At 35.4% G+C, this 143,017-nt stretch overlaps 12 protein-coding genes across 21 annotated transcripts; 8 read left to right on the top strand and 4 right to left on the bottom strand.

Annotated features, from left to right (window-relative positions):
• Positions 1-4,155: 4,155 nt before the first annotated feature.
• Positions 4,156-5,015, bottom strand: LOC115994188 (protein SKIP34). Its single transcript, XM_031118243.1, has one exon. The coding sequence runs from the start codon at positions 4,794-4,796 to the stop codon at positions 4,494-4,496; it is 303 nt and encodes a 100-aa protein (XP_030974103.1). The 5' UTR covers positions 4,797-5,015; the 3' UTR covers positions 4,156-4,493.
• A 6,505-nt stretch (positions 5,016-11,520) lies between these two features.
• On the top strand, positions 11,521-24,260 carry LOC115995032 (protein ecdysoneless homolog). Of its 5 annotated transcripts, none has more exons than XM_031119437.1 (8): positions 11,521-11,827; positions 13,136-13,171; positions 15,071-15,122; positions 19,679-20,918; positions 21,127-21,459; positions 22,287-22,420; positions 23,205-23,371; positions 23,827-24,260. In XM_031119437.1, exons 4-8 carry the CDS (start codon positions 19,753-19,755, stop codon positions 24,007-24,009), a joined length of 1,983 nt encoding a protein of 660 aa, XP_030975297.1. In that variant the 5' UTR covers positions 11,521-11,827; positions 13,136-13,171; positions 15,071-15,122; positions 19,679-19,752; the 3' UTR covers positions 24,010-24,260. The 5 variants fall into 5 exon arrangements, with proteins under 5 accessions (XP_030975297.1, XP_030975298.1, XP_030975296.1 ...); XM_031119438.1 differs by lacking the exon at positions 13,136-13,171 and adding an exon at positions 11,924-11,999; XM_031119436.1 differs by lacking the exon at positions 13,136-13,171.
• A 5,461-nt stretch (positions 24,261-29,721) lies between these two features.
• Positions 29,722-33,455, top strand: LOC115994645 (nicotinamidase 1). The gene is made up of 5 exons (XM_031118864.1): positions 29,722-29,952; positions 30,478-30,661; positions 31,371-31,504; positions 31,660-31,845; positions 33,229-33,455. The coding sequence occupies exons 1-5, from the start codon at positions 29,812-29,814 to the stop codon at positions 33,307-33,309; spliced, it is 726 nt and encodes a 241-aa protein (XP_030974724.1). The 5' UTR covers positions 29,722-29,811; the 3' UTR covers positions 33,310-33,455.
• Positions 33,456-39,191: 5,736 nt separating this feature from the next.
• Positions 39,192-43,724, bottom strand: LOC115994644 (kinase-interacting protein 1-like). The gene is made up of 2 exons (XM_031118863.1): positions 43,383-43,724; positions 39,192-42,458 (listed from the first exon to the last, which is right to left on the bottom strand). Exons 1-2 carry the CDS (start codon positions 43,474-43,476, stop codon positions 39,403-39,405), a joined length of 3,150 nt encoding a protein of 1,049 aa, XP_030974723.1. The 5' UTR covers positions 43,477-43,724; the 3' UTR covers positions 39,192-39,402.
• A 3,485-nt stretch (positions 43,725-47,209) lies between these two features.
• On the bottom strand, positions 47,210-50,354 carry LOC115995176. Its single transcript, XM_031119635.1, has 3 exons — positions 50,026-50,354; positions 48,753-49,380; positions 47,210-47,798 (listed from the first exon to the last, which is right to left on the bottom strand). The coding sequence occupies exons 2-3, from the start codon at positions 49,237-49,239 to the stop codon at positions 47,743-47,745; spliced, it is 543 nt and encodes a 180-aa protein (XP_030975495.1). The 5' UTR covers positions 49,240-49,380; positions 50,026-50,354; the 3' UTR covers positions 47,210-47,742.
• Positions 50,355-58,627: 8,273 nt separating this feature from the next.
• LOC115995210 (uncharacterized protein At4g38062) lies at positions 58,628-64,015 on the top strand. Of its 3 annotated transcripts, XM_031119678.1 has the most exons (3): positions 58,628-58,783; positions 60,434-61,624; positions 61,787-64,015. In XM_031119678.1, exons 2-3 carry the CDS (start codon positions 60,471-60,473, stop codon positions 63,753-63,755), a joined length of 3,123 nt encoding a protein of 1,040 aa, XP_030975538.1. In that variant the 5' UTR covers positions 58,628-58,783; positions 60,434-60,470; the 3' UTR covers positions 63,756-64,015. The 3 variants fall into 3 exon arrangements, with proteins under 3 accessions (XP_030975538.1, XP_030975536.1, XP_030975537.1); XM_031119676.1 differs by having other exon boundaries at positions 60,434-64,015; XM_031119677.1 differs by having other exon boundaries at positions 60,412-64,015.
• A 4,242-nt stretch (positions 64,016-68,257) lies between these two features.
• LOC115950197 lies at positions 68,258-70,312 on the top strand. Its single transcript, XM_031067437.1, has one exon. It carries the CDS (start codon positions 68,258-68,260, stop codon positions 70,310-70,312), a length of 2,055 nt encoding a protein of 684 aa, XP_030923297.1.
• A 3,919-nt stretch (positions 70,313-74,231) lies between these two features.
• On the top strand, positions 74,232-76,286 carry LOC115950196. The gene has a single exon (XM_031067436.1). It carries the CDS (start codon positions 74,232-74,234, stop codon positions 76,284-76,286), a length of 2,055 nt encoding a protein of 684 aa, XP_030923296.1.
• A 13,285-nt stretch (positions 76,287-89,571) lies between these two features.
• On the top strand, positions 89,572-104,501 carry LOC115995054 (mechanosensitive ion channel protein 2, chloroplastic). 4 transcript variants are annotated; one of them, XM_031119464.1, is made up of 14 exons: positions 89,572-89,876; positions 90,763-90,992; positions 91,268-91,327; positions 92,618-92,781; positions 93,460-93,583; positions 93,706-93,803; positions 93,907-94,020; positions 94,395-94,455; positions 94,708-94,857; positions 94,956-95,066; positions 95,309-95,476; positions 95,598-95,711; positions 101,839-101,895; positions 103,315-104,501. In XM_031119464.1, the coding sequence occupies exons 2-14, from the start codon at positions 90,915-90,917 to the stop codon at positions 104,248-104,250; spliced, it is 2,235 nt and encodes a 744-aa protein (XP_030975324.1). In that variant the 5' UTR covers positions 89,572-89,876; positions 90,763-90,914; the 3' UTR covers positions 104,251-104,501. The 4 variants fall into 4 exon arrangements, with proteins under 4 accessions (XP_030975324.1, XP_030975325.1, XP_030975327.1 ...); XM_031119465.1 differs by having other exon boundaries at positions 89,572-89,905; XM_031119467.1 differs by lacking the exon at positions 89,572-89,876 and adding an exon at positions 89,944-90,014.
• Positions 104,502-104,979: 478 nt separating this feature from the next.
• LOC115995056 (O-fucosyltransferase 31) lies at positions 104,980-112,571 on the bottom strand. The gene is made up of 10 exons (XM_031119468.1): positions 112,241-112,571; positions 110,850-110,912; positions 110,675-110,756; positions 110,419-110,489; positions 110,179-110,267; positions 109,874-110,077; positions 108,309-108,564; positions 106,520-106,747; positions 106,216-106,413; positions 104,980-105,494 (listed from the first exon to the last, which is right to left on the bottom strand). Exons 1-10 carry the CDS (start codon positions 112,376-112,378, stop codon positions 105,285-105,287), a joined length of 1,539 nt encoding a protein of 512 aa, XP_030975328.1. The 5' UTR covers positions 112,379-112,571; the 3' UTR covers positions 104,980-105,284.
• A 4,071-nt stretch (positions 112,572-116,642) lies between these two features.
• On the top strand, positions 116,643-119,963 carry LOC115950727 (very-long-chain (3R)-3-hydroxyacyl-CoA dehydratase PASTICCINO 2A). The gene is made up of 9 exons (XM_031067962.1): positions 116,643-117,137; positions 117,237-117,348; positions 117,481-117,499; positions 117,625-117,713; positions 117,823-117,876; positions 118,428-118,498; positions 118,581-118,662; positions 119,472-119,568; positions 119,676-119,963. Exons 1-9 carry the CDS (start codon positions 117,067-117,069, stop codon positions 119,744-119,746), a joined length of 666 nt encoding a protein of 221 aa, XP_030923822.1. The 5' UTR covers positions 116,643-117,066; the 3' UTR covers positions 119,747-119,963.
• Positions 119,964-125,516: 5,553 nt separating this feature from the next.
• Positions 125,517-125,951, top strand: LOC115950195. The gene has a single exon (XM_031067435.1). It carries the CDS (start codon positions 125,517-125,519, stop codon positions 125,949-125,951), a length of 435 nt encoding a protein of 144 aa, XP_030923295.1.
• Positions 125,952-143,017: the final 17,066 nt, after the last annotated feature.

Below are 143,017 nucleotides of genomic sequence, written 5' to 3'. Positions count from 1 at the left end.
ATTTTAAAATATAGAAAAATATTTTTTTTAGTGCTCTTATAAAAAGTCCTAAACATCCACATTAATCAAAATCACTTGAGTGTTGGCTGAGAATATAAATATATATATATATATTACAATTTACCTTTATAGTTTGGCCTTATCACAATTTAATCCATATACTTTTAATTATTATTTTAATCTCCTAAAATTTGGATCATAATTAAATCAATAAGCTTATTTCAAGAAATTTATCATTTTAGTAAACAACATACTTGATGATCCTTTAGACAAAATTTCAAATGTCTCTTAAAAGTCATTTCAATTATGAATCAACTTTACTTGAGATTTTAAGAAATGACACTCCACTAAAATATTATTCTTGAAGTTTGTGATAAACATAACAGACAAGTCCTTACTTTTTTTTTTTTTCTTCTGTTTTTTTACCTAGCTATCACAAAATATTCTATATTTTTTGTTATTCTTGCTTAAACAACTTTTGTCATAACTATGGTTAAATGTAGCCATTATGTTGTTGGTGGTAGTCAAACGGGTAGATGATGATTCTTCTAGACTGCAAACTGTTTCTTTCTCACCTCCAAAGCTTGAACAGAAGACACCTTTGAAAGCCCATCAGCCACTCAACTTAGGAGCTGGTTACAAATTCACAACCTCTGTCTCCCTATGTAATGGCAAAAGGCAAAGATTGTGCGTTTTTGCCTGTTGGTCATTACATTGGTGTGCTTTGGGGCTATTATTGCTGGGTTTCTAGTTTGATAGCTTCTTCTTCATATAGTAGAAGTCCCATGCCCCCCCTATTTCTCAGGTCAGGTGACTCAGGTGGGCAATGGAAATTGGAGTTCAATATAATACGAAATATTACAAGAACTAAAAATAAAAAATAAATAAACGGAACAAATTTAATAACTGTATGTATAAATGGTTAATTTCAGTAATTAACACTGAATAATAAAAGCATTTAGAGGATTTGTTAAATAGTTGTCTAGCACTAAACAGTGTCATGTGCCTTGACTACTAGTCCACTTAAAAGTTTCTGATGAACGAACAGAGAAAACAGAGGAGCAGTTGATGGATTCAAATACCCACCAAAATTATTCAGTTATGAAATCTAACCTCTCGAATCGAACTTCCTAATAAATTCTTTATTTTCCCAAAACTTCAAAAAAAAAATTTTTAAAACATTCTTTAAAAAACAAAAATGCATCATTTTGACCTACACATTGGAGTGCCCTTTTCTGGACCATTTGCATGTCGTTGATTTTCCAAATTTAAGAACTAACGACTTTCACTGCTCCAAGCAAAGTCCAATTTAACAATGAATACAGAAGAAGAATGTTTGCATCATTTTTTTGGATTTTTTTTCAAAATAACCAAAATTTTCAAACAATTTAGGAATCTAACAAATCGAGACCATTAGACTCGATTTTGCTCTTTGAAATCGACTTTTTTAGTCTCGTTTTCTGTCATTCAGACCCCTCTTCTCCAACAATCAAAACTCTTCTTCTCCAACAAATCCAAGCAAACCCAGAGAGACCCATAACGAAATCAACAAACCCACCTGATCAATGTCGTGATTGCGGCTCGGATGTGTACCCAGAACTCAGAGTCAGATTCGGCGGGCCTTGCCGGTATTGTGTTCGGAACGGCGTGGTGCTTCCTTGTCCTCTTCGCTGGAGGTCACAGTGTGGGTTTGGGTGGGTTGAGGTTTCAGTGACGAAGAACAAACCCATGCCCTCCATCTCTATGTTTGATTTTCGTTGTTTTTCTTGTCTTGTCTGGGTCTTGGATTTCATAGCCTTGCAGGGAGATTTGGGTTTTTTGCTATGGTACTCGACTGTTTTAATCTCGAGTATGAAACTCGAGTGTGAGAAACTCGATTTCCAACTGAGCAAAATCGAGTCTAAGAGACTTGATTTGTTAGATTGCTATATAGTTTCAAAATCTTGCTAACTAATGAAATTGTTTGAAAATTTTGGTTATTTTGAAAAAAAATCCCATTTTTTTCCTTAAATGTGAATAATTCTTTCTCCACAATCAGGAGTAATATCCCCTTAATCTTAAACTAATCACTGATCCATAAGTATTACCTGAGTATGCTAAGTTACTATAAGTGTATAACCCTGTTTCCATTTCTAATACATAAAAATCAAGGCTTAAGACTAATTTCAGAATCAGTGAGAACTGCCAGCAGAATTTTCAATACATTGAGATTCTTTTTTAGTAAGGAAATTTTATTGAAAAAGATGAACACTACCCAGTTCACAAGATGTGTAGCTAGATGGCATCAAAAAACAAGAGAAGTTAAAAAAATCAATACATTATAACAAAGTTGAGTAAGAACGTAAAACAGCCATCCAGTCAAACAAAGTTCGCAGAAGGATCATCCTAAGATCCATCATAGTCCATTCAAGACCTTTGAAAGCTCTATTGTCTACACTCTCTCCAAATAGTCCACATACCATTCAGAGTTTAAACATTTCAAATTTCACCCTTTCTATGTTTAGCAAATCAATAACTCTGTTGGGCATAACCCACTACACCCCAAACAAATATAGCACTAGAGACCACAACTCTCTAGCATACCCACAAGTGATCGACATCCTCCCATTCTTCTTACACATAAATTGGAGAATTCTAGCAACACCAGAATCATTGATCACCTACTCTTTCACAAGAGGCTTGTTCTTTGAAATCAGCGATCCAACAAATGTATAAAGATTGACACAGTAAAAGACGATGGAAGCTTAACTTTCTATATAGTATTGTTTCAAATGACTCCCAGGATCAAATATAATCCAATCATTCACTATCATCCGATCTTCCAAAACAAAAGCTCAAGAAATTTTAGATAAAAATTGAAATTGCAATATAACATTCAAGGTGAGAGCAAAGAACAAATTTTTAAAAACTCATACTTGTGCATGTCTGGTGTTACTAACCTAAAAAATCAAATCAAACCATTGAATTTATGTTCAGATTCAACAATGGCCACCAATAGAATGCCTAATAAATTAGAAAATTTCAATTGCACCAGCATCATTGAGCACCTACTCTGTGAAAAGGCTACAAAGTAAAATATCATGGAATATTTACTTCAAACTTAGTCCCATGGTCCAATATAATCCAGTATGTTACTTCCAATCAAATCCCAAAATGATGAGGTCTCCCAACTACATACATTACATGGCATGACCCTTGTTTCCTTGAGCTTGATTTACAAGTTTTCCGGTGCAACACCAGTTTATATAGCATAACCCAAATTTCTTTCCAATAGCATACTACGGAAAGGCCTTCCAACATCCTTATATCCAGCCAATTCCTATATTTTACAACACTCTAATGAGAAAGTATCTCACAACTTCAAAAATTTTGGAGCCTCTGCAAATAAAGTACAAATATTTAAAGCACTAATATCCATCTTCTAGATTAGGGAATTTCCCTGGCACAATTCCCTTCCACTGGTGCTGGTCTTGTTCCACAGAGAGATGCTTTGTGGCCCTATGCTTGATAATGGTGAAACTACAGTCACTGTTAAAGGTATGATGCTGGTAAGTTGGGAATTAGCTGTCAACTTTATTGCCTCAATTGATGAAGACTTCCAACTTAATCATAGAAACCAGTGGTACAAGTTTGCATCTTCCCATTATCTTTGAATTTTGTTCCACACACATTGTAATCAACTACAATAAAACCCCAATTGACGAAGATTAATGCATTCATTTACTTTAACACTCCACCTAAAACCCAATGAACACAACCAAATTTCTCTTCAACCAACATAACTGAATGGTGGCTATGCTGATATGCTCCCCAATTTTGTTTTGTTCTCTCAACTAATATTCTAAATTAGTTCCTTTACTCCTTACCTAACCATAACCTTCCCATCTTAAAATATTGGTAGGTGAAACATCAATTTACAGAAAATTTTCGAAAACTAGTAATTTCACATAAGCAACATGATTAATACACAGAATAGTATCTACCATCCAGGGCAGTCCATATAGTATATCAAGTGATAAATTACCGATTGTCCCAAAAGTTTGTTTCTAGAAAATAGTGAATTTAATCATTTTATCTAACACTCTATAGCATATGCGGCTATCTGATACCACGATAGATTACCAATTGTCCCAAAAAATATAAGCTTTTAGAAAATGATGAATTTGATCATTTGATCTAACATTAAGCATATAGAACCTGAAAGAATATCAAATTTGCTCACTTTCCAATACTTTTCAGCTAAATTCGAACTCCTGGATTAACCAGAATCAGCAACTAAACAACAGAAACCGAAATTTCTCTAAAATTCTGCACAGCATTGATAGTGAGAAACTATTTATAGAACTATGAAACCATTTCTTAGATAACATCACAAACAACATAGTCAAAGAAACATGTATAGACAAGCGAATCTGATAAATGGGTTTAAAAGAAAAAAGACAGTATCACCGAGGAGAGGATGTTTTGGGTTAGTAAATATATAAATATATTTTTTATGCGGGTAGAGATTTGAAGAGACGATCAACGTGTTCTTGTTGCTCACGGAATCGTCGTTTGAGGTAAGTCTCGAGGATCTCCATTACAGAGACGAAGCGCTTCATTTCTTCGAGCCGTTGGCTCAGCTCGGCTTCACGAGCCCTGGCCCGAGCCAGCCGAGCCTCAGTGTCGGCGAGCCGGTCCCTCAGATTGTCCACAACATCCTCCGCATTGTTGTTGTTTTCAGTCGCAGGTGGTTGTTGCCTAGTGGAGGAGCTTAGGCTGTCCCGAGAAAAAGCTTGGTGCTGACCGTAACACATCGTGAAAATCAAAATCAAAATCAAAGCAAAGCAAAATATACTAGGTGGGTTTTGATCAAACAATTCTGGTTTTGTGTTTGTGTGTCTCTCTCGGGAAAAAAAAAAAAGGACAGAATTATTGTTGTCGATGTTTGCACTTTGCAGAGATGGGATTAGCTTTTAGCTTTACAGAAATAAATGGTGATAAGGATTAATCTGGACCGTTGAAATATGGAGTTTTATTTCGCTGCAACCAGGTTCTCTCTACCTGGTGGACCGGTGGTATGCTCATAGTCTATAACCTTTTTTTTTTTTTTGGCAAATATTTATTGTCCTCTTTCTTTTTCTTTCTTTTTTTCTTTTTTTATTATTATTATTTTTTATTATAAAAACTTTCACTACTTAAACCTTCAAAATGACCTAACTCTTTGTTGAGGGCCATTTGTGAGAAAGAAATCCCAATAACAAGGACAACAAAAAATTGACAAAGTAGGCAGCAAAACCATTAGGCCCAAGCGGTAGGAATAATGAATCACAGGTCCAAGAAATAAACAAGTGGGTCTTGAAGAGGCAAATGAGCTCAAAGAAACCCAGAAATAAAGAAATAGCATCCCATGGGCAGTGTATGAGGTAGAAAAGCGAGAAAGGGCCACCGCAGGCACAGTGTAATGTAAATTAAGAAAGTAAGGAGTTTATGGCAAACCCATAAACCCCAAAGGATGAGAATAAGGTTATTGGGTCAGGGAAGCCCAATGAAATTAGTAAAAAGCCTATGGGAGTGTAGAATTAGCAAATGGACCGAGGAAATCTAAAGAAAGCAAACAGGTCGTGGATGCCCAAAGGGACATAGGAGCCCATAAGTAAAAGCAAAACAGTGGCCATGTCAAGCCACTGAGAAAAGAAATAAACGGCTGGCCCAAAAGAGGCCCAGCAGGATTAAGTTATTATGGCAGGAATAATAGTACAGCATTGCAAGAAATAAAGAAAACCAAGGAGTGGACCAAAGAAATATAAGGCCCATCATCAGACAAAGTCCAGCTCTTGAATAGAGCAGGAAAACAAAGAAAAGCTCATATAAGAGATCAAAAAACACGGACGGAGAGCCTCCAGATCACGGCAAACGCATGAGCAACAGGCAGATTTTTAGACATATCTGAAAGGAAAGTACGTGCAAGGCTCAGGCACCACCAGCCTGTACCCAGCCAATATGAGACATGGTGGGGTCATGGGCCAGAGGTAAGAGGTAAAAGGGGTATGGTTTGGTGGTGGGGAGAGGGGAAAAGACCTATTTTTTGGCTCCTGCCCAAGCCCTTTTGGGAGGTACGTCCTACTGGGATGACAAACCACCCAAAAGATGCAAGGTTGAGGGGGAAACCATTAGATGCATGCCTTGAGGGAAAGAGAGAGAAAACATTTATGCCGTGGCAGGTAAGAGTGTTACAGTGGACTGACGAATGAAACAAACCTGCCTTTGTCTGGCAAGGGTGAGTGGCACACAGACGAACTCTTTGGTGGTCGGCAAGTATGCCCAGACCAGACAAAGGCGGTTAAGGGGCAAAATGGTAAAAAACTAGTTACGGCAGGCACTATAAAAGGACCATTGCCGTGCCTTGAAAAAGGATCGAAAAAACAGAGGGTGTTGCGGAGTAAAAGAAAACAGAATAAAAGAAAACAAGAGAAAGAAAATAAAAAGATAAGAGAGAAAACAAAGGAAAAAAGAAAGATAATACAATGGGCATGCACCAGTAGGTCGATTTCCCTCTCTCCCCCTTCAAATCCTGTTCTCTTCCAAAACATAACAATGATTCCTTTTAGGCATTAACCATTCAGGTCCGACTCTCTCAAAACCATTAATCCCCACGGCAGGATCTTTTCCTGGGAGATTATTTGCATTGAGAGGAGGCGTTCTCCCCTCTTTGGTTTTACTTCTGCGGACCAAACTTAAACTTGACTTTATGCCCATTCTTGATTAGTTCATATTACTTTCTTTCTCCTTTACTTTTTTTGTAAATGACATTGTTACGACTGTAATTATGTTTTATAAGTAGGGATTACTTGACCATTTTTCATTAAATAGTCAGAGTATTCTGTTTTGTTATTATTATTATATCTGTCTGCCGTAATTCATCTGAAACAGTTCTGCTTGCTGTAAGCATACTCCTGGCAGACGAGGTATAGTTTGTGCACAAGTCGGCCCAAGTTGAGTTACAGTTGGACTGGTCTCAACTCCCATACTTAGAAATATTCGGGCTCATTACCGCAGGAGGCAGCCCAGCCCAACACAATACACAAAAAAGGCCCCTACACTCTTGAAGGCTTAAGCAAGGCTTTTTAAACTCACACACATAATTGAAACTAAACGATGTGGGACAAGAGCCCAATAGGGGACCCCTGGATTAACTCACCACTAGCTGAATCACAGTCATTTTTTTTTTTATTATAAAGACTTACAATACTTAAACTTTCAAAAAGGTCTAACTCTTGAAGGCTTAAGCAAGACTTTTTAAACTCACACACACAATTGAAACTAAACAATGTGGGACAAGAGCCCCATAGGGGACCCCTGGATTAACTCACCACTAGCTGAATCACAGCCATTTGTTTTTTTTTTTTTTTTTTTTTTTTTAATTATAAAGACTTACAATACTTAAACCTTTAAAAGGGCCTAACTCTTGAAGGCTTAAGCAAGCCAAATATTTATTGTCCAAACTTTATTTATATAGCACATTTTTTTTTAACTCAAGTTTAGAAGTGAAACTTGAGTTTCAAGCTCTAATTTGACATAATGTTTAGAATTTTTTAAAAATAAGTTTGGGTGAAGGTTTCTCAGTAATTTTTTTTTGGGGTGCAAAAACATAATGTTTGGCCAAAAAAAAAAAAAATTCAGCATTTTTCTTACTTTTTAGCTGACAAAAAGCATCCCAGTTTCTCAACTTCTTAAACGACACAAATGAACCCACTGAGCTTTGAATAAGGGTCCAATCTTAAACATTATTTCAAATTTTTTTTAGAGAGAGTTTCAACTTATAGCGTCCACTCCTGATAATAGCTCTTTATCATCAGATCAAGACATCAATCAGTTTTTGGTGTAGGCGAGAATTGAACCCCAGATCTCTTATTCAATCATCAGAGATTTTACCAGTTGAGTTAGCTGGAACCCACAACATATTTAAATAACATATTTAGACATTTTCTTTAAAATAAACTAGTCATTTTAACTACACTTTTTTACTCTAAACTATATCTCATTTTATGCTTTGTCCCTAAATTATCAAAAAGTACAATCAACCATCCAAATGAAAACTTTGTAACATTTAACTTCCTGCCATTTGTTTTGTTGTTAAATCTAACCTAATTTTGCATTAAAATTTTAATTTACCCTTATATCGCTGTTTTTAGAAAATGGTAAATTGGTGTTTCAATAATTAATTTTGTCATACTTAACACCAAAACAGGCCTTAAGGGACGTTGAAACAAAGTTATAACTTTTGGAGTTCAATTATATGTTTCAATAGTTTAGGTATTAAAGTGAAAAATAGGTATAGTTTGGGCCAAAAAAATAGTATTTTAAAAAAAATAAATTTTGAATCATAAAGTTCTAAATAGCTAATTCTTTTGGATTTTTTTTTTAAGCCAAATTTGAAACTCCATTTCACAAAATTTAGTTTCAAATAAAGCTCAATTTTACTAAATTCGAGTTATAAAAAATACAAACTGGAGTATGATTTGACAATTTTTAATAAGTGAAATTGAGGGGGCGTTTGGTAATGTTGTTTAAACATTACAACACATATTTTTACAATATTATTTAACTCACGCGTATTTCTACAACATTTAAACAATATTACTAAAAATCTCTTACGAGGAAGTTTTGTAAACTCGAGCTTGTCCTTTGTACCATAAGCCAATAAAAACTTAAAGTCCTGTGAAAAAAGTAAAACTATGAGATTGGTAAAAGTCAATTTTTACTCTGAAGTTTGAACTCGATTTCCACAAACGGACAAGGATTTGATTTGCAACATTGCATACAAGTTTGCTGGAGCTGCTGCATACAGGTTAGGTGGCAAAATATTAAAGTGACACATGTCTAGTGGTCACATGCAACGCACATGACCTGTTAATTCATTTGAGATGACAAACGGCGTTAACGTTTGCTCTCTCTCTCCTTCATCAAAAAACCAAGCCCAGATCACTCTCTCTCTTCCTAGTCCTTTGTTCTTCTTAAAACTTAGAAAACCCATAATCAACCCACCTATGACCTACCCATATCAAACCCACAGCCCACCGTGACAAACACGGTCAAGTGGATCGATGGTGAGAGCATGTGGTAAGACAGAGTTGGAAGATGTGGGTTCTTATTTTGGATAGTACCCAGATCCAAGTGGAATCAAGGAACCTGGGCCCCTAAAGAGTTTTGTACTTGTTGTTTAGTGGACTAGGCTTGGTCTACCGCAGCTGTGTTGGGCTGATTATGAACTAAGTTGTGCACAAAATATGAATCTTACAACACATACACATTCATACATATATATATTGCAAAGCAAACGACTAAGGAACAGTAAAGAAATAAAGAAAAAGCAAATAAGGACGTCAGGGATCCTTAGAAAATAAATGATATTTCATTATTTTGAGTTTAAATACATTGGGCCCTTCCTAGATAGCTCTTTGTAGGCTTCTAAGACTTGTGAGGTTTGAATCCCCTTGAATCCAAGTGTATCCTCTAGTGCCTATCTCAAGATTCCTCACGGTGTTTTCCTTTTTTTCTCCCTTTTTTAATTTTAAAAAAGTCTTTTAAAGGCTCTTTTGGCTCTGATTAATTATTGCTGAATGTTTTTTGCTGATGGCTTCATCGCATTTTATAGTATCTTCTTAGGGTTTTTGATGTAGCATTGATTCCCTCTATTTACTGTCATGGGTACCAGAACCAATGTTGTGTCAGCAACATTGGTGGCTGGTCCCTTCCTTATTTTCTCACTATATTCTCCTTTTGAGATTTCCCCCCAAAAAGTCATCAGCTGACCTTCCTCTTTTGGAGGGTCCTAAGGGCTGACTTTCAATCCTTTCTTCCCAAAGCTTTTAGATGCTCCTTTTTAAACCTACCTTTTGAATGCTTCTCCTTTTGTAATTTTCTCTAAATGGGTAGATTTCTCCCTATTAAGCTAAAAGATCCTTAGCCACCTTCCTTCATAGTTCACCCTCCTGCGTTCCCCGAGGTATCAAGCTTTTTTTTATCAAGTGCTGATTCCTAAGTCATCAGTCTTTTTTCTAAGCCATAGGTGGCTAATGGGAAATGTCTATCTTCGTTCTTTATGTCCATGAGCATGCTCCCTTGAGCTGTTAAAGTCTTAGCTGATCCTTTCATGTATTTCCCAAGGATCCCATGGTTTTGGTAGTTCCAAGGTATTCTGGTCCAGTCCATTTCTAGACTCCTCAAGAAACTTTCCTTACAAATGCTGGGTTGAGCTTCCTTTTTCATTTTCCTTCCTTTTCCATTTTCCTTCCTTTTCTAAAACCCAAAGCTTGTCCATTCTTGGGTTTGGCCTCCTCTTACTCGTTTTAAGTGGGCTTTGGTTGGTGGATTGGGCTTCGCCTATTTTTGAGAGTCCCTTTAGTTTTAGATTTCAATACTTGTGATATTTTGGACCTCAACAGAAGATAAGATAGAATCTGATGATAGGGAAAGATGAGTTTTATGCTATGTTTGGAAGTTTGGGGGGAGAGGAGAGTAGAGGGAAAGGAGAGTAGTAGGGAGGAGAGTAGCGGGGAATGGTTATCCTCCACATTGTTTGGATGTTTTTAAAATTAAGTAAGGGGAAAGAGAATAATTAATATCTTCATAGTTTGTAATTTTGTTAATATAGTAAGGGTAAATTTAGTAATTCATTTGGTTAAGCATTTTTATACTCTACTCTCCCTTCAAATCTCTCCAATTTGGGGAATTAAAAATGAGGGGTTAGAAGTAATTAGAACCTCTCCAAATCTCTCCCCCTCCTCCCTTAAAAAACATCAAAATAAAGTGATTTAACTTACTCTCCCTACCTCTATTATAATCTCCCTTCATCCAAACAAGTTATTAGTTTTTTTTTTTTAATCTAATGGGGTTTGCTTAAGGATGTATTTGGATACTGCTTATTTTACTGAAACTGAAAAATTATTACTGAAAGTACTGTACATAAATGTAAAAGTTAGTTAAAATAATACAGTGGGGTCTATAAATAGTGCCAAAAAGTGTAGTGAGGTCATGAATAGTAGTAAATATAAACTGAATAATAAAATAATTTTTCATTTTTCATCCTAACCCAAACGCACACTAAGGTGAAGTTTGGATAGCATTTTTGAGCTTGCATTGTGCATTTGTGTTGTTTTTCTATGGGTCTCGTGTACTGTTTATGGAACCTGTAAATACTTTTTTTTAGCAAAAACAACTTTAAAACTGGCTCCCATGGCATTATTCACATATTTTAAAATTATTTTATTATAATATTTTCAGTTTTCAACAATAAGTGGTATCCAAACAGATCCTAAATGTGTGTTTGGATACTAATGAAAAATTAAAATTATTTCACTATTTAACTTATTTTTATCACTATTTATGATCTCACCATATTTTTTAATACTATTCATAGAGTCGTTGGACTAATTTTTACTCTCATCAATATCCAGACCATACGGCATTTGACGGAGAAACGAGGAAACGTTAATGGAGAAATTTCACTCACAGCCTGAACACGTGTCACTTTAAAGTATGCAGCAGCAGCAGCTCAGCTCCAGCAACTCTGTTTGCAGCGTCCACAACCGACAACCGTTATGTAGAAAAAAATAAAATATTGTAGTAAGTAAACGACAGCGTTCCACAGAGAGATTTTTTTAAAAAAAACCCCGACATTCGCGAAAGCTATAGAAGAAGCCAGTAGCCTCTTTCTTTCTCTTCCACCGACTCTACCTTCACGGCTTCTCTGCTCTCTCTCTCTCTCTCTCAATCTAGCCGTCGCCGTCGCCGGTTCCACCGCCGCTTTAAACCTGTCGAAGGTGCACTGTCCCTTGCCCTTTGTGTAAGTCTCTTTCAAAAATTGGCTCTCTCTCTCTCTCTCTCTCTTTGTAATTCTTTGTGCATGGGTTCTTATATATATATTTTCTTTATTTTGCAGCTCAGGTGTTTGATGATTTGCTTCTTTGATCTTTTCCTCTTTTTGGCTTCTGGGTTCTGTAGAAATTGCCTTTTGTGTGAGTTTGATTAGTATAAATTTATTTATTTTTTAGTTTTCAGATCATGCTAATTTGTTTCGAATTAATTGAATGGAACTTTTTGATGCTAAACCCATCTGAGAATTTTATCATGTGATTGATGACTGAACTCAAATAGGCTTGCTATTGCTATTGGAATGTAATGTCATATTAGTGCTGATGATTCTGAAAGTGAATAGAGGGTTAGAGGCTTAGCATTTTGTTTCATTGAAAGCTGTTAGAGGAAGTTTTAGCAAATAAATTTTGCTTAAATGCCCTTTAATTAGTGGCTGTTCCAGTTTATTAGTATGAAGATGTTTTGGTTTTGGAGGATTCATTATCTTCATTGGCAACAGGTAGTCTTGTCATTCTGGGGTATGAGAGTAACACAATATGTACACGGCAGAGTGGATAGTTTTTTTATTTTATTTTTTTTTCCTGTAATCCCTTGGTTCAGTGTTGGGTAGATCCAATGTATGTTATATTTGACCTTTAATTTTTTTTTTAATAGGTGAATTTATTCACAATTAATCTTTTAAGGTGAGCCATGTCTGTAACCAAGGGGATTGATCAATTTGAACAAACAGTTTCAAATGCCAGCTAAAGAACTAGGGGTAGGACTTCTGAAGTGTGGAATGATTTTGAAATATTACCTTTACATGATGATGGCCATTGAAGAGTCAAGTGTAGAAAATGTACTAACGTTTGTGGCAGATAGTGAGAATGGGACTAGTAATTTACAGAGTCATGTTTAGAAATGTCACCAAGATATTGGTACTGTCCTGGTTTTGGGCTTTTCCTTCTAGTACTTTAATTTAAAGTTTTGGTCTTTCTATTTTGTCTGTGTTACAGTATTTTTGACACCTTGAAGTTTTTTGGAAGGAGCTTGATTATGTCAAGCAGCTGTGAATAGAACTGTGGTGATTGAGGATATTGGCATTGCTGTTTGCTGCTTTATTTTGACTAGAATGCTTTGCTTGGTTCTGTGCTAGTTATGTTCTGTTTTGTGTTATTAAAGCATATGCTTTTGTCCAAAATTTTTGTCTTTAGGTCCTGAAAATCCCCATGCTTGGTGCTGATTCCTTACAACTCTAGATGACAATTTCTAAATTCTGTTTTTCTGTTTCACTGCTTAGTGCTCATTCCAAGAAACCCTTGATGCTGATTCTAAGGTTCTATTTCTTTGCGATTTTCTCTCTCTTTTTTTTTTTTCCAACCCTTGAGAGCTGATTGTCCTAGATCAAAGTGCTAGGCTTTTTTGTATCCATGTGCTTAGTGGCCTGGTGCCCCTCTATGGCTCTATGTTTGTCGTATTACTTCTGTTTCTGTTTTGACTTGCATGCGGGAGAGGCAATTAGATAGGTCCCCATTTTTGTTATTTATTGTGTATAATAAGCGTTTATACTTGTCTAATTGTTGCTTCAGCTGTTGCTACTCTCTTGGGCCAATGCCACCAAAAACTTCCACCACCATGATATATAATGGTGGTCCTTGGGCCTAGAAAAATTACCTTTTGTAGTGATAACTATCAGGTTTTTAGTTTTTTACTTGCTGCATAAGGTGTCACTACTGTGATCCAAAGTGGTCTGGGAAATTTTTTTGGCATTTAAGCAAAGCATACCAAAGCTCGCCAAACTTTAAAATTGAGTCCTTTCTATGAAGTTAATGCATGAATGCCCTTTCTAGAGGTTGTTGGTGGATTTCTTTAGGTTAGATTTTGTTCAACCAACTATCTGGTGAAGAAAAGGAACAGATGAACATTATATCTGGCTAAAATACCATCTAATAATATGCAATCATGCCAGTTATTTAATTATATGTAATATACTGGCCTAGAAGGTCGGTTGAGGGCATGTCTATTTCTATTAACTAAAAAAAGTTGAATAGCCTTAGGAATAGTGTTTTTGGTTTGCTCAAGTTTTAGTATTTTAGTGAGTCTAAACAGTGCATTTCATTTTCATCTTAAGAGACAAACACAGGTCCACAAGCACAACACAGAGAGAGAGAGAGAGAGAGAGAGAGAGAGAGAGGACTTCTCTGCATAGCAGAGAGTGGGTGAGTCAGTAAGGGAACAACATAGTTGATGAGGGCTGAAAGAGGATGGAAATGACAAGTATGGGCGTCTTCATGGTTTTGTATGGTAGGTCAAGAGAAGTCAGGCAGAAACAGATCAAAAGGTGAGATAGAAAAAAAAAAATCTAAGATTTAGAGGAAGTGTAATTCAGGTATTTATGTGTTAGAATTATTATTTGGGTTTTTAGATTTTGATTTGCCATATTTTTTCATGGAAAATCAAATAATCTAGACTTTTAATCAACAAAAGCGCACTCTCTGTTTCCATTTGAGAGAGAGAGGACTTCTCTGCATAGCAGAGAGTGGGTGAGTCAGTAAGGGAACAACATAGTCGATGAGGGGTGAAAGAGGATGAAAATGACAAGTATGGGCATCTTCATGGTTTTGTATGGTCAGGTCAAGAGAAGTCAGGCAGAAACAGATCGAAAGGTGAGATAGAAAAAAAAAATCGAAGATTTAGAGGAAGTGTAATTCAGGTATTTTTGTGTTAGAATTATTATTTGGGTTTTTGAGATTTTGATTTGCCATATTTTTTCATGGAAAATCAAATAATATAGACTTTTAATCAACAAAAGCGCACTCTCTGTTTCCATTTGGGTAAAAAAACCCATCATTTGGGGGAGCAAAAAAAGCCTTTAAAACCCAGCCACACTTACTCTATCAAAACTCACCTTTTCACAAAGGCAAAAGGCCGAGTTTTCAGCGAGAAACTCAGCAATGTCCACAATTATCAACTCAAATATATTGAGTTCTAATATGAATGTAGAAATTTGACACATGAGAATATATTTGTACAGAAAAAATTTGATGCAATATTTGAAACTCATGTCTATGCTTATGAAATTATAGGTTTTCTTGTCTTCACTTAATTTGAGTGGTTGATTAGAGATTCAAGTATAGTAAATTATGTGGGTGATAAATTATGTCTGATATAGTGTTTTTATTGAGTTTACTAGATGAGTTTATGAGTTTATGCTGAGGTCATTGTATTATTGCAGAATTTGAGCCGCAAAAATACCTAAAGGTGCAATTCGCTTAGGGGTGGTCAAGGTAACTTTTTCATAGATATCTTTTGATAAATTTCACTTTTGATGATGGAAGAAATATTATTAAGAATTATACCATATGCATATCCATTCATAAATTTTGTTTAGTTTGTTTCCACCCTATTTTGTTTTCAGAGTTTTGCAACTAAGAATTTGGCACAATAACTTTTGGATTAAGAATTTATAAATTGAATTTAATAGGCTAACCAGCTAATAAAGCTTAAACTGTATGCCAGTAATTCAGCTATCATAGTGCAATAAGAAGTTACTCCTTGATGCAATGACTTTAGCATGTATTATAAATAACTTTAATGTTGCTACGCCTGCTAGCTGTTCCCTTTGTACAGTTTCATGTATTATAAATAAGGGTTGGATATAAAGATCAATTATATTTTTGCCATGATCAAGGAAAGAAATATTATTTCTTTGTATGCATTTGCAGGCTGCTTTCTTTGGGCATGTGTTCATGTATCATAAATAATAATGATTTGAGTGTAGATACTAATTCAAATTTTGCACTTGCAGGCTTTTCCTTTAAAAGACTTTTATATTGAATTAATTAGTGTAGATATAAATGCTAGAGCTTGGTTAGGGCTTTGAATGATAAATTCTGAGTTAAAATAAATTTTTTTTACATGGTTAATCTTAGTTTGTTAAGTTTAGATATTCGAAGCTGTTGTATTGCGTTTGTTGTTGTTGTAGTTTTCACGTTTGTTGTCCTTGGATATACTCATTTTGTTATCTTGTTCTTTTTTATTCCTTTTCTTGCTTAAAAGGGTGTTCATCAAAAACTAAGCTAAACATTGTAGCTAGACGCATCAATTGTAAAATAAAGAAGAAAGTATAACAAAATTTTTATTGTGAATGGTTGAAGACTTGTAGGTATTTGATGAAGGGCATCAATTGTAGCTAGGGCTGTCCAAATAAACCGCCCACCCGCCCAACCCGCCACACCCGCCCGGAATCACCCAATCCGACGGCTCCGGTGGTCGGACTCGGGTCCCGACTCCGAAAACCCGACGCCGGCGGGTCGGGTGTCGGATCTCTTCCTCTATAACCCGTGAAACCCGACCCGCCCGACGTTCCATTAAAATCCGGCCATTTTTTCCAGATTCCGACCATTTTTTCCAGATTCCGACCACTTTTTCCAGAATCCGGCCATTTTTTCCCAGATTCCGGCCTTTTTTTCCAGAATCCGGCAATTTTTTCCCAGATTCCGGCCATTTTTTCCAGAATCCGGCAATTTTTTTCCAGATTACGGCTAATTTTCTAGATTCCGACAATTTTATTTCCAGATTCCGGCTAATTTTCACTTAAATCCGTCGATTTCTGGCACAATAAACATCAGATCTGGCCGAACCAGTGATTTCTCATCATGATTTGGCAGAAATCTCGCCGAATCCGACTGGATCTTGGATGGATCTGGCAAGATCTTGCCCGATCTGGCGAGATCTCGCCGCATTTCGAAAGATTCCAGTGATAATCGGGTTCACCCGAAACTGACGACCACCCGCCGGCAATCCGAACTGACGAACCCGTTACTACTATGGGTCGGTTGCGGGTTGAAAAAAGACCACCCGATCTTATACGGGTCGGTTGCGGGTTGGGAAAAAACCCGACCCGCCCGACCCATGGATAGCCCTAATTGTAGCATATGGCATCATTTGTTTCAAAATTTTAATTTAGTTGCTTATTGTTGGAAACTTGGAAGATAATGTTTGTTATTATTCTTAGAACTTATTAGCCTTTAGTAAATAAGTTCTAACTATTAGAAATCATAGTAATATAGATATTCATTGGTTCAATAGCTATTTTAAGTTTGCGTGCAATCAAAATTGTTATATTAATGAGATTAGCATTTTATGAAATATATTTTTTAGTACTTGGTTTTATGCTTCTTCAAATAAAAGCTCTATTTTAATTTTTTTCACTAAAGGGGTTGCACGTGCCTTCTAAACTTGTAATGGAAAATAAGTCTAAAAATGCAAAAACTATACTAAACCAAAATCAGGAAAAAGAGAACTAAATGGATAACAGTGATTCATTTATTTTCTCAATAACAGTGATCTTAATAAACAAATTGTAACATACATGAAAAGAAAAGGAAAAAAAAAATTGCCTTATTGATCTACCCATTAGGAAAAGGAAAAAAAATGCTATTCATCACTAATCAAGTGTTATTGTTTGGGGATATTTTGGTAATTTTTGACATTTTAGTGTTTTTTGGACATTCTAGGGGCATATTGGTAATTTTGAGGTCAAGAGGGTATTTGGGCCATTTTGGTAGTTCTAGAGGCATTTGGGTTAGGTTAAATGGGTGCATTACTAAATTAAATGGGCTTGGTGGGTAATGGGCATTTAATTTATATATAAACGGTTATAAATGAGTAATTATGTACTGACCCATTTATAATCCAACCCAAAACCCACCTGTTTGCCACCACTAGGATGGCAAAGCTTCTTTTTCAAGTAAATACAAAATTTTACTCTTTTGTTGGGTTAAGATAGCTTGACCTCGGTTAATTAATTCAATTATCCAAATTGATTAATTAGGTTCAATTGCATGCAAATCATGGAAGCACCAACAAATCATCAAAAATGCTAAATGCAGCGGAAAATAAATTGACACAGTGATTTGTTGACAAATGGTGAAAATCTCGCGAGACAAAAATCCCACCAAGTGATTTTAAGGTTACCACTTCCAAAAATCCACTAATCAACAATTAAGCGGTTATAAGTATAACGAATCTTACAAACTATCCAGCCATCCAGGCCTATCCCAAAATATCTACCTATAGTTGAACCTTCGCTCCAATATCCAATTGGACTTGATCTTGTAGTAGCCATTTTTCCCTTGATGCACAAATCTCTAATTTGTGACTAACTCTTTGCACGGATTCTAGTACGTGACTAACTCCAGCAACTTGAATGGTTGTTGGCTACAGAGTTCTTCACTTCATCAACAATGAAAATCAAGAAAACACTTGGTTACAAAATCCAACGGCGTACAAAACGCAATAGCTTTTTACAGCGAAAAATAAGACTCTTGGTCTCTGTATCTGTATCAGTATAAGATGACTTTTAAATTAAGCTTTATATACGTTTAGGGTCGTGAGAAAAGAAACCCTACACATAAGCTTGGGCTTGATTTCAAATTTGGAAATTTTGATATTGTAATTCTTGATAGATCGAGTTAGTGTCGAGCTATCTATTAAGCTTCGAATTAAGTCTCAATAGCGGTGTCGAGCTATCTGTCAATAATTAATGAGCATTTTTTCTTCACTTGTTTCTTAGACCAGTCTTCATGTTTTTAATACTTGACTTGAACAACATGTTTCTTGAAGTACTAAACCCAATTTAGATCTACCCAATTACAAGTAAAGTGCATTTTGTCAAAAGATTAGCCAATTACAAAAAATATGACCCTAACATCTTTTGTTGTTTGCTTGTTGAGGAATTGGTTTTATTTACTAGCTTTAGGCTCTGTTTGGTTACTGAGATAATTTAGAAATGAAGAATATATTCTCTTCTTGAGTTACTTGTATTTGTTTTTAAGTATAGAGTGTTCACCAACGTGAACACGATATACTTTTTATGCAATAAATCTTTGATTACCTATATATAAAATAGGAAATGAAGAATATAGAGTTTGTTTGAGTTTCCCACTTTCCTTGCTGTTCAATTTTTACACATTGACCACCGCACACCCTTGGTGTGGTGGTCACTCCACCAGTATAAATGCTTGTGGGGTAAGGGTCGGGATTCAAGTCTCCAGGAGGAAGTTTCACACACATATACACTTGGATTATGTTAGAGTAAAAATTCTATCTTGTATAACCAAAAAAAAAAAAATTTACACATTGAATATTTGGACTTAATAATTTAGCTAAAAAATTGAACACGGCCATGTTTATTTCATATCTTTGAAGAAATGCATGGTTTATAATTTAAATTCCTGGAGACATAAATCAATTTAAATATGGAAGGATGTTTACAAAAATTGTTTATTTATTTTATAGCTGAATTTTCAATGATTTTATTTATGTCTGCAAGAACTTTGGATAGAAGTGATACAATGTGATAGATAAGCAAAATAGATTTCATTTATGCAATCTGGGATTGTTTGAGTTGTATCTAACATTACATTCACCATGCTTATGTTGTTAAGTACTTTCTGAATGCAAATTGCAGTGGCAGGTACATTTTCCCTCTCAATTGATCTCATATTTTTTGTGATCTTAGTTCAGTATTTGTGATTTTTTCCCCTTTTGTGGCCACTACTTAAATATATTTCATTTTGTTGAATTAGAGTGTGTTTTGTCTGAATGTGATCTTTAGCACAAACTGATTATAAACCATGGTTGATATGCTTTCATTGTGATTTGCTTAAACTATATGCGGTATGCTTGCTGCTCATGAGTTTTTATTTGTATTTTATTTTTGTGTGTGTGTGTTTGATTCTTTATTTGATTCTGAAATTTAGTACATTGCACCTAGACTTTGGGGTTTTAGTTGTATCATTTGGAACAGATCCTTATTTATATCATTTGTGATTCATAGGGACATCAATCCAGAAGAAGAAATAATTAGTAGCAACCTGTACAAAGAACTAAGAAATCCGTGAGCCCGAGACCATGGCTGGAGTTCCCGAATCCGACCTTGCATTCTCAGACATATTCTCCCAAAAGAACTCGAGGCTCCCAGATGACACCGTTTTCTACGCCATATTCCCTGACTTAACTCTAAATTCCAATCCCACCCCTACCTCTGAACCTTCACTCTCCTCCTCTCTCCAATCCCTCCACCTCCAAATCCTCCAAACCCTATCTCCCTTCACAACTGACTACCTTTGGCAGCATGAGTCCTTCACTCTCTCCCTCTCTTCCCTCCCTAAACCCTCATGCCTCTGCTCCTCCCATCTTCCTCACCTCCATGGCAAGCTCCGCTTTGGTGACAATCTTGATGACGAGTGGTTCACCGTCTTCCTCCTCTTCAAAATCTCTACCACCTTCCCTTCCCTCTCTATTCGAGTTTGGGACACTGACGGTGAGTTTCTCCTCATCGAAGCCGCTTTCCACCTCCCACGCTGGCTGAACCCTGAGAACAGTCTCAACCGCGTCTTCATTCGCCAAGGTCATATCCATATAGTACCCAAAGACTGCCTTTCGAGCCCTAACTTATCCGATTCGTTGAGATTCATCATCAATCACAATGAGGAATCGCGAGCATCAGAGTTGATTCAGTCTGCAGTGAAGAAACGGATATTAGATTATCCCGAGAGAGCTCAAAGGAATATGCATCAAGTTAGGGTTAGGGTTCCGGTGTCGGTGGCACAAGTATTGAAACACGAGCCTTGCTTGATTTCGTTGGCGGTGGAGGGTTTCTATGATCGAGACATTGATTCCATGAAGTACGCGGCAAAAATGGAAAAGTTCTTACCTAAAGGGAGAGAGGAAGAGTTGGTCTGTGTGGCAGTGAAGATGTCAAGGGCAATGTATGCACAATTGGTTCAACAGGCCTTTCAGGCGCCGAAGAATTATCCAATGCCAAATAGGAGTGATAAAGTGGCATATGGAGAGGCCGAATTGGGACTGAAAATCACATGCGGGTTAGAGATGATGTACCAGCTAAGAAAGCGAGAGGGTTTGGAAGGGAAGGGACGCACTTGGGAGGCCTATAAGGAGAGTTTGGAGAGGAGTGGATACTTTCAAGGACTGCTTCCAGGGTCTAAAGAGTACCAGAGGTTAATGCACAATGCTGAAGAGTATTACCGGAACAGTTCTTTGTTTTTGAGGACCAGGTATATGATTGTCATCAAGATATATTCAAAATCATAATGCTTCACTTACATAATTAGTGATTTCAAATATTCTGCACATGTTTCACTGTTTTTTATGTGGACCAATACATAGGAGTGATAAATATTTTCTCTTTCATCAAATTGTTCACTGTAAGGTTTTTATTTTTACCATTAGTGACTATTGCAAATGTATAAATTTTTGTCACAGTGAAATGTTGAGTGCTCCAGTGAAACGAATCGATGAGATTCTTGCCTTACCACATTCACCTGATGAATTTAGTGGTCAGGAAGTTCCTCCTTCTGATGATGATTCCTGGCTTTACAATGGAGAGGACGAGTTAAACTCTGCACTTCTTGAGAGACAAAAGGAGATGGACCTCTATAATTCAAAACATAAAAAGAAACAGAATGGCCAGGACGATACGGGTCCTTCATCCAGTTCTAATGTTGATGAGGTTGGTCTTGGTGATATAGCTAAGACCATGCAGGATTTTGTCCATAAGGTGTCAAGCTACAAGGGAGCTGAGGTTCCTGAAAACAGGTTAGTGTACCTTTGTATGTGTGCGTGTATTTATGTGTTATACCTTTGTATTCATCTCATTCATTCATAAATTTATTCGCACATTTTACATTTTAGTTCTCATAAATGTGCACGCTGATGTGCATACATTTTCATAGGCATCCTGGCTGTTTTATTTTTGTTGGGTGGTGGGGGAGGAGGAATAGTTGTAAATATAAAAGATTCAGCCATGGGTGCATAATTCAACTCCTTTCCTTTCTTTACTGTATGCACACATGAATTCAGGTTAAATAACAGTAACTAATCTGCATATCAATTAGTTAGCTGTGATTTTTTCATTCTTCTAGCTAATCTCGTAGCTTTTGACATGGTTATTTTCCCTATTTTCACACTGAAGCCTCTGCCAATTTTAATTTTCGGTTTGAAGCCCATGCAATTCCTTGTATGCTCAAGCTCAACCTCGCTGATGTGGTTTTGAGTGAGCTGATCTGGGTTCTTTTTTGTCTTCCCACTGTCCTAAGTTGAACATTCTTGAGTTAGGAAACATTACCGTACACTTTTTGTGTTGAATGAAATATTTGGAGTAGGTTCTAGTTAGTTTAACTAGTAAAGTGTCTTGTCGTCAAATAGAGACTTGAGTTTGAATCTGGCCTAATTACAAAAGAAACTAATCGGAGTCTTGGCTTAATGATAAAGAGAAATCACTATAGAGCGGATGTCATAAAGTCCAATTCTGTGGTTTTATTTTTATTTTTTATTTTTAAATAAAAAGAGTGAAATATTTGAAGGATAGAGACTTCAATTTTACCAGTTGAATTTAAATGTGTTTTGTTAACTGTCTCTTGAAGGAACCTAAAAGAAGTGGACCTTGATGTTGACCGTTTCATTAAAGACATGGAGTCAGTAATGAAGCGTCAAGGTTTTGAAGATGTGGGCAGTAATGTTGATATAGAAGATGGTTCATCATTGGACTTTGATTTGGGTAAGTCATACATAATCTTTATTCACTAGACAAATTTTTGTTGTATAAATTGTTTATATTAATGATTTTCATGATAGCCAGGAAAACTTTTTTCGTCTCTCTTTGTTTGTCAGTTCTTTATGATTTACTCATAATACATTATTTTTTACAATAATTATCTTCTGAAGAACATAATTTTTTTTTTTTAATAATATTTGTTACTTGGCTTATTGAATCTGCTTGACCTCTCTTTTCACCCCTTCTTCTTTGTGTGCGTGTCTATGTTTTGGATTGTGTGCCAATTACATAAAGTGAATAAATGTAACAAATCCTAGACATTAATTGATTAGGCCTTAGGCCCAACTAATAGCGGGCTCCATCCATAAGGCCATTGGTTGGACCGTCTTTTTTTTGCATCTATGTAATTGGAGGCATTTATCTTGTGTCCACACCATGGAACTCTCATAATGCGTAGTAATAGATGGAGGGTAAGGTCATGGATTCAAAACTTGTTGGGTGCTTATGTAACTTGACAACAAAAGAAAATATTTGTTGAAAATTTGCTCACCATAAGTGACTGATGCCTCTAATCTAGTATGCAAACATAAGCTAAGTTTTTTACTCAACATTTGAGCAGGTCATTAAATTATGAAAGGTTCACATTTCATTTCGGTTTTGTTGGGGGGTGCTTATGAATACATTGATGATATTTATAGATGAGTCTGAAGATGAGAGTGATATAGCGGTCACATTGCATTTCTGTTTTGTTGGGGGGTGCTTATGATTACATTGATGATATTTATAGATGAGTCTGAAGATGAGAGTGATATAGCGGAACCTTCTGAGGATAATGAGGAAGAAAAGGATACTTTCATGCATTCCTATTCTGATGCTATGAATGAAGAGTTGAAGCCCACCAGCATTGCAAAAAGTTTTGTTCGTGCTAATGAGCAAGCAACAAAGAAGGATGAGGTACATTTCTCATTCTTGCTATGAAGAGAGTATACTACTGAGTTTTTTTCAATCATAAATAGTCTTTCTACCTTTCCAAACTGTTTTCATGGCCTATTTGGGAGAAAAATATAATACCCTTTTTTTGGAAGGTCCTTTGTGTGTTAAGAATATTGTATTGATTTTGATCTGGGCAGTTTTCTTTTCCTGGTAATTTACTTTCCTGTGGCCAAGATGTTGTGGAAATAATTTAGAATCTAATTATTTCCATCAATTGGTTGTACATGAACCAATAAATTCAACTTGTTTAATTATTGGTTGAAGCAAAAACATTTCTATAATTTCTGTAATAAGTGTCCGGTTTGCTTAGATATGCACTATTCTATTTAGGCTTGCATGTGAGATTCCCTTCTTGTTCTTATTTCAATTTGTGTTCCGCTCAAATGATGAATTTGATTTAATGTTAATGCATGCAGGGAACATCAAATGCCACAGAAGATATGGATGAGGATTTCACTCCTGTGGATGTAGATGTGAACCTTGTAAAGAGCTTTCTTGATTCCTTTTCTTCCCAACAAGGGCTTCCCGGACCTGCTTCCAATTTGCTTGGGCTCATGGGTGTACAGCTCCCACATGATGACAAGAAGAAGGGCAAATGATTCTATGTGGATGGATCCTTTCTAGTTTTGTATCTATACTATCTACAAGGTCGCCCAAGATAGTTTGAGGCCTTAGTTTGAGGCCTTAGGTGAAAATTTTATAGGGGACTTTTTATATTTCACTTAAATAAATTTAGTTTATTTTTTTATTATATATTTTTATTTCAATTTATTATTAATTCTTACTTATTATATAGGTTTACAAACTGACATATCACTAATAAAAAAAAAGTTATTCAAATATTTATTTATTATATTGTTTAAGTGACACTGATCATATTCATGTCATATCAATTTGTAAGTTTTTGTCGTAAAATTTGTATTAGTTTTAGCATTTTTCATTTACTTGGAGACTATGTTGTATTTAAAATGCTAAATTTACTACAAAAAGCTTACAAACTAATGTGATAGTGAGGTGAGATTTCAACAACAAAATCAATTGAGTGTTGAATTACTCGCACATCAATTTATAGGGCCCATGTGTGTGTTTGCCTAGCACTGAAATTATATTTAAACTGCGATTTGCCTTTTTTTGGGGTCCCATGGCACTGTTCATGGACCACCAAACTTAGCTAAACACAGATTTTTAGGTAAATTTGGCTCTTACAGCACTATTTACACATTTAAAAATTATTTTGCTACAGTGTTTTTAGCAATAAGCAGTATCTAAATAGACCCGTAATCAAACTAGTAATATATTAGCATAACTCTAATATTTTAGGGCTTCTTAATAGTGGAAAAAAAAAAAATTACATGTAACTCACATTTTTTATTTTTTCCTTAATTACCCAAAAAAAAAAAAACTTACTGCCCCCATACTTGGGGGCCTTCTATGTTAGGGGGCCTTAGGCTATGGCCTAGGCCAAGGGTCGGCCCTGATTATCTACTGTTGAATATAGTTCATGATTATATATGCTTTAGCAAATTACACCTGTAAAGTTTGGCGGCATTTGAATTTTACAACTTGAAATTTTAGAATTTAGATTTCATCTAAAATTTAGAAGTGTTTGGATTTTACACCCTAACGTTTTAAAATTTGGATTTTATCCTCTAAATTTTAGAGGTTTTTAGATTTTACTCCTTAAAGTATGGAAGTGTTTGGATTTTATACCCTAAAGTTTCAAAATTTGTGGATGTAAAATTCAAACACTTCCAAACTTTAGGGGGTAAAATCTAAATTCTGAAATGTCATGGTGTAAAATCCAAATATCCCAAACTTCAGGCGGTAAAATTCAAATTTTGAAATTTTAGGATGTTAAATCCAAATACTCCTAAACTTTAAGAGTATAATTTACAATTTACCTTAGATGTTTTGTATGCATCAAGGCTTGTACATGACTATTTGGTAAGAGTATAAAAACATTTTACCACGCCAATGGCCCTTGACTATTGGCTCCTTTTACCTTGTGGTGGATAAACCTTTGGGGATTGATCCATACAGAATTTTCTTATATGTAAAGTATTTTTTAGATATTCATTGATTTAGTTGATTAAAGTAATGATTTTATTAACAAATGCTCTAAGCACGTAGGCTTAAGAATTATAAATATATAATTATGAGTTGTAAATACATATTCTTAAAAGAAAAATACACTCGCCAATAATTCATTATTGATTTTTGTTTGAAATAAAAAGATAGGAGTTTGAAATAATTTATTAATTTATTTAAAATTTATTATTCTTATTTTTGAAATGCAAAATTAATATCACTGTATATGGGTTCATATGATACATGTCAAATTATCAATTAGTATGATAGCTGATAACTTATAATAATTGTTAAAGTAAAAAAATAAAAAAATAAAAAGACTATTCATCCCTCCGTGTGTTACAGTTTGTACAGTGGGTGAGTGGTGGGGTGTTTGGTAAAGTAGTTTAAGAATCATTGTTTATAATTTTTTGAAATATTTATAGATGAAAAAAGATGTAATATTATTTAAAATGTGAAAATGTGAATGAGAGACCGAAGACAAACAGGCCAGACTATTGTCCTGCGGAAGTTAGAGTTAGATTGTTAGTGTGTGAAGCCGTGGGCCATGTGGCTGTGTGTGCTGCTATGTGCAGTGTGTTGTCAGCTATGCGTGTAGTGTTTAGTGGTGTGAACTATGTTCATGTCAGCCGTGCAGTGTATCGATTAAAGAAATTTGAAATATTAAGTAAAGCCTGTTTGGTTGATCATCTCAAACACATTTTTGAATATTTTAAACAATATTTTACATATTTTTACACACATTTTTACTCATACATATATTAAAAATACCTAAACAACATTACTTAGGGTCCGTTTGGATTGAACTTATTGTTGCTGAAACTGAAAACTGAAAACACTATAACAAAATAATTTTTAAATGTGTAAATGGTACCGTGGGACCTATTTTTAATATTTTTAATGTATGAACAGTATCAATACAGTGATAAACAGTGACAAAACAGTATATAAACAGTAAAATCTATCTCTCATGAAAGCAAAAAAAAAAAAAGGAAAATGGGAAAACATGGACGCGGATTCAGCAAACGCTGAATCCAAACCCACGCTTAAACTCCTCTACCGAACACCCCCAAATTTTACTCTCATTTCATGTTCATGTCAGCTGTGTAGTGTTTACTCTCATTTCATGTCTTCCATTTCAGAGAGAGAGAGAGAGAGAGAGAGGTTACCTCAGATGAAGCTCAAGCCTCAAAGCTGTTATGCCCACACACAGCACACCGTCCACCATTGTGAAACTATTGCAAAGAATGAAAAAAGCTTATAAAAAAAGATCAAGATAAAGAAAGGTGAGAACATAGATGGAGAGACAATGAGATGACAGATTTTTTCTTTTGTTTTTTGTCTTTGGTTTTAGAAATTTATAATTTCTATTTTAACATATTTCAAGATATTTCCGTTTATCACAAAAAAAAAGAAGATATTTCCGTTGTATTATTAATGTATGGTATTAATTTCAAGATATTTCGAGTTCAAGCCCGACTACACTTCCTAAATGGGAAATTTGATTAGTTTCCATTTTCTTTAATCCTATTTGGGCCAAATCTATCTCTAATTTGGGCCAAAAATTTCACCATGCATTCTTATCTGGGCTGGGTTTAGATATATGTAAAAGATAGGGCCAGAATTTGGTTTATGTATATATTAATCGAAACAGAACGATGGAAAAGCTATGTAAATTATATTCACTTTTTCATTAATACTTATTATGTTGTTGCATGGTAAATTTAGGGAACATAATAATTTGCAGAATTTGTTGTCCCTGCTATATATTAGTTTACACTTTGGGAAAATTTTTTGACACACTCGTTTGGCAGTATTTATCATTTGGATTTCTTAGGCTGCGTTTGTTTTGGTGTAAAACCATTTTAGGAAATGATTTTACACCTCACCGCGTGTTTGGTTGCGCATGAAAAATAGAATTTTCCAGAAAACAATTTCAATTGACCGTGTGTTTTATGGCTTTGACCCGGAAAATATTTTACACTTCTATTTTCACTACAAATGATTTTCGGACTCAGACGCGCAAAGAGAGGGAGAGAGAGAGAAAGAGCACGAAGAGAGACTAGAGAGAGTGAGATTGGGCTCGTGCCGTCGAGCTCAAACCACCGCCCCAAGCCTAGACGCGCCGGTGAGATCTAGCCGCGAGATCGCGCCATAAAGCTTGCACCGCGAGATCACGCCATCGAGATCATGCTGGGGAGATCGTCCCGTCGAGATCGCACCGTGAGATCACACCCCTCTAGATCGCACTGTGAGATCGTCTCGCCGCCCTTTAGATCGAACTCTTTTTGTCTCAATCTCGGCACCGCTTGAAGCTTGCTGTCGCTGGACTGGTCTCGTCGCCCATGACCCACCCACGACCGATCTCTCTCTTTCTCGATCTACCTCTCCCTTTCCCTCGATTTGCGATCACTCTCTCTTCCTCCTCCCTCTCTCAGTTTGACCGAATGGTTTTGTGTATTGAGAATGGTTTTGTTTTGATTTTTGTTTCTTTAAAATTTTACATATTACAATTTTCTATTATAAAATTTGTTTGGTACCTGAGAAAATTGGTGAGAAAATGTGAGAAACTAGTAGGAAAATAGCATTTTCAAAATGCAACCAAACACATGAAAACATTTTCTTGAACAATTTTCATAATGCAGCCAAACACTTGAAAATATTTTCCTTTCCCAAAAATATTTTACACCTGAAAATATTTTACACCCAACCAAACACAGCCTTAATTTCTAAGAATTCTCAATTCTGGTAATGTTTCAGAAATTGAAGGATGTCGGGAGACAATATGAAAGGAACATAATGGGATCCTGAGAACTCGTACATGATTGACTTTAGCAATTTCTAGAAATTTCTTAACTAGAACAATGTCCACTTTATGGAGTACTCAAATTGTGGTTAAACAAAATCAGATTGGGAGTTTTTCTTAATTCTTTTGGAGGTCATCTCAATGGTTAATGCTTCTTGCTTCTTTTCTTGAGGGCTTTGCCCATATGGTCGTTGGCTTGCAAACTTCTCCATTGTTTAGGTGATTAAATTTGCAAAATGTCGTGAACCATAGTTTGTGTTATTTTACAATGCAGGTTCAAAGTGGGTGCAAGAGCATAAGAAGAAATTGAGAGTATGTAAAAATCATTTTATAAGTAGAAATTGACAATGGCCTTGGTTAGTGGTGGGTATATTTGAGTTTGGTGTTCAAGTTTGATGTGGATTGTTCTAGAGGGTTTATATAATGATTGAACAAAAACGTTCCTAGAATGCCTTTGGCAATGCTTTCGTTATATTTAATCTGTGGTTTGGGCATGACTGCTTCTTGAGTTGCTCGTTTATATGTTAAATATATATATATATATATATATTTTCTAATATAAGTGATGGATTTGCTTATATTTACTTCCTCTTTAGGCCATTCAAAACATCTAATTTGGTTCATTTCGATTCACTTTGATGATACTTCGGAAGAAGAGGGTTGTGTAGAAAAATTTACATTAAGATAATTAAAACAAATAAATTTGAATAATAATTTTTTTTTTTTAGAATTTAAAAAAAAATTAATAATTGGTTATTTTAAAATTTTGAGGATATGAAATTAAAATTTCCCCTAAAATAAATTATCTAAATAATATAAATATGCACATAATAATAAATTATTTATGTTTAAGTTATTATGATATCAACACCTACTTCATTTGATAAAAAAAAAAACTACTTCATAGAATTGTGACATAAGTAAAACATAAAATTTGTACTAGATTTTTGTTATGTAAGATTCCATTAGCCCTTATCAAAAAAAAAAAAAAAATTCCATTAGCATGACACCCTTCTTTTTCTCTTCTCCACACATGCACATCAAAAAAATTAAAATTAATAACCTATGCCAGGAGGACAACATTTCCACTAGTTTTGCCAATCGATAGATGAAATCTCAGTTGTTTTTTTTTTTTTTTTTTGGGTCTCTATCGACAAAATAGTAAGATACTTCACTTTAAAGTGGGCCGTACCTTTTTTATTTTATTTTATTTTTTAATTTTAAGCCAGCACACATTTTGCGTAGTCATCACTCACTCCCATAGACCACAACTTCTTCTAGACTTCTTCCACCAATCAAATCCAAATGGGTTCCACAAAATAATGGAGAATCCAACGGCTCTAGCAATTTTACTGGCATTTCGGAATTTAGTGTACTTCTTATTCTTCTCTCTTTTACAGCACAGTCCAAGTATGCACCCATTGGTCAAAGCCAAAACAAATAGAGAGTTTGTCTCTTTTTAGATTGAAAACTGATCAGATAGCCACGATAAAAAAAGAGAGAGAAAATGGCTTCGTCAACGATAGAGTTGTTGAAGGAGGAGCTTCCAGTGAAGCAAGAATCTCTGGTTTTGTCTGAGGAAGTCAAGACTGGCCTCGTCCTTGTCGATATCGTTAATGGCTTTTGCACCGTCGGCTCTGGCAATTTGGTAATTTACAGGCTTTGATTTCAATCATGACAACAACAAGACAGTCAAGTCAGTCCCAAACATCACATGATACCTCGTTCTTAATTTCATTAACAACCCTTTTTTGAGTTCGCTTTGTCTTGTCGAGATGTTCAATATCATCAGAAAACTAATACTACATGCGTTGTTTAGATATTCTTGTCGTTTTCGGGTTTTTTTTTTTTTTTTTTAGTTTACGTTATTGTTTCTTGCGGTTTTAATTTCAATCGGCCTTTTCTGTTGGAAAATTACAATTCCTATAGTTTTTTTTTTTTTTTTTTTTTTTTTTTTTTTTTAAGAAAAAAGAAAAAGAAAGTACTCTTTTTTTACCCCAAGAAGACAGTAAAAAGAATAAGATGAAGAACAATCTTTACTTTTACTGTCCATTTATATATTTTTCCTGTGTTTCTATCTATGGTGGGATGGTTTTACATTCTTAATATTTGACTTGGTACTCGTAGGATGTATTATGCAAATATAATTGTATGGAATTGAATTTTTGTATAGGCTCCAACACAACCTGATGAACAAATTTCTGGGATGGTGGATGAGTCCGTGAAACTTGCTAGAGTTTTCTGTGAGAAGAAATGGCCTATTTTTGCTTTCCTTGATTCTCATCACCCAGATATTCCTGAACCTCCATATCCACCTCATTGTATAGCCGGAACAAATGAGTCCAAACTGGTTCCTGGTACTTGATTTTCTCTCTCTTTTTTTCCCATCCCTATCATTAGCTATTATACTTTTCCTTAGGGGTGGCAAAATCTAACACAACCCGTAAACCCGACATGACTAACCTGTTTATAAATAGGTCATGGATTGAGGCTAAATGGGTTCGGGTCATATTCGGGTTGACACGGCTGACCCGTTTAATAAATGGGTCGTGTTCGGGTTCACACATGTGAACCCGTCTGACCTGTTTGACCCGTTTAAATAATAAAGGCATTAAATTTTGTTATTATTGCTTAATTTTTGTTGTTGTAATTATATGTTTATTACTATATTTATGGCCGTAATTGTATTTTAATTTTAGATATATAAAAATTGATAATAGATTATTTAGGTCATATATGACCTATTAATCAAACAAGTTATTAAATAGGTTATTTGTATTAACTTTTATATGACTTATTAATTAAACAGGTTAAACGTGTCGGATTGGGTCAACCTGTTTAATAAACGGGTCGGGTTAGGGTTGAGGATTCTTGACACGTTTACTAAACAGGTCGGGTTCGGGTTAACTCATATAGCAGAGTACTTATGGCTCGACACGACACGAACCCGACCCGCGAACACGAATTGACACCCCTACTTTTCCTGTTTTAGCTGAACATATTTGCATTGCCTTGAACGGTTTACGAGTTTCCTTACTCATTTTGCTTTCTTACTATAATCTGCAGCCCTGCAATGGTTAGAGAATGAACCAAATGCAACACTTAGATGCAAAGATTGCATTGATGGGTTTCTCGGTTCAATTGAAAAAGATGGCTCCAATTTGTTTATAGATTGGGTGAGAAATAACCAGATAAAAAAGGTAGGCTTTTCCCGTTCCCACAAAAAGATCATCTGCTTTGATTGAATAGTTTGAATGATTATTAAAGGGAATTTGTGGTGTGTATATGAGCTGTAATACTTTCAATTAATAGTGCGACAATCAAACTAATTTTGTAACTTTTCTTGTTTGTTGAGATTTTGGTGGTAGGGATATGCACCGATGTATGTGTGCTGGATTTTGTGTGTTCAACATTGTCTGCAAGAAATCGGGGTTTACTTGTTCCTTTGGAGGATGTGATTGTGTATTCAAATGGATGTGCCACTTTTGATCTTCCGATTCATGTTGCCAATACAATGAAGGATGCTATTGCTCATCCACAGGTAGTTTGACTTATATAATTCTCTTTTGGCTTGCAGTAAACTTTTGAGTTTCTTTTAAATCCTTATAACTATTCAAATTTGAATGTGGAGGACCTAGTTACTTGGATCTCAGAGTAAATGTTTGCTGTTAGGCCTAGGAATTTCTGTATGTTTAGTAAAGCACTTACATAAAAAGACAATCTGATCTATATATTCAATGAGGAAGGAAATAATAGTTTTATAAAGAAACAAGTTGCTGCATGACATATATTTTATTCACAGCCGGTCCCAAGCCAAAAAAAGAATGGGGATTGCAGTAGATTGATGCCCAACATATAATTTAGTCACTTTATTATAAATGAATCACTACAAATACAAGTTGGGACGTCCCCTAATATATTTGACCGACCTTGATTAGTTTGTAGAGGATCCGTATTCTATCTCAACGTTTTGGGACTAAGGCGTGGTTGTATTTATTGTTGTTATGTACAACTATTTCTGAATCTATGTGTATTGTTATCTTTCTTTTCATTGCTTAGATATAGAATGCAAACAGGAGCTTGAAATTCTCCAAACTGTAATTATGGTTATCTTGGTCTGTAAGTAAACTATCCATAAATGATAGTTAAACCATGCAGTTTGATGCAATTGATGAAGTTAAACCTGGATATTATCAAGCCTGAGTTGTTGAACCTTCTTTGCAATTGATCATATTCTTGTTGCTTAGCCACCAAACAGGGGAAAAAAAAAGATGGTTATATTGATGTTATTGTTTTGAGATTCTACATACAACCTTTGCAACACTAGTAAACTAAATTACAAGTACTGGAGAGCTGTTCAGATAAGCTTGCATCAAGGGTTGGCATCAAGTTCTCTCCCTACCTCCGTGTTTACTCTATGGTTTAGGTTGCAGAATATTTTCAGAAAAATGTGGTTCCTTTGATACAAGTAGCTTTATTTTTGTTCTGTCCGTGAGACTTATAGTAGGGCTATTTCTAGGCACAACCATGAGGAGATGCTATAGATCAAAATATTCTTGATAGGCGGGGGGGACATGTTTGAGATTGAACACAACATAATATTAGCTGTTAGAATAATAGTAAAAATTGGTTTCTTTGGATTGCTAGTCAGAAAAAGATAGATTTTGATGGAGATGACTACTGTGGGCCCGCCTGCAGTGTTGTAGTGGTTAGAAGAATATGTGATTAAAGAATTATTTCAAAATAGACGTTTCTTCCTTTTGTGGTTGAACTTTGCAATCTCTTGTTCAGTCTGGGTAACAATAATGTGGAGGTGCATAATTTCGAGTGATTTAGATTCAATTGTCAGTTTCAAAACTTAAACCTGACCTGCTTATGTATTTTATGAGATCCTTCTTGATTGTCATTTTGTTTGTCATGGCAGGAGCTCATGCATCACATAGGGCTTTACATTGCCAAGGGAAGGGGAGCCAAGGTGGTATCAGAAGTATCATTTAGTGCATGAGAGAGTCATGATGTTGACATGAAATTGTATGGATCTAAGGGTTTGTTTGGATACCGTTTATTACTGAAAACTGAAATCTTATTACTGAAAATATTTTAGCAAAATAATTTTTAAAAGTGTGAATAATGTTGTGGGATTCAAATTTACCTAGAAACCTATGTTTTGCTGAGTTTGGTGATCCATGAACAGTGCCATGGGACCCCAAAAAAACGCAAAACGCAGCTTAAATATAATTTCAGTGCTAGGCAAATGAGCACTAAAGTTTTTCATTTGGAATGATTTCCAGCAATATTTCCTTAATAATTAACATTAAACTAAATAGAAAATTCCTCTCAAAAATAGCATTTGGTGAGGCCATGGATTCCTCAAAGCGCGTAAATTGTTATTTTTAACTGTGGCCTTAAACAAGTGGGGGGAAAAATTGAACTATTATTTCCTACTCATTTTTGACAATTAGTTAGTGCATGATACGTTGCCTCTAGTGACAGCTTTATTTTTTACTCATTTTACTATATAAAAAAAAAAAAAAATCTAAGTATCTATAAATAGATTAGTGACGACTCATATCTTGTTAATTTTAGTATTTTACTACAAAAGAAACAATATTCTTCACTCAAATTTTATCATATATATCCAAAAATATATATGTAAGGACACAATTTGTAACAACCAAAAATGATATTGGGTTCGCACGTAAAAAAGGCCCAAACAATATCATTTGTAGAGCGTGGGTTTGAAAGGCTAGGCCTTGATCACCGGGCGAGGGTTAGTCGTCTTGTTCGTACAGAATTAGGCCGTGTTCGCTCGAGGAGTCTTTCTCCTTGAGGCGGTTTGGGAGGTTTTGGTTCTTGGCCTTTTTTCCCAACCCCCTTTTCCGGATCGCTTGTTCCTCTTTTTATATTAGCCTGTATTCCTTATCCTTCGTCTACGTGTAGGATCGACTTTCCAAGGCTGATACTTGTCCCATCAGCCTATACCCAAAGTGGTTGGGGGTGGTTGTAAAAGTTGAAGAGTATGGCTCTGTCAGTTGCAGAATGCTTTATTGCAGTATTGGCAGTCTTTTATTTGTACTGTTTTTGCACTGTGATCACTCTTCCTTTTAGGGACATTTATGGCATACTGAGTAGGAGCTCGTCCTCGGCCATTTCCTTAGGCCGTCTTCGACTCTCATGGTGCGTCCTCGGCCCTGTATCTCCTCGGCGCAGGCCTTGGGCCTTAACATGAAATGGGCTGGGGTCATAAATTCTCTGACCCCACAATAGCCCCTCAAAATCCTGCTGTCCGACCTCTTGGTCAGAGAGGAGGGTTTTGGTGATGCCACGTCTTTATTGCGATCTGCTTAGATCTACCCTTCATCAATGCGGGTGTCTCTTCATCTATCTAGGAAACACGCTGGACTACGAGACATTCCTCTGAATTCATTCACAATGTGCTCCTGCCGTTTCAGTGCTTGAGACGCGTTTTTAATGATTTCCCTTTACGAGACCATTTAAATTCGACGGTTATTGACGGCGTGGGGAAGTGGAGTGGGTATATTCCCGTTTACAGATTTTCTTGGGAATTTGGATAGATTAAATGCCTCCTGTTTTGCCCTTCATATAAGAAGAAAGGCAAGAGGTTACTTCTCTTACACAGAGACCTTTTAATCCTTTTAAAGTCTGAAACCCTTGGCCTCCCCCAGAGTTTCTCTTATCCGCTCGCTTACACCTTGAATCGTGATACGTCCGAGATAGGAGCGGGAATGAAGAGACCATACCTTTCCCAGAAATGCCATGTTCTTCTGAAACTCAAAATGGCTCGGTCAGGACAGGGATGACAGAGACTCAAGATACTTCTCATCCTCCCTTTAGCCAAAATCCGAAACAGGGGCTCGTCGCGTCAAACTTTTGGTGCGACTGAGCTGGGGTCACCCATTATCAGTACCAGCCGCTCTCTTATGAGCATAGCTAACATGGCACCAGCGTGTTAGAAGTCAGGACTGACGCAGGGACAAAGTACCCCTGTTTCTTCCTCTTTTCCTTCACTGGTGCCTCCTTTTGCCTCCCCTTCTTCTTCTTCTTTTCCATCACCAGATCCCTCCTGGTACTTTTCCTTCTTCCTCTTCTTCTCCTCTTCCACCAAGGGAAGTCCTCCTCTCAATATGGGTGCTATTGGGGCAGAATTTGGAAAGACTTTGGAGCAGAGCTTAAAAAGACTTCTAGTCGTTTGTTTGTTTGTTTGTTTTATTTTATTTTATTTTATTTTATTGTTTTTGCAATTCGTTTTCTGTATAGGCTTGTTTAAGCCCTTCATTGTACGCTGTGATACCTCTTTATATTAATAAAAGTCAACATTGCTTTATTTTGTATATTCTACCTCTTCTTTCTGAAATGGTTATGCCGTGAATAGACGTACTACCATATGACTTCTTTTTTATTTTTATAATCTGAACGGTGCTTAGGGTTGAAATCCCAGTTAATAAAAAGACCGCGCTCTATGCTTATTGAAACTATCCGGCACAATAATGCCGACTTGAACAAATGATATTTAGGGAAAAAACCTTTGTTTGAGAGAAAGATGTAATGCTGTACTTATCAGGCTATTCGACTTGATAATGTCGTCCTAAAAAAAAGCAATACTTAGGGCTGAAACCCCTGCTAAGGAAAAGATGTTAAGAAAAAGATGTTATTACGAACTTATTAGAGCTGTTTGGCACAATAATGCCGACCTAAAAAAAACGATACTTAGGGTCGAAACCCTTGCTAAGAAAAAGATGTTATTATGAACTTAATAGAGTTGTTAGGCACAATAATACCGACCTAAGAAAACGGTACATACCCCAAAACGGCCGAGATGACAGCTGAATGCTCGGTGCGGTGTAGGAGGTAACCATCCGAGGATGGGTGGTTCAAAGGTGGACCGTCCATGTGGGCCGCCAAGTACTTAGAGTGTTTCGCCGCCTTCCTAATGGCTTTTGTAGCCTTGGCCCTTTTTTTTAGTATCTAGTCCAAGGACCGAGGTACGATCATGCTGAGCTCAAATGCTCGTTTGCATCAATTCCCTTAGAGCTGAGGCTCTGAGGACAGATCGGGATCTTCATTATGCCTAGGACTTAATCCAACTTTTAGTAAATGATCTTCCTGTAGGTTTGTGTAACCTAACATTCTTCTTAAGTAGTTGGTTTCCCCATAGGTCTGAGTCCGAGGACCATACAATACCTTGGTTCTGTCCAAAACTTAGCTTTTTAAGTAGTTGGTTTTCTCATAGGTTTGAGTCCGAGGACCATGCAATACCTTGGTTCTGTCAAAAACTTAGCTTTTTAAGTAGTTGGTTTCCCCATAGGTTTGAGTCCGAGGACCATGCAATACCTTGGTTCTGTCCAAAACTTAGCGTAGTTGGTTTCCCCATAGGTTTGAGTCCGAGAACCATGCAATACCTTGGTTCTGTCCAAAACTTAGTAGTTGGGGGAATTAACCCCTCGGCTATGGCATGGGACCTTGGTTTAAGGGGGTTAGCTCCTCGGCCAAGCCCCTAGAACCATCCGTGCTGCTGTCACTATGAAGCGCAGCCCCTAGTGAAGAAATGTAGCCCCTAGTGGAACTTTACGCCCACCGCCCGTGCCAACATACAAGCCTTTCCCACAGACGGCGCCAATTGTAAGAACACAATTTGTAACGACCCAAAATGATATTGGGTTCGCACGTAAAAAAGGCCCAAACAATATCATTTGTAGAGCGTGGGTTTGAAAGGCTAGGCCTTGGTCACTGGGTGAGGGTTAGTCGTCTTGTTCGTACAGAATTAGGCCGTGTTCGCTCGAGGAGTCTTTCTCCTTGAGGCGGTCTAGGAGGCTTTGGTTCTTGGCCTTTTTTCCCAGCTCCCTTTTCCGGATTGCTTGTTCCTCTTTTTATATTATCCTGTATTCCTTATCCTTCGTCCACGTGTAGGATCGACTTTCCAAGGCTGATACTTGTCCCATCAGCCCATGCCCAAAGTGGTTGGGGGTGGTTGTAAAAGTTGAAGAGCATGGCTCTGTTAAGTGCAGAATGCTTTATTGCAGTACTGGCAGCCTTTTATTTGTGCTGTTTCCGCACTGTGATCACTCTTCCTTTTAGGGACATTTATGGCATGCTGAGCAAAAAGCAGTTGGTTTCCCCATAGGTTTGAGTCCGAGGACCATGCAATACCTTGATTCTGTCCAAAACTTCGTAGTTGGGGGAATTAACCCCTCGGCTATGGCATGGGACCTTGGTTTAAGGGGGTTAGCTCCTCGGCCAAGCCCCTAGAACCATCTGTGTTGCTGTCACTATGAAGCGCAGCCCCTAGTGAAGAAACGTAGCCTCTAGTGGAACTTTACGCCCACCGCCCGTGCCAACACACAAGCCTTCCCCATAGACGGCGCCAATTGTAAGGACACAATTTGTAACGACCCAAAATGATATTGGGTTCGCACGTAAAAAAGGCCCAAACAATATCATTTGTAGAGCGTGGGTTTGAAAGGCTAGGCCTTGGTCACCGGGTGAGGGTTAGTCGTCTTGTTCGTACAGAATTAGGTCGTGTTCACTCGAGGAGTCTTTCTTCTTGAGGCGGTCTGGGAGGCTTTGGTTCTTGGCCTTTTTTCCCAGCCCTCTTTTCCGGATCGCTTGTTCCTCTTTTTATATTAGCCTGTATTCCTTATCCTTCGTCCACGTGTAGGATCGACTTTCCAAGGCTGATACTTGTCCCATCAGCCTATACCCAAAGTGATTGGGGATGGTTGTAAAAGTTGAAGAGCATGGCTCTGTCAGGTGCAGAATGCTTTATTGCAATATTGGCAGCCTTTTATTTGTGTTGTTTCCGCACTGTGATCACTCTTCCTTTTAGGGACATTTATGGCATGCTGAGCAGGAGCTCGTCCTAGGCCATTTCCTTAGGCCGTCCTCGACTCTCATAGTGCGTCCTCGGCCCTGTATCTCCTCGGCACAGGCCTTGGGCCTTAACATGAAATGGGTTGGGGTCATAAATTCTCTGGCCCCACAATATATATATATATATATATATATATTATATATACTTAATTTGATCAAATAAGAAAAAGCTCTACTCGAGCTTCTTCATGATTTTTTCCCCCTTTTTTGGCTTAGTGTATTTCTTTGTTATAAGAAACGGTATGTTGCATGTACTCGTATAAGAAATTTAAATCACACGAAAAGTATTTGATAAATAATATATGTGATCACTCTTCCGCACTGTGATCACTCTTCCTTTTAGGGACATTTATGGCAAGCTGAGTAGGAGCTCGTCCTAGGCCATTTCCTTAGGCCGTCCTCGACTCTCATAGTGCGTCCTCGGCCCTGTATCTCCTCGGCGCAGGCCTTGGGCCTTAACATGAAATGGGCTGGGGTCATAAATTCTCTGGCCCCACAATATATATATATATATATATATATATATATTTATATATATATATATATATTTTATATATATATATATACTTAATTTGATCAAATAAGAAAAAGCTCTACTCGAGCTTCTTCATGATTTTTTTCCCCCTCTTTTGGCTTAGGTGTATTTCTTTGTTATAAGAAACGGTATGTTGCATGTACTCGTATAAGAAATTTAAATCACACGAAAAGTATTTGATAAATAATATATGTGATCAACATACCTTGGTTTTAGTTGTTTCTAGAATTAATAACTTGAAGGAATTTGTTTTAGTAGTTTCTCAAAAAAAAAAAAAAAAATCAACAAAACTTCGTGGGAAGGCTTCCTTAATTACTATTTGCTACTCAACGAAACTTCTTTTTCTTATTTGATCGATTTAAGTAATGTGATATTTTTCTACCAAGTTTTTAAAATTACTCACTTATTAACCTCGATAAGAGAAATCAACCTCGGAAAATTAAAATTTTGCTTAAAATTCCATCTCAAAATTCCTTATGCAAAAAATACATAGAAGGAATGTTCTCTATCGTTTTGATGTTACAGACTAAACATGTAAAGCACACATAAAGCGTGCTTTCACCAATTCCAAATCAAAAGAAACAAAGAAATCCTTTATCTATTGTCAATAGTACTCATAAAATTAAAAGGAAAGGAAAAGAACTTCTCAAACAAATATAAACGAATTAGAACAATTTACACATTGTGTTCTGCTCTCATACCAGGGTACTTCTTATTCATTGCTGGGGTCATGCAGGAAAAGATTGATGGCTTTTGTTTCTTTTGTTTCACACCAAAGATAAATGACCGCAAAGGAACCCGGTTCCTACTATTCTCTGTGTGTCTCAGCAGAGGATTTGATTGCTTCCTTGATCCAGCAAGCCCGAATTCCTCGTTCAACTTTGCCAAAGTCCTCTCAAGTTCAAGTTGGAGTGTAGTCACATGATCCAAACCTGCTTGCAATTCATCTCCAACCCTGTTATTCTCTTGTTTCATGTTCAATACCTCACCTTGGAACTTTGCAGCTTGATAGCTTGTAAACTTGAACTCGTCTTCTTCTGCGCTTTCCTTCAAAGCTGTTGTTATTTCTTCTTGAATGTTGCACAAAGATGAAAATCTGCAATGTAGTTCATCTTTGAGTAATGCACATTGCTCCAGCCACAAAATTAGTTCAGTTTGTATTTCTCTCATGTGTTTGTAGATTGGCCGTGCATCTGATTTCAGAGAATATCTTGCTGAACTTGCCTCTAGCTTCTTTCCTTTCTCCTCAAGCTTCAATATCTCAGCTTGTAAATCTTGGATTCCAGTCTCGAATTTCTGTATCTGATGGAATGAGGTGCTGAATTTTAACCAGAAACCCAAGTTCTCCTCTAGCAGTTCGTCAATGTTCATTCGGAGTTTTTCTTCAATTGCTGACATAGTTTCAGGAGGTTGGTCAAGTAGAGTCAACTTGAAGTTGTCTTTCTCTGTTACCAGAGTTGTTAAACCAGTTCCTGCTTTAGGATCAAAACTTAGATCATCCAACAAATTAGCCTTCTGTGGGAAGTCTGAGGCTTTGGAGTCTTCTGAATCCTTATTTTCATCCAAACATTTCAGCAGAAGGTTTACTTTCTGACGTAATGATTTAATCTCTTCATCCTTCATAGCATTAGAACTCTTTAATTCCTTTAGCTGCATCGACGTGTCAAAAGTGTTGTCTTGTGATTTCTTCTCCACTTCACTAAGCTTTTTCTTCACATCCTTGTAACTGCGGAGAGTTGTGGTGTACTCTGTTAGAAGCATTTTTTCTCTTTCTTCCAAGCCATTCAAGAACATTTTCTTCCAGTCTGGTTCATCCTCTTGGCCGTTTTCCTGTTCCTTTGGTTTAACAGTAAGAAGATTATCCACAGTCCGTGATGAAGTCTGTTTATCATCTTTGTGCTGCGATATCAAGTCCTGACCTTTCACTGATAGATTATCTGGGTCATTATTTGCCCCGGATTGATACACATCTTCATCTTCAGCAGAAGTACTAAGAGCATTGTCAGCTTTTGCAGAACCCTCATCAGGATTCAATGGATCATCTTTGTGCTGCGATATCAAGTCCTGACCTTTCACTGATAGATTATCAGGGTCATTATTTGCCCAGGATTGATACACTTCTTCATTTTTAGCAGAAGTACTGAGAGCATTGTCAGCTTTTGGAGAACCCTCACCAGGATTTAATGGATCATCTTTGTGCTGCAATATCAAGTCCTGGCCTTTCACTGATAGATTATCAGGGTCATTATTTGCCTGGGAGTGATATAGATCTTCATTTTCAGCAGAACTACTGAGAGCATTGTCAGATTTTGCAGAACCCTCACTAGGATTCAATGGATCCTCTTGTTCTTTCAACCCATTTTGCAATCTTATTTCAGCTGGAGATCCCTCTTCTGTTTGTAATGGACCTGTCAACTCAAGCTCCTCATCAGGCTTCACGCTTTGCAATTTCTCAGTAAGGTGATTGAGATTTAAACGTGCTTCAGTGAAATGTGTCTGGAGATTGTTATTCTGGTTTTCAAAACTATAGTCTAGGTCCTGAACTGTGTGAAGCTTTTCTTCCATTTCCTTCAGCTTGTAGCTCAAATTGTTTGAACCATCAATAAGCATTGCCTTATCATCTTCCAAATTTCGAATTTGTGCTTGAAGTTCATCAGTTTCTGTTCTTAATCTCTTTACAAGAACAGTCTGTGATGAAACCGCAGTTTCTAAGCTAACCACTTTATTCACAAGCTCATCTATCTTCTCTGCCATCTCTGTCACAGTGAGAGATGCATTGGACCCAACCTCAAAGTGTTCCTTGATCTTCTCACGTAACACCTCCAATTCTTTTCTCTCTTGTGTCACACTGCTGACTTCTTGGTCTAAGCTTGTTAACTCTTCTATTTTCATAGACCTATCTCTGGCATGTGGCTTTTGCTGACTAGTCTGATCACCATGAAACGCACCTTTGAGACTCTCAAACTTCTCCCTGGCATCCTTTATCCTTTGGGACTCAACTCTTGCTTCCTTAGTGGATTTCTCCTGTTTCTCTTGCAACTGAGCCAATGTCTCTACGCATGATTTTAAAGCTGCTTCTGCCATCAATTTCCGAGCCTCATCATCTTCGATAACCATGCCCTCACCGAATTCATCTTGCAAACTGAAAACTCTCTCTTGCATTTCCTTAATCTGATTCTCAATTTCCCAGTATTTTGCTAGCCCATTCTCATAAGAGCTCTTTACAAACTCTTTCTCTGTTTGTAGAGTCAGAATTTGTTTCTGAATTTTGTCGATCTCTTGAAGTGCCTCGGCTTTGTTCAAACCAGATTTAGCAACCGTAGTAGTAGTAGTAGCTGCAGTTTTGAATGTCTTCCTATGTTGCAATTTCTTTGTAGCTGACGTAACGATGCTCTTTAAATCTTTGGTTGGAACCTTTGGAACAACTGGAATATTTGATTTTGGAACCTCTGGAGTGTTTTTTTGGAATCTTGGTGTGGTATCTTCTTCTTCTTCAGCCATTGCAAACTCAACCTCTTCTGGAAAAACAGAAGCAATGGTGGTGTTGGCATTTTGTAGCTCTGTTGATATGTGGTCGTACCTTTCAGCTAGAGCTCTATAAGCTCGATATGATTCTTCCACAAAGTGTATGATCTCTGGCCTCTTTTTGTAGTACATTTCTGCTCTCTTGGCAAAGGAGTCTCCATCCTCGTCGATGAGTTTAAGCACGATTTGCACCTGTTCCCCCATATCTGCAATTCCATAAAATTTATTAGCTCATCAGGCACACAAACTATTTTGATACTGTGAATATTAGAACATTTTGTTCGCAGATGAAGGTGTTCCAATTTCTACATCAATTTCAGCTTTCATTTTAGTGGAAACAATATTCTACCAATTCATTTATAACATTAAAAGTTTCAAACAAAAAAAATAAAATTCAGTTTGTCTATTTTAAGGATAAGAAGTCACATCTAAGTAGTATCAATGTAGTAGCTATGTAAAACCCTCGCACGTTTGTTTGAATTTCATATACTTTATACTCCAATAAACAACGAGAACAACAATGATAGGATGCAGAGTGATCAAATGTTGTACAAAGGAACATAGGGAGCGGATTCAGATTTCAGATTGATCCAAAGGTTGGAGATCTGGATTGAATCAGAGCCGAGGCATGTAAATGTTCAATCCAAATCTTATGAATAGAGACTTTAATTTACAGCAAACCTTAATTAATTTCCAGACCCTTTTTTAGTTGGAATATGACAAACTTACATATGTATCCGGTAGATCATGAACACAAGATCTCACCCTCAACCTTACTCTTACAAGCGAAGAAGGTGCCATTTCACATAGAGGTCATCAGTGGCAATTAAATTCCAGACCAATAAAATGAACACCATATCTAACATAAACACCTAAACACTTTTTTTTGAGATGATTCCCAGAAAATAACCTTAATCGAATTATGAATATGGCAGTAACATGGGAATCCAGATTCAATGTATCAGTTATCAAAAACCCATGTCACTGCAGATAACATTTTTTCCACTGCATTATACAAGAATTCAATGCTCAAACTACAATCCCACCTCAAACCAAAAAAAAAAAAAAAAACCAAATATGAATTCTTTCTAAGGAATATTACATAATTTTGAAGGAAAAAAAAAAGGTACCTTGAAGGTTTTGCTCCAGCCATTTTGATTGCTTAGTCCTGATATGGCTTGCCCACCACCATGAATATGCATTGCTTGCAGCTCTCTGTAACATTTTTCTTTTTTCTGGATTTTCTTCTTCTTCTTCTTCTTCTCTGTCTCTTTGTATATTTGTGTATCTCTCTATGCAAGAAGAGAACACATGAAACCAAATACAGATGAAAAGAAAAGAAAGGTTTAGATTTATAAAGACAGAGAGAAGGTGGGGGAAGAAAAGAGAGAAAGGAAAAATATATGATGATGGAAGGGAATATGTCAACAGAACACAACACAGCTTTGTGTGTTTTCAAGTTTTTGGTAGTTTTAAAGTTATGGGATCATGGAGGGGAGCAAACTTCGCTCGCTTTTATTGTTAACTACGTTTCAAACCAAAATTAAGAATTTGCCAAAAAGGCCCCAAGCCTCACCCAATCACTCACTCACACGTAGCATGTCATGGTTGGCACTGACACAATGAAGGGGTACCTTTCTTTTCTTTGAATTCTTTCCATTTTTCTCTTTATGCTTTTTAAGCTAACTTTACTTCTTTTTATTTTGTGTTAAATTTCAGTGCAAAAGTTGTTCAAGTAAAGTAACCTATCAATATCATCATTTCACACCGGCCACAGATCTTAAATTCTTAATATTATGTCCACAATTCCATAATTTTTTTTTAAAATAAAATAAAATAAAAATTATGCCCACATGACATCCTAGAGTTACCTGTGTTGTTACCTTTATGATATACGAAATTTTTTTATGTAATATAACTTTTTTTTGTTTAAAATTTGATAATTATTATATATAGAATGATTTGAATATAGAATAGGAATCTAAATTTAATTAATATATCTAAATTACAATAATGACCTAAAATTGTGAGTCAAATTGGTTCGATTTTATATAGATTAGAAATGATACTTACCTTGCTCTAAAAAAGAAGAAGAAATGATAGTTACAAACTTTTTCAAAGCATATAATTTTGCAACAGGTAAGTCAGTCATTTTTTGTGCAAATTCTTCCTCTCTTTTTTGATGATCTGGAGGAATACATTTCTCTGTTTTGATTTTTTTTTTTTTTTTTCCCTTCTTCTAAAACAGAATCCAAAATCTCTGTATCACTAGATGAAGATGCCATTGATGAGATTGACTCTTTTAATTGATAAAGGTTATCAAAACCAAGGTTCTATCCTAATGCTTGCTGGGTGCTCTTTAAACCTACATGTCATTAGTAGGGACCTTGTTCTAAGCATATGGTTGAGTGATTACTTATTAGTGATAGCTACCAGCAGACAAGGGAAGTAATTGCTTAGAGAATCCTACGTGAACGTGATCTTATCCATTTCAACTTCAATAGCACTCTTTTGAGGACCCAAATACGAGAAAGGAAATTAATGGCAGGTACTTGTTTAAACAAATGTTTTTGGTTTTTAAATAATATTATATATATTTTTACACATTTTTTCATTCATATGTATTTTTGAAAAAATTGAAAATTATTATTTAAATACATGTATCAAATAGGTCTTAAATTTCTAAATGGAAATATTAAGTATGACTATTTTTAGTGTAGGTGAAATTTGAACTACTTCAATTTATGGTATCTAATTTATAGTGATTGTTCTTTATCATCAGATAAAAATATCAATTATTTTAGTATAAACTAAAATTGAACCATAAATCTTTTATTTAATATTAAAAAATTTTATCAATTAAATTAACTAGAATACGTTTGCTACATTTTTTGAAGGTAGGAAATGGATTACAAGAAATGACAAAACTTCTTAATTTGATGCAAAGGACGATAGACCTCGAAATGGTCCTGCATAATGAGAATAGACAGCATCATTAAATTAATGTTCCATTTACAATTTCATTTCGGGAACCCAGACAGAGATATTTTCTAAAATATATCATTATTTTATCTCACTGACATCCTATGCTATAAAACAAATCAATAATCTCCTTACAAGTAACATCCGTTAAAATCATGGGTTCTGAAGATTAGCATCTCTGATCCTCACCCAGACTTAGGAATCTTCTAAATAATTAAGATAATAGCTCAACAACCAAATCAAAAAAAGAGAGAGATCCATATTTAAATTTCCTAACCACACTCATGTCACAACCGTGAATATATTAGTAGATGTCACGTCCTTAAGATATAAAAAATGAATTAATGAGTGGAGAGTTTTGAACACCTAGTGGAATGGTTAAATGACATGGATGAGAAGTATGGGGCATTGATGAAGACCATTTGGCTGCATTACATATGATTGTTCAAGTTGAGATATAAATACAGCTAGCTGTTTGCTGAAGGAAATGCATAAAGTAAAGAGTACTACAAAAAAACTGAGCACAGAACATGGTATTACTATTAACCATCAGGGGACCCGAGCATGTACTATCACACATCCTGCCCACTAAAATTAGTAACAAAGGACATTCAGCAAAAAAAAAAAAAAATTAGTAACAAAGGACGCTATAGAACCTTTTTGTTTTATTTTTTTGGAACAGGAAAGAATTTTGAGTGATTAATCACATTCAGCTTCCCAACAACATAAGCCACATATGATGCCTGAATGGACTCAAGGACTTTATCAGTGCACAAATTAAACAGCAACCAACCACACAAGTGGTCCTACGTACTTATCTAGACTCACTAACAACTTTGCATCTATCAATTTTGGCTGTGCCTTTACAATGGGAACATTGGGAAGTAGGAAAGAAATAGTCAGAGACACAGGAAATTATGTCCACCAAGTCTTTGCGTGTGTGTGTGTGTGTACACTCAAAATGTATAGACTTTCCCTACCATTAGCAAGGATCAGAGTTTTTTTTTTTTCTTTTTTGGGCGAAGGTTCAGACGCGTTAAAGTCTTTTTTGAGTTTGTGTGGAAAGAGAAGATCAACATGAATGCAGGTCTTCAAAATTAAATCATGAAAATTGCATTATTAAGATAGAGCTAAATGGCAAAAGGGAGGGGAAAAAAGACCAAGCCAATCTCAAGGCTTTTATTTTATTTTTTTACAAGTCCTTCAAAGTACTAACAAAAAAATGGTTCAAGGATGGAAACACAACAAATGTAGATCATTAGATCATTCAGAATTTAAAAGTACTAACAAAATAATACTAAGTGGCAGAGAACAAAAAACCCCATCTTAGATAGAGCTGTAAATGAATCAAACCGTTCATAAACAGATCGAGTTTGGCTCGATAAAAAAGCTCGTTCATGTTTATTTGTTTATAAGCAAGCCAAAATTAAACTTTAGTTTTAAGCTTATTTAATAAACGAGCCAAGCCTGAGTAAAAAATATTGTTCATGAACAAGTTCGTGAACACCAAGACTCAATACAAAAGTAACAAAACAAGTTGGACCTAAACTTATTTATGAGTTTGGTAATAAAATTGATATGAACTTGACAAGTAAACTCATATCCTTCTAAGACTTTAATTAATTATAAGTTAAGATCACTCATCCAAACCAAATAGACTAGATAATAAACTTGATATATACTTAATATTATACTTGTGTTGGATCTCAAACTCAAAAGCATGATATTGAACTTAAATTTGAGCTTGATATTGAGCTCAAGCTTGGCTTGACTAATGAATCAAGCCAAGTCAAGCCGAGCTCAAGTTTTTATACTTTATAACGAACTCAAGTTTGAACATTATTTTTAGGTTCGTATCAAACTCAAGCCAAACTTGAACATTCTACCTTTGTTATTGAGTTAAACTTGAACATTCACTACTTGACAAAGCTAGGCTCGTTTACCGCCCTTCTTAGACAAGAAAAAGAGGATGCAATGAGATATCAACAGGATGGCCCTTGATCAACTATGAGTAGAATTATTTACAGTACTAGCGAGTTAAAGCATAAATATATTTCACATATTCACAAAAGCTTGATAGTCACCAGGTTTGGGATATTCTTTCAGTGCCTATATTTACAATAAAAGAAAATATCTCCATTATACTTCAAGTTTCTCCTAGTCCTTGAATCTCAGTGAATGCAGGTGCAACGAACCAATGGAAAGATGAATTACAGAACATGAAGTGTGCTGGAATGCATCTGTTGGAGCCTTTTTTCCAGTCCATGTGAGATTGATATTCCGCTCTCTTAACTGGATAATTTAGGGTCAAGTTCAATCGGTTATTAATCTGCACTTCTACACAAGATGCTGAGAGCCTAACAGGATCTTTTCTGCTCTAATTATTGCTTCTTTTTTCTTTTCATCTCTTTTTATAAACAAAATTTGGTACTGGAACAGGTCAGATTCTTCAAACGATCAAAGAATGAAGAACGCAAATAGGGCCACTCTAAGAAGGATCACCTATTTCTAGATATTGAAGTTCTGAGGAGAAGAAAGCCATTGTGCCATACCGTTTGTGCCCTCTGCATAATCAATAAATTTGCAGTGATAAACTCAGCATAAATAACTTGGGGCATTTATCAATGTAAATGCAATACATGTGGAACATTCAAATATACAATTCAAGAAAAAAAGAGGGGGATGGGAAAAAAAGGATTTTTTTTTTTTTTTTTTTTGAGAAACGGAAAGAAAGGAATTTGCGGAACATTTTTTTCAAGAATCAAAGCTATGTGTCTACTAGTTCACTAATCTGGGAGCTATGCAAGAGCCCAAATCAGTTAAATTGAGCTCAAACAACAACTGAAAATAAGAAGTATGACATCTATGACCAGTTTAGCCTTATTTAGGAATTACTATGACTTACTGGTGATAAAAGTTTGGCCGCTAATGAATGGCTGAACTCCAGGACTGGGAAGAGAGCTTACATAAGGGACATGACAATTTGAAGTAAAGCTATTCTCTATAACCCTATAAGGAGTTGCAAGATTGTATGAAGTAAATTTATTTATGTAATCTCCAATTCTGGTTAACAATTTAATAAATGTTGTTCTTCATTTCCCTCTCTTTTCTTCCTTCTTTAATTTTTTAAGAATTCACAGGATACCAGAGAAGCTGATCCTCTCTAATGCCCCTGGCCCCTTAGATGCGTGCACCAAGTGATGGAGGTCATCATGGTTAATAAACATCTGTAGAAAGAAGCTACTAGATATCTCCAGAGGTTGTTATAGTTATCTAGTTTAGAGTCTAAAACACCTCATTGCTCCTTGGACAGTACTACTCTACTGTTTTGATGCCATTAAAACTAAAAGGTTCAAAATGAGTTGAAGTGTGTTATATAAAACAGAGGAGGGGACCAATTTTAACCACTATTTAGAGTTCAAAAAAGCTAGTGCAGCATAGGAGCATAACAAGCACAACAAAATAAGAGAATGAATAGCAGCAAATGTAAAACTAAAGGCAAAAACAATAGTTCTTACCAGGAGAGAACTCATCTGCAAGGTTCTTGATAGCACTCAAAAGCTGGTTGTTTGCACCTTCCACCACCTTCTTGCAACCAGGTCTATAGCTTGGAACCAACACAGCTAAACCATCATTACTGTCAAAATCAGGTCCATGAGGCTCGAACCACCCAATGGACCAGTCTGGGTCATCAGATTCTGACCCCGACAAACAAACACCATCAGATGGCACCAACTCAGCATCAAACTCCCTATCAATTATGCTCTCTTCCCTACTCTGCCATTTCCCCTTAACCTCAATTCTCCTCTCTTCCCTACTAGGCCATTTCCTCTTGACCTTCCTTTGAGAAGAGGCTATCTTGGTTGAAGGAAATTTTACAGTATCAGGCTCCCACAAACCAAATCCCCACTCAAATGAAGAATTCATGGAAGACCCATTTGAGACAGGCTCTTTCTCATTCCCACCCCACAACCGCCAAGGGAAACCAGTAAAAGAGAAAGCCATAATTCGAACTCAGAATTCACAAGAAATCTTTAAAAATCAAAATTTTTGGATGAATCAACGAGTTCTGTTTTGAGGGAAAATGAAGAGGAATCCACAGACAATGGGGGAGCACAAGAGTTGGAACTTGGAAGTGGTTCCTGCCTGTTGCAGTAACCACTATATTAGGAATTGATCAAATCCATCAATACACTATAGATCAAACAAATTAAGATATAATCAAATCCAATTCAATCTCAAAAACAAAATAATCCCATTAATCTCAATAATTCATTAAGAAAAGCCAGAGCTTGAAAAAGCTAATAGCAAGATTAAATGGGTTCAAAAGTTTCCATCTTTTTTCTCCATATATTACAACAATTACCACCAAAGTTGAAGAGTCATCTTATAATTATGAAGACACAAAAATATTAAAAAATTTCTAGTCCAATGAATTTAGTCAGGATCATGACCTTTCTTCTCCAATCAAGTCAGCAAAGACTTTCCATAAAGGGAAACCTCTGAAATGAAGCTCCTAGCTTAATCAACCCCCCAAAAATATCACAATGGACCAACCAAGATTACCTTTTTTCCAAGACAAATAAGTACTTCAACTAACACAAAAAAAACATGAAGCTCAATTCTTGGAAACTAGTAATTTTGTCTTCATTTACAAATCAAATTCTTTAATCCCACCTCGGGATGATAACCAATTGCTCAGTCTTCTTAACAATAATGATAACAAATCAGCTCAAAAAATCTAATTATCCAAAGAAAGATAAAGAAGAAACACTTCAAAAAAAAATCAACCTTGAGAACAAAACCGTGATTTCAAAGTTTCAAAATGGTCCCATGGTCCCTCATATCACTGTGAAAAAACACAAAATCCGAAACCTCTCACCGGAAAAACCGAAACTTTTGGGTATAAAAAAACAGTTAAAACAAAAGTTCTCCGGAAAGAGTTAGAAATGAAAGATCAGTGAAATCACGGTGACAAAAAAAAAAAAGTGGGGTTTCGAAACCCTTCTCTCTCTCTCTCCCTCTCTCTCTCTCTCTCTCTACACTCTGTCTCTGCAAAGCTAACTGAAAGAGAGACTGAGCAAAGCTCGTCTTTACCGTACTTTACAAGACTTCTCGTTTTTAATGTATGTGACTATGATTTATGTTTTTGTTTTTATTTTATTTTTTATGTTTTTGTTTCTTCTTATCTTAGTATTATTATTTATTTATTTATTTTAGAGTTGTGGATATTTTTTTTTTTTTGGTAAAAGAGTTGTGGATATTTTGATTTAGGATCAAGGTCATCGAAACATGCGGTTCTGATTGTACGATGTGTGGGGACGGTCTTACTGTGCACCTTCAATCATTGAATAAAAGTTGAAGCCTGGACCTGGTGGAGTCTACAACTTGAAAGTTGGGAAATGATTAACAAAATCAACGAGCAAATCTCCTGCGTTGATTTCATGACAAGTGGGGCATCACTACCGTCCAAATTTGCTAGCTTGGCTTTTTTCCACCTTCCAATCATTGCGTGCATATGCGGTTCACCTCACTCACACGTGTGGATTATTATTAGGTTATAGATATACAATTGATACAAGTATAACCTATGGTTTTTACTCTTTTTCTTTTTCTTTTTTTTTATAAATTTTTTATAGCGGTCTAGCATCTTAGGGAAATACGTAAATGAAAATGACCCAGATAAAGTTTGGCCTTTTGAATTATTAATTTGGGGCAATAAAAACAATGGGGTTATTATTATTAATGGCATATAAAACAAAAGAGTGTTGAATGATTGAATTCGATCCGGGGCTTTTTGCTTTTCTCCTCTAATAATAAAGGTTGCATAATAATGTTCTATGTATTTGGTGTTATTTTAAATATTTTTAAGTCCTAGTCATATGGTAAAAAATCAGTTTTGCACTTTGTTAAAAGAAGAGAGGAAAGAGATATTAACATAGAAAATTTATGTGATTTGAGTATAAGCTTATGCTCACTACAAAAGTGAATAATTCATTATATGAAAAATTAGGATTACAATAGTATTTTAACTATTTATATAACATGATTCTACTTGGTACAAATTCTTCGAATACCGTTATATTGTTCCTTTGATTAGTGGCCAATAATCAAATATAGGATAACTCCAACATTTATATTAAGGGTGTAATCTTTGAGAGTGATTACTTAATAAGGAAAAAAAAAATCCAATTTCATAAAAGAGAGATGCTAAAATATAATTATTATTTTTTTGGGTCTAAACCCGGATGCTTTCTCCACTTGTTTTTTGTTTGGGAATTTTCTCATATAAAGCAATATTTTCCATTGAAAAATTATCATCATTAGTAGATTTCGAAAGTTATTTTAGGATTTTTTGGGTTTTGTCAAAATCATGGGTTTTGTGATCAGCGAGAGCAGTAAGACTATAATAATAAGGTGGCTAAAAGGTTATGTGAGAAATGGTCCTAATAGATTTGAATTATAATTAGCACAGAGGGGTATCTAAATTAAAACTTGGAACTCCGACTTTTTAAATCTTAGGAATTGGTAATACCACTTACAAATGCAATCAACAGTTCCCATATCTTATTTTCATTGAACAATTAATGCATTCAACTTCTTGTGAATATTGCAATTTGTTCAACTGAATCATTAATTAACGTACTTCCATCAACCATATTCATTTTTTAGGCTTTTAAGGCATTTGCTCATGTAATCTGCAATCACAATTTCCCTTGTGTTATCTTCAACCAACAAGGACTTACCCCATAACTTGTTTCATAGGTTTGTCTTGGCAATTCATTTTTTTCTTATTGAAAACCTCTTTAGATTATACATATGGTGGAATTCTAACTTTCGAAGGTAAAAAAGTTTTGTGCTATACAATTAGCATGATGGTGCAAGACTCTCCGATCTCCATGATCTATATAGCTAGTGCTATGCACCTTATCATATTTGTGCGCTTCTAAACCACTTTTTCACTTTAAATGGTCGTCTGACCATAGAATCATGCTAGTGGAAAACTTTTGTCACTGCTTTATTTGGGTGGGAACAGAAACACAAGTATAATCTAAACTAGCTCTAGCTAGAGATTTTTTTTTTTTTTTTTTTTTTTTTGGGTAACATCCAAGAGATTGTTGTTTCCTTGTCATGTTGTATATATAACTAAACACAATAGAGAGAGAGAGAGAGAGAGTCAAACACTTTCTCAATGAAAAAGAACAGAAGAAAACATAACAAAAAATAAAACTAAAATGAAGTATAATTTAATTGCAATACTCAGATAAGAAACCCCTCAAAAAAGATGAAAGGAATTGAAAAAGAAAACCTGCAGTGCCTAGTGTTAATCATAAGGAAATTTCAGGTAAGAGAGATTAGCATGTGATGCAGTCAATGTCATTAACAAAGAAAAGGCAGGTAGGACCTTCAAAATAATGTATTATATATCAATGGTTTTCCTCAATGGTTTTCACACCCCATCATTTAGTTGTTTTTAAAAGTAATGCTTAGATTATCATTCAAATAGAATTTGATTATTGAAAATTGATTTCATTGGTCAAGATATTTTTGATTTTCTTAGTTTCAATAGTTTCTGAAGAGAATAACCATTGCTTGAGGGATACGGAAGAAGAGAATATTTGGAAGAGACAGGTGTTGTTGAAGTAGCACGCGTGGAAAATATGCAAAAGCAAATAAACAAAATCATCATGCATCTTTCTCAAAGTTTGTAAAAAAAATCATATGGGATTGTGATCTGCAACAGCACTAGAGCAGTAGGACTAATAATAGGTTAACGTTACGTGAGAAATGGTCTTAAAAGATTTTTAATTATAATTAGCAGGAGGTATCTAAAACTTGCTACTTTTTTTTTTTTTTTTTTTTAATCTTAATAGGTTATCACAAATGCAAACATCAATTCCTATGTTTTTTCTTCTTCTTTTTTTTTTTTTTTGGTTAATGAAAGTGTTCAAAATTCTTCAAGTAGTTGTAGCTGACCATTCTCCAAATGCCTGCAGTCTTCATTCGACACGTATACCAAGTAATCACCTGGAAGAATATTTTTGAAAGTTAGAATGGCCCTAGGATCATGTTGACTAAAAATTTTTAACTCAATACTTAATAATATATTATGACGATTTAGTAATCACATAAAAGCATATTTTTCAAAATTGGAATGGCATTAAAGAGGTTGACTAAAAATTTTTAACCCAATACTTCATATATTATGAGGCTTTATAAATTATTAGAGCAAGGTAAACCAACCCTTTAAGGGTTATTTCTTATTTTCATTCAACAATCAACTATGCATTCAACTTCTCATGAATTGAAAAAAAAAAAAACCTTTTCCTGAATATTGCAATTCATTTAAAACTGAATCATTGATGAACATCCATCACCCATTTTCATTTTTTGAGTCTTGAATGACACTCACCCTGTAACTTGTTTCTTGGGTTTGTCTAGGTAATTCATTGCTTTTTAATTGAGCACCTCCTCAGATTATAATATGGTGGAATTTATATTAAGGTACAAAAGTTTAGAACTTAGAAGGAAATTTTTTTTGGGCTAACAATTAAAATCTTGATGCTAAACCTCAGATTATTAATGATATAAGGTACAAGGACAATGTTAACAAAAAAACAAAACCTGCAGTGCCTAGTGCTAATCATAAAGAATATTAATCTTTTTCTTTTCTCCTGAAGGAATCTTATGGAAATTTGACGTAAAGAAATTAGCATGTGGAGAAAAAAAAAAACACGTGGAGCATTCATTTCCAAAGAGAAGGCTGGAAGGAGTAGGACCTTTCAAATTATGTACATTTACATTATATTAACTGTTTTCCTCAAGTGAAAGTTATTTCCACGCTTGAAATAGTTTCTCTGTTCCGGGCCGTCACGTAAAGCAAATTCCACCGGACTTTCATATACTAAGCTTGCCATTTTTTTTTAAAATAATTATTGTAAGCCTTATTGTTATTATTCTTTCTTCTTAAAAAATATAATAATAATAATTATTATTTTTATGAATAGAATAACCAATACTTGACGAATAAGGAAGAATGGAATATTGGGAGGAGAGTGAGGACGGAGGACTGAGGACTGAGGAGAGACAGGTTTCAAAATAACATGCGTGGAAAAAATGCACAGCAAAAAAAAAAAAAAAAAAAAGAGCATGCATCCTGCCTTTACCATTTTCAAAGTGCCCTTTCTAAGTTCTTTTCTTTTTCTTTTTCTCTGTTTGGAATCTCTTTGGCTTTAATCATGCTTTTACTATATTTCTTTGCGGAAATAAGCACAACCATGACTAAAATGCAATACATTGGTGGGTTCCAGCTAACTTAATTGGTAAAGTTTTTTATAGTTGAATAAGAAATTTGAGGTTCGATCCTTGCTTACATAAAAAACCGATTGGTGTCTTACTTTGATGATAAAAAACTATCATCAGGAGCAGACGATATACGTTGAAACTCTCTAAAAAAAAAAATAAAGAAGAAGAAGAAGAAGAAGAATATACGTACATTGAAGTTCTATAAAAAAAAAAAAAAAAATCGGTGCTCAAAAAGAAAAAAAATAATCATTTAAATAAATAAAATATTGTACAAATATTATCAAAATTATCTTATTAATATTATCAAACAAAAATTTATCTTACTAATTAATATACCACTTACAAATCTAACAAAATTTTACTTAAATTAATTCAATACAAACATATATATTAAGTCACCTGACGCAAGGATAGTGTGATACATGTAATGTGTAAGTTTTACTATATAAAAAACTATCATAAAATTTTATTTAAAAATTTCTTGAAATTTTTGGTAATTGAATTTTAATTTGAGTAAAATTTTAAATTTCTTGAAACTTAGATAATAACATTTTACCTAAAATAAACTATCATAGCAATTAATAAGATAAAAATTTTCATAAAAAATAATAAGATAATCTTTTTAAAAAATGAATGAGTCTATTCACTTGTCTAAGAGATGATTTTTTTTGTTAGTTTTAATTGTTTAAATGACAGTTGTAGGGTCTCGATTTACAGTTCAAACCCAAAACGCATGAGATATTGACCCAATGAACCTAATACAATAAATTTGTAGAAAGTGGATCGAAGAACTAGACCCTAATGAGTTGAACAATGGCTAGTACTCAATTGAAGGGTAATCAAACACAAAATAAGAGATTCTGATATCAATAGACTTTCAATCCGAGGAGGTCACACTTGTATATATTGATCACAATTGAATACAAAGACAATTTAGATTGCTACAGTCTTGTTTCTCTCTCCCCCCCCCCCTCCCTTTCTCAAAGAGGGTCTCTCACATTATATAGCTCCCTTTGGAACATCTTGATTCTACACTTGTTGATCATCTGAGCTTCCACTTAAGTACTTGTCCCATCAGACACTCTTTTTGGTTTTCTGTAAGTTGTGGTAGCCAAGCTAACAATGTTCAAAGGTCTTTTCCACATAAATGCGGTCAGAAAAATAGCTGTCATGCATTTAATGCGGCAGCAGTGGCTTTTCCCTAGATATTTTTGGGCTTCCTTTCTTCTTGTATGTTCATAAAGCATGTTCCTATCGTTGCAGCTTCTTGGAGGGTCATTCTACTTGCTGGAATACATATTTGAGCTGCACACGCCACATTCGAGGAGTAATTCCTCCCCGAACTACCTTTCATTTGTTCCTTACTCATAAGACTTTAAATTGGGACCCTAAATCACTATTTGCCCCTCCTTAGACCATTCAACGTCCTCGGACAAAAGCCCAAGACCCAACATATTATCCTGAGCCTTTATCCCTATAACAAATTTTTGTAGTTTAAAATTATGCATAAAATATAAGTTTATAAACCATAAAGTAAATAATATCCGATTGACACAAAATTGACATGTGTATTAAAAGCGTAAAAAACACGCAATTCAATACTTAGATTTTCAAAATATGTAGTAATATTTATTTTATTGAGTAAGGTTATAACTTTAGGTTACAACCAATTTTGTAGCTAAACTTTATCCTTTTTTTTATTTTGTAATTCAATAGTTACATTTTTCAACAATGGAAGTTGTGGAAGTCAAAAACAACCAACACACAAACAAAATGGGGTGATATTTGATCTACACAACTAATTTCTAAAAGATGGGAAGTAATCCACAATGAGAGGTTTAAGCAATAAGTTAAAAATGAAAGATGACTAAATCAAGCTTTCATATACCCGCCGGGGGGGGGGGGGGGGAGACAATGTTCTCGAGGTACATGGATGGGATTCAAAGATTAAAAACTATGTACAATAACTCTTTAGTTTATCTTTCTCTCTCTTATTCTTACCTAGACTTTCTCTCTCTAATTTTCTGAACCCTCTCTTCTGCTACCCCTCCCCTCCTTTTATAGCCATCTTCCCCATTCCCCTCTCTCTCCAACTAGATTGCCCCCAACTAGATTTGGGGGATACTTGTCCCATCAACCCCTACTCTGCCATTTTTTGATCATGAAGGAGGACTTTTTGGAGGTGCTTTCACTGTTCAAGCTAGTCACTCAGCATTTAATGTGGCTGACATTAGGTGAGGGACCTCATTAATGTGGAGGTGATTGTTTCATTAGGTTCTAAGTTTTTTATGTTGTGTCTCTTGGGGTGAGCTAGGAAGTTGGAGGATCCTGATTCGAGAAGGGAGGTGTTATCCAAGGTCCCTTCACCATCTCGAGGAGAAGGTTATGAGCCTCGAGAAAGGAAGTCAGCTCGAATTTCCTCGACAGTAGGCCCAAATGGCTTCCTCCTACTTAGCAAGTCATTTTACTTATTACCATATAGAAGTGAAGACATTTAAATTCAATAAGGTACCAGTGTAATTACAAAGTTCTTAATTTAATTTTCAATATTTTATTTAAAACCAAAAGTCAAGTTATAACCTATCTCTTTATTTCATTTTTTATTTTTGTCATTACTAAGCCTTGAAGTGTTTTCTCTAGGCGGACGATAGTTACCATTGATCCAGGGAAGGTCCAACTTAGTCCTATTTCTCATTCCTCTCTATTGGTGTTGAGGGGAAAAAAATCTTATTCCACTTCAAATCATTTCCCATTTAATTATGATTTATGAATGAATTGTTTAAGTGCTCCAATACAATAATTCGTGTCCTCCAATCATCCCAGCATATTGTATATCAGTCCAATGTATCACCTTGGTATCCTATGTATTAGTGTCCAATAAAGCTCTTTTTCTAGCTTTTTTTTCCTGTGGTACAAAAGTAGCTTTTCACAAGAATAAAAAATCATCAACCAACAATTAATGCTCAACATACAAACTTCTTTCTCTATATTCAAGACATTCATTTTCCTTTCTTCTTTTTATTTCTCTCTATTAGGACTATAAATTTCATACAATATATTTTTTTTTAATCTTTCTTTTTGGATCATCCCGGCACTAATTAAGTCTAATGTTGGTATTTTATAGTAGCTATTCAAATAGAATCATTAGCTTGATAAGTTTAGTAGGATTTGTTTTATGGATGATCTAAAAGCAAGGCGAACTTTGCAGTTTGCACAAAACTACCCCCCAAAAAAAAGTTAAAAAAACAAGGTGATCTGAGATAATTTTTTTATAATCAAAACAATGGTGCAAGGTTGATCAAAAGGTTAACTTAAGAATAAAAAGAGGTTAATCACTAGGTTGCTCAGTGTTTCTCAACAATCAAAGTGGAAATTGTTCGAATAGTCTCCTGGTTTTTTTTTTTTTTTTTTTTTTTTTCAAGGGAGTGTGGTTGATCACTACTCACCCATGATTAGTCAAATGTTCTCAGCGTTCGTTTGGCTACCAACAACAACAACAACAACAACAACAACAAATTCTCTTTGTTTTTTTTAAAATATAATTGATCAAAACTAGTTTTTTGGAAAATAAGTTAACTTTTATTAAAAGCTATATATAATAAAAAAAAATTAAAAAAATTAAAAAAACTATATCTTTTGTAGTATTATACTTAGAGGAAAAAAAAAATTGTTTTGTTGCCAAACAGACACTAAAGAATTGTGGATATGAATACCCGGATTTAGCCCCATAAAATTATTTTTTTTTTAAAAGTGATCAAAATGCCAAGCTTTGTATTAGAAGTTGCCATTTGTTAGCCATCAATTAATCAAATATTATTTTATCAAAAAAAAAAATCAAATATTAGAACAGAACTTGCCATTTGAGAGCCTAACCCAACTCAACCACAATTGGGCCAAATTAAAGTAAAATTTCATTCACCTTAGCCCAACCCAAGCTCGATTCCTAACGGCTAGTAAATGGTGGATCCAAGACTAACGTCGTTAATGATAACGCTCTCTAACTGTCAATCTTCGTCAAATACAATTTCAAATCCAAAATAAGGCCCCCTCTTTCTCTAACGGCTCTCTTCTCTGAAACCACTTTTTCTCTCTTTTCTTTCTCTCTCTCTTTCTTTCTTTCTTTCTTTCTCGGACTCACATTCTCTCTCATAAATCTCATTCTTCACCAAGAACCAGAAAATCCCAAAGAAACCAATCAGCGTTAACTCATCGTATGATGTCGAATCTATAATCTCACAACCAGGTACTCTTCTGGGTCTCCCTTCATTTTTCTTGAAAATTGTTTGTTTGCTTAGGAAAAGAAAAATGAAATCTTGGGATTTCACTTTCACCAATTTCCTTTCTTTTGGTAACCAAAGACGGTGTATTGGTGGTTTCTTTAATTATATTATTCGCATTTGAAGTTTTGGGTGATTTTCTTTTGGTATTTTCTTGGCATGTGAAAGTCAGTCTTTGGATCATTTACTTTATACACGCATCAAGGATTTTTGCATAAATTTGTGTATTTTATATGTGGGTTTAGTTGATTTTTTGTGTTAGTCTCTGTTTGATTCACTAGAAAATCTCAGGATTTCCATAGATTAATTTTCTTTATATTCTTTTTGTTCTCAAATTACTAATTACTCAACCAGGTCATAGATCATAGTTTTCTGGTTCTTGATGATGCAAAAATGAAGAACCAAATTGTTTGTTTCATTCAAATTCTGCAAGTCGTGGATGTGAAATATTCAATATGAAATTCCATACTTTCTGCTAGTTATGAAATCTCCAAAATAAAAAGATTTAAACTTTATTTTCCTTCTTAACTATCGCAGATTAATTTAGAAATATTTTGTGCCTTTTCTTTTTCTTGGAGTTTGTACCTCCATTATGTGTCTCCCACTGATGTAAAAGCAATGCATAATTAAAAGACAAATCTTTGGACAAACAATCCTGCTCATTCCAAACTTTTCTCATTTAGTGAAGCTTTAACGTCAGCTCTCCCATTCTTTCGGAAGCATACAAATGTTCCACATGTTGTTAAACAAAATTTTTGTGGAATTTTAAGAATTATAGATTTTTTTTTTAATATAAAAATGAAAGTATAAAAAGAGCTAATTAGTTTACAAGGGTCTTTCACCTAAAGCGACAAGTCATGAGTTCAAATTCAGAAGTCGGCCTCTCCCAAACTCCCTAAACGTGGGAGCTTTGTGGATTAGAAATGACTTTTAAAAAGAGCCAATTAGTATAGAGCAAATTTTATTTAGTCCACTTTTCATTCTTCTGTCAAGATTATATTGAAAAAATTCAATGATTTTTGAATGCACAAGTTCATATTTTCCATTCTAAATCTGTCACTTGAACTGTATTTATTTGTACAAAACTATTTACTTTCATGTTTTTTTGCCTTTGAATAATGGGATACGCAATACTATCTTGGGAATTGTATGATAAACTTTAGAAGGATTTAAGTACTGAGAAGATGCAATCTATTATCAAAATTATAGAACAAACTTTAGGAACACCGGTTGTGTTTGTGCTTAATGTTATATATTTTGTTCACAATCAGTCCAAGCCCAGAAAAAAAGAGGGCTGCTGTAGGTTGAGACTTGAGAGCCAGTATAAAATTTAGTCATTGTGAATAGAATAAACTTTAGGAGTGACACTTGTATAATGAATTCCTCAATTTTCTTATCAGCTATTGTATGACACAATAGCTGATAAGAAAATTGAGGAATTCATTTGACAATTATGACTCGTGAAGTTTCTGGTATAGTTAGAATTCTGATTCACATTTATGACTTAATGTTGTCTCTTCTGGTTACATGATGTTCTTCTGTATCTACCTAATGGAGTCATGGTACTCAAATCCACTTCAACTTATTTTCTTAGTTTGTTTTTTGCTTGCAATCAGGCAAATTTCGGGATTTTATTGCTGTGAAATAAAGAAAATGGACAGGGCATATGAGGAGCTACATGATGCTAAAGCTGAGATTGAGAAGCTCAAGGCAGAATACAAAAGCAAAGCAGAATTGTGTGAGAACTTGAAGAAAACCCACAATGAACAACTCATCAAACTACAGGAGGCAAGTCTGAAAATTGAGAAGCAATCTCAAGAATTAAATGACAAGACACAAGAAATCTCTGAGGTTAAGCAAATGTGTGAGGAACTTAAATGCAGTTTCAATGAAAAAGAGTTTATCATTAAACGTCTGAGTGCTGCAAATGATAAGCATCGAGCTGATTATGATGAGAAGTGCCTTAAATGGGAAAAAGAAAACAGAGATTTGATGTTAGCTTTAGATGAGGCCAATGAGAAGATCATGGATCAAGAGCAAAGCATTCGGGCACATAAGGAAGAGATTGAAGGCCTCAAAGGGTGTCTATCAGTTTCTCAGAAGAAGTGTTCAGAAGCAGAGAAAAGAGCTAAAGCATCTAAAGAACTGAGCGTAAGAGATGATATGTTGCTCAATCTAGAGGATGAGAACAGGAAGCTTAAAGATCAGCTAAAATGGAAAAAGGAGCATTTTGCACATCTAGAAGAAGCACATGAAAAGCTACGAAATCAGTTCAGGGCAAGTAAGAAGGAATGGGAGCAGGAGAAATCTTCATTGTTTGATGAGATTTGCTCTCTACAGACAAGCTTAGATTCTCAAACCAGAATCTCAGAAGATCTGAAAAACAAGCTAAAAATGTGCAACCAAGCCCTGGCTCATGAAGAAAGCCGGAGGAAATATCTGGAAGTTCAAGTTTCTGAATTCCAGACACGGTTTGAGAATGCTTTTACAGAGTGCCAGGATGCAAAATCACTACTGGACTGCCTCACTACTGACAGGGACAATGAAATTTCAGCGCTAAGGCATTCGCTGGGCACAAAAGAGACCATTTATAAAGAAATGAAATATCAAGCGAGGAAACTAGAGCAAGAAAATAAGGAGTTGCGGATATCCCTCCGAGAACTTCAGGAAGCTCAAATACAAGAATCAGGAGCTTCCTCTTCTCTAGCTAAGCTACGAAACAAGCTCAAAAGTTTGGAGCAGATGCATAGAGAGTGTACTCCAAATCTTAGGGCTAAAGAAGCTGAGTTGAGTTCTCAACTGGAAAAATTGGGGGCAGAGCTGAATGACTGTCAGTCTGAGTTGGAGAATAAAGATGCTGCAATAAATGAGCTTAGGATGGAGTTTGAAACTTGTCAGTCCTTGGCTATGCAGTTGAAGCTGGAGAATGAGGAGCTAAAACTAGGAATTTATGAGGCTCAACTGGAAAAACTGGGGGCAGAGCTGAATGACTGCCGGTCTGAGTTGGAGAATAAAGATGCTGCAATAAAAGAGCTTATGATGGAGTTTGAAGGTTGTCAGTCCTTGGCTATGCAGTTGAAGCTGGAGAATCAGGAGCTAAAACTAGGAATTTCCGAGGCTCAATTGAAGCTTGCAAATGAAAAGGCTAAAATGGATGTACGTGACAAAGAGAGAGAAGAGAGTATTTCTCTATTGATGAAGCAGCTGGAGATGACGAATGCTGCCCTTTCTGAGGCTCAATTGAAGCTTGCAAAGGAAAAGGCTGAACTGATTGTAGGTGACAAAGAGAGAGAGGATAATGTTTCTTTATTGATGAAGCAGTTGGAGATGAAGAATGCCGCTCTGGTTAGAGCCCAGATAGATATCAGAGAAGAACGTGAGAAGGCAGAATCATTATTGAGGAAGGTTGAGTCCTTGGAAGTCATTGAAGAGCAGCAGCTTTTAATGCAGAAAGAACTTGAGAGTTACAGGGAGATGAAGAATACCGCTTTGGTTAGAGCCCAGACAGATATCATAGAAGAACGCAAGAAGGCAGAATTGTTATTGAGGAGGGTTGAGTCCTTGGAATTCATTGAAGAGCAGCAGCTTATAATGCAGAAAGAACTTGAGAGGTACAGGGAAATGCTTGAGGAATCGTCCAGGTGTCAACTTCTCTTGAAAGAACAAGTTTTGCAGATTGAGAGCAGCTCAAAGGAGAAACTTACAGAAGTTTGTGATGCCTTAGAGAGAGCAAATACTGAATTAGCTGAGAAAATATGTGAAGAAAATGAAATTGAATTTGAATTGCAGATTTGGAAATCAAAGGCAGAACATTTGAAAGGTGAACTTGAAGAAAATCATGAAGTGCGGAAAGAGCTAGAAGCTTCTCTTCTGGCACAAATAGATGTTGGGGAAACAATCAAGCAAGAGAAAAATGGCCTCGTACAGATGTTAGAAGAGAAAGACGTAAGAATGGATAATCTCCAGCAACAGATTTTGTTACAGGAACAAGAGCTCAAAAAAAGGGAAGCAGAAGCTGCTAGTTTTGCAGGAATGGAGACAGCAATGTCCTTCGAGTCAGAGAAAACGAGCTTTTTCCAAACTATGACAGAGAAGGACAAGATTCTAGAGCAACTCGAGAAAGAGGTTGGGTGGCTGGAGCAAGAATCATTGAGAAGAGAACTTGAAAGTGCTATTCTCTCACAAATTGTTGCAGAGAGAACATTTGAGCATGAGAAAGAGAAAATTATCCACCTCCTAGACGAGAAAAACCAGAGAATAGATGATCTCATGCAGTTTGTGAAGTCATTGGAACAAAAGTTTAATGGCTCATTAGTCTCTTTTTCTTCACAGCTTGCTGAGAAGCAGGCAGAGATTAATTTGGTCCATGAAGCTTGGGAGAGGATTGCTGCAGCTGAAATTTTGGCTCTACTAGAAGTTGAAGAGAAGAAGTTGATGGTTGAGGAACTTGAAGATGATATCCGTAACATACAACAGAAATTGGAATTGCAGGAAAGATCTTTATGTCATTCAAGACAGCAGGCACTGGAAATTGAAGCTGAACTGGATGCAAAACAATTGGAAATGAAGAATTTGACTACTCAAATGGAGACAAAGCTGCAAACTTCAGATGCCTTCATTAATGAACTAAAGAGCGAAAAAAGAAGTTTACTTGAAGATGTCATGAAATTGTCGTCGGATAGAGAAAACTTATTGGGTTTTATTGCGGGCCTGAGTGACAGGATTAGTGAGTTGTCTGCTGCGGACTCACAAATGATGGGTGTTTTGAGCAATTTGGTGCACTCTTTTGACAATAACAGTTCAGGGATGGTTCTGAAGGAGGATGACGAACTATTGCAGTCTGTAAAAGAGAACTTGAATATTCAATCGTCTCCTTCAACAAAGAAATATGAAGCCATTTCTGATGCAAGACCACCATTTAGAGAGCGCAACAACTAGCTGCAAAGAAGCTATGTAATATATAGCTTGTTTGACACAGTATTGCTTCCTCATACATATGTTTTCGGTTAAGGCGTGGTCCATGATAAAGCTTTGATTCCTTTTAGCTTCTTTGTATATGACTAATTTGTGCATGTATAAGCATTTTGTTCTTGCATTGACAAATTACCACGAATTCAGATTTGTTTATTTGAAGGACCAGAATGTTTCTATAACTTGTAACTCAAACCTACTATTAACAGAAGTTGCTTTTACTTACATGACTGTGTGTGTATTTCCAATGAATCTTCAATTCTCTTTCAGGGTAATGTATGCTTTGGTAAACATGTCTGCAAATTGTTGAAAAATTCTTCTTATTCCTTTTCGGAGAAAAGAGTATTACTTTTTTTCCCCAAATGCAGCTCAAAAATAGTTTAGAACAGTATATATTGATAATAGTTTTCATCAGTTTAGTGGTAATATTATTAAAGTACTAATGTAATGCAAACATGGGATAGATGGCAGCATATAGTTAACTTGTAAAAACTGAAGATAGTCATACTCTCAGCTAATTGTTTGTGCGAGAGTACTAATATTCTTCAGACACGGGTCTATATAGGAACTTGCAAAGCATTAACTTGATCAATTTCTCATTTCTCAGCTAGATGGCTACAAAATAATCGTTTGATGGTATGAATAAATAATGTAGCAAAACAATACTTCTATTGTAATGGTTTGAGTTGATAACAATACATTCTCTCCCCTGCAGGCTGCAGTGCTCAGCTTTACACCACTATAAAGGTCATGAATGACTCTAAGAAAGAGGGTGATTCAATTCTGCAAGTCCCTGCCAGATGAACTTGACTTCTGAGAAAATTCTGATAATCCCTGCCTCAAAGCTCCAAGGTTTACCTCACTACAAACTAATATGCTTGTTACACCCATTTTTGATACCTGTAACTATAAATAACATTACAGGTTTCAGATTATTCATTGAAAGTTCTGATACCTAACAAGAGACATGGAATGATTTTCTCCTCAATTACTTGAGTAGCACGAGAGGCATTAAAAATTTACATGAACCCAAGATGCTTCACATGCATAAATAAGGAACAAGGAAAACAGTTTTGAAAAATAAAGTGGTGAACAAGCTTTACCGCTTCAATGTTCCTATCCTCATCATCAAAGAGAAGCATAGAAGTGAAAGGTACCCCAGTCCTATGAATTCTCTGGAAATGCTCTGTTTTGTGAGTCCAAGTCCAACTGAAAAAAATTTCCTGCATGATAATAATAATAAAATTAAAAAAAATAAATAAATAAAAAGACAACGCAGGATGCTGCCCAAAGGATTCATCTAATCAAACAATATCTTAACAAAGACTGTTGACATATAATCATTCATTCATTCAACTCTAAAAACTTTTTCCTCTTCCCACCTGATGATTGCTTTTGGCTTTTAGATGGGGTGGCTATGCCTTATTTATTGGTTGTTTGCTCAGGATCACATAGAGTTTCATGCAAAAACTTCCATAAATTATGTTGGTTTGCTTTTGAAATTTATTTGGTTATTGCCTGAAATCTGGCACACTAACAAATGCTCAACTAGATTGCCAAAAAAAAAGTCATGATATGTAAATTACTATATTTGGGCTCTTATGTTTAAATTAGTGAGTGTTGAGGAATTTAGAATTTAATTCTCAATTTTTATTATATTTCTTACTCTATATTGTAAGATTCATTTTTTAGTGTTCCTTTGGGATCCTGCAATTTCTAGTAATTTATTTGCATAGTATTTATCAAAAGATATATAGTTTTTGGTAATTTTTATGTTAAATGTGTGACCAAAAAAAAAAAAAAACTCTAAAAGCTAGCTTATTTCCCAAAAAAGAAGAAGCTAAAAACTAGACTTCCAAATAGACACTTAGTGGGACTTGATCCAGAAGGCATCTATTCCTAGAAACTAGAATCTTAATCCCACACAAGAACAAGTCATGGGTGGCTTCAGCTGAGAGTGAGGCTTTTTTCCTTTATCATTTGTAGAAATTTAGGTCACCTTTTTTTGTTTTTTTTTTTTATGGGAACCTTTTTTTGTTTTTATTGGTACGATAATTCAACTTTGGGCAACCCTACCGCCAAATTTTAAATTTATAAAACATGTGGTGGTTCATTGTATAGAATTATAGGCAGATTATCCTTTACCGTAACTTGCTTTCTAACGTTACTTTCATTGCATTTATCATTTTTTGGCTTATTAGTGGAATAATGTCAAAGTTGACATAAAATCCAAATAGATCTTATATTGGAGTTTAATTTTTGTGCCATGTGTTCCATCCAATTTATAAAATAACATTTATTATTGTTATGCTCTTTTTGAGGGATCCGGATCCTCTCCATTTCCCTTTGAAATGGAGATGATAATACCTTAAAATGTATACTTGTTATATATTTATGTAGGCGTTATCTCCTTATTACTATGCTTAATTTTTATAATTAAGCCATGATTTGCATTAGTCCCTATTATTTATCTTTACATAATTTCTTGAATAAGATGCTATTCATTGTGTGTAATTTTCTACTTTCAGGAAATCATATGAGAAAGATGAGTTTACAGGAATTTGTGAGAGAATGGAGGCCAAACTAGAATTAAAGTGGAGCTAAAGGACTATGTTTAAATGTCTAAGGAGGTGCAGCTGGAGTGCTTGGATCGTCTACCATGATTGGAAGCTTCAAATAAAGAAAGAAATCAAAGAGGCAGAATCTAAAAAGGAAAAATCTAATTTGAGCACTGATCAGTATTTTAGGCGTATATCTCTCCTCAAAAATTCAATTGACACAAGGCTAGATGTGTTGGAACCATGATTTAAATATCTACAACTTTCCAGTTTTGAGTTTTTCGAAATTCTCAATTTTTGAAGGCCGAAATTAACTCACAAATTACCACTGTAAACCTAGACGGAAATTAAAATAGTAAATGTTTTATTTTCTTTGGACACTTAGACATTAGGGTTTGGAAGGGAGTCTATGAAGAACGAATTTTGGAGAGAAAATCTTGTATTTTCCTTTCTCTAATGGCAACCTAAACTCTTTGCGAGGGCTAGGGGTTATGTTTCTTCTATACGGTATGAATATTTAATGTGATTCTTTCTAGGATTTTATCAACGACATATTTTCTTTTGATGTATTAGTTCTTCCATACTTTCAATAAATTCAATCATGTTTTTCTTATTGTTTAGATGAATTTCTAATAGTTTCAAATAGAAATCAGGATTTAAAGTGAATGGGTTTTTCTGAAAACTTTTCTAACCGCATTATCAATCGAGGTTATCATGCGTTTTTGAATTGTCTCAGTTCAACCGAATCATAAGTTTTTAATTGCATAAGAACAATCAATTATGAAATAGATATTTTCTTAGATCACAAAGAATTTCATATCGATATAGGGAAACACTCTGATGCCCTAGTATTTACATTATTGATTTAAATCAGTTTTTATTATTATTCTTGTTAACAATCACCAAGAAAAGTATTTTTCTTCTTCACCCAAATTGTTATTTAATTATATTGTCTTTGAATTTACCCTACTCCTTGTGGTTCAACTTCGGTACTCCGAGAATTATATTGCTACGATCTCCTGCACTTGGGAGTGAGCAAGCAATTTTGGCGTCGTTGCCGGGGAGCTGCTGTGTGTTCAGAGGCAATTTTTGGGAGCAAAGCACAACCAGTGGAAATTCTTCTATTGGTAACTTCGTTCCTTTTTTTTTTTTTTTCTGTTTGTTTTTAATTTATTTTATTTGATTGGCATTCATTGATGCATGAGCATTTGGGTTAAAAACAAGAGAGGCTGATTAGAACATTTTGAAACTTACTTTAGTAATCTTTTTGACACACCTTTGCCTTCACCTTCTTCATCAATCATGGGTGATGAAACACGTAATAATCATGAGGAGAATAGAAGAAGTATGTATGAATTGTTGCATCCCACACAAAATTCTGTTCCTTCATGCATCATGTTTCCACCTAATGCACCACATGTAGAACTGAAATAAGGCTTATTAACAATACTTCCTGACTTTAGGGGACAAGAAAATGAAAATCCTTATGTCCATGTTAGAGCTGTTGAAGAGGTAATTAGTAGTTTCTATGTACAAAATGTTATTGAGACTGCTAAGTTACGTTTCTTTCCTTTTTCACTTAAGGATAAGGCAAGAAGTTGGCTTTACACCATGAAACCTAGGTCTATAGGTAGTTGGGGGGAGATGGCCAAAGAGTTTTTTAAGAAACATTTTCCTCCCCACAAAGTCCAGCAAGTAAAAAGAAGGATAGCTAGTTTTGTCCAAGGAGAAAATGAGACCTTATACCAAGCTTGGGAAACGTACAAAGATCTTTTCAATTTCTATCCAACTCATGGGTATGAAGATTGGAGGTTGGTTAGCTATTTTTATGAAGGACTTACACCTAGGGACCGACAGTTTGTTCGACTCTTATGTAGAGGGGACTTTTTACAAAAAGAACCCGAAGATGCAATGGATTATCTTGATGAGATAGTTGAAAACTCTAACACATGGACTGGACCTAGCCCTATGGACTCCACTGATAGGAGTAGAACTAACACTACCACTTCTAGTGGAAGTGTTTTCAAGTTGAGGGAAGATGATAACATGAGTGCAAAAATCAGCATGTTAACTAAAGAAATTGAGGCACTCAAAATGAAAGGAAGTAGGAATGTTAGTGCTACCTTTAGAGAGGACCCAATGGAGGTGTGTAAAATCTGTCATGAGATAAACCATGTTACAAATGGATGTGCATCACTTTCATCATTCTTGAATGTGCCAAAAGAACAAGTACATGCATTTAATTCATACTGGCCAAATAATTCTTCATATTCTAACAATTATAACCCAAACATGCGAAACCATCCGTATTTGAGTTATAAAAGTGACAATGTGTTGAATCCTCCTGCTCCAAGGAATTTTAATTCACCACATGCATCATCATCATCTGGAACTTCCTTGGAGGATGCACTTAGTACTTTCATTCAAAGGCAAAGTGAGCAAAATCAAAAGTTTGAATCCATGCTCACCAGGCTAGATGAAGAGGTAAGAGAGATAAAGAGTCATATAACTAGGCTTACAAATTCATTGAGTGGGATAGAGAGAGGGAAGCTTCCTTCCCAAACTCAACCTAATCCCATCAATCAAAATCTAAAAATTGGCTCTAAAGATAAACATGAGGAAGTAAAAGCTGTAACCATTTTGAGAAGTGGTAAAGAGATTGATAAAAGTTCTCCTTTAGTAACTAAGAAATCTAAGGAGACCCCAGTTGAAAAAGAGAAGGATGAAACTGAGTCACTTGGATTTTGTGAAATTGAAAAATGCCCAATCCCTCCACCATTTCCACAAGCCTTAAAATTACCTAGGAAATTGGACACCACATCTGAGATATTAGAGCATTTGCATCAAGTCAAGATAAATTTGCCATTATTGCATGTTATCAAGCAAGTGTCTGCATATGCCAAGGTAATTAAGGACCTATGCACTATTAAGAGAAAGCATCATGTGAAGAAGACCGCATTCCTAACAGAACAGGTAAGTGCAGTTATTCAACATAAGACCCCACCAAAGTATAAGGATCCAGGTTGTCCTACGATCTCTTGTACTATTGGAGATTACATCATGGAGCATGCATTGCTAGATCTTGGGGCAAGTGTTAATTTGATCCCATTTTGTGTATATCAAAAACTTGGACTTGGTGAGTTAAAACCTACTTTAGTAACTTTACAGTTGGCTGATCGCTCTGTAAGGGAACCAAGAGGGATTGTTGAGGATGTGTTGGTGAAAATTAAACAATTTTATTATCCTGTTGATTTTATTGTTCTAGATTACCAACCTATTTTACATCCTAATGTTCATACCCCTATTATTTTGGGTAGACCTTTTCTTGCCACAGCTAATGCTTTAATTAATTGCAGGAATGGGAGAATGCAACTCACTTTTGGTTCCATGACTTTGGAGCTAAACATATTTCATGTGGCTAAACAACCACATGAGGATGATGACTATGTTTATGTGAACCTCATTGGGGTGGTGGTTCAAGAAGAGTTTAATAAGAATTGTTTTTTTGATCTGCTTGAAACTCTTCTTAATAATTCTGTTGATTCTTATGATTTAGAATGTGATATTCATGTATCTGAAAATTTTTCTTTCTTGGATTCCTCACAAGTTTTAGAAGAACAACAAATGATGGCAATTAATAAAGGGTGGAAGCCTTGCTTTGAGGAGCTACTAGAAAATGAAAAAAAGCTCGTGCATTCAAGTGAAGAGGCACCACAGCTGGAGCTTAAGCCGCTGCCTGGTGGTCTTAAATATGCATATTTAGGCCCAGGTAAGTTAAAACCTAGATGGGATGGCCCTTTCATTGTAAGGGAAGTGTTTAACCATGGAGTTGTAGTAGTTGAGGACCCTAGAGATGGTAGGATTTTGAAAATAAATGGACAAAGGTTAAAACCATTCTTAGGGGGAGTTATACCAGAGGAGGAGACTATGTCACTGAAGATCCCTTCCTATTGGGATGCTACGTGAACTCTGAAAGAGCCTTATGAAGTTGTACTATATTTGTTTTAATTTTCTTTTTGCCTTTTGTTTTTGTTTTTTTTGTTTTTTTTTTGTTTTTTTTTTTTTTGTGAGCTAACATTTGCAAGTGTGAAAGAAATTTCAAAAAAAAAAAAAAATTAAATGCTTAAGGTAAACTTCTTCCCTTTATACTTGAATTTATTTTAGCTTTGATACATTGAGGACAATGCAATATTTTAGTTGGGGGGAGAGGTTTAAAATTTTTGCTACACCTTGCATTATTTTTCTTTCTTTCTGTTCCAAAAAAAAAAAAAACCTTGAATTTGAATGCAGAAGAGTTATAAGCTTTATTTTTATATCATGTGCTGGAATGAATAATGCTGAGTTGGTTATACTATTTGCTATATTAAGACTCTTTCATGAAGAGCACAATTGAAAACTTTTGAGCACAATAGCCAGGTTAGTGGACGGTTGGATGTTGGATATGCATGGATCATGAACAAGCTAGATATAAGCTGAAACTCAACCCATATAGAGAGTTTTTGAGCCTTACTTTTCTTTGTGAGAGTATATCTTTGTTTGAACTCTTAAATTTCTCTCATATGCTTCAGTTTTTGTTAAAGATCTCTATATTTTTTTTTTTGGTTGACTACTGGAAACATTATAGGGAGATATACCATGATCTTACTTATTTTTGTCCTTAGGCATGCTGGTTTATGTGAAATTTTAGGAGATGAGAGCTTAAGGCCACCAATTTTTTGTCACCAGCTAAACAAATATTCAGCCTATCTTTACATTAACCATTGTCACCATCATTTGAGCCATGAGAAATACTTCTACAATACTACAAAACATTTTTATTTATGGGTATTCTCATGGGGGTTCAAGTTTTGAGCAATTGATGTGTTTAGATACCACCATTGTCTCTCTTTTCTTCAAAAAAAAAAAAAGAAAAAAAAAAGAAAGAAAGAGGAGACATACATAATCAATCAATAAATCATTGGTGTCTTACACATCTTTCATGTATTTCAGAAGGGTTATATGGTTGAGTAAATTTTATTTTGATTCAAGTTGGTTGCTACTGCTATAAGTTGGGTTTGGCTTGAATTTTCTGCATTTGATTCATATACCTCATATTTCAAAGAGTTTACCTAGCCATAAGATTATACTACCACTGAGATTAAAGTCCTACTTGATCCTAAAGGTGCATGGCTGGTATGTGTTTGGGATAAAAACTAGGGATGAGAATGGTATTAATCTTATGTTTCCAGGAATTCAACATCCTTTCCAAGAGATCTTTTTCCATTGTTTTAGCGGCTGTTTTTGTATACACATGTGATATTCTTAAAACTTCTTCTTTCCTTTTTGCTCACATGTGATTTGAAGAGAGAAACCATTACTTCTATGTGTGTTCTTTCAGAGTGTTGATGACTTAAGAGAGGCTTTGGAGTAGAGGCCCTAATCTAGATTATTCTTGGTCTATGCATGTTTGGAAAAGCCAGTTTGATTGGATGGGCTATGCACATACACACTCCAAAAGTGAATCTAGTGAAAGCTCTTTAATATGATGAATAGTATCCCAACTCAAAATTGAAAGTTCATTTGTATGATATAATGATAAAGCAAACTGCAAACCCTCACGAGAGTAAACTCGTCCACTAGGGTGACCTAGGGGTTCAAAGACTTGCTGCACATGGGAAGTGCAGTCGTGTAGCCTACGAAAGTGGCTTGTATTTTAGTTTTAATTTTTTCACTTTAAGTAGACATGGGTGCTTTGTCGATTGCTAGGGATTAGCAAGATTTAAGTTAGGGGGTGTGATGATACATTAAAATGTATACTTGTTATATATTTATGTAGGCGTTATCTCCTTATTACTATGCTTAATTTGTATAATTAAGCCATGATTTGCATTAGTCCCTATTATTTATCTTTACATAATTTCTTGAATAAGATGCTATTCATTGTGTGTAATTTTCTACTTTCAGGAAATCATGTGAGAAAGATGAGTTTACAGGAATTTGTGAGAGAATGGAGGCCAAACTAGAATTAAAGTGGAGCTAAAGGACTATGCTTAAATGTCTAAGGAGGTGCAGCTGGAGTGCTTGGATCGTCTACCATGATTGGAAGCTTCAAATAAAGAAAGAAATCAAAGAGGCAGAATCTAAAAAGGAAAAATCTAATTTGAGCACTGATCAGTATTTTAGGCGTATATCTCTCCTCAAAAATTCAATTGACACAAGGCTAGATGTGTTGGAACCATGATTTAAATATCTACAACTTTCCAGTTTTGAGTTTTTCGAAATTCTCAATTTTTGAAGGCCGAAATTAACTCACAAATTACCACTGTAAGCCTAGACGGAAATTAAAATAGTAAATGTTTTATTTTCTTTGGACACTTAGACATTAGGGTTTGGAAGGGAGTCTATGAAGAACGAATTTTGGAGAGAAAATCTTGTATTTTCCTTTCTCTAATGGCAACCTAAACTCTTTGCGAGGGCTAGGGGTTATGTTTCTTCTATACGGTATGAATATTTAATGTGATTCTTTCTAGGATTTTATCAACGACATATTTTCTTTTGATGTATTAGTTCTTCCATACTTTCAATAAATTCAATCATGTTTTTCTTATTGTTTAGATGAATTTCTAATAGTTTCAAATAGAAATCAGGATTTAAAGTGAATGAGTTTTTCTGAAAACTTTTCTAACCGCATTATCAATCGAGGTTATCATGCGTTTTTGAATTGTCTCAGTTCAATCGAATCATAAGTTTTTAATTGCATAAGAACAATCAATTATGAAATAGATATTTTCTTAGATCACAAAGAATTTCATATCGATATAGGGAAACACTCTGATGCCCTAGTATTTACATTATTGATTTAAATCAGTTTTTATTATTATTCTTGTTAACAATCACCAAGCAAAAGTATTTTTCTTCTTCACCCAAATTGTCATTTAATTATATTGTCTTTGAATTTACCCTGCTCCTTGTGGTTCAACTTCGGTACTCCGAGAATTATATTGCTACGATCTCCTGCACTTGGGAGTGAGCAAGCAATTTTGGCGTCGTTGCCGGGGAGCTGCTGTGTGTTCAGAGGCAATTTTTGGGAGCAAAGCACAACCAGTGGAAATTCTTCTATTGGTAACTTCGTTCCATTTTTTTTTTTTTTCTGTTTGTTTTTAATTTATTTTATTTGATTGGCATTCATTGATGCATGAGCATTTGGGTTAAAAACAAGAGAGGCTGATTAGAACATTTTGAAACTTACTTTAGTAATCTTTTTGACACACCTTTGCCTTCACCTTCTTCATCAATCATGGGTGATGAAACACGTAATAATCATGAGGAGAATAGAAGAAGTATGTATGAATTGTTGCATCCCACACAAAATTCTGTTCCTTCATGCATCATGTTTCCACCTAATGCACCACATGTAGAACTGAAATAAGGCTTATTAACAATACTTCCTGACTTTAGGGGACAAGAAAATGAAAATCCTTATGTCCATGTTAGAGCTTTTGAAGAGGTAATTAGTAGTTTCTATGTACAAAATGTTATTGAGACTGCTAAGTTACGTTTCTTTCCTTTTTCACTTAAGGATAAGGCAAGAAGTTGGCTTTACACCATGAAACCTAGGTCTATAGGTAGCTGGGGGGAGATGGCCAAAGAGTTTTTTAAGAAACATTTTCCTCCCCACAAAGTCCAGCAAGTAAAAAGAAGGATAGCTAGTTTTGTCCAAGGAGAAAATGAGACCTTATACCAAGCTTGGGAAACGTACAAAGATCTTTTCAATTTCTACCCAACTCATGGGTATGAAGATTGGAGGTTGGTTAGCTATTTTTATGAAGGACTTACACCTAGGGACCGACAGTTTGTTCAACTCTTATGTAGAGGGGACTTTTTACAAAAAGAACCCGAAGATGCAATGGATTATCTTGATGAGATAGCTGAAAACTCTAACACATGGACTGGACCTAGCCCTATGGACTCCACTGATAGGACTAGAACTAACACTACCACTTCTAGTGGAAGTGTTTTCAAGTTGAGGGAAGATGATAACATGAGTGCAAAAATCAGAATGTTAACTAAAGAAATTGAGGCACTCAAAATGAAAGGAAGTAGGAATGTTAGTGCTACCTTTAGAGAGGACCCAATGGAGGTGTGTAAAATCTGTCATGAGATAAACCATGTTACAAATGGATGTGCATCACTTTCATCATTCTTGAATGTGCCAAAAGAACAAGTACATGCATTTAATTCATACTGGCCAAATAATTCTTCATATTCTAACAATTATAACCCAAACATGCGAAACCATCCGTATTTGAGTTATAAGAGTGACAATGTGTTGAATCCTCCTGCTCCAAGGAATTTTAATTCACCACATGCATCATCATCATCTGGAACTTCCTTGGAGGATGCACTTAGTACTTTCATTCAAAGGCAAAGTGAGCAAAATCAAAAGTTTGAATCCATGCTCACCAGGCTAGATGAAGAGGTAAGAGAGATAAAGAGTCATATAACTAGGCTTACAAATTCATTGAGTGGGATAGAGAGAGGGAAGCTTCCTTCCCAAACTCAACCTAATCCCATCAATCAAAATCTAAAAATTGGCTCTAAAGATAAACATGAGGAAGTAAAAGCTGTAACCATTTTGAGAAGTGGTAAAGAGATTGATAAAAGTTCTCCTTTAGTAACTAAGAAATCTAAGGAGACCCCAGTTGAAAAAGAGAAGGATGAAACTGAGTCACTTGGATTTTGTGAAATTGAAAAATGCCCAATCCCTCCACCATTTCCACAAGCCTTAAAATTACCTAGGAAATTGGACACCACATCTGAGATATTAGAGCATTTGCATCAAGTCAAGATAAATTTGCCATTATTGCATGTTATCAAGCAAGTGTCTGCATATGCCAAGGTAATTAAGGACCTATGCACTATCAAGAGAAAGCATCATGTGAAGAAGACCGCATTCCTAACAGAACAGGTAAGTGCAGTTATTCAACATAAGACCCCACCAAAGTATAAGGATCCAGGTTGTCCTATGATCTCTTGTACTATTGGAGATTACATCATGGAGCATGCATTGCTAGATCTTGGGGCAAGTGTTAATTTGATCCCATTTTGTGTATATCAAAAACTTGGACTTGATGAGTTAAAACCTACTTTAGTAACTTTACAGTTGGCTGATCGCTCTGTAAGGGAACCAAGAGGGATTGTTGAGGATGTGTTGGTGAAAATTAAACAATTTTATTATCCTGTTGATTTTATTGTTCTAGATTACCAACCTATTTTACATCCTAATGTTCATACCCCTATTATTTTGGGTAGACCTTTTCTTGCCACAGCTAATGCTTTAATTAATTGCAGGAATGGGGGAATGCAACTCACTTTTGGTTCCATGACTTTGGAGCTAAACATATTTCATGTGGCTAAACAACCACATGAGGATGATGACTATGCTTATGTGAACCTCATTGGGGTGGTGGTTCAAGAAGAGTTTAATAAGAATTGTTTTTTTGATCTGCTTGAAACTCTTCTTAATAATTCTGTTGATTCTTATGATTTAGAATGTGATATTCATGTATCTGAAAATTTTTCTTTCTTGGATTCCTCACAAGTTTTAGAAGAACAACAAATGATGGCAATTAATAAAGGGTGGAAGCCTTGCTTTGAGGAGCTACTAGAAAATGAAAAAAAGCTCGTGCATTCAAGTGAAGAGGCACCACAGCTGGAGCTTAAGCCGCTGCCTGGTGGTCTTAAATATGCATATTTAGGCCCAGGTAAGTTAAAACCTAGATGGGATGGCCCTTTCATTGTAAGGGAAGTGTTTAACCATAGAGTTGTAGTAGTTGAGGACCCTAGAGATGGTAGGATTTTGAAAATAAATGGACAAAGGTTAAAACCATTCTTAGGGGGAGTTATACCAGAGGAGGAGACTATGTCACTGAAGATCCCTTCCTATTGGGATGCTACATGAACTCTGAAAGAGCCTTATGAAGTTGTACTATATTTGTTTTAATTTTCTTTTTGCCTTTTGTTTTTGTTTTTTTTGTTTTTTGTTTTGTTTTTTGTTTTGTTTTTTTTTTTTGTGAGCTAACATTTGCAAGTGTGAAAGAAATTTCAAAAAAAAAAAAAAATTAAATGCTTAAGGTAAACTTCTTCCCTTTATACTTGAATTTATTTTAGCTTTGATACATTGAGGACAATGCAATATTTTAGTTGGGGGGAGAGGTTTAAAATTTTTGCTACACCTTGCATTATTTTTCTTTCTTTCTGTTCCAAAAAAAAAAAAAACCTTGAATTTGAATGCAGAAGAGTTATAAGCTTTATTTTTATATCATGTGCTGGAATGAATAATGCTGAGTTGGTTATACTATTTGCTATATTAAGACTCTTTCATGAAGAGCACAATTGAAAACTTTTGAGCACAATAGCCAGGTTAGTGGACGGTTGGATGTTGGATATGCATGGATCATGAACAAGCTAGATATAAGCTGAAACTCAACCCATATAGAGAGTTTTTGAGCCTTACTTTTCTTTGTGAGAGTATATCTTTGTTTGAACTCTTAAATTTCTCTCATATGCTTCAGTTTTTGTTAAAGATCTCTATATTTTTTTTTTTGGTTGACTACTGGAAACATTATAGGGAGATATACCATGATCTTACTTATTTTTGTCCTTAGGCATGCTGGTTTATGTGAAATTTTAGGAGATGAGAGCTTAAGGCCACCAATTTTTTGTCACCAGCTAAACAAATATTCAGCCTATCTTTACATTAACCATTGTCACCATCATTTGAGCCATGAGAAATACTTCTACAATACTACAAAACATTTTTATTTATGGGTATTCTCATGGGGGTTCAAGTTTTGAGCAATTGATGTGTTTAGATACCACCATTGTCTCTCTTTTCTTCAAAAAAAAAAAAAGAAAAAAAAAAGAAAGAAAGAGGAGACATACATAATCAATCAATAAATCATTGGTGTCTTACACATCTTTCATGTATTTCAGAAGGGTTATATGGTTGAGTAAATTTTATTTTGATTCAAGTTGGTTGCTACTGCTATGAGTTGGGTTTGGCTTGAATTTTCTGCATTTGATTCATATACCTCATATTTCAAAGAGTTTACCTAGCCATAAGATTATACTACCACTGAGATTAAAGTCCTACTTGATCCTAAAGGTGCATGGCTGGTATGTGTTTGGGATAAAAACTAGGGATGAGAATGGTATTAATCTTATGTTTCCAGGAATTCAACATCCTTTCCAAGAGATCTTTTTCCATTGTTTTAGCGGCTGTTTTTGTATACACATGTGATATTCTTAAAACTTCTTCTTTCCTTTTTGTTCACATGTGATTTGAAGAGAGAAACCATTACTTCTATGTGTGTTCTTTCAGAGTGTTGATGACTTAAGAGAGGCTTTGGAGTAGAGGCCCTAATCTAGATTATTCTTGGTCTATGCATGTTTGGAAAAGCCAGTTTGATTGGATGGGCTATGCACATACACACTCCAAAAGTGAATCTAGTGAAAGCTCTTTAATATGATGAATAGTATCCCAACTCAAAATTGAAAGTTCATTTGTATGATATAATGATAAAGCAAACTGCAAACCCTCACGAGAGTAAACTCGTCCACTAGGGTGACCTAGGGGTTCAAAGACTTGCTGCACATGGGAAGTGCAGTCGTGTAGCCTACGAAAGTGGCTTGTATTTTAGTTTTAATTTTTTCACTTTTAGTAGACATGGGTGCTTTGTCGATTGCTAGGGATTAGCAAGATTTAAGTTAAGGGGTGTGATGATACATTAAAATGTATACTTGTTATATATTTATGTAGGCGTTATCTCCTTATTACTATGCTTAATTTGTATAATTAAGCCATGATTTGCATTAGTCCCTATTATTTATCTTTACATAATTTCTTGAATAAGATGCTATTCATTGTGTGTAATTTTCTACTTTCAGGAAATCATGTGAGAAAGATGAGTTTACAGAATTTGTGAGAGAATGGAGGCCAAACTAGAATTAAAGTGGAGCTAAAGGACTATGCTTAAATGTCTAAGGAGGTGCAGCTAAAGTGCTTGGATCATCTACCATGATTGGAAGCTTCAAATAAGGAAAGAAATCAAAGAGGCAGAATCTGAAAAGGAAAAATATAATTTGAGCACTGATCAGTATTTTAGGCGTATCTCTCTCCTCAAAAATCCAATTGACACAAGGCTAGATGTGTTGGAACCATGATTTAAATATCTACAACTTTTCAGTTTTGAGTTTTTCAAAATTCTCAATTTTTGAAGGCCGAAATTAACTCACAAGTTACCACTGTAAACCTGGACGGAAATTAAAATAGTAAATGTTTTATTTTCTTTGGACACTTAGACATTAGGGTTTGGAAGGGAGGCTATGAAGAACGAATTTCGGAGAGAAAACCTTGTATTTTCCTTTCTCTAATGGCAGCCTAAACTCTTTGCTAGGGCTAGGGGTTATGTTTCTTCTATACGATATGAATATTTAATGTGATTCTTTCTAGGATTTTATCAACGACATATTTGATTGTTCAATTTGATTTCTTTTGATGTATTAATTCTTCCATGCTTTCAATAAGTTCAATCATGTTTTTCTTATTATTTAGATGAATTTCTAATAGTTTCAAATAGAAATCAGGATTTAAAGTGAATGGGTTTTTTTGAAAACTTTTCTAACCGCATTATCAATCGAGGTTATTATGCGTTCTTGAATTGTATTAGTTCAACCGAATCATAAGTTTTTAATTACATAAGAACAATCAATTATGAAATAGATATTTTCTTAGATCACAAAGAATTTCATATCGATATAGGGAAACACCCCGATGCCCTAGGATTTACATTATTGATTTAAATAAGTTTTTATTATTATTCTTGTTAACAATCACCAAGCAAAAGTATTTTTCTTCTTCACCCAAATTGTTATTTAATTATATTGTCTTTGAATTTACCCTGCTCGTGGTTCGACCTCAGTACTCCGAGAATTATATTGCTACGATCTCCTGCACTTAGGAGTGAGCAAGCAGGAGAGTGTCCAATTCACGGACATGATTTGTTTGAAAACTATCAAGGGTCAAAAACGTGTCACGTCAATTAAAATGTTAAAAACTTAACTCAACAAATTCAAACTCTAGTTAAACCAAGGTTAAATCAGCATATTCTTTTCTCTCACTAGCCCATCTAAAATTTCAAAGTCCAAACTCTCATCTCCAAGGATTTTCTCTCTCCATCCCATGGCCCTCATCGTCGCCGGTGCCACCAACCATCATGCCAAGCCACCGTTGTTGCGCGGGCTATGTCTCACACCAACCTAGCATCATTGGAAAGTGCCGCCCACCTATAGGCATAGGCACTACCCAGTGAGTTTTCTCTCTCTGCCTAGTTTCATCCACCAGAAGTTGCTTTGTGATAGTGCTTTCTTGGGGTTTTTTATTTTCTTTTGAATTGGGATTAGTTTATACGCTTAAAATTTTTATATATTATCTTTGTGTGTGTGTTTTATGCTGTGGTTATTAGAATGTTTGGTTCCATTTTTTTGGTTTGTGGGTGTTTTTTTTGGTCTCATTGTTATGTAAATGTTTGTGCTTTTGCATGGATTTTGATTTTATTTTTAATTGTTCACTTTATTATGAAAGGTTTTAAAGAATGTGTTGTGAATGTCTCTTTGTTTTCCCTGTCATTCCACTGATTGCAGAATTGGGTGTGTGTAAATTGTCCTTTGTAGGAATGGAGTGCACATAATTGTATTTTGATGATGAACTGTAAAAGAAAACATTTAGCCTATGGCTAGATTTCTGTTTACTGGCTGCTAGCTGTTGATATACACTAGCTTTTAGGGTGAGGCAGATGAATTTTCGATTTTCAAAAATCTGAACTGTTGAGAACCCTTTTGTGGTTGGTCTTTGAACTTTAAAGCTCTTATAGGAAGAATAATTGAATTTTCTGACTGTTTTTTGTGCCTCTCTTTTTGTAGATTGGTTCTTATATTAGCCTTTTGGTTATCCATTTGGAAAGTCTGCATAATTTTTTGGATAGGTTCTGTTATTGGTTTCTCTATAATTCTAAACGATTGAGATTTGTTAATATTGCTTATAGGTTTCATTGATCCTAATTATCAATAATTTGGAAGGGCCTTTGGAGCTATGATACATCCCAAAGCTTTGATACCAAAAGAACTTACATAACAAAGAAGCATCATACATTCATACCAAGAGATGGGGCAAGTTGTTTAACACGAGGCAAGTTGAAGTGATCAAGCTAAGATTGAAAATTGTAGACTTTGGATGGAATGTATAATCAAGAAGCAAGAGGTGGAATGTATAGACAAGCAATAAGCACACCAATTGTAGAAGTTTCATGTTATTATAATCAAAGTGTTTATTTCAATGGAATTCTTGTTATGTGATTAAAGTGTACATTTTAATAAAATTTGTTCATTTTTTTTAATTAAATTCTCTTATTGTCTACTCTGTTGGATTGAATTTTGATTGTAATGCCAAGTAACTCATAAGAGTGCAACCCAAGTACACAGATTTAGGGATGGCAATTTTTGCCCGACCCGTGGATACCTGGTCCGGTCCGACCCTAATGGGCCGGGTTTTACCCGATCCGATTAGAAATAGGGTCGGGTATGGGTTTTAAAAAAATAACCCAAAACGGGTCCGAGTCGGGTCCGGGTTTTATTAAAAAAATCCAGACCCGACCCGAGACCCGACCCGTATAAAAACCCGTTTAAAAACCCGGTACCTAAAATTACAAAAATACCCTAATATATATATAAACCTATAATCTAACCCTAACTATTCCCTCATTTCTTCTTCACTCTTCAATCTTCAGCTGCCGCAGCCCCTCTCCCTCCTTTCTGCCTCACGCCTCCGCGCAGCCCAGTCCAACACTCCGCACTCCTCCCTGCCTCACGCCTCCCTCTGCCTCACGCCTCACGTCTCCCTCTGCCTCACGCCTCCCTCCTCCCTCTCCCTCACGCCTCACGCGCAACGCAGTCCAACAGTTCCTCACTTCGATCAACTCAGTCCGACCCTCCCTCACTCACACACTTCCTCAGTCAGTCAGTCACTGAGTCCGTGAGCCTTCCCTCCCTCGCTCAGCTCAGCAGTCAGTCAGGTATTCTTAATTTCTTATTTCATTTTCACTGAGTCCGTGAAGTTCGTTTTTATCTTTTGATTCTTTTCCTTAACTGCTTTGTCTTAAATATCTTTGTTGTTGAAAGGGTTTTTTTCTATTTTGTATATCTGCTGGGTTTTCTTTACTTTTGATAATAATACTATCTATGTTTGTGAGAAAAAGCCCTCTGATCTTTGTTTGGTACCTGGGAAAATCTAGGAAAGTGCTATTATTATGTTTTAGTCAATAACTGAATTATTGTAGACTGAATTATTGTTGAATTTATTGTAAATATTGGTTTGCATAATCTATATGCTTGTATCTCTCCTAGTTTACTCATTTATGAATTTTAGAAATAGAAAGACCCAGTATGGTTTTAAATTCTTTGTTGATATTGTAAGCTATAAATGTGTTTTTTTGAAATGTTTATGGTGATTGAATCTAGTTTTATTGAGTGAATAATATACCATTGTTAGTTTGTTACAGCAGGACACCTACACAATTTACTTTATTTTGGTTAAATTGTTTGCTATATGCAAAAGCAAGTTTGTAACGCTAGTGAAAATATTTAAACATAATTTTGTACTTACTAATCCCATTAGAGCTTTTCACAGAAATATTGGAATTGCAGTGTATTTAACATAATTAGGATATGTGAAGTTTTAATGTCTTATGTGTGGTGTTTCATTGAATTTGTTGTGATGATAATAATAATGTTTATTTGGGTTTTGGGTGGGTGAGGGTTTGGTTTATGGGTTAAGGTGTTTGTGATGTTATACTGTTATTGGGTTTGTTAACTATTGATCTGTTGTATTTTGTGAGAGATTTTCAAATTAACTCTGTTAATTTTGTTTTTTGTGTTTGTTGGGAATGCAGAGCCTAAAACGGAGATGGAAGACACAAACACATACACAAACAAATCTGGGAGTTGTGCCACAATTGATGGGAGTTGTATCACAATTGATGAAGATTAAACATTTTGTATTAATTTAGTAGTTTTTTTTTTTAATTTCTTAGACTTGTTGGATTAATATGTTGGTTTGTAATTATTCTAAACTTGTGGGATTTATTTTGTAGCTTTTTAATTTCTTGGACTTGTTGAACTTTTGATACTTATTTCTTGGACTTGTTTGATTTATTTTATTTTTATGTTTAGCTAGTGATTTGGGTCACGTTATTTAGGCTTGAATTTGAATATGTAGGTTTGAATGTAGGCAAAAATAAATTTGGGCTTAATTTTTTTATTTGGAATATGCAGGCTTGAACGGCAAAAATAAACCTGGGCTTGAACTTAAGGAAAAAATAAATCTGGGCTTAAATTTTTTTTTTTTTTTTGGTTGGGCCATGAACTGGGCCCAAGTCCTAAACGGGGCCCGCGGGACCCGTGGGGCCCGGCTGGGGCGGGTCCGGGTCCCGGGAAAAAACCCGGTTCCCTAAACGGGTCGAGTTCGGGCTACGGGTCTTGCCCCGCGGGTCGGGTCCGGGTATGAAAAAACCCGGCCCGAACCCGACCCATTGCCATTCCTACACAGATTAGGTGAGTAGTGTAAAAGAAAGTGATTAACTGGCTCTCTTACCAATTTGCAATGCAAGTACACAGAGTTTACATGAATGTGCATTTAACCAAAAACCAAGTGATTTGCATTTTGGCCTTAAATTGCTTTGCACATGTGTAATTGCCTTAGAAATTTAAATAGTGCTTTATTGCAAAATAGATTGCAATATACATTATATTCACTGACGACAACTAGATTGCAATAAAGCAAGATGGCAATTAGATTGATTTATTGCAAAATACATTATATTCACTATCTACACAAACTGAACACTATCTACAGCAAATAGGAAAACTGATCCATTCCTAATACATCCAAAACCTTCTACAAAAAACAACAACTATGCAGAAACACAAACAGTAATTATGCAGAAATTACAAATATTAATTATGCAGAAACACACAAACAGTAATTATGCAGAAACAGTAATTATGAAGAAATTACAAACAGTAATTATACAGAAACACAAACAGTAATTATGCAGAAAAACATAAAAAATTTTGCAGCAACAAATAATTATGCAGAAATTAACACCATGCAGAGATATATCAAACATGCAAATCACTGTCAGTTGGTAACAAAAGGAAATCTATGAATCATCATAACTTCAATCTTAAAGTAAGAAAATTACAAAACTAGAACACTTGGTCACAAATGTGACTAAATTTGAACATTTGAATGTGACCAAATGTGACTAAGTTTTGGACCATCAAAACTCCAGTCCTAAACTAGGAAAATTATAAAACAAGAGCACTTAATCTCAACATGTGTCATAGATTATAAAACATGATCCTAACCTAGAAAAATGGCTTGAATTTATGAACCATCTCATTCCATCCACTTGTAACACTTTCTTGAGTAAAGGGACCTCCACTTGCAACACTTCCTTGAGCCAAGAGACCTCCTGCACAATTAATTTTGTTGTTGGAGCCTACAACCCTTTGATATACTCTTTAAATATGATGCTAATGCAACACTTGCTAATAAGCCTCCCTGATGTGATGCAGAACTTATAGAAGCTGACTACAAGAAAACCAATTACACATCACACATATCACAAGCTTAGCATTAAAATTATCAAATCATGCATCTAAACTATTATTAATATCAAAGTAAAATATATAATTGTAAATATCTGTACCATTAAAAGTTGTGTAAAACTAATAATATTTCCAAAAGAGATATCCTCAATTTTCTTTTGTGTCATGACGTCATGTGCATATATTTCCTGTAAAAACTGTACTAGTCTAGCAATAATAATAGTATACTATATTAAGGTGTAAAAATAAAATAGAATGATGAAAATAAGGATAATTTAGAAAATTACTTCCTGCACTTTTCTTTTCTTTGTTTGCTTCTTTGATGTGCCTTCCTTCGGTTTCGGCATCTTTTCTATCCATGATTTCGTCCTATGTTTTTTATTACGATAAATCTCCCTTTTCTTTATCCCTTTTGGTACAATTGCAATCGAAACACATAATTATTCTTCTTTGTCTGCAAAATCAATAGAAGGCCTAATGATATCTTCTTCTACATTAGCTTTGCAATTCCTAAGGTCACAAAGTTTTTTTTTTTTTCAAATCTGCAATTGCTAAGCTTAGAATATTATGGCCTTCTTTAGTTTCATATGCCTCATTCACCAATTGAATATATTTTGGACATAAATCTCGATATCGATCTACATATTCCAGTTGAGTATCCGGCTAAATGTTATGTGTTGTGCAATTTTTTCCGCTTCCATCTTTTGCATCTCTTCTCCACCTATTCATGATATATCTATTAGGAATCAACTTAATATCCAATACATTAAGAACTTTCAAACCATGCCTACATAAAATACAGAATGACTCAAACTTTCTGCAACTACAAGATAGAGTCTCATCTAATGGATTTCACATGACTTCATATTTTTCCATATTGATTGAAAACTCCAACCACATAACTATGTGTTTGACTCACATTACGTTCTAGGATGGAAAGTGTCATTACCTCTTCAACTTTTGTCTGAAGTAAATCAAACAACGTAAGCATGTACACTGTTGCTACTTGGTTAAGCATAGGAGAGCTTTTGAGCTTCAACCTTGGAAATTTATGTCTAGAGTTGCATTCTGCTTCTAACTCTTTATCCCGCTTTTGATTGACAACTCTTTCAAAATGAGTGAAAAACTCTACTATATTGAAATTAGTACGCAAGCAATCCTTCAAGTTAACATTGAAACTCTCACTAAGCTGGGTTGTCTTCATTCCTACAGTGAAAGTTCTCTTAACATATGATTGGGCCCATTTTTCCTTCAATTTAAATAGATCAATTAGCCATTTATTTTCACGAATATCGTACTTATCCAACGTTTCATTCCAAGCTGTAAGAAACTCATCTTCACCATCATACTCATAGATACATGCTAAGAAATCATCGTTAAATCAAAACTCATTTTGAGTAAATGACCCAAGTGTTTCTCAGCATTCTGCCACATATGCCAACTACACAATGCATGATATGTCTTAGGCATGACTACTTTTATTGCAGCTGACATTGCTACATCTTAATCTGTGAAAATAGTGATTGACTTCTTTTCAGACATTGCTTCTAAGAAGGTCTCAAATAACCATACAAAGGATTCAATCATTTCATCATATAAAAGTGCACCTCCAAATACAATAGTTTCTCTATGATGATTGAGACCCAAAAATACTCCAAGTGGCCTTGCATCTCTATTTGTACTATACGTTGTATCAAACGTTATTACATCACCGAAGTGGCTATAGTCAATAATCATTCTTGCATCAGCCCAAAAGATATTCGTAATCAACTCTTCACAATCCAATTGAGTAGCGAAATAATATGAAGGATTTTCCTTTAGTTGACGATTGAAATATCTTCCCAAGCTAGCAGTTTCCCCATGCTCCATGTCTTTCTGTCGCTTAATGCGTAAATAGTTTTTATGATCTTGCTTGGTAAAACCAAGATTATCATATCCACCAACTTGCTTACTAAGAAGCTCATAAGATTGCTTTAATCTTAATCCCGATTAATGTACCAAATCAATTTCAATAGCATGAGTTGCAGCCACTTTTTGTTGTGATGGCATCATGTGCACAGTTGATGAGAGGTAGAGATAGTGGTTATGCTCAGTAATAAATTCAGTCATCACATATTTTTTACTATCTCGATTAAGTACAATAACCAAACATGTTTCACAACCACATCTTGTTTCTGCTCGTGGATTCTTTATATTATAATCTCTCCTGTCTTTGCCTCAAACTCCCTCCTTCGCGCACACAAATCTCCTTGAAGTAACCACTCTAGTCTTTTTACATTTATTTACATACTCTTTTCTAATACTAAAACCAGCCTTTCTGCCATATTCATTATAAAAATCATATGCAATCTCATCTGCTTCAAACTCCATCCCTTTAAATGGGGTAGATTCCATGGGCACGTTAGAAGGAACATGCATTCCCATCATTATCCATAGGAAAAAGTTGACCATAAATTTATTATAACTTTCACCTATCATTTGTTTTCAAAACAGAGATGATGTAAAAAAATGAGACAGAGTAAAAATGAAAGAGTAGCCAGAGTAAAAATGAAAGAGTCATTGGAAGCAAGGGAAAATTTGGCTGCTGAATGAGCAGTAGAGTTACGGCATCTACTAATCCAACTAAAATTGCAAGAAACAAAAGACATAGCCAAGTCTTGAATGTCAGCAATTAAATGGGAAATAGACCAGGCAGAACAGGGACCATTGGTGTGGATAGACCAGGCAATCAAATGTGCCATATACTAATAAAGATTCAAACTTTATCTCAAAAAAAAAAAAAAGATTCAATCTTTATCCAAAAAATTAAAAATAAAAGTTCAGATAGACTCTAACTTGCATCCATCCATCAAAACAACAATATAAAACAATATAAATGCAGAAAAATGAGATGGACTCCAAGAATCATCCAGCCATTATAAAGATTCAATCTTTATCTCAAAAAATTAAAAATAAAAATTCAGATGGACTCTAACTTGCATCCAGCCACCAAAACAACAATATAAACTCACCAAGACAACAATATAAATACAGAAAAATGATCAAACATCAAATAAGATAAGCATAAACAAGTTTTACGGATATACCTCTGTTTTTGCAAGATAGAAACAACGATGTGCTCTGAACTTGTTCTCTGAACCTTCTGTCTTCTTCTTTTTTTGGTTAAAATCTGTGAAGCTTTGAACGTGCACAAATATGCCTCTGTTTCACTTTTCCCTCCTAAAAGGTTTTTTTTGTCTGGTTGAGTTAAACAACCCTCTAGTTTAAGTGTTTAACCCCAGTTAAGTGTGAGTTTACATTTTAATTAACGTGACACGTTTTTTACCCTTGATGGTTTTCAAACAAATCCTGTCCGTGAACTGGACACTATCCATTTCAAAGGGAAATGGAGAGGATCCAAATCCCTTTTTGAACCATATTAGCATATCATTAATCCATTTTAGTTTACTTCGATCTATTTTGAACTAATTAGGTCTTAAATTGATTCTTTTTATAGGAAATATTGTTCGTAGAGTATTGAATTATTTTCTTTTATTTCATTTATTCCAAATTGTTTGTTCACCTTAGAAAATTAAACTTTCCCCAAATATCATTTAATGCACTTAAAAAAAATAAAATTATAGTATAAAATATTAAAAGGTCACTAATTTCCAAAATTACTAACGGTGAAAGCACTTTGTTAGGTCGACACTAACATTAAATATGGGATAAGACTTAGGTACAGTAGTTAAGTACTGTTCTTTAGGTTCCCCTCTTAAGATTCTGTTATATGAATTTTTTCTCAAGGGATGGAAGTATATTTTTTAGTTAAATAACCACATGACTGAATCTAAGAAACAACCCCTAAGATACAATACCTAAGTCTTGTCCTTAAATATGATACCCTCATGAATATGAATCAATAAAATAAATAAAAAGACAATATCATATTTTCAATTAAATTTATCTTCTTCTTTTTTCAAATAAACCGAAGGATATATTGGAAAGTTATGAAAAAGAATCTATTGACTTTTTAAAATAGATAAATATTTTAGGGCAGTTGATAACAGAATAGTGAACAAACAAAATGGGATTGAGAGAGTAATTGTTTAAAATGAAAAATTTCAGCACAATAAATCACAATAAAGTCAAGTGCCTGTTCGTATTTTCAAAAGACTATAATTTTGCACATAGTTTTTAATTTGAGATGAATAGTTTTTAATTTGAGATGAATATTTATTTTGTTTTATATAATTTTTTGATATTTATTTGTTAAAAAAAGAAAGAAGATTAGCAAAATTTGTCAGGTGAAACCGTGAAAGTCAAAATTTTAAAGGGCTTTTTTTTGTGCTTGTTTGTCAATTTGACGTGATTTTTTTTTATTCAATTAACATTTTGATACAAATATATGTTAATCTCGAATTTAAGAATTTAAATATTTATTCTCTAAAAAAAGAATTTAAATATTTAATGAAGATGTTTTTCTTAAATTTTTTATCGAACACATTTGATAGATGAAACAATTGATTGTATTTTGTACATTCTGCTTTAAATATTTGTTTGAAGAAGCACATCTCTTTTTATTTTTCATCAAATGTGCAGAATCTTAGACGAAACTGTGATTTGGATCTATTTATATTCATCTCTTCTTAGTTATATTGATTAAATATCCAAATATAGGAAGCTATTATGGGTTTTACCTACTCTAATTATCTCAGACTAAACACAATAAATGACAGCTTCCTACCTAAAGGCTAATTCTATTAGGTAAAATTATTTGTTTTTTTTAATTAGGTAAAATTGTTTGTTAAAATCTATAAATCGCAACTAGCTTTTTTTTTAATGTTTTTAATAAAAACTTCAAATTCTCTCTTCCCAGGTATCTCTCCAGTCGAAAAATTGTAAAACTTCGTTTAGGATGTCAATGTCATTAGCAATGCAAGACCTAAACAAAAAGTCAAGAATTACACATTTTGACACAACTTAAACGTATAGCAAGTATTGTATTACTTTTCATCAAGCATCAATGATGGTATGTGTGTAAATAATGTAATCCAATCATACATTGACATATGTATAAGTTGTGTCAAAATGTGTGTCTATAAAAGAACCGAGACCCAAGTCAAATAAATTTCTCTTTTGATACTACTGCACCACTTAAAACCCTCGATATTGCATTATGAGGTGAGACCATCTAGGTACTAGTAGAGCTTGCCACATATTAATATATGTACAAATTATGTCAAAGTGTTTGTTCATAAAAGAATCGAGACCCAAGTCAAATAAATTTCTATTTTGATGCCACTACACCACTTAAAACCCCTGATACTGCGTTATTTGGTGAGCCCATTTGGATATTAGTGGGGCTTGCCACTTTTCGAAACCACAAACTTGAACTCTCGTATCACATGTGTGTCCAATGGAAGAATTGAGACCCAAGTCAAATAAATCTTTCTCACGTGTCAAAAAACAATGGTCTAAAATGAACAACTTTCATCCTTGTCCACCAAACATTTTATTTTTATTTTTTTCTGCAAGTTCGAAGGTTCCAACTAGGAAACATCAAACCCGTATTGGCCCATTGAAAACTAGATGCCACATGTCCAGAACTACACCTTCCTTTGGCTTTGGTTAATATCCCTTTTTTTTTTTTCTTCTTATTTTATTGACTAGCATTTATTTTTGCTAAAAAACACTTTCCAGTCTTTTACAGTATTTGTACGTATAGCACAACAGGGAAAAATCAAAAACATTTTCTTTTTTCTCTTTCAATAAAAAGTCTCAATTTTTCAGAATCCGAGGCTCTAATAAATCCTGGGATTTTCGGATTTTTGTTCGTCACGAGGTAATTTCGAAGTTGAAGAATTTTTTAAGGTTGTTATTCATAGAATAGGGAAAAGTTTGTAGCATGGTTTCAATTTTTTTTTTTAATTTGACATGGCAACAATATGTACAGAGCTTCCCTCTTATTCTAATTTTGGCGGTGAGTATGAACTTTGAACTTTGAACTATGAACTATGAAGCTGATTTCGTTTTCTATTTATTTAAGTTTTTAGTTAATTTCCTGCTACTTTAGCTAGTTATATTTTGAATAGATTCGCATGCTTGATTTTGTTGCTGTCTTTGAGAATTAGAATTGGGAAAAGCAGTAGTGAATATACCAACCAACCCCATTTTCTTCGATTGAGGGAATTTGGGTGTCCTTTTAAATGGTGGGTTTTAATTTGTTTACTGTATGCATATTTGATTTGTGAGCTCTCATAGAAACTGGCTTTTCTAGGGATTTTTTTTTAAGTGTCCTTATTAATTAGGAGTTGCGTATGTGTTTTTAATTTTAAATTTAGTGTCTTTTTTCGTGAATTGATGCAATGAATGGATTTGAAAGTGTTTTCAACACAATTTTGTGCTACTATTTGATGCACATGCATTGACTTTTTCAACATCAGTGTACTTTTTCTATGCATATTTTTTCATTTTCGGGTTATTGAACATCGATATAGTTTGAAGCCAATTAGCCCAACCTAGCTCAAATGGCATTTTCTCGTCTCAAAAGTGTGGGTGGCAAGGATAAAGGTTGAGGGGTCATGGGTTCAAAATTCTCTGGGTGTGTGTTACCTGTTAACTTACCAATATATATATAAAAGGATATCAATGTGTTAGAGTATTTGGCATGACTATACTGTTTTAACCTTTTGATGCCTACTGAAACAGTAAAACTTTTCATTTGCTAGGTTTTTGAGTTGTGAGGTGGTTGGTCTTTCTGGATTCTGTCCTGTTGATCAATATCAATATCCATCTGCGGTTAGAGGCTAAACAGAAGTGATAAGCCTTATGATCTTAGGCTACTAGTCTTGCCTTCTGTCTGATTGATTTCAATTCAATAATGGCTCTTGCGGCTTCTTTGCAATTGTCCTATGGATTGGGACTCTGCAAGAACCAGGGGTGCAATAAACGATATAAGGTACCTTTTTTTTTTTCCAGTTAGTCTAGTGACACAAAATATTTCAGTACTTTTTCACGAACTGCTAAGATGACATTTTATGATTGCTGCATCATAAAAGTGATGTGAGTGGTGGGTGGACTCGTGTGAAAGCGAAGTTGCTCCAATCACAACTTGCCACCTTAACTAGTTGTGAAGAAAGTCGTGTCCCAAGAATTTCTCATATTATTCCGTTCCCTTTTTTGTTCAGCAACTATGTTTTTATCCCTGTTCTGAATTTATTTGTTTGTTTACAGAGTGTAACGGGAAGAGGCAAGTTACATTTATTAAGTTCTTCTCTTTCGTCACGCGTATCGGTATGTTTTTTGATTTAGAACTTTAGAACTGCTCCTTTTTCCCCCCTCCAATATTGTTTTCCTTTGAATGTAACCTGAAGTGTGCTGAAGCATTTAGATGTCAGTATTTAAGTATCATTATCATCTAAAACAAGGAAAAACAATTGCATGTTCAGCATCAATTATGCATCATTTACATTATTAGATGCTTGACTTTACTTAATAGCTAATCTGGAAATCAGTGGGGCTAATTGGGGTGACTGGTATCATGATCATATGCTAACTTTAAATGCTATTCTTCTTCTGTGAATGTTAAACCTGATATTTACCATATTACCACTCAAGTTGGTACTTCCATTTCATAATTTGAAGTTTTAGAACTCTTGCTATTCTTATAAGCTCTAACTTATTGATGGCATATGGGTTTATTTACTGTTAAGGGTTAATGACTTAGGTCTAGTATAGTGTTTCTTACTGTATGTTTAACTCCCTGCCATAAATTAACTAATTAGTTTCTTTTTGCCTTAATCTACAACCACCACCAAGCCTTAATATCAAAACTTTGGGGTCAGCTATGCATCTATAATAGACTAACCTCTACACCTGAGCGTTGATGTATCACGTTGCTGCTTCAAGGGAACACCCTAACTAATCCTTGCTCACTTTTCATTGCATCTGGGGTCTGATGCAGTGCTTCATTAGTAGGGGGTGCCACAACTTGTATCTATAATGGATCCATTCGTAATAAAATTACTGAATTTTACGCTAGCCAACTAGCTGTCAACGTATTAAAACCCTCATTTTTCTGAGCTTTGAACCAATTGTGAACAAAATATATGACATTAAGCATAGATATTGATGCATGTGTAACTTCTTCTTCTTCCTTTTTCCACTAGGTAAATTGGGGAGGGGCCCAGGCACCCTAAGAGGCGATGGTACCACTGGGTCCCTTGAACCCCATGGGTGCATGTGTAACTTACCAAAAAAATAAAGAGTTTCTCTTTGCCTTAGTTTCCCATTTTGAAGTTATTGTACTTTGTTAGGCAATACGTCCTTGCTGTTTTTGTCTGGTTTGTTACATGGTAGCTTCAATCTGTTAGGCAATGGATAGAATAGAAACCCCATATTCTTTATATAAATGCAGCAATTTAGACTTTTTTGTCATGCAAAATTTGAAATTCTAATCACCTCCTAGTTGTTGCTTTTCCACCCTTAAGGTAGTTGCCTAGAAGTATTGTTCTAATTGATGATATTGCATTGATGAATTCATAAATAAATGAAACAACTTTAAATATATATTTTGTGTGACAGTATCAGCAACAGGAATCTTGGAGTTTTCGTCTTTTGGACAATGCATACAGGCCAATACATTCTTTACCTAACAGATGCAATACTTTTAACTGTCATTCTTTTCTAAGACCAGGCCAACCATTTGAACTTCCTAGTATGAAGACAGCCACCATGGCATTGACAAGGTAATTTTTTCTTTGATTGACTAATTTTTTATTCAATAATCATATTTAAGGAACATTTGAATTCAATGAGTTTCTGCCTTTAGAATTTAGTTTTCTATTGATTCTATTTCGTTTTCTACCAATTCTTGTCATAAACCTTATTGGTTACTTCAAACTATGTGAACCATTAGTTTAAAATGCACCCAAAGGTGGGGCATTCACATTGCACAAGAAATTCTGTACCAGAAATTTTTTTTATCTCCAATTATAGCCCTTTCTGGGATGAAAATATATCTTTTCTCCTCTCTTTTTTTTTTATTTTTTTTTTATTTTTATAAGTGTAAAATATATCTTTTCTCTTATTTGTAGGTTCAGTTTAATTAGGATTTCCCATAATATTATATGGACCTCTTGCAATAATGTGGATATGAAGAAACTACTCAAATATTTAAGCTAAAGTATGAAAAGCTAGATGGATATTGTGTTTGATTATAATTTTATTTTTGATTTTGAGTGTAACCTTTTTTAAAAGTTAATATTTTCTGCTTTCTATTCAGGTAGTCTGTATAAAATATGTGTTATGTTTCCACCTGGCATATGTGAAATCATAAATTGTCTTGTCATCCCCAATACTCTTTATGTTCTTTATTTTATCACTTCGTTCTTGTTATGTAGAAATCATTTAATTTTATCATGCAGGTCATATAATGTTTTACAAGGTAGTCCACTTGTACTAAAGTTGGTTCCGGCAGCTTGTATTATTATATTTGCTGTATGGGGCATTGGGCCACTTTTGCGTGAGAGCAGAAACATACTTCTTCATGTATGTTTTTTATTTTTAAGTTTTCCTTTTCATGTCATTTACCATAATGTGATTGATGTTTTGCCTTATGTTTCCAAATTGAGCACTGTTTATATTATTGAATTTTCTAATATATCCTGCAGAAGAATGATAGTAGCTGGAAAAAGAGTAGAACATATCATGTTATGACATCTTATCTACAACCTTTGCTGCTATGGACTGGAGCAACACTCATTTGCAGGTGAATCCATCATGATATAATTGAACTAGAAGTTTTAAATTCTTATCCTTGAAAACAGATTTTTATTTTGCAGATTTACTAATCACAGTTCTGTTTCTTGCAGAGCACTAGATCCGGTAGTTTTACCTACAGAAGCTAGCCAGGTTGTTAAGCAACGTCTTTTGATTTTTGTTAGATCGTTGTCAACTGTGCTTGCCTTTGCCTACTGTTTATCAAGGTGGGTGTACTTTCTATATTTTTCTTGGTCTTTTGAAAAGCTTGATGAGGTCGCTCAAACTTGTTTAATAAACTTAAACAACCATTGAGCTGCGGGTGGGGTTTTTGGCACTTATATTAAGGTTGAACAGTGAACTGGAATCACCGTTACTTGAAATATATAATGGTTAAGCAGTTTACATATCCTCATGTTCTTTTTAGTGAAGATATCTTTGTGCTTCTTTTGAAGTTCCATCAAATTTTGCCACAATTTGATAACTATTGCTGCTTCTTTGGAGCCATTAATCATTAGCTTTTGATAATGTTTTTGCAGTTATGGTGCTTACTGACAGTTACTTTCATGACAACTAAATTTAATTATGTTTCTTTGTGCAGCGTGATCCAACAAGCACAGAAATTCTTTATTGAGACTAATGACTCTGGTGACACAAGAAGTGTAAGTGTCAATGCTATATGGTACCACTTCTTGCTTTGGTTATGTAATTAGATATATTTGTAATATAGCAGTACCTTGAAGGGAAATCTTCAATGGTCAGCTGGTGATATTAATTAAGAATCCAAACTCTAAGCCATTACTGCATATCCTCATTTCTCCCTTTTTTTCTTTTTCTTTTTTTGACTGCTTGAGTTTATTAGAATTGCTAATGGAGATGCATGTCCTACAATCAAAATTACTTGCTTTGGACAGATGGGATTCCAATTTGCGGGAAAAGCTGTATACTCTGCAGTATGGGTTGCAGCTATCTCATTGTTTATGGAGTTGCTGGGTTTCTCTACCCAGAAATGGCTTACTGCTGGAGGTCTTGGGACTGTCTTGTTGACTCTTGCCGGTCGTGAGGTACAACCTTAGTTATTTTTTTCATTTAATTATTGTTACTAATCTGTATTAATCTATTTATTGAAAAAATTAACATCTTTTTTGCTTATTCTATCTAGATATTCACAAATTTCCTTTCAAGTGCGATAATTCATGCAACTCGGCCTTTTGTTTTGAATGAATGGATTCAAACAAAGATTGAAGGCTATGAAGTTTCTGGTACTGTTGAGGTTGGTATTTGAATGTTGAAGATCACCCTAAAGAACAAGAGTTTATAAAGAAATGGACTAAGTGAAAATTTTATATCTATGTGCAGATTCTGTTTTTTTATTTCCTTTTCTTTTTATATAATTAATGAGTACACAAAAAAGCATAAAGTGTATGAATGCACTCATTACCTATATAATTTGAAACAGAATAATTTATTCACAGGTTTTTCTTCTATGGATTTTGATCAATTTTATTCCTACAGCATGTGGGTTGGTGGTCACCTACAATTGTGAGAGGTGAAGATCGTGAAGCTGTTCACATTCCAAACCATAAGTTTACAGTGAACGTTGTGAGAAATCTCACTCAAAAATCTCATTGGCGTATCAAAACACATCTAGCCATTAGTCACTTGGATGTCAATAAGATTAATGTGAGGAATAAATCTAGATTATCTATCCTTTAATATGTATTAAAGTTGCTTTTTTCTGCCATGAATTTTTTCTTGAATTTTCCTCTCTGATTGGTTGATTTGACTGCCTCTCTGCGTGTAGAATATTGTTGCTGACATGCGTAAAGTTTTGGCCAAGAATCCTCAAGTTGAGCAGCAGAGGTTACACAGAAGAGTGTTCCTGGACAATATTGATCCTGAAAATCAGGCACTATTGGTTAGTGCTAAAATTCTTTTTTACAATTGATAATTTCATTCTTCTCCTTCTTCTTTTTTTTTTAATTTTTTTTATTTTATATATATATAAAAACTCTTTATTATCTTTTGAGTAACCAATTCTTTATTAAAACAGCTTTATTAAAAATATGATCATAGTAATTGAATTATTTGTGTAGTCAAGTGTGTGTGTGTGTATTTAGTTCTTTAAGCCTAGGTTCCATTAATAAGGGAAAGGCACCTGTGTTCTCTATGTTATTTTGGATGCATTTTGAAGTCATGCCACTGCCATTGAATTGTGATGAGAATGTGCACTTGAGAATATTAATGGTTGGTTTTATAGTTCTATTTCTTTGGATTATATTTCAAATTATCATGTTAGCTTTACATGTTATATTGTCTTATAATTTAGATAGTTTATGGGCAATTTATATTTTGAAATTTGAACCCTGAATTTTAAACCATCATTCCTCTCCCAAAATCCATCGCTATCGAAACCACATCTCCATGCCCCATCCATGGCTTTCCCTGGTGTGGACATGAGGTACAAGCCCCCAATTACACGCATGTATAGGAGGAAGAGCAAAAAGGAGACGGCCCAACCTGTGGCCTTATGGATGGAACCTATTAGTTATTGGGTTTGAGACTAAGCAAGCCCGAACATTTAATAATTAGAGTTTCTTTATGCATTTTTTATTGTTAGCTATTTAAAAACTTTTTTTCGGATTATTGTAAGACAGTTTTGAGAATTATTAAAAACAACGTGTGTTTTCTTTCACTGGTGCTGACTCCAGTTTGCTTGATGCTGACTCCAAACAGCCCTTAGGTGCTGACTCCTAGGGTTTATCTTTTGTTCTATTGTTAGTGTGGTTGTCCTACGTCAGTTTTGGTATCAACCCTCAACCTTTTGGTAGCAAATCTAAACTTACCTTACCCCCTAAGGTAAACTCCAATAGCACCCCAATAGAAAAAGAGGACAAGGGAAAAGGTGTGGTCAATGAGCCTTCAAGATTAAGCTCTCGCTTCCAATGCTTCAAATGCAATGGGGTTGGACACATCACAGCCAGGTGTCGCTCTAGGGCCCTTGTCATTCAAGAGGACGATGAAAAGGTTGATGATGTTGAGGAGCTGGTGTATGATCCAAATGTTGAAGGAACCCAAGATGTTGAGGCAGAATGGGAAGATGATCCTAGCTATCTCGCATGCATTAGAGCCATTTCTCCCCAGGTTGATGACTTCAAGGACTTTGGTGTCCCTAGGATGAATGTGGTAAGGTGTGCTTTGACAGAACAGAGAGACACTGATGATTGGCGAAGGAGTGCCATCTTCCAAACTTACACTAAGTGTGGAGACAAACTTGCAAGGTTATTATAGATAGTGGGAGTTGTATTAATGCGGTGTCCTCTAACATTGTTTCTTGCCTAGGCTTGAAATTGACCCCTCACCCTAACCCATATAAAGTTTCTTGGGTGGATACTTCCTCCATAGCCATAAAAGAAAGATGTGTTGTCCCACTTCAATTCCTCACCTACAAGGCTGAAATATGGTGTGATGTAATTCCCATGGATGTAGGGCATATTATCTTAGGTAGGCTTTGGCTTTATGATTTGGATGTCACCCTTCATGGGCGATCCAATTCTTGCTCATTTATGTTTGAAGGTAAGAAGATTGTGCTCAACCCAAGCCAATTGACATGAGCAAGAAGACAGAAGCACCAAAGGCGAAAGGCCTGAACATCATAAGCCCAAAGGCATTTGAAAGGGTAGCAGTTCAAGAATCCATTGTGTTTGTCTTAGTTGCTAGGGAACTACATGGGGAGATCCGTGAGAAGCAACTTGAAGAAGTGAGGTTAGTGCTCCAAGAATTTAAGAATGTTTTTCCTGAGGAACTCCCCGATCATTTACCGCTCATGTGTGACATACAACACGCCATAGATTTTGTGCCCGGAGCGACCCTACCTAACTTGCCTCATTATAGGATGAGCCCTGCAGAGCATGCCGAGTTGCAAAGGCAAGTAGAAGAACTACTTAGGAAGGGTTTTGTTCGTGAAAGTATGAGTCCTTGTGTAGTCCCTGCACTCTTAACTCCAAAAAAAGATGGAACTTGGAGAATGTGTGTTGATAGTCGTGCCATCAACAAGATCACTATGAAATATCGTTTTCTTATCCCTCGGTTGGATGACATGTTGGATATGATGGTTGGTGCAATAATCTTCTCCAAGATAAACTTAAAAAGTGGCTATCATCAAATTAGGGTTCATTCAAGTGATGAGTGGAAAACTGCCTTCAAGATGAAGGATGGTTTATATGAGTGGATGGTCATGTCTTTTGGATTGTCCAATGCTCCTAGTACTTTTATGAGAGAGAGTGATGACTTAAGTGCTTAAGCCTTTTATGGGGAAATTCTTGGTTGTGTACTTTGATGACATCCTCATCTATAGTAAGTCTAGGGAGCAACACTTAGGCCACCTAACTCAAGTTTGTACTACCCTTAGGAAGGAGAGTTTATATGGCAACCTCAAGAAGTGTTCTTTCTTCACCGATAAAGTCGTCTTCCTAGGTTTCATAGTATCCTCTGAGGGAGTTTCTGCCGACCCCCAAAAGGTTCAAGCGATTGTGGAGTGGCCCGAGCCCAAAAATATCCCTGAAATTCAAAGCTTTCATAGGCTCGCTTCCTTTTATCGCCGATTCATCAAGGAGTTTAGTACCATTATGTCCCCCATCACTGACTGCATGAAACAAGGGGAGTTTGTTTGGACTAAAGTTGCTGCTAAGACTTTCAATGAGGTAAAGCAAAAGATGACTGAGGCACCTGTCATGTGTCTCCCTGATTTTACCAAGCCTTTTGAAGTGGAATGTGATACCTTAGGTATTGGTATAGGGGGAGTACTTAGTCAAAAGCGTCACCTAGTTGCTTATTTCAGTGAGAAGTTGAATGACACTAAGCAAAAGTACTCCACATATGACAAAGAGTTTTATGCCATTATTCGAGCTCTTTGGCATTGGCGCCATTACCTGTTGTCTCGAGAATTTGTTATCTACTCTAATCATGAAGCTTTGCGCTATCTCCATTCCCAAAAGAAGCTGAATTTTAGGCACGGTAGTTGGGTTGAATTTCTACAATGTTACCACTTTGTAGTGAAGCATAGGGCGGGAGTTGAGAATAAGGCTACTGATGCACTAAGTCGAAGGGTGTCTTTGCTACCATCATGAGTGTTAAGGTTACTGGGTTTGAACGACTCAAGGATGATTATGAGTTATGCCCAGATTTTGGGGAGCTCTACACTAGCCTAAGTAATGCCCCACGGCCAATCCTAGATGATTATACTGTTCAAGATGGTTACTTGTTCAAGGCCAACAAGTTATGTATCCCTCGGTCTTCAGTGAGAGCTTTCCTAATTTGGGAGATACATGCGGGAGACCTTGCAGGTCATTTTGGCCGAGACAAGACAATTGAGGAAGTGGAACGTCAATTCTATTGGCCCGGTCTTAAGAGGGGCGTTGTCAAGATAATTGGTCAGTGTCGTACATGTCAACTAGCCAAACATCGCAAGCAAAACACTGGCCTGTACACACATCTACCTGTGCTAGATCGCCTGTGGCAGGATGTGAGTATGGACTTTGTGTTAGATTTGCCCCGCACCTTTAGGAAGCATGATTCCATTCTAGTAGTTGTTGATCGCTTCTCCAAGATGGCTCATTTCCTACCATGTTCTAAGACTTCTGATGCTTCTAAGATTGCAAAGCTCTACTTTGATGAGATTGTCAAACTTTATGGTCTTCCCAAAACCATAGTGTCTGATAGGGATGTTTGCTTCATGAGTTATTTTTGGAAGACCTTGTGGCATTTAGTGGGCACCAAATTGAAATTTTCCACGACATTTCATCCTCAAACTGATGGTCAAACTGAGGTGGTTAATCGTAGTCTAGGCAACCTCCTTTGGTGTCTAGTGGGTAAAGCTAATCGGAATTGGGATTCAATTCTTCTTGTAGCCCAACTTGCATATAATAGCTCTGTCAATAGGTCTATAGGCACTAGTCCTTTTGAGGTTGTGCATAGATATACACCTAGGAAGCCCTTAGATCTTTTGTCCATGTCCCCACATGTTAGGAATTCTGAGTCTGCTGAGGCATTTGCACGACATATTCATGATTTACATAATGAGATACACAAAAAAATTTAGGCGAGTAATTCTCAATATAAAATTCATGCTGACACTCATAGGCGTCATGCAAAGTTTTAGGTAGGGGATTATGTCATGATTCGGATTCAACCTGAACGGTTTCCCTCTAGAACCGTTAAGAAATTGCAGGCTCATAGTACCGGACCATTCAAGGTATTGAAACAAATAGGCCCAAATGCATAGGTCATTGACCTTCCTCATGATTATGGTATTAGCTCCTCCTTTAATATTGAGGATCTAGTTGCTTATAAAAGCCCCACAGCTATTCTTGATACCCCTTTTGATGAGTCTTTGCCTAATCCTATTGATGCCTCTATTCCCACCCCTTTACCCTTAAATTTGCCCTATGCACATAAATAATTTATTGATGCTATTTTAGATGAGCAGATTGTTTCTACCAGGGATGGAGGAGTTCACCGTTTCTTAGTTCGGTGGCGAGGGCAACTAGATTCTAATTGCACATGGATTACTCGAGATGAACTACTGCGACTGGATCTTGACTTGCTGGAGTACTATCAGAGCTCTTCAGATTTCCACTCGACGGGGTCGAGTTCTTCTCACACAGGGGGAGTTGGTGTGGACACGAGGTACAAGCCCCCAATTACACACACGTATAGGAGGAAGAGCAAAAAGAAGACGGCCCAACCTATGGCCTTTTGGATGAAACCTATTAGTTATTAGGCTTGAGACTAAGCAAGCCCGAACATTTAATAATTAGGGTTTCTTTATGCATTTTTTATTGTTAGCTATTTAAACACTTTTTTCGGATTATTGTAAGACAGTTTTGAGAATTATTAAAAACAACGTGTGTTTTCTTTCCCTGGTGTTGACTCCAGCTTGTTTGATGCTGACTTCAAGCAGCCCTTAGGTACTGACTCCTAGGATTTATCTTTTGTTCTATTGTTAGTGCGGTTGTCCTACGTCATTCCCACATCCCAATCTGGCCACCGCTGAACCCCTTTCACCCATTCACCCCAAAGCCAAGCCATAAACCACCGTTGCATTGTTTCACCACCAATGCCCACCACCAGAAAACCCACCACCCCTACCACCTATTTAAAGCAATATACCCAGCTACACCCACTCACAAAACCAACCAAATCCAGCCAAACCCAACTACACCACGTTATCCAAACCCATCTCAACTGCCACCATTGCTATTTAACCCAACATGGCTGAAACCCAATCAACCAAATCACCTTCAGGGCACCGTTGTCCAATAGCAATCCTCCACCACCCCACAACAACCTAGAAAGTAGAAACTAATAGGAATAAGGGTAAACATCTTTTTTTTAATGATTTTTTTAAGTATGAGGTGTCAAACTCTACTAAAACTTGGGCGTTTTGTGTGTTTATTAACAGCATTAGAGGAAAAATAGACGGATGAGCAAATTGAAACATTTTCAAAAATCATCGTTTTAATTGTAACTTTTTAAAATTTAAGGTTTAATTTGAAATCAACCCTTTAACTTCAGGGTTTAAATGTGATTTTTCCTTAGTTTATTTAGTGTTTTCTGTGAGATTTACTTTATAAATTGATGGTATTGGTAGGTAATATTATTTCTCATACTGTGTTTTAATGTTTAGTATCTCAATGGCCAAGAGCCTTATAACTCAACAAGCACTGCGTAGTATTTCCAACATTGATGTTCAGGGTCAAATCCCACCCACCCCATTGTTGTAACTATTGAAAATATATATATATATATATATATATATATATGTATGTATGTATATATGTATATATGTGTGTGTGTGTGTGTGATCTCAACTGTGTCTTATGTCCACTTTATAAGATTGACCAATTACATTTATGGGAGAGAAAAGAAACAACTCAGTAACAATGGGCTTTAAATGTTTAATACTAAAATGCTCTAGTATCAGCTTTCTACACACATGCATATTTATATATTTGAAAAAATAATTTGTGTTTTTATGCTCACAGATCTTGGTATCCTGTTTCGTGAAGACTTCACATCATGAAGAGTATCTATGTGTTAAGGTAAGAGAATTTTTCTCTAGTATTGTCTGACCTGTGGAGAATTTGGATTGGCTTGTAGGATATGAGAAATGCTAGGGACACACCCAATTACACACCCATTCCTCAACATGCTTAAATGTCACCTTGTGATTAGTGCACTTAAATTATTTTTCCCAGAAAATACCGTGGTGGTCCGTGTGTAAGTACTAAAATCCAATCACAGATTGACACCAAAGCGGGTTATGAAATTGAGTGTGGGTTTGGGTGTGTCCATAGGCAGACTCATTGGATATGTTGTGAAATTGGGTTTGGGTGTGTCTGTAGGTGGACTCATTGGAAATCAATGTTTATCTGGATCCATCATGCAATGGTAATATTTAGCAATGCAAGGAAACTGAAAAATCATTAAAAGGAATTTAAAACCTGTTGGCAATTATGAGTTTTATGCTTGGGAGTTATCTTCTTCCTCCCTCCTTTTTGTTCTGTTACCAATGAGCTTTTGCTTGGCACTACAAAAATTCTTGCTTTAAGAGTTTAGAAGTTGAGTCTGATGCATGCTTTTTTCATTGTTGTATGAGGTGCAGTTCAATCTATAATGTTAGTGTAATAAAAGAGGCTGGGGCTTCTGCACTTTATAGGTTATAACTTTTGGGTGCATGAACACGTTGAAGTATGGTAAATATGTCTGATTTTTGGGTGAGAAGTAATAAAGAAGCCTAGAGTGTCTTCCCTTCTTGGGTTCCGCTTTGCATACTTCCTTTGTACCAGGGTTGTGGCCCTTTTTGGGTTCTTTTAATAAATTTCATTTACTTAAAAAAAAAAAGAAAAAAAAAAGCTTTAAAGGATATCTTCTTCGGGATAGGCAAGTAATCAAACACTATGTTTGGAAGGAAAGGGGAGGTGCTAGAGAACTGTGCCGATGTTTAAATGAGAGGATAAGAGGAAGAAAAGAGGAGGGATGAGTCCCTCTGAGCCACAAAAACTAATCCCTCTAAAGTTAAATGCATAGGGTGGGAGGAGAGTTGGTATTTTAAGAATGATGTGAGAAATTATATATTTTTACCTCACATACCATGCAAATTAGGGTGTGACTGTAATAAAAATATATCTTTCTTTTGGCTGGGGAGCTGGAGGTAGTATCTTTACACTCCCTTTTCACCATTTCCTTCTAATCTACCAAACCAGATGAAAAAAAGATGGTCTCCTGCCCTTTTCCATTTATCCTTCCCAATCTGTGTATCCTGTCCATGTTTTCAATTCCTCTTAAAAAATAAGTGTAAAGTTCCTGAAGGAAATGGTTGTTATTGCTGTATATAAAATGGAACTAATTCAGACTTATTCTTCTTAGAAAATTGAGCTCATTGTAAGTCTAATGTTGTTTGAAAAAACAACCATAATTAAAAATAAATATATAAATTCTAATGTTGTTTATAAAAACAGGAAGCTATATTGTTGGATCTCCTTAGAGTCATCAGTCATCACCGGGCTAGACTTGCTACACCAATCCGTACAGTGCAGAAAATATATAGCGATGCCGAGTTGGACAGTTTTCCATCTGCAGATACAGTATTAAACCGTGATGGAGTGGCACCTAACCGTCCATTGCTAATGATCGAACCCCCTTACAGAATTAATGGAGAAGATAAGGCAAAAACTCAAAATCGTTCAGTGCGCACAGGTGGTGAACAAGATGGAAAGACCAATACACGACCGACATCTGACACCAAGGGCGATGCTAAGGTTGGAGTAACATCAATTTCTGACTCCAAATCCAGAGAGAGACCAACTTCTGATACCAAGGTAGATACCAAGATTGGAGAGACACCAAATCCTGACAGCAAGGAGGACCGCAAGGCTGTAGCAGCATCAGTTTCAGATCCAAAAGGGCGTGAAAAGGCAACAGGAAAATTTTCAAAACCTGTCTCAACTTCTAAGATAGCAGAAATGTCATTCTCTGACACCAAAGGGATGGGTTCAGTGTCTGATAATTCAACCCAAAAGGTCACTGATGTTAAGCAAACTAAGAGTGCAGGGAAATCTAACAATCCATCAGTTTCCTCATCAGAAAGTAGTGTTGAGAAAGTAAGCAGAATTCCAACAAATCAATCTAGACAGGAAGGTGAACGGATGCCAACACCAGTTGCGCAACCCCAAACATCAAGGCCTGTGTTGGAAGATAATATAGTACTTGGTGTCGCTTTGGAGGGCTCTAAAAGAACCCTTCCTATTGATGAAGGAATGGATTCCCCTCCCAGTCTTGCAGAAGGAAAGGAAATGGCTGCAAGCCGGAACGGAAATGGGTCTCCTACTCCTGATAAGGATAAGAAAGATGGTCAGTTTCCAACTGCTCCTAGTTCAACATCTGGCAATCAGTAAGATCAACTATTTTGGTTAAGCTGTCTTGTGTCTTGCTCCCGATCTTACTAACTTTCCTCCATAACTACACCATCAAAGCTGTATTTTTTCAAGCTGAAATGTACACTGTATATGTTCCTTATTTTTTACTTCACGTATATGGTCACGGTCAATTGTAGCATCCATCATTGGAAATATAGCTATACATAAATTGGAAATGTACCTTTCTGCCAGAGTTGAATGGTGTTGGATAACTGATCAACTTGACTAAAGGCCATGTAAGGCTGATCCTGTTTTGTTTATAGAATTGCAGATACGATAATACACAGCCCAGGAAACATCTTTTATTGTGAAAATTGGATTTGGAACTAATCAAGTTCTGCAAAGCTTAGAATTGAACATTTTCATACAAAGTGTTCATTTTAATTTAATTTAAAACTACAAAGCCGCAGTGTGATATAATCACCTGGTAATATCTTGTTCTACCGCTACAAGCCTACAATCACTACCATTATATTTCATATTCATAATCTTCCATTTGATATGGGAAAATAAATTTTCTTCTTTGATACTGCAAGCCATTTTTACAAGGTAACGCGATTTTTTTTCTTGCACTATGAGATCAGTGCAATTTCAAGATCAATCTTCCATGCAGATTTTTGAGTTATCTCGGCCAAGCAAAGGAAAAGAATCAAATCTCTCCACCAATGAATGGTACTTCGTGAAAATATGACAAGTAAAAACTTGAGCTTACATACTGCAGATGAATTGGAATGGTAAACTGATCAATCATAAAATTGTTCTATCTTGAAAAGTGTTGTCCAGTAACTTTAATCATTCAGAAGAAATTAATGATTACAAACTCATCCTTAACATCACTCTCCCATCCTTAATAACCACCGTAAACCTATACTGCAATCATTACATGAACAGGCCTATGAATAGGAGATGGGATTGTGACTTATTTGCCATTATATTACATGCTAGAAGCCACAAATCATAGTTGAAGTGATAAATCATAAAATAGAGACAGCTCACATCCTTAATTAAATAAATCAACTGTGGCATATGCAATCAGGAGCAGGATATGTATATATGGACTGCTTTGGTTTTCTTAATCTGATCTGCCCTTGTCTGTTTTCATGCCCTTCTAACACTGACTGCTGGAAATCTGACCAACTCATGCTTTTATTTAGGAAGAGTTGGCCCAACAATGCCATATTCGGCCTTATAGTTTTCAGGTTTTCATAAGTTCGATGTCCCACCTGTAAAAATCACAAATGTCATTGTCTTATGGATTCTGCAGTGCAGAGTACTGAATAAGAATATATGGCACATTAAATTTGTAAAAAATTCTCTTAAACTTTTGATTAAGTCAGAAAATTATTGCAAGAGAACACCTTGAATAACTTTTGGCGCATGTTTTTTCAACTTCAATTCAATGGCTTCAGTTAATGACAATGAAATTCTGTGTTTTACAAATGAATCTACTAAAGTTTAGCAAAAGCAATCTGAAGAACTAGCAAGAAAAAAAATAGTGTAGATACCATGGCAAATTTCCGTCCTAACGAGTTCTTAATGGTTAAATGATTAAATTCATTCTTTCCAAACAACTAAAACTTTTAGAACAAATGGTAATTTATTATGGTATTAGAGCTTGTCCTAAGATGTGAGAAGGAGGTTAGAATAATGATTTAATTTACCATTTCCTAACAGCTTAAAATTTTGGAACAAGTGGTAATTTATCATTATAAAGTTTCCTAATTGATCTGACGTCTAAAAAATTGCCATATCCCAATTTCTCGTTCATATCATAAAGTGGTGCATCAAAGACCAACCATTGGATGGGAACATTATAGAATTTTATCTTCAACAAGCTAACTGGATGGGCCACTTTAAGTTGATTAAGAGCAGAGACAGCAGCATAACTTCCAACAATTTAACTGAATGTTTAGATCTATGATGACACCAGGTAGAAATACTCACCAATGCATTGTGCATATTTCCTGGAGAAGCAGATATAAAGATGTTGCTGTGCATACTAACATAGTAATCAACTGCAGCTAACAAGGATGCCTTTCCTTTAATCTGGGCCCGTTCCGCTTTGGAAGTTAAGCTCTTTTTGTCTTCCATCAGTGGGAACAACTTTTTCAAAGTTGAAATCCTAGCTTCTCCACCAAATACCTTGTGAAACATAACCATTTCACAGATCAAAACTCTGGGAGCAAAAAGATATATTTCACTTCTCAAAAAGTGGCGTAGACAAGAAAATAGTTGAGACATGATAAACCTTGTGGGAGGCAAGATAGAGCCTAGTATTGTTGTCAAAGCCCAAAGCTGCAAGAAGCAATCCAATCTCTTCTGGAGTCAAGGGGCAACGACCCTGATTCCTCAACTCTTCATTCGTGAACTGGGAGTTAAGGACCCTTCCCTGCCAAATTGCTTGTCTATACTTGGCTAGAGCCTTCTTTTCAGCTTTGCCCCCACCAAAGTCACAGGCTGAATGGGCCGCCATATCCTGAATAATGACATGGTTAATGAACAAGAACGTGGAATCAAGGTTTAAAAACTTTATAAACTAAACTCAAAAATTCTGGACAATTCAAAAGATCATAAAACCGATGGTGTGGATTTCCTCAAATGACAACAATGACTCAATCACTGAGGTAGCTCTGTAAGACTAAACTAATTTATTAATTAATTTGGTGGCCCACATGATGAGGCACATGTGACAAGTTAGAGGTTTAATTGGATATAAAGACATATCCATTAGTGTCTTATCTGATTGGTCAATTAGAAAAGTGGTTTCTTGACTCCAACTTTGATGGTAAGGTGGAGATTAAAGTAAACTAGGAAACTAGTCCTCTCTCTATCCATTAAGGTATTCAATTTTTCCCATCATAGACTGAATCTTACTGAACTAAATGTATACAGCAAAAGGGTGAAGAAAGCAAAACCAATCCTACAGAGAATTATTATTATTCAAAGGATCTCAAGAGAATTGCATCAATGGATCCAGGTAAGTCTCATGACTATTTTATTGTGTTTTATATCAGTGTGAAATCCATGATAGTTCTAGATCCTAAAGTTAAAGTAGTTGTTGAGTGCTTAACAATATAAAGAATTTTAAGTTTACAAGCTCAACCCAATGATGTACAGATTGAATGTCTTCAGATATTTGACCCAAAACATTTTAACAGTCACAAAAGGCATAAAATGTTGGCTTGTTTGATGGCTTGAACAGTGTTATTATCATTCTTTAATCATAATGCACTATGAAGTGCCTATTAGGGCTGTACACAAAGCCAACCAAACCAACAAAAAATGACCAAGCCGACAGCTTCTGCTGGTGGTTGGCAGCATTTATTTTCCAAAATGATAAGCTCATCTGGTGATCGGAAAAAAGTTTTGAAAACCGCCTATAAACCACACCAACTGACCCTTCTCCAGCTCTCTCTTAATTTCCTCAAATCCCCCCCTCCCCCACCTCCACAGTAAACCAAAATTTGATGTGCATTTTAAGAACTAAAATTATGCAATTCATTGGTGAGATTTTCAAATTTTTAATTCAAAAGAGAGTTTTAAGTTGTTAGGTGGTGTAATATTAAGGAAGAGTTACATTGGGGGTAACTTTTTTTTTTATAGGAACATTGGGGGTAGCTTTAAGCAATGTTACATGATTTAATAACTTTTTATACTAGATTAATATATTGAAAGTGGATTATATGCTCTCTATGTTCTTAACATGCTTGCCAAATTTTGTGTTAATTGGATGTTATTTATTATTCTATCCATAAACTCATTTTTTATGCATAACTTTGAAATGAAAAAACTTGAAATTAAAATTTTGATAGATAACATAGTTACTAATCTTTTGATCATTTTGAAATTTTGCAAATATAGGGGGTATAAGAAGAAAATATATTACAACAATGGATTTGTCAAAATTCACATCAAGAAAAAATAAAATAAAATAAAAAATTGAGTAGTGTAACATTGTTTAAAATTACATAACCCAACCCATATATATATATATATATATATATAGAGAGAGAGAGAGAGAGAGAGAAGTGGCATACTTTGTCAAATCGAAGGTGTAGCACCACAAAATTCCCTGCCCCCACTGTGCTCTCCTGCAGGTCGCTGGTGCCAAGTGCTCCATTTTTACCCAAAGGGTTGCGGAGACGGTTGACAAGAGCATCACCAAGCTGTCTAATATGAGGAACAAAAGCTAATGCTTGGAAGTTAACTTTACAACGTAGCTGTTGGATGTCCATAGGCAAGTTGTCGAAAGCCAAACGATGAGAGAATGGGGCAATTGCAGCAATTCCATAACTGAAACGTACAAACGTGTCTCAAATTTCAGAACACAATATGATTTAGAGATAAGGCCAAATCCAGAAAATAATTAAAAGTCCATATCTAAGCAATGTCATTGCATTATTGAAGGGTACAAATTGAATCTAACTACTTGGGTAGCATCCACTTGGTTTCTTTTTTATAACTTGTCTGGAAACAAATAAAAACAATACCAGAGCATTCACAGACAATAAACAAGACAACCTTCTTCCACTCTTCATCAAGTAGAAAGTTACTTCATACACATAAACAAACAAGTGGCAACCATCTAAGATTATTAAATTAGAATTTATAAAGATTGCAGTAAGATTTCCATGTAGTTTGCATCAGAGCTGCCATGGGAACGGCATTCTAGTGTATGGGAGACCTCTGAACTAGAAAAATGATAGGTAGTTTCCGAAGGCCATTCATTCTATGTAAATGTTACATACGTAGATGTGAAAATACTTAATCAAAAGCAGGCAGCTTTGTCCTTTGTCTCATATTCAAAATACAATTTCAGGTAATATAAATCAAGTAGTGTGTCTACTCTGGAATAAGAGGACTACTATTTGGCCTGTGGAAGATATAGCTGTTCTAACAATAAGCATGAAGAAACTTGGACGTAACATTTTATAATATTTGACCAGAAATTCTATTTAAATATTTCCATCATTTAAAGAAATAGAGTATATCAAATACCCAAAATCATTTATTGTGATATTTTTCTATCAGAAACTCTATATCTGCTAGAACCTTAGGTGCACTGAATTTAACATCTAAAAAGTACATTAAGGGTCTGTTTGGATAGAACTTATTTTGCTGAAACTGAAAACTGAAAACTGAAAATACTGTAGCAAAATAATTTTAAAATGTGTGAATAGTGCTGTGGGACCCATTTTTAATGAAAAAGTTGATAAAAAGTGGAGTTTGTGGGACCCGTGAACAGTGCACTTGTGCACTGTTCACAGAAGAACGGGTCAACCATTGCGGCTGAAAAGAAAAAAAAAAAAAAAAAAAAAAAAAAAAAAAAAAAAAAACTGAGGAAACGCAGATGCAGCACTAATAAGTGCTATCCAAAAGAGCACTAAGTCATTAGATTCTAGATCTTCCATCGAAATAATGCATCTCAGTTCACAAATAAATTATGTGGTTTATGGAAAAAGATAGTCTTTGAGCCTATAATTAGCCATGGATGTGATACTTTTATACATTTGAACCCTGTAATCAACAAAATTGCTTACAACCAGAGGATTTAAAGAAAATTCAGCAATAAATCTAACAAGAGGATTAGGAAACTACCAACCTCTGTAATACAGGCAATACGTTATCTAGATACCAGTTGGCCGATGCATGAACCGGTGCTGTCTTAATCCTAGTAGCTCGGATTGCTGTTGCATAATACTCCCTTGTGCTCCAGGAGAATTCATTAGGCAGCTCTTTAACTATAGAAATATCATCCTTCAATACATTAATAAAGTGATCCACATCAAATATATCCATGAATGAGCTGCAAAGGAAAAAATCATGCAACTTCATTAATAAGCCTCTCCCAAAATCCATAAGATAAAGAAATGAGAAAAACCAAAACAAAATGGTTCTTGCTAGTACCTTGAATCTTGCCAAACAGGATTCACTTCAAGATGTGGGATGACAAGTGTCGCATTCAGTATTTTAGCAACGGCAACTGCATCACATATCTTTAAAAGACACAAAATAACACTTAGCTTCTGATACTACTTTTTGAAACAGACAAGTTACTCCAAATTCTGATAAACTTAATGTTATCCATGATCTCTAGTCACCTCTAAACATATAATTAAATGTTCGAGAAAATCTTTTGGTACATACCCCCATTCTCTGCTGGTTCAAGCCTCCATCAAGAAATACCTGAATATAACCTTCAGATTTCTCTGGTAATGCTGCATGAAAGAAAGGGCCAATAGTGAAAAAAAGAAAAGAAAAAGAAAAAGAAAGAACTAGATCATGATTAATGAAAAACAATACATGAGGTCACACACACACACTGTCTCTATACTTCATACAGCACACAGCAGATTGAACACAAAGTAAACTTCTTATGGTTACTCTATTCCTGATCACTTACAAGGGGTTTTTGGAGATTCAACACAAGGCCTCCATCCTTGGTTGGCCAAAGGAATCCAGAGATCTGAATGCTGAGAATTTGTCTGATGAAAAGAATAAAATGTTTAACATGAAGAGGATTTTACAAAGAGAACTATAAATGTACTTAAAAAGCATGTTTGCAGCTGAACTCTTACAGTTTCGCGTTGTAAAGCACTCTTGAGAATACGTGAGTGCCTTGGTTTTGGAACATTCCATTCCTGTAAACACCATTATTTCATAAAACAATAAATTTATGACCCCAAAAGAGCAATTTATAGGCACGGTGCCATGTTTAAAACAGGCTGATTGTGTATGGGTTTACGCCATCCTTGGATTTGTATATCACAGAAGTAGCATAAATATTTATAGTACATAGAAGAGGCATAACAAATTACAAGAAAAGAGAGATATCAATTCATGGTATTATAACAAAATCAATAATATAATTTATTGAGAACAAAAACGTTTTTCTTTCTCAGTCTAAGTGATAATTTAAGAAAAGAAACAGAAGTAAAAGGCTAAATTTTGTGATACCAATAGATTTAAAAATTGATTAGTGATTACCCTGAATGAATTTTCTTTCTTTGAATTTTATAAACCAAGAATTCAAATATATTGAGTTTTATGCATAAATGCCAACATCAGTGAGAGTTTTGTGTGGAGAGAAGATAACTTCCATATATATGTATGGATGAATTTTCTTAACAAACTATTATCATTGTGATTAATAGTCAAATTACTATTTAGCACAATTGTTATTAACTGTTATATCTTTTAACTTCAATAACCATTCAGAAATTTGCACCTTGTAGATATTAAAAAATTTGACCCCAAAAAAATAAAAAAAATAAAAAAAAAATCCCTGAAATCAGCAAATGGTCAGTACTAATCTTTCCAAACTTTCAATCATTGATGTGAAACTCATTAGCTCATCATTCAGGGTTTCCAACAATGTAAACCACAGACCTTTCTTGCTTCGATCCTTTCCTTTTTAGGTGACTATTCATAATAACATATCATTTAATTTAAATACAAATAATCTCTAAACTTCCTAAGGCCAGATGGGAAGTCCTTATATATCATAGATTCTCAGTTGGTTGGCAATCTGAGTAGAATCAACCGGTTCAAGTCAACAAATCCAAACACTTCCTAGTCAAATTTAACTTTATCTTCTCTTATTTATGACTTATTTCAACCTCATCCACTTAAAAATATAACAACCATCCAATCATTCTATTCACTTTTTGGCATAAATTAAACTCACTCCCTATTAATCCAAAAGAGTTAATCCATACCCTTTTCTGAAACATTACACACCCAGAATATTCACTCCCAGTAAACATTTTTTAGGGACTATAGAACAAAGACAGCTTTCCCGGGAAACTTTCAATGACCCACTTACTGTCACATTAAGAAGCTAATACTACAAAAGAAAAATTATTCCAATAAATAGTACTTTGCTTTTGTTTTTGTTAAAGAACAAAAATAAAGGGTCTTAAAATAAAGAAAAACATGATGATGAATGATCCAAAGAGTGTGAACTTACCGTGAACATGGAAGGCGAGGCATGGCCCAATGGGCTGAAGAAACTAGTCAAGAACACTGGAAAAATCAGAACAAAAAGTCCAGCCAGTGCTCCTCCTCTTCCTCTATGAGGCTGACACTGGAGCAGAAGCCTCATCATCCCAACTGGGTTTTTGCTTGGCTGTGGAAAAGAACACCCTTTACCCTCTCTACAAAGTCACAGAACTTATAAATGTGGTTGTATCTGATCTAAAGTAAAGAGGCTTAGCTATAAAATTACAAAGCCATTAATAGTTTCTGTGTCTTGTCTGTCTCCGTCTGATAGAGAGAGTAAAAGGTTCACTCTTAGAAACCGGGACACGTGGTCACTTCTTGGAAACGAATATGGGGTGTGTGTAAGTGTAATAACTGTGTCTTTTGTAAATGGGACCCAGTGGATAAAAGAGAAAATGGGAATGAGGTTTTTCTTTTCCTGCTTTTGTTCTATAATTTGTACGTTTTTTTTTTTTTTGAGATAATATAATTTTGTACGTTAGAAAAGGAATCCGACAGTGCCGCTTTCTGTGAGTCACAGACCATTTTGGGAACAAAGTAAAAAAATAAAGGTTGATAGATTTGACCGTTGGAATGGGTGAAAGGTGTGTGTAAAACTGCGAACTTTATTGGATTCACTTTTATATATTTCTTGAACTACCGACACTACTACAGCAACCTTTATTGAGATATCATTCTCCATGGGCCTCTCCTCCGCGCAAATTGGGAATAATGTTTGGTCACGTTGGGCTAAAAATTAAATATAAGAACGGTGAACAACAGGCCACAAAGGAAGAGTAAACTTTCACAGTTTTATACTATACTTTTATCCTTATTCCTTCCTTTTTAAAACAAAATAAACTAAAGAAATTAAGTTATACCAAACTCCACTTGAGTGAATTATGGAACAAGATTCTTTAAAGTTAGTTGGTAAGCACTAGCATTGGAGGGGTTAAGGATCACCAAATAGTTCATGCCCATGGCCCAACCTAGTAGCCCGACTACTTACTAGGTTAATAGGCGGCTTGACCCGTTGTTATTGAGGCCTATGGGTAGTCCACTAGCCTAGTGGATCAGGTCTTGGACTAGTTTTTATGCCCATAAGCGTCCCGTGGGCTAACCCAATAGCCCAGCTTGTTGGCCCAACCCGTTGCCTAGCCTAATTACTTAGAATTCTAGCAACTTAGTTTACTAAATATATATTTTTCTAGTAGTTTAGCAATTTTGAATTAACCATTTGAATTTTTTTTATTAAAAGATAAAAAAAGCATTTAAAACCTTAATAAAAAAAATTAAATAGGTTTCCATCAACAAAACAAAAAATTAAATAGATTTGACTGAAAAAAAAAAAATTATGAATTAAATTCTTTGATTCTTTCCTTTATAAAAATATATTAATTATTCCCTTATAAAAAAAAATTGATTCTTTCCTTATAAAAAAATATTAAAATAAGATACTAACACAAGCACATGGGTAGCCCATTAGGCCCAACCCGATAACCCAGTTGGCTAAAGACAAAATGGGCATTACTCATGGGTAGGGTCATGGGCCAGGGTTTTCTCTTCTGGCCCAACCTGACCGAGCCCATTAAGTAGTTAATAGCCCACTATACCAGTCCATTGTGCCCATGGATCAAGTAAAACTGCCCTAATTGCTATTTTACAACCTAAGACACCCAAAACACACTCTATCAAGATTTGTAAATTTAAATTAAAAAAAAAAAAAATTGCAACCTATGAACAGTTATATGCAACCTTACTGTTCATAGATTGTAAAGGAAAAAAAATATTATTTTAATCTTGTAGTTATGTGTGAAGAGAAAAAGAGAGTGGGAGGAAATAGAGAGAGAATAATACTTTTTATTATTTTATTAGGTAGTTTATATATATATATATATATATATATATATTTTTTTTTGAAAAACGACAGTTTATATTATTTTATTGAGTTGTATGTAAAAATAAAATTTGGAATGTAAGGTGAGTTGTAAAATGGGTGGGTAAAATAAATAAGGGAAATGCTAACGAATGCGCTTAGGACAATGGCTAATAATCTATTTAAATAAAATTTTTATGAGGAAAAAAAAAACAATTAATGTTTTGACAGCTTTTTCTATTTCCCATAAAAGTTGTGTTAAAACTTTTCTAAAATATATTGTTAACCATTATCTTAAGTGCACATGTTAGTATGACCCAATAAATAAAATAGTATTTAAGGATGCAAAATAAGTTTTTTTTTTTTTTTTTTTTTGGCATCCTCGGATAGCACTCTAAGTATTTTATAGTTAAAATAATAGATCTTTAACATTTCTTACCTATTGTGCCTCCTCATTTGCAATGTTTGCCTCTATGCCAATATAGTTCTTTAGGCCGGGTCTAGGCTTATGCCATTTATGCCCTAGCCTAAAGTTCCTAATTGCCCCAAACTTTTATGATAATAAGTGTGCTATTTAATATTTTCCCAACTCCAAGGAGAAAAACAAATCTAATTAATTGTGAATTCACGGATTTACATTATTGATCAATTTCCCCTAACATTGTAAAACTTTTAATTTTTGTAAACCAATCTCCTAAGTAGTAGACAATAAACATTAGCCATCTAAGCTCTCACATAACCATACAACAAACAATCTCTCTCTCTCTCTCTCTCTCTCTCATTAAAAATAACAAAGTTTGACAACAAACTTAGTTGTAGCCTAAGGCTACAACTCAATTCAATATCATTTTTTTTTTAATATGAATTTCAAAAAAATCACTATTGGATCACATTTTCTTTTTATATCTTATATACTCGCAAAAAATTTTAGAAGATAAAAACTTAATAACTATATTATCAATCAAATGATTTACTTTCAATTTTTTGTGATCTAAAAAATTATGAATAAAAAATAATTTTATGAATCGAATAGTAAATAATACCCAATCGACACGAAATTTAACATGCGTTAAGAATATAAAGAACATACAATCCAACAATTAGATTTTCAAAATATATATAAACATATTAATTTTTTTAGCGGGAGCCAAGTGTGTAGCCAAACTTTTTCCAATTAAAAATTAGAATATAACACTCTTAATCATAAATCTCCTTACTCAAGATAAAGTAAATCTTGCTTAAATAATACAATGAATCATACAATTTAATACATAAAAATTGTCTAATGAACCGCCACATGCACTTAAAAAAATGTCACATAATTAATTGGAATAATCTACTCCATCTTAAAGCAAAAATCATTGTATGAATACATCATATACAGGGTTGCAGGAGAATTCGATATGCCAAATTCCATCAAAATTATAATCAAATGAAAGCACAACAGATGGCCAGTTTATCTCTCACATCTATCGTTATCAAAGAGAAGTTCTTTACTTACGATGCTTGTGGCAGCGAGAAATTATCATCTTAACTATCATGCTCCATTTGTTTTGAAGAAAAATGTTTTCAGATATTTGGTATGACAAGTAAAAATTTTCAAAGTAAACCACCAAAATCGACAGTTTAGCTACAAAGCCGCTGGTGCGGTAGTTCGGTGATCGGATTGCTAATACCAATGGTTGGAATGGCAGTTTTGATTATTAGACCTTCGACATTGGTCACTAGTGACTGGATCTCCAAAACGGTGGCTCTAGCAACCGCCTCCGAAGCGGTGTCTTCAGTGCACTGATGGCCAGAATGGCAACTTCGATTATCAAACCTTCAGGAATCGCAAGAACTGGTAGACAAAATAGTGTCTTTGGCAGCCATTGTAAAAGTAGTGTCTCCAGTGACCAAACTATAGCACCGATGGCCGAAACAACAACTTCAGTATTAGACCTCTAGCACCAATTATTGCAGTGGCGACACCAACTACCTCGATGACCTAACCACCAGATAGGGTTTTGGGCGAAATTGCAATAACATGGGCATTCTTTTTAGCAAGAATTATTGTAGTAGGATAATGGCTAGGAGGATTTGAAAGGCATTATGAAATTAAGATTTCCAAGGTTTAGCCCATGCTTAGCTCAGAATCCCACTACTTGCCATATTTGGTTTGGTATTGCTATCACACATGACTTCAAAATTCCACTACTGCACTCGCGGGTGCTTCCCTTTAAGGTAGAACGCTCCCCTACCAATACCTTTTTCATCCCACATCTTCTGTAGACCACTTAGCCCCTCTACCATATGTTTTTGTAAAATGTTTTACTAAAAAAAAAACGTTTTACAACTTTTTATAAAGGATTTTACAATTAACAGAAAATATTTTACAAATTTGACTACATTTTACATGCAAACAAACACCTAAAAAAAAGAACCATTTAAAAAATTATTTTACTTCAAAATAAATGGAACCTTAATATTAAAATGTCTACCTAGAATTACAGAAGTGAAGAAGATAATAAATTGGAGCGGAGAAAGAATGGAGTCCGGGCTGGTCCCTCACCCTTTTAAAATCCGTTGGGTGTTGGACTGTTGGGAGTTGGGAGGTTGCGACTTGCAACAACACAACACAAATGCAATTCAAAAACACACAAAACAACCCAAGAAGATAGAAAAGAAAGACACGTTTTTCAATTTTCAGTTTATAGATGAGATCCAATCCAAGTAGTTGAGCTACTCACCTATACCTCTTTAATTCTATGATTTTTTTTAAAAGCCTCTTCAATTCTTGTTTTTTAGGGGTTAAGTACTAAATACTAAATAAACAAACTTCTTCAATTCCCTTCTCTTCTCTCTCTTTCTAACACTACCAATAATAAATACCACTTCTTCAATTTCCTTAAATTTTCAGACTTCAAACAACCCATCTCTCTCTTCTCTCTATCTCTCTAATGGCGGGTTTTTTGTCTCTCCTCCGGCGCATTTACCTCTCTGTCTACAATTGGACCGTCTTCGTTGGATGGTATTTCCCAAAAATTTCCTCAGATCTCTCACACCCGTTTCTTTCTATCTGTTTCTCTTTTATATATAAATTTCATGTGTGTAATTGGAAATTGTGCAGGTTTCAAGTATTGTACCTTGCTGTGAAGACAGTGAGAGAGTCAGGGCATCAACACGTCTACTCTGCCGTTGAAAGACCCCTTCAGCTTGCTCAAACCGCCGCCATCTTGGAGGTTCTGTTCTACTATTTTAATTATTACTTTCCCAATTCAAATAGCCTCAGATTCACTCACTTCTGGTTTGCACATGTTTAAGTTTCTTAACTTCTTTTGGTTGTTGTTGTTTCGGATTCCCCGGTGAAACAGATTTTTCATAGTCTAGTAGGTGAGTTTTGTTTTGTTTTGTTATGTTCATCAATAATGTTCCCTAAAGATCATGTTTTTATTTTAAACCAAAACCAAAACCAATACTTTTTGTTTTTGTTGTTACCAATTTTTTTTTAAAAACAGGTCTGGTGAGATCTCCAGTATCAGCAACATTGCCACAGATAGCTTCAAGGTTGTATTTGACTTGGTTCATCTTGTGGAGTTTCCCTCAGGTTTGAATCAATGAATGAATGAATGCATTTCTTTTGTAATACCCAACTGTCAAAATATTGTTTTTATTATTTTAGACTATATGTGATGTGTAGTTTATGATTTTGGCAGACTCAGACTCACATACTTGTGACCTCCCTAGTCATCAGCTGGTCCATCACGGAGGCAAGTGTTACATGATTTTCAGTTTTATTCCAACTGCATTCTTGGGTTCCTGTTTTGTTCTGTTTTTATGTATGTGTCAAACTGTTACCAATAAAAGGATTAGTGGTAAAGTGGTACAAATTTCTAAACACCACCTATATGAAAAAATTACTGTACCATTAGTGGTGACGTGGTACAAATAAAACCCCAGCTGTATGAAAAAATTAGTGAGCATTGAACCCTATAAATATGTATTGCTGAGTTTGAATATCTGGGTTTTGTTTAGCACTTTAAAATTAGGAGAAGAAACTACAGTGATTTAGAATGAAGAAAATTCCAATCTTTCGTAAAATTTTATTTTTATAGCTAGGTGATGTGCAAGTAAAACTTGTAGACCAGAATCAAAATAGCATGACGGGGTTTTTATGTTGAATCAAATCTCAACTTTTGTTGGTTGATGCTGCAGTCTGATATTGAATGTATAATGTAAGCCTGGTGTTCATTTTTCTTTATTGGAGCATATGGTATTATAGAAAGAATACTAGACACCTTTTTTTCTTTGGTTACTGCAGATTATTCGGTATTCTTTCTTTGGGCTGAAGGAGGCGCTTGGTTTTGCACCTTCATGGCTCTTGTGGCTCAGGTATAGACTATGTAATTTATGCCAATTGGACGGAAAGGGAGTGATTGCTTTGTTTCATTAAAATATTATATATGACATGCAGGTATAGCACCTTTTTGTTGTTGTATCCAACTGGCATCACTAGTGAAGTCGGTCTAATATATGTTGCCCTGCCATTCATCAAGGTAACAATTTTAATGATGCAGAAAAGCAACACTTCGTTTGCTAATGCATATGTTTCGGTAGAACTATATACCTCTTAAACTGAATTATATGATATCTACAACAACTTTAAATTACTAGTTCATGTATATATCAAAATGAAGTTGTCCTACTGAAGTGTTATTTAATTGTGTATTAATTAAACGCTGCAAAGTGCAGTAACAGTGGTTTTGGAGTGTGGGAAACAACTTCAGTGAAATCAATTAGCTCCTTGCATCATCTATTTTGTGAAGCTAAAAAGTATCTCTTAATGGTGAAACTGCTGCAACAGTTGATTGTGTCTGTAGAACTTTTTTCATATTTCACGGTCTCCTTCTGGCCCCATATTCAGGACATTTATGACTTATGAGTTATGAGAGTATGAGAGTTTCGATCAAATGCAGACCCCCTCCAAAAAAAGATAAAGAAAAGAGAAAAAGCAATCTCCTAGCCTGTTAGATATGCATTCCACAGTCCCATTTGGGTTATATTGCACAATTTAATGGATCGTTTGACAATCTTTTGACAAGCATTGACCTGGTTTTAAATGGGCTGATTTCATCATTTCTGTCATTCATTTTTAAAAGTAGGACACACACAAAGAATGGTCAACATGAGGAAAAAAAGATTGGAGTTGGGCTGGGAAAACTAAGTTTGGTGACTTTTTGATGATTATCTTCTGCTCTCTGCTTACAATGCTTTGAAAGGCATTTTCATTTCAACAATTAACTTGCAATTTCAATAAAACTATTTGTTAAGAATGTGTTCACTGAACAAATTGAGGTGCTTGCAGGAATCTGAAAAGTATTGTATAAGGATGCCAAACAAATGGAACTTCTCTTTTGATTTCTTCTATGCTGCAATTCTTGTGCTTGGAATCTATGTACCAGGCATGAACTCAGCATTCTTCTTTGAAAGATAATAACTCATTATCTAGTTGGCTAATTTCATTTGTTTGCAAACTTCTTAATTGATGAAATGACATTTTATATTGCAGGCAGTCCTCACTTGTATGGGTATATGCTTGGACAAAGGAAGAAAGCTCTCTCAAAGTCCAAGAAGGAGTAGAATGGCAGAAAGTTCTTTTAATGTCCTTGTGGGTGTGAAATGGAATTCTATTTATAAAAATGCTGTTTTTAGCTAGAATAATTTTCGGTTTAGTGTTCTCAAATTAAAGAAAAGAAGAAAATTTCCTTGTGTTGATTCAGAATCTGTTATCAAATTGATGATTTTCTAAATTGGGTTCCATGAGTACCGCAAATCTCAACATGAATTTGTCTTTGCCTAATCTTTTTCCGCAAATCTTGGCATGAATTTGTCTTTACTTAATCTTTTTCAGAAACAAATCCAGTGACCATAAGTCTATATAACATAGTGTTCACCATTTTATTGCAAAACATGTTTATAATCAAGAATCTTGGTGATTTTGTATGGCTATTTTTGGATGTAACATTGAAGTATTACAAAACTTTCCTTCATTTCTTACTTGATCTCCGATGAAGAAAAAATTGGGGAGGGGAAATAATAACATAATCAGATGTAATAAAGACTATCTACAGTTTGGTAACAACAATATGCCTTCAGGATAATATAACAACTTAGGTACCAATAACTGGTGTTTACAATTCAATTTTTAAACACGCCAAAAGTCTTGTAGTTTAATCTTAACTCAATACCACGCACCCTTAGTGCGATGGTCATTCCACAAGTATAAGTGCTTGTAAGGTGGAGCAAAAGTCGGGGTTCAAATCTCTAGGAAAGAACTCCACACACATACACACTTAGATTAGATTAACTAATTGAGATCCCATACGCCGTGAGGTACATTATATTATTAGTTTTCTCCAATATTTCAATAATTTTTGCCAAAAATTTTGTAGTTTAACTAGTTATTACCTCATAATATTTCCATCAGAGACATCAAAGTTTAAATTCCCACCCCCAACTATCGACGTATAAAAAATAAAAATAAAACATTTCAATAATTTTCCTAGTAAAAAATTACACTATTTGGTTATTTTATAGACAAAATAGAAAAACACTAAGAGTAGTGTAGTATATTGATCATCCTATATATGTGTTTACAAATTGAAAATTGCATGATATAGTGGCTAATATTGATAGGCATGTTTCATGCCTACTAAAAAAATGTAAATATCTTTCAATTATTATTATTATTATTTTTTTTTTTTTTTTACATTTGTGAGAGACCGCGCCCCCGACCTGTGTTTTTATGGGATGTTGGGCCAAACCCACGTGAATGGGTGGAGTCGTATTATTACCTCTCAAAATGGAGATTCGACTAGTTATATTTTCCCCTTTAGATTAAGGGTTTTACAATGGAGTCGTCACTTATTTAATTATTAGAATAAATAATAAAACCAAAATTTGAAAATTTCCTCATTTTATTAATCTGTAATTGAATTTACATTGATCATAGGAAAATTACATGACTTTGGTCCTAGATACAATCTAAGATAAAGTACATGGTTTTGTTTCCTAATTACAATCTAAAAATCGAAAATTACATGGATAAGCATTTGATCTACTAACCTTTGATCTAAGTTCGGAGGCTATGTTACAAGGTTGGAAGATGTTAGGCAACCACATTGCCCGGTGAAATTGGTCTTCTAGACTATGGTGACCAACATTCATATCATATCATCCAATATGTCAATCAATTTACATGTTGAATTTAATGTGTATGTATGTGATAAACCCTAATTCAATTTATTAAGCATTGCATTTGAATTAAAAAATAAATTCTAGTGAATGTGTGTGGATGGTGATAACCTAGATTCAAGAATTTGAAAGAATTATTAAACAAACATGTTTTTCATATTTTTGATGTGGATTTAAGATTAAATCTAGTGATATGTATGAACATATGATGAACAACCAAGAACATGTGAAGAACACATAAGAACAATTAAAAACATTCAAACATATTCAAGGGAATTATTATGCTTTAATTTTAAATTCTCATAATGGTAACATAAACAAACAATTAGGGAAATGGATTATACCTTCATGCAAGATCCATATGGTGGAGGAGGGGATTCTTGATGAAAGTTCTAAGGGTGGAGGAAAAGAAGAGCTAGGAGAGGGAAAATGAGTCTCACTCAATACCTTGAGTCTTATGAAAACCAAGATATGACAAAACTACTCAACTTCACTAGAACTTAAGAGAAGAGAAGAGAGGTGGGTTTTTCTGTTTTGAAATGAAGGAGATGAGGGGCTTATATAGTAGTGGTGGAGGAAATATAAATGGAAGACCATTTAATGAGGGTTGACAAAGAATCATAAACCTAGACCTCATTTTAGACTTTGGGGAAATTTTGTGCATTAAATGTGGAGATTGATGAGAGTGAGGAGCAAGCAAAGTTCGGTTTTCCCGTAGCTGCTGTAATAGCCTGTAGAGCCAATTTCGAAAAATCATATCTGACTCAATTTTGATCGGAATTGTCTCATTCTTATGCTTAAATTGAAGCCTCGAATGTCTAGTTTCTGGGAAAATTAACCTCATTCACAGATTCAAAATATTCTGAAAGATATTGATGAAATAGTGAACAGATGTCATTTGTTAGAAAATGGTTTTAGCACAATTAACATTAATAGGTCCCAAATTAGCTCCCAATTAACATTAAATGACTCCAATCACTCCCATTTCAGACTTAACTGATTCCAAATTTACTCTAATTAAAAAATAATTGCACAAATTACTCATTGAATAATTAATGTTTAACTATCTAGTTAATTAGGTGTGTGCAACCCTACCATATAATGTAGTCCTAACCAATCAAATTATGACACATCATTGATCTCAAATTGATTATACTTATAACCAATTGAAATCAATTGTTCATAATCACATATAGTCGGACTCAATTTGTGATGGTACATCTCAGCCATTAAAACTTGATTTGATGATAACTTTCAATCTGGTGGTCCGATTTGGGCTTATGACCAGTTGATTTAATTGTTACAACATCAAGATTATTTTGGTGAAATGAGACTAAAGATCTAATGACCAAAATCAAGATGTATATTTTCAAGATGAAATTACCATTTTACCCTCCATGTGAGGTTAAATGCAGGTTACAAAATAGGGTGTTAACAACATTCTTAATTGTGTGTTACTAAATTTATTTTTATTTTTCCTTTTTGTTGGACATTGTTTCAATTGTTTTAAAAACAACTCAATTTGAGTAAAAATAATATATTTCAAATAAATTATTTCTCACATACAAAAAAAAAAAAAAAAATTCTCATATAAATTTTGGAAAAATGATATTAAAATTTCATTATACTTAAAATAATTAATATAACAAAATAAACATATTTAATCTATTAGTAAATAATTGAAAGGGGTTAGGAAAGTTAAAAGGTGAAGATTAATTTTAGTGAATTTATAAATATTTAATTTTTATGGCTTTGTATCAATTGTTGTCAAAGAAAATAAACATGAGGAAGAATGTCATATTCTAAATTTATTATTTTATTCCAACTAAAAATTATTTCTTATATAGGGTTTATAAAAATAATCATAAAAAATTATTTAATATAAACAATTAATGCATAATGTAGGGATAAGGGCCCAAAATTGTATATTGGGTCTTGGGCTTTGGCCGAGGACGTTGATTGGTCCGAGGACGAATAAGCAGTTGTGAGGGTGTTAAGTTCAGAGTCCCATGAGTAACGTGCAAGCGAAAGGTTGGGAAATGTGGTCCGAGGAGGATTGTCTCCTCGGATAAACGAAGCACAGATCGAATGTATGTTCTATCACTCAAAGTGACCTTCCAAGAAATGTCATTAAGAAGGACGTGCCTTATGAATGTACTGGAAGAATGGGAGCTCAGAAACATCTAAGGGAAAGCTGCTACCATCGCATTAAATGCTCTGCGGCTAACTTTCTAGCTCCATTACTGTGGAGAAGACCCCTGAATAGTGCTCACTTGACTACCTCAACTCACAGAAGGCCTGAAGGGGTGTCCGATGGAACAGACACTCAAGTAGTTGCTTAAATGATCAACAAATGTAGGGTCAAGATCATCAAAAGGGAACTATATAATGTAAGAGACCTTCCATGGAAGGGAAATCGGAAAATAGAGAGAAAGAAGACGGTAGTAATCAAAATTGTATTAGTAATCTGTTCAACTGATTTATATTAGAACTTACCTTCTCGAACTGTGCCGAGAGTGAATTTGTTTGGGTTAATCCTTCTTGCTTCTATTTAATTATCTTTTAAACCCATTCTAGCCGTTGTTCAGCTCATTAGGACCTAGTTCTCTAACCCACTCTCTACAAATTTATTGTACTGGGCTAATATCCCTTTACATTTTAGGTTTGGGCTCCAAAACGTGTCCCTACGATTGGCGCCGTCTGTGGAGTGAACTTGTGTGATAGTGAGTGCAACAGTCAACTATGGTAGGATCAAGTTCTCATCAGAAAGAGTCCACGGGGTCCCAACGACGGGATGATTTCCTTAATCTTGAATGTAGGTAAGATTGAGAGGGTAGCATGCATACTACACATACAAGTAGAAGCCACTCTCGAGTTGGAAGTCACGTCTCTCAAGAGCAACATAACAAAGCCATGCAACTAGAGATTGACTAGTTAAAGAGAGAGTTGCGCCATGCACAACAAGAACGAACCCCCTCCAACTCTGACGTTTCCTCTAAGGGTGAAGAAGAGGCTAGTTATAGGCGAAGGTCAAGAACTCCACCCAGCAAATCTTTTTCCTACAATGAAGAACACCATCACAAATGTAAATACAAGAGCCCACCCCGCAGAGGCCTGGGAAATGATGCTATGAGTAAAGCATTGAACCAGATTTCCAAGTCGCCATTTACGCGCAAGATTGAAGGGGCAATACTTCCTCGGCGATTCTATCAGCCAACATTCACCATCTACAATGGTCGAACGGACCCTGTGGAGCATGTGAGACACTTCAATTAGAGAATGGCTGTCCATTCCAAAGACGAAGCCTTGATGTACAAGATGTTTCCATCCAGTCTAGGACCCGTGGCGATGAGATGGTTCGACGACCTAAGGGAAGATTCCATAAATTCCTTCAAGAAGCTCACCCAGGCATTTGGCTCTCATTTTATTACATGTAGCAAGGTTCCTCGACCCTTGGATTCCCTATTGTCCTTATCCATGCGAGAATGGGAGACTCTGAAGACATACTCAGATAGATACTGGGAGATGTTCAATGAAATAGATGGTGACTTTGATGAAGTGGCCATCAGTACTTTCAAGGCTGGCCTCCCAGCCGAGCACAGTTTAAGGAAATCTCTGACTGGCAAACCGGTCACCAGTGTGCGCCAACTCATGGACTGGATTGATAAGTATAAGAGGGTTGAGGAAGACCAGCAGTAGGGGAAAGGAAAGGCTAAGGTTATCCCTCAAGAGATGAGGGATTTTAGATCAGACCAATACAATAACAACCTACCTCGGAGGGACTTTGCTGAGCAGTCGTGGTCTGCCAATACTCAGGCGATTAACGCGATGTTTTGGGAACTAATGCATCAAGTTCTGGAGAAGATTAAGAATGAATCATTCTTCAAATAACCAAATAAGATGGCAGGAAACCCCATAAGGCGCAATCAGAACCTTTATTGCCAATATCACCAGGACCAGAGACATACTATAGTCTGTAGAAATTTGTGGGACCATTTGGACCAGCTGGTCCAAGAGGGAAATTTGAAGCAGCTTGTGCATCATTCCCCAGACAGGTTCAAAACCCCGAAGAGATGCTTCTTCAAGACCTCCTTTAGGCACAATAAATGTCATCTTCGCCGCTCCAGGGAGGACCAGGTCCTATCCCTTCAGAATAATGTCTGTCGCTCGGCTGTCCGCCGAGGACTCAAATTCTGAGTCAAAGAGGGCTAAAGTGAGTATCCAACCGGTATTAAGCTTTTCGGATGAAGATAAGGTTGGAACCATACAGCCCCATGATGATGCTTTGGTGATCACGCTAAGGATTGGGGGGTATGACGTGAAGAGGGTGATGGTGGACCAAGGCAGTGGTGTTGAGATTATGTACCCCGACTTGTACAAGGGGCTGAATTTGAGACCCGAAAACTTAATAGCCTACGATTCTCCTTTGGTGAGTTTTGATGGGAAAGTTGTCATTCCGAGGGGTCAGATTAGACTACCCGTGCAGGCTAGTTCAAAAGTGGTGAAGGTGGACTTCATCATGATGAATGCTTATTCCCCCTACACGGCCATTGTGGCTAGACCCTGGCTTCATTCCGAGGGGTCAGATTAAACTACCCGTGCAAGCTGGTTCAGAAGTGGTGGAAGTGGACTTCATCATGGTGGATGCTTATTCCCCCTACACGGTCATTGTGGCCAGGCCCTAGTTTCATGCCTTGGGAGCCGTCTCTTCTACTCTGCATCAGAAGATGAAATATTCAGCGGGAGGCTAGATTAAAGAGATTGTTGGGAGTCAATCCACGGCTAGGCATTGCCTAGTGGCTGCCATCCTACATTAGCCTGAAGCTGAGTCCTCGGCCCTTGCTAAAAGGAGCTTATAGCAATTAAAGACTATGGAGTTCCCTATCAATGGATCAGCCAAGGAGGTGAAATATGAAGATTTAGAAACAGTTGTTGTTGGTGATGACTCGGAGAAGTTCTTTCAAATCCGAGCTCAACTACCTCCTCCAGAGAATGAAGAGCTGATAGAGTTTCTTAGGAGAAATGTTGATGTGTTTGCATGGAACGCTTACGAAGCCCCAGGGGTGGATCCGAGCTTCATCTGCCATCATTTAAATGTTAATCCATCTGTCACCCCCAAAAAGCAACCACCTCGGCGTTCATCCAAGGATCATTTTGATGCTGTCAGAGACGAGGTGATGAAACTTAAGCAGGCAGGAGCTATCAAGGAGGTTTTCTACCCTGAGTGGCTGGCCAATACTGTGGTGGTGAAGAAGAAGAATGGGAAGTGGCAAATGTGTGTGGACTTCACAAATCTAAATAAGGACTGCCCAAAGGATCTCTTCCCTATGCCTAGAACAGACCAGCTAGTGGATGTAATTGTAGGTCATCCCCGGATGAGCTTCTTAGATGTCTTTCAAGGATATCACCAGATACCACTAGCCCTGAGTGATCAAGAAAAGATAGCTTTTGCCACTCCAATTGGAAACTACCACTACAAAGTGATGTATTTTGGTTTGAAAAACGCAAGGTCTACCTATCAAAGGATGATGACTAAGATGTTTGAACCACAGTTGGGCAAAAGTATTGACGTCTATATAGACGATATGGTGGTGAAGATTAAGGTGGTGTCCGAGCATGTCGGAGACCTCAGGAACATTTTTGAAATTTTGAGGAAACACAAGTTACGCCTTAATGCTTCCAAATGCTCTTTTGGTGTAGGATCAGACAAGTTTCTAGGCTACATGGTGACTCACCGGGGAATTGAGGTAAACCTTAATTAGATCAAGGCAATTAATAGCTTACAACCACCTCGGAATCCCAAGGAAGTCCAAAAGTTAACCGAAATGACTGCTGCCTTAAACCAGATTATCTCTCAGTCAGTGAATAGATACAAACCCTTCTTCCTGTTGATGAATAAGTGGAAGGAATTTGAGTGGACCGAGGAATGTGCTTTGGCCTTCCAAAGGCTTAAGGAATATCTCTCTCGGCCACCTATCATGTCCAGTCCTGAGATGGATGAACTCTTGTTTGCTAATATTGTCGTGGCCCCTCATACTGTAAGCCTAGTGTTGGTACGAGTTGATAGCGGCATACCAAGGCCAGTTTATTATGTGAGTAAGTCACTACATACGGAGGTCCGTTATCTACCACTGGAGAAGGACATTTTAGTGGTGGTACATGCTACGCGTAAACTCCCCTATTACTTCCAGGCACACACAGTTGTAGTCCTAACTAAGCTTCCATTCAGAGCTCTGCTCCGAAGTGCTAATTACACAGGGAGGATTGCCAAGTGCGGTACGACCCTAGGGGCTTTTGACATCAAGTACATGCCTTGTACCTTTGTTAAGGGCCAGATCCTCGCGGATTTGGTGGCCGAGTTCGCTGAATCCCCGTTTGAGAAAGAAGTAGAAACACAACACATAGAAGAAAAATCAGTTGGCACAATCACCCTGCAAGAACCCTTATTCTGGAAGGTATATATTGATAGCACAGCGAATCAGAGGGTATTTTAGCCATTTTTTAGGTTTAAGGTGTATTTTGGTCATTTTTTAGGTTTAGGGGGTATTTTGGTCAATTTATAGTTTTAAGGGGTATTTTGGTCATTTTTTTAGGTTTCAAGGGTATATTCGTCATTTTATAGGTTCTGGGAGGTATTTCGATCATTTTTTTAAGGTTTCGAGGGTATTTTGGTCATTGTCTTAGTTTTAGGGGATATCTTGGTCAATTTTTAGGTTTCAGGGAGTATTTTGGTCATTTTTTAGGCTTAGGAGGTATTTTCAATTAATTTTTAGGTTTAGGGGGCATTTAGGTCATGTTTTAGGTTTCAGGGCTATTTCGGTAATTTTTTAGGTTTTGGGGGAATTTTGGTCATTTTTTAGGTTTTGGGGGTATTTCGATCAATTTTTAGGTTTAGGGGTTATTTTTAGATTTTCGGGAATATTTCGGTAATTTTTACGTTTCTGGGGGTATTTTAGTGGTTTTTTTCGGGAGTATTTTGGTCATTTTTTAGGTTTTGGGTGTATTTTAGTCAATTTTTAGGTTTAAGGGTTATTTTGGTCATTTTTATGTTTCAGGGTGTATTTTAGTCATTTTTAGGTTTAGGGGGTATTTTGGTCATTTTTAGATTGAGGGAGTATTTCGGTCAATTTTTTTAGGTTTCAAGGGTATTTTAGTAATTTTCAGTGGTTTTTGTTCATATTTGTTGGGATGGCAATTTCTGCCCAACTCACGGATACCTGCCCTAGCCCAACCCCAATGGGCTGGGTTTTACTTGGCCTGATATAAAAAATGGTCGAGTTTGGGTTTTTTTTTAAAAAACCCAAAGATGATCTGGGTCGGGTTCGGGTTTTTACAAAAACCCGGCCCAACCCGATTATATATATATATATAGTTACTAAAATACCCTCATATATATATATATATATATATATAGTTATAACCCTAAATTTTTTTGCTCACAGTCTTACCTCACACTCACAATCTCACCGCCGGTTCCTCTTCTCTTCTGTTTTCCCAACATGTGTTGCTACCATTGCCACCACCATTGTTAGCCACTCTTTCCTCTTGTTCCAAACAGTAGTTGTTACTGTATTAGTCAGCACAAGCATCTTTATGTCCTTCACCAATCTTCGTCAATTGCTAATCTCTAAAGTTCTCTATATTTCGGTTTTTTTTTTTTTTTTTTTTTATGGTATATATTTCTTTGTTCTTAAGCTTTATTTCCAAGGATCTACAAATGACATAAAAATATTTAAATCTATTTGATTAGTCTTCAAATATTTGAATGATTTTAGGTATATTTAGATCTTTTTTTTTTAAGTTTTTGCAAAGCCCAAAATCAATATTTGTGGGATCATTGGTTTTTTTTTTTTTTTTTGCAAAAATCTTTGTTGGGTTTCTTACACCTAATCTCAGACTACTCTTATTAACAGAAAGGATTTGTGGTCAATGATCCAAATTTGAGAGAGAGTGTTCTCTACTTCTCTTCAAATTTTTTTTTTTTAATATTACTCAATCTGTTCTGTTCTGTAGCTAAATCAAACATATTTGATTTCTCTTTGTATTTGCCAAAGTATCTGAAAGGGGTTTAGTGAGTCTCTTTGCATTTTTTTTTTTCAATTGGGCCTTGATTTGGGTTGTGGATTGGGCCCAAATCAGGCTGGGGTTAACGGGGCCTGTAGGACGGGTTTGGGCCCCAAATAAAAAACCCGTTTAATAAACAGGCTGGGTCCGAGTATGAAATAACCCGGCCTGTTGCCATTCCTACATAATAACCCAGCCTGTACACGGTGCGGTGCGACTGGTTATGGGGGTGATTTTTGCACAACTCCTATAGGGTGCAGTTTTCCCTAGTGCTTGACCGCACCTCACCAATGAAGGGGTAGAACCGGTCTACAAAAGTGGCGGTGCACGATACCGGTTCGATGCGGTTAGTTCGGTGAACTCCTCAATTGTCTCATGATCCAAACAATGTAGTTAACACTCCCAAACCACAACATAATCATTAAATAACCCAAATATTCCAAACATGGAGGGAAAACAAAAAATACAAACAAAAAATATCTAATTTCAAATAAAATAAAATAAACTAAACTAAACCTAAGTCATAAAAGATGAAAATAAAAACTATCAAAAACAAAATACATAAACAAACCTGTAGAAAGCATTGCAATAGGGAGCATTAAAAGTCAAAACCTTCTCTAAATACCCATGACAAAAAAGGGGAGGGGAGAGAGGATGAAACTCCAAGAACAATGGCATTAAGCGGTAGACTATGGTGACAACAAGTGGCAGAGGCTGAGAAGTGAGGGGAGAGAGAGAGAGTGGAGAGGCAAAGATGTTGTTTGGACATGGGAGCTTGGGCGAGAAAGATTAACGGAAAGAGAGGGAGGCAGGGAATAGGGAACTGAACTCAACTGAGGAACTCATCTAATATATTTAGGGTTTATAATTGAAACGACGTTGTTTCAGTTTTTTTTTTATCTGATACTAAAACGACGTCGTTTTGGAACTAACATTTAAATTTATATCAAGTTCCAATGACATCGTTTTGGTTTAGAGTTAAAATATTAAAACCCTACGTTTCCTATTTCTCATTCTCTAGCGCCGTTAGTACCCTTCTTCCATCTGCCTTCCTTTTTCCTTCTATGCCTCTTTCAAACTCTCAAAGTCTCACATTCACACACAGACCTTCTCTTTACTGAAACTTAAGAGTAACTTTATATATAAATTATACAACATTAAATATTACAACATATAGATATATATATACTCCCTGGTGCAGTGTGGTTTCTCGTCGGAATGCAAAATGACCGTCGATCGCCGCACCGGCCGCCTTCGGTATCCCCAGATTGCTGCCGACCACCACTCCAAGCACCTACGGTGGAGCTTTGAATGGTTCGGATCGGTTTAGCACCGGTCAGTTTCATCGATACCAGTTAGATCCTAAACAGGCCTAGTATTTTGGTAATTTTAAAGGATTTTAAAAGTAGTTTGTTCATTTTTAAGTTTTAGGGGCATTTTGGTAATTTTGATTATTGGGTAATTGGGTGGGTTGGGGTTTACCCATAATAATTGGATTGGGTTGGGTTTGGGTTAGAAGTAATTAGTTAAATGAGCAATAAATGAGTTTTATGTACCCCAATCCCACCCATTTGACACCCCTAGTTCTTTTAGACCTTTTGCATAAGGCCAGCCCATACGTGCTACCAAATGGGGAAGGGACACTAGTAACACCTCAAGCTCATAGAGGAAGTCTTGTGCCCAAAAATTTCACCTCAAAAGAGTTTTAATGCTCTAGCTAACTGTGGCCCAACTTTTCTACTCTACACTTTTTTGCCTAAAACACATAGCTGACCCTAAATGGCTAACCTTGTTTGCTACAGCAACCAAATGCATCCTTCAAAGACCTGCCATGTTTAGGAAACATTAGCCCATAAATTTAGGCTATTTCATTTCTCAAATTATGCAAAAAGCAAGCCAACCAATTAAAGCAAATCTGACCATAACCTCTTTTATTGACCCAAAAAAACCAATCACTTTGAGCACCCTAAACACAATACAAAAGGGCCCAATCAAATTCAAAAGCAACCAACCATGTTTTACCTTGAGAATTGAAACTTTAAAGCAAAAGGACAATTAGCCAGCAATGATTCTCACAATTTTGAAGCTTGAGAGTGGAAATATGAGTATAAGGAAACCATGGACGGAGATAGAGTTTGACTTGGGGGGTAATGGCCTACCACCCCCCCCCCCAATTTTTTTTATAAATTTTTTTAAAAAAATATTACCAGTATATACATGGCTTTTTATTTTAGCAATTTTGTTATATAAAATTACACTTTGCTCCCTTAACATTATCGTTGATTCTTTTAAGAATAATGTTATAACCACAAACTTTTCTACAACATTTTTACAAATCTGTTAGGTTTTGAGTTTGTAATGTTGGCAAATCATGACAAAACATGACAAAAACTAACTCTTATTAGTTTAGAATGGTCTACATTGAAGCCCAAGACAAAAAAAACTCAAGTTTGGGATAAAAACAAATGAGTTACAAGCTGGTTGGTTCAATCGATCCAAAATCGCATATCAGCAAACGTAAAAAGGCTATAACTTATCCGTTTGAAGCCCAAATCACGAGCTGTTTTTTCCAGTATTTAAAGGACATTATAAGCTAACCCTAGGTGGGGTTTTGAGAGTTTTTTAGGGAGATTAGAGTGCATATTGTGCCTCTTTTGCAGATCTAGGATTTTGTGCCCAAAAGCTCTCTTATGTCTTCTACCAATGTTATTACTTGAAAAATCTCAAGATCCGGTATTGTAGAAGTTGCTGCCTTCTCTTGTCATCAAAGATGCTGATGATCTAAACCTTCAAGGGTGGTCTTGGAGTTACAAATAGGAGAGTTTGTGTTGCTAAACTTTTGAGTGGGATCTCAAAGTCACAAACGTGGGTGTTTGTGTTTTGCAAAGGCCAAAGAAAGAAGGAGTCCGTGGATTCGGAGCTTGCACGTGGTTGTGTCAGTAAGTTCTACTGGTAGGTAGCAATAAGAAGTTGAGCGTAGGGGCTTGTAAGTCTTATTGTATGAACTTCGATTCTTTCTAGTGGATTTGCTTTTTACCTTGAGGATAACTAGGTTAAATCCTCCCCAAGTTTTTTACCAGTTTGGTTTTCCTGGGTGATCATATATTTGTGTTATTTATCTTTCCGCTGCTATGCATGATATGATTGATTGTGTTAACCTAGATTTGGAATTTGGACTAAGTAACAACTTAGCTCATTACCTAGGTTAATCCAATTGTGTTTTTAAGGGGTCTAAAAACTAACAAAATAGTTGAGATAGCAAATTTTATTGGTTAGCATTTGGCCCACCACATACACCACTTTTTTTACTTACCAATAATCATTCACCACATCAGCAATTTTAAAAAATTTGTAACTCTACCATTTCCTTCCATTTAAAGACCATAAAAAAATAATAAATAAATAAATCAATAAATCTAAAATCTAAAACAAAATATACAAGCCCAACAAAATTAGTCCAACAAAAAAAATTACCAATAATAAAGCTAAAAAAATTAAGTCCAATCAAACAATTCTACCAATATAATTTTGTCTTTATCCAACAGTAGTCGTATGCATCAAAGATTTAAAATAAAAATAAAAAAAAAAAAAAAAAAAAAAAAAAAAAAAAAAAACAACAACAACAACAACTTAATAGGCCGAAAACCGACCACCAAAGAAACCCATCACCAAAATCCAAGAAACCCACACCCAAATCAATCACCACCACCAAACCCACCAACAAAATCCAAGAAACCCACACCCAAAATCAATCACCACCACCAAACCCACGGCCAAACCCACCACCAAATCCAGGAAACCGGCCACCACCAAAATCTAAGAAACCCATACCCAAAATTATTCACTACCACCAAACCCACACCCAAACCCACCACAACCAAATCCAAGAAACCCATCACCAAAATCCAAGAAACTCACACCCAAAATCAAACCCCACCACAGCCAAAATCTACCAAACCCACAAAGATGGAGAGATAGAGAAAATAGGAAAGAAAAGTGAAGGAAAGAAAGAAAGAAAGAAAGAAAAAAAAAAAGAACTGGTGAAAAAAGAAAAAGAAAAGAGTGAAGGGATAAACCAAAGAAAGAAAAAAACAAAGAGAGAAAGATAAAATGGAGAAAGAAAGAAAAAAGAAAAAGTGGGAGAAGAAAGAGAAAGAGGGAAAAGTAAGAGAGAGAAATAAATAAATAAATAAAAACCTTTAAGCCACAGTGCACAGCCAAAGATTGTTGTACACTGTAGCTGAGAAGCCATAATTTTTGGGTTTGACTCCACCAATGGAGCCCTAATTTTGCAATTGGTGGTGCTAAAAATAGCAATATGGCTTTTTAGCACCACCAATAATAATGCTTTAACAGTAACACACTATCGGTCTAGGGTTGCATGACATTTCAAATTCTTCTTGTACGATCTATTTCTCTAAAATTACACAATGGAGGTTTCTATTTCTATGGAGGATGTGGAGAAATTAAATCAATTAGCGGGAGAAGTAGGTCAATTCTTGGAGGAATTAAATCGATTCATGGTGGAGACGGAGAATTATATAGGGAATCCAACTGTGATTTCTTTCCCAGTATGTACGAATTTATGCTTATTGATTAGGGTTTTTTTTTTTTCATTTTGTCATGTAGTAATTGGATTTTGCTTTTTCTTCTTCCCCTAATCCAAACACTAATTCCGCCACTCATGCTTTTTTTTTTTTTTTTTTTTTAAGTTTATGATCTGGTACTTGGTGCTGTTGTTTATCATTCAGGAGATATAGTGAGAACGTGGCAAGTGCTATTGGTTTTTTTTTTTTTTTTTTTTTTTAATTTTTGGCTTTTACTAATTTGATACTAATTCATGTTGCATCTTGGTCGTTCAGGTTTGAAAGACGAGCAAAAAAAATCTGAGTATGTCTGCTTTTACAATGCTTTCATATAATTCATAGAAATCTCAACATGTTTTTGCATGTTCTAATTTATATACTCATGGTCCTATTTTGAGCTTATGTTGGAGTTTTTTTGGTGCATAATATATCTATTAGACCTTTTAGTTGGATTTTATAGCTTACCAATGTAGGACAAATTTGTCTGAGTAGTTATGGGTTTAGGTTTTGGAGAACTTGTGTATCCAGGGTCTAGGGTTGCTTAAAAAGGAGAAAACATAGGTTTTTTTTCTTACTGTGTTTAAGAAGCTGTATGAACTCTACGTGTGAATAGTAGAGAGAGGAGAGGAGGAGAAACTCTTTTCTTGTACTAGTAGTATATATTAGGACTCTTACTAGCTAGTACTAGTCCAAATACTAAATAAGACTTATTAACACAATAAAACCCATCGAATTTGCATTTGTTTATGCCTATTGGGTTGTTGATATTGTATGACTTTTATTACAAAGATTTTGCATTGACATGATGTTCCTTTTAGGCATCTTGGTGTTTATTTAGAATCAATTTGATTAAATTTTGTTGTTTCAATTATAATTTTCATTATAATGAAAACAAATTTTTAACAGGTTAGCTAGAATCCATCACATACTTCGCAAGAAAGGACGGACAGCAAAATTTATGACTTTGGGGGAGTTGGCTAAGGACCTTAAGTAAGTCAATTTTAACAAATTTGCAATGCATGCATATTGAAGGACACCATAGTAACTTTAGAATTTGCTCACAAGAGTCTTTAAACTTGATCCGGTTAAACCAAACATAATATGCTTGTCCGACCGTAGAATTTTTCCTTTTAAGGTAAAATCAAATGCCATTTAATTAGGTGTGTTGTTTCATGAAATTTCTTTTTTTTTTTTTTAAGAAAAAAAATTCTTAATGATTTCCCGATTTACTTATGGCCTAGGTCCTATGGAGATACTTGGAGCAAATTTGCTGAATCTGAATGAAACTGAGGTGTGAAGACAGATTGGCATGAATGCATAATATTCTATGTAGGGTCTCGATTTACAGTCTAAGCCCAAAACGTATGGGATAATGGCCCAATGAGCCCAATACAATAAATTTGAAGAGAGTGGGTCGAAGAACTAGGCCCTAATGAATTGAACAACGGCTAGTACTGAATTATATGGCAATCAAACACTAAATAAGAGATTCTGATATCAATAGACTTTCAGTCCGAGGAGGTCACACTTGTATATATTGATAACAATTGAATACAAAGGCAATTTAGATTGCTACAGTCTTGTTTTTCTCTTTTTCCCCCTCTTTTTCTCAAGCAGGGTCTCTCACATTACATATTTGAGCTGCACACACCACATCCGATGAGTAATTCCTCTTCGGACTACCTTTCATTCGTTCTTTACTCATGAGAATTTAAATTGAGACCTTAAATGACTATTTGCCCCACCTCGGACCATTCAACATCCTCAGACAAAAGCTCAAGGCCCAACATATTATCCTAAGCCTTTATCCCTACATTCTAGCTTCACAATTATTAAATATACTAGTTTATACCTCACATGACGTGCTGCTCACATTTTGAATCTTTGACCGTTTTTATGTTATGTGTCATGTATAATAGTACTTATTATGGTTAATATTTTGGGAATGAACTTCAATTATATTAAATGTTATAATTAATATTATGAATTAATTGCTTGCTTTTATTGGTAATTAATTTAGTTTTTGGTGGTGGGGGATTTGAATTTTGCATATAATCAGTTTTTTTTTTTTTTTTTTTTTTTTTTTATTAGAAACAAACACACATGCACACACAAGGAAGAGAAAAATGAATTGTAACACACAAAAGTACACCACAACTCCACTCAAAAGCCATGGTAACTTTTAAGGGAGAGTGAGGCAAATTATATTACATACAACACACTGTCATCGTTGGAAATACTCAGGAGTGTAAATTAACTTATAAGACTCGTGATAAATGCGTGATCAATTGTATTAAATTTAATTGTTATCGAAAAAGATAAAATTATCTATGCTTAATTGATCAATGCAATTGCAACCATGTGTTGAATTTAGGCCAAAATATTGTTCTTGTGATCTTGTCTCTAATTTTTACATGAATTTTTATTTTTGTCCATAAATTTTAAAAATTTAATTGTGGGGGCCAAAGAAATTGTGACCCTGGCTCATTTTACCTTAGGGCCCAAGGCCCGAGCCGAGGTGGGATATAGCCGAGGACATACAATAAAAGTCCAAGTAGCCTTGAGACATAGCCAAGGACGACTCTGTCCTTGGCATCCCCAAGGCCCTCCTAAAAGAAAGGGCAAGAACGGCATAGGAATGGTTTTGGGAAGGACCGAACACATCCCCGTTGATAAAGAAATGACCCCTGGACAATATGGCGACAAAGGGCAAAGGAAAGGCTGTCATTATTGCAATTAAATACTCTGCACCAGACAGAGTAATGTTTTTCAGCTTTTACAACCACCCCCAACCACTTTGGGTATGGGCTGATGGGACAAGTATCAGCTCTGAAAAGTTGAACCTACACGTGGACATTGGAAGAAGGGGTAAAGGCTAATATAAAAGGAGAAGTAAGCAGTCCAAAAAAAGAGGCTGGGAAAAAAGGCCAAAAAACCAGAGCTTCCCAGATCGTATCGAGGAGAAACACTCCTCGAGTGAACATGATTTAAATTTGTATGAACAACTAACCACCGTTCGGTGATCAAGGTCTAACATTTCAAGCTCACGTTCTACAAATTTTATTGTTTGGACCTTTTAAAGTACGAACCCAACATCATTTTTGGGTGGTTACAAATCGAATCCTTACATTAATGAATTTATTTATTTTTTATTTTCAGTAATTTAGAGATAAAAATGAACTTTTGAAATTGACGTTGCTTATGGATGAAAAAAATTGTGTTTTTTAAAGTTTAGAGACGTAGGACAAAATTTATGCAAATTTTAGGATTGAAAACAATATTTTTAGATTGAATTTAATTGCACCTAAAGAATTGTATTTAAGTTTTGTCTATTATCTTTGATTTTTTTTTTTTACGTACTTTGTTTTAATATGTTGTCAAAATACTCAACTTTGTTGCTATAGAAACTCAATTTGAGCAATATTTCAAATTTCTTTTTTAAATATCTTATAAAAATAATTATTGAAAATTAGTTTATACAAATAATTCTTGCAACACTTATAAATAATCAATGAGACGAGTTCAAGTTGTATCTACCTTTTTCTGTTTTTTAAGAAATAGTTTCAACCTATAACATTCACTTATGATGATTGTTCTTTATCATCAAACCTAGACACTAATTGAATTTTTTAGTATAGACGGGAATTAAACTCTAATTAATATCATATTTTAGAACATTGATTTCTATGAAATTTAATTGGGAAAAAATAATAATATCATTGGATCAACACTCTCTAAGTGTTACCACCTTGAGAGTCATGAGTTTCGAATCAAATTCCCAACTGTCTTGTGCTCCCAAGTCCACTGTAGTCATTATTTTTTTAGAGTCAAAATTTATTAAGGGACATGATTTATTGGTCAGTTTCACATCAACATAATAAACAAATTCCTAATTAATTTTTAGTGATACTATAATTAGTACAAATTTTACTATATATATATCTAGATACTATATACTATATAATAAAAATTTAACTTTGAAGTTATGGTTGTACTAAGTGACTACATCAAATTTGCAACAATTTTTTAGATAAAAACTACAGTTTATTTGTTTTTATCAACTTCTTTTGATAAAGTAACAATATAAGTGTTACTTCCCAAATAATAATAATAATAACAATAAGTGTTTTAATAAAACATACAACCGTATTTTGTTAATATCAACTTCTTTTTCTTTTTCTTTTTTTTTCTCTTTTTTTTTTTTCTGATAAACATGCATCTTATTTCATAATAGCCCATTTAAATGTTGTTCGGGTAGTTAATAATTGTTAGAGACCAATAAAATTATGATTTCTCGCGTTTTTATATAAAGAATTCACACTTTTTGCAATGGTCTTGCTCGAGTGAGGGTTCCCAAGTGCCCATCGAGCAAGCCTTTCAAAGACTCCACCTATACTCTCTCAAGCAAGCTCAAACTACCAACATCACCATCAATATTGCAGCTACCTTCATCACCACCTATTAAAGGCAAAACAGAGCATAAACGACATGATGGACTAAATGGCAATGGTAAGAATAAAGAAAAGAAGAAAACGACAGAAGGAAGCTTAGTTATAGCACATGCCAGAAAGAAGAAGAAGTCCATAACAGCTGTCAAGCACTTATTGGAGAAAACAGGTGTCATGCTGTGATTGGTTGTGCAATTAGAAGTTTGTTAATTTGTTATTTTGGGCGGGAAGTGCAGCCCCTGTTTTCAATGTACATAAATAGGTAGTTTGTTAATTATTTGTAATCAATTTTCATTTCTGAAAACACTGAATCAATGAGAAATTTCTAGTTTCTTCAAGAACCTTCTTCCTTTACATGGTATCAGAGCATTTTCCTTTTGCCTCAGAAAATTTTCCTTTTTTGTTTCTCAGTTCCCAAACAAAGTTTGTTGAGCCTTTTGTTTCTTGATCATGGCTTTTGATTCCACAAACAACACTCAATCACAGACTGGAAATTCAATATCTTCTTCCAATATAGTAATGGCAGATGAATTTGCGAACAATCCATTTTCCTTCTAAAGAATGAGAATCCTGGTCTTGTTCTCACTTCACAGCCTCTGACTGGTCCAAAAAACTATATGAGTTGGGCACAGTCAGTGTTCTTGGCTTTGAGCTCCAGGAACAAATTTGGCTTCGTGAATGGATCAATTCCTGAGCCAAATCCATCTTCTCCATTGTTCAATTCTTTGAGTAGATGCAACACCACAGTGCTTTCGTGGTTAACGAATTCTCTTAGCATGGAGCTTAAAGCAAGTGTCATTTACATCAACAATGCGGAGGATCTATGGATTGATCTTAAGGATAGGCTTTCTCAAGGCAATACTCCAAGGCTTTTTGAGCTTCAAAAGGAAATTTCACACCTTTCACAGGGATCATTCTCGATGAGCTCCTATTTCACAAAGTTCAAGACCTTTTGGGATGAATTTGCCAATTATCAACCTTTCACAGTATGTACCTGTGCTTGCACTTGTGGTTCCAAGAATTCTCAAATGGAAGCTCAACACAAGGAGCATGCATTTCGTTTTTTGATGGGATTGAATGATAGCTATAGCAATATGAGTAGTCAAATTTTGCTGATTGAGCCTTTTCCCTCTCTTAGTAAGGTATGTTATTTGATCTTACAAGAGGAAAAACGAAGGAGCATTGATCATGGCTTCCACATAGTTCAGTCCTCAGATGCTATGGCTATGTATGCTAATAACAACAGGGGTTTTCATGCCAATCAAGGTCATAATCATGGAGGAAAAGGAAATAACTCCAAGAAAGACAGACCAGTATGCACTTATTGTCGTCTCGCTGGTCACATAGCAGATAAATGCAATAAGTTTCATGGATATCTTCCAGGCTATAAGCCAAAAGGACGTAACAAAGTCATGGCAAATCAAGTTTCTGCAATTTTGCCCTCAAGAACCTATGGTTCAGATGGTTTTCCTTCAACATTGAGTGCTGGTTTACCTATTGCTGGTGTTTTACTAATGTCAATGCTCAATTTGACATGATTCCTACTTCACAGAATTTTCTTCGTCATGCTTTTGGGGGTTCTCTTTCACAAGTTAGTCCATAAGCTTACTTGTCTCAATGCCCTCTTTCTCAGGCCCAATGTGAGCAATTCCTCAACTTTCTGAAGACTTATATGGCTCCTGGACCAAGCAATAGTGCACAAACTGGTCATCAAGTTGATTCTATCATGGCAACAACCTCTTCCATTCCACAACCATCACCTTCTACTTCCACTTTACCTTCTTGTTCTACAAATTTTTCAGGTAATCCCTATTGGATTCCACCCAATTTCTCTTATTCCATCTTTTCTACTCAAGTTGTTGATAAGCATGCCTATAAATCTGATACTTGGATTCTTGATACTGGTGCAACTAATCATTTGGTGCACTCAGTCACTCAATTCACTAAAATTACTTCTATAACCCAAACTTGTGTCTTTTTGCCAAATGGGGAACAAGCTTTAGTTACACATGTAGGCACTGTGCAAGTTACTTCTACACTCACTCTCACTGGTGTTTTATGTATTCCTTCTTTTAGCTTTAATCTGATTTCAGTTAGCAAACTCACCAAGAATCTTTCTTGCTGTCTTATTTTTCATGGTAATTGTTGTTTTATTCAGGACCTTGCTCAAGGGAGCATGATTGGTCTGGGTAAGGAATACAATGGCTTGTATTTACTGCAAGATTCAGATTCTAGACCAATTGCTTCTGCTCTTACTGCTGCTATCAGTCACATTTCTTCTTCAAATTTATGGCACATTAGATTAGGTCATCCATCTTATTCAAAACTTGATTTGTTGAAGCAAGTTGTACATACTGATGTTTCAAATAAAACACCTTGCTGTGATGTTTGTCATTTTTCAAAGCAAAAGAGACTTCCTTTTACTCTTATGTATCTTCTAAGCCTTTTGAATTGATTCATTGTAATCTCTGGGGTCCCTTTGCAACTAGTACTATTGATGGTTTTAAGTACTTTCTGACCATTGTAGATGATTACAGTAGATGCACATGGGTTTACCTTCTTAAACATAAATCTGAAACTCTTTGCAATTATGGTGAATACTCAATTTAATAGCAAAATTCAGACTATTAGGAGTGATAATGATACTGAATTTTTCTTAAAGGATTTCTTTCACTCCAATGGGATTTTGCATCAATTAGCATGTGTTGATACTCCTCAACAAAATGCAATTGTTCAAAGAAAGCATGAACACTTTCTTAATGTTGCAAGAGCTTTGATATTTCAATCCAAAGTTCCTTTGTGCTTTCAGGGGGATTGTGTTTTGACTGCAGTTCACTTGATTAACAGAATTCCCTTAAAATCACTAGGAAATAAGAGTCCTTATAAAATGCTTTTTCACTCTCCACCTTCCTATCATCATCTCAAATGCTTTGGCTGTTTGTGTTTTATTTCTATATTGCCTCACAATAAAAATAAATTTGCACCTAGAGCCAGAAAGTGTGTTTTCTTAGGCTACCCCTATGGCATTAAAGGTTACAATGTATTGAACCTTGAATCCAATTCAGTGTACATCTCTAGAGATGTTATTTTTTATGAACATATCTTTCCCTATGTCACTTCATCTCAGCCCTCAACTTCTTACTTAGATGATTTTGTCTTCCCCCATTGTACCTCAAACTATACTGAACCTTCCTCACCTTCTTTTCCCAATATTCCTGCTAATATCAGTACTGTTGTACCAGATACTACTATTGCCATTTCTACAGAACCTATTGACACTACTACTGCAATTTCTGCTGACCCTATTGTCTCCACTGACATCAATTCCTAATCTGAACCCATCATTTCTAATTCACTTAATTCATCTTCATCTAGTCCTTCCTTACTTGTCTTGAGAAGATCAACTAGACCTCATCTGCCAATCTGTTAGGCACTAAACCTAGTTCTGGTTTTCCCTATGATGTTTTAGCTAGTTTGGATTATTCTCATCTTGGCCCTACCTTTCACTCTTTTGTTATGGCAGTCACCAATACTCCTCCGAAACCTATCTCTTTCCATCAGACAGTTCAATTTCCTAAATGAAGGACTGCCACCAAGTAAGACTCCAATTAGTTGTAAATGGGTTTATATGATTAAGTATCTTCCTGATGGTACTATTGAGAGGTATAAGGCACGTCTAGTTGCTAATGGGTTCACACAGAAACTTGGTTTGGACTATTCAGAGACCTTTTCCCCAGTCTCTAAATCAGTTTCAGTCAGGATTGTTCCTTCTTTAGCTGTTGTGAAAGAGTGGTTTCTCCATCAAATGGATGTTAATAATGCATTCTTGCATGGTGATTTAATTGAGGACATTTACACGTGTCTACCACCTGGCTTTCATAGCAAGGGGGAGAAGAATTTAATTTGTAAGTTGAATAAAAGTCTCTATGGCCTTAAGTAAGCTTCAAGGCAATGGTTTGATAAATTTTCAAACACTATTATGCAAATGGGGTTTGTACAGTCTAAGTCAAACTATTCTTTGTTCACTCACACTCAAGGGTCTTCTTTCACAGTGTTATTGGTTTATGTGGATGATATATTACTCACTGGGAATAACCTTGATTGTGTTGCTGGTTTGAAGAAGCTGCTTGATGACAGGTTTGGTTTGAAAGACCTTGGTTCACTAAGATATTTCTTAGGACTAGAGGTAACAAGAACTGATGAAGATATAAGTTTTAGACCAAAGAAAATATGCCCTAGAGATCCTAACGGATACTGGTTTTATTGGTTCTAAGCCTATAAAGTTTCCAATGGAGCAAAATTTGAGATTGTCCAAGTATGAAGGCAAGCCAATTACAGAACCGGGTTAGTATAGGAGATTAATTGGAAGGCTGTTGTATTTGACTCTAACAAGACCTAATATTACCTATGTTGTACATAGGTTAAGTCAGTTTGTCTCACAGCCAAGGGAACCTCACTTATTTGCAGCCCACAAAGTACTTTCAATACATAAAAGGGTCACCAGGAAAAGGGATTTTCTTTCCTAGCAAGTCTAATTTGCATATTAAATCTTTTTGTGA

Source organism: Quercus lobata, chromosome 6 (genome assembly GCF_001633185.2).
Source record: "Quercus lobata isolate SW786 chromosome 6, ValleyOak3.0 Primary Assembly, whole genome shotgun sequence".
NCBI lineage: Eukaryota > Viridiplantae > Streptophyta > Magnoliopsida > Fagales > Fagaceae > Quercus > Quercus lobata.
This window is presented reverse-complemented; position numbering and strand designations above follow the sequence as displayed.

Excerpts from the sequence above, each read along its gene's own strand:
- LOC115994188 (XM_031118243.1), bottom strand. The coding sequence starts at position 4,796 with ATGTGTTACGGTCAGCACCAAGCTTTTTCTCGGGACAGCCTAAGCTCC.
- LOC115995032 (XM_031119440.1), top strand. The coding sequence starts at position 19,753 with ATGGCTGGAGTTCCCGAATCCGACCTTGCATTCTCAGACATATTCTCC. Across the intron at positions 20,919-21,126 it reads TCTTTGTTTTTGAGGACCAG|TGAAATGTTGAGTGCTCCAG; the intron begins GTATATGATTGT and ends TTTTTGTCACAG. Across the intron at positions 23,372-23,826 it reads AAGCAACAAAGAAGGATGAG|GGAACATCAAATGCCACAGA; the intron begins GTACATTTCTCA and ends TAATGCATGCAG.
- LOC115994645 (XM_031118864.1), top strand. The coding sequence starts at position 29,812 with ATGGCTTCGTCAACGATAGAGTTGTTGAAGGAGGAGCTTCCAGTGAAG. Across the intron at positions 29,953-30,477 it reads CCGTCGGCTCTGGCAATTTG|GCTCCAACACAACCTGATGA; the intron begins GTAATTTACAGG and ends ATTTTTGTATAG. Across the intron at positions 31,846-33,228 it reads ATGCTATTGCTCATCCACAG|GAGCTCATGCATCACATAGG; the intron begins GTAGTTTGACTT and ends TTGTCATGGCAG.
- LOC115994644 (XM_031118863.1), bottom strand. The coding sequence starts at position 43,476 with ATGTTACAGAGAGCTGCAAGCAATGCATATTCATGGTGGTGGGCAAGC. Across the intron at positions 42,459-43,382 it reads GCTGGAGCAAAACCTTCAAG|ATATGGGGGAACAGGTGCAA; the intron begins GTACCTTTTTTT and ends ATGGAATTGCAG.
- LOC115995176 (XM_031119635.1), bottom strand. The coding sequence starts at position 49,239 with ATGGCTTTCTCTTTTACTGGTTTCCCTTGGCGGTTGTGGGGTGGGAAT. Across the intron at positions 47,799-48,752 it reads TGCAGATGAGTTCTCTCCTG|AGGGCACAAACGGTATGGCA; the intron begins GTAAGAACTATT and ends TTGATTATGCAG.
- LOC115995210 (XM_031119676.1), top strand. The coding sequence starts at position 60,471 with ATGGACAGGGCATATGAGGAGCTACATGATGCTAAAGCTGAGATTGAG.
- LOC115950197 (XM_031067437.1), top strand. The coding sequence starts at position 68,258 with ATGGATTATCTTGATGAGATAGTTGAAAACTCTAACACATGGACTGGA.
- LOC115950196 (XM_031067436.1), top strand. The coding sequence starts at position 74,232 with ATGGATTATCTTGATGAGATAGCTGAAAACTCTAACACATGGACTGGA.
- LOC115995054 (XM_031119464.1), top strand. The coding sequence starts at position 90,915 with ATGGCTCTTGCGGCTTCTTTGCAATTGTCCTATGGATTGGGACTCTGC. Across the intron at positions 90,993-91,267 it reads GGTGCAATAAACGATATAAG|AGTGTAACGGGAAGAGGCAA; the intron begins GTACCTTTTTTT and ends GTTTGTTTACAG. Across the intron at positions 101,896-103,314 it reads AAGAGTATCTATGTGTTAAG|GAAGCTATATTGTTGGATCT; the intron begins GTAAGAGAATTT and ends TTATAAAAACAG.
- LOC115995056 (XM_031119468.1), bottom strand. The coding sequence starts at position 112,378 with ATGATGAGGCTTCTGCTCCAGTGTCAGCCTCATAGAGGAAGAGGAGGA. Across the intron at positions 110,268-110,418 it reads TGAACCAGCAGAGAATGGGG|ATATGTGATGCAGTTGCCGT; the intron begins GTATGTACCAAA and ends TGTCTTTTAAAG. Across the intron at positions 106,414-106,519 it reads TCTATCTTGCCTCCCACAAG|GTATTTGGTGGAGAAGCTAG; the intron begins GTTTATCATGTC and ends ATGTTTCACAAG.
- LOC115950727 (XM_031067962.1), top strand. The coding sequence starts at position 117,067 with ATGGCGGGTTTTTTGTCTCTCCTCCGGCGCATTTACCTCTCTGTCTAC. Across the intron at positions 117,877-118,427 it reads TCAGCTGGTCCATCACGGAG|ATTATTCGGTATTCTTTCTT; the intron begins GCAAGTGTTACA and ends TGGTTACTGCAG. Across the intron at positions 118,499-118,580 it reads TCATGGCTCTTGTGGCTCAG|GTATAGCACCTTTTTGTTGT; the intron begins GTATAGACTATG and ends TATGACATGCAG.
- LOC115950195 (XM_031067435.1), top strand. The coding sequence starts at position 125,517 with ATGTCTGTCGCTCGGCTGTCCGCCGAGGACTCAAATTCTGAGTCAAAG.